This window comes from Anolis sagrei, chromosome 5, assembly GCF_037176765.1.
Source record: "Anolis sagrei isolate rAnoSag1 chromosome 5, rAnoSag1.mat, whole genome shotgun sequence".
NCBI lineage: Eukaryota > Metazoa > Chordata > Lepidosauria > Squamata > Dactyloidae > Anolis > Anolis sagrei.
The window spans coordinates 189,646,730-189,788,121 of record NC_090025.1 but is presented as its reverse complement, the minus strand read 5'-3'; the positions used below and the strand labels follow the sequence as shown (position 1 = coordinate 189,788,121).

At 43.1% G+C, this 141,392-nt stretch overlaps 1 protein-coding gene across 3 annotated transcripts; it reads right to left on the bottom strand.

Moving 5' to 3' along the window:
* Positions 1 to 43,724: 43,724 nt before the first annotated feature.
* On the bottom strand, positions 43,725 to 138,600 carry SFMBT2 (Scm like with four mbt domains 2). Of its 3 annotated transcripts, none has more exons than XM_060776457.2 (21): positions 138,389 to 138,600; positions 130,692 to 130,842; positions 128,871 to 128,968; positions 126,932 to 127,172; positions 108,463 to 108,551; positions 101,092 to 101,338; positions 95,735 to 95,832; positions 86,807 to 86,908; positions 85,686 to 85,833; positions 81,358 to 81,440; positions 78,723 to 78,846; positions 75,262 to 75,375; positions 72,439 to 72,481; positions 70,030 to 70,100; positions 69,578 to 69,717; positions 67,733 to 67,842; positions 61,645 to 61,820; positions 57,920 to 58,101; positions 51,859 to 52,107; positions 47,258 to 47,386; positions 43,725 to 44,631 (listed from the first exon to the last, which is right to left on the bottom strand). In XM_060776457.2, the coding sequence occupies exons 2-21, from the start codon at positions 130,795 to 130,797 to the stop codon at positions 44,491 to 44,493; spliced, it is 2,691 nt and encodes an 896-aa protein (XP_060632440.2). In that variant the 5' UTR covers positions 130,798 to 130,842; positions 138,389 to 138,600; the 3' UTR covers positions 43,725 to 44,490. The 3 variants fall into 3 exon arrangements, with proteins under 3 accessions (XP_060632440.2, XP_060632441.2, XP_060632442.2); XM_060776458.2 differs by having other exon boundaries at positions 128,871 to 128,965; XM_060776459.2 differs by lacking the exons at positions 126,932 to 127,172; positions 128,871 to 128,968; positions 130,692 to 130,842; positions 138,389 to 138,600 and having other exon boundaries at positions 101,092 to 101,147; positions 108,463 to 108,549.
* Between the last annotated feature and the right edge of the window lie 2,792 nt (positions 138,601 to 141,392).

Here is a 141,392-nt window from a genome sequence, read left to right as displayed (position 1 = left end):
AACATATAGTGATCCAGTCCCTGGAAGCTTTGCTATTCATTTAGATCAATTTAAACACACCATCCGTCGCTGCTGACTTTTGTATAAACTGCTTCAGAGGATCTTAGCAAATTAGCAGTTTAATTTGACTGATTGTTCATTAGTCTCAAGCCGTGAAGCGATGGCAAAGATGCTAAGCGATGCTGTCTATGTGGAGAAAGGGTGAGTTTAAAGGGACTTTGTTGTTTAATGAGGAGATAATTGATACCAGAGCCCTGAGTGATAAGCCCTGTCCATGGTAATTGTTTTTCCATTCAGGCGAGTGCCGCTTCCGTTAGCAGGCTGCTCAGACATCCAGTTGTCACTGTGGATTTAAACAAGGAAGCATCCCTTGCCACGTTTCAGGGACTGCTAATTTTATCCTACCAATTATTTAATTGCCGCTGTTTCAAGTGTATTCAGATATCACATGCAGAAACGTTAAAAAAAAAACACATCTAAAAGCTTGGATGAAGACAATGTTCTGTTGTTTAATTGTCCTACTGTTTTGGAGACAGGAAAAAACTCATTCGTTCATATCATTCTCATCTGATAGGAACACACTCCAATTAATCCTCAGCTGTCCCAATATTCCAGTTGCTTTTAAAATGTCCCAGTTTCTCTCTCCTCCCACCTAATAATAATAATAATAATAATAATAATAATAATAATAATGTGCTGTCGCATGCTGGGCCTGTGCATATGACTGTAGACAGGACATAAATTCTGTGTGCCCAATGGGACGCCGGGGCTGCCTCAGATTAAAAGGCCCTTGGACCTCTCCAAAACAAAGTTCTGTAAAGGCTTAAAGTAAGTCCAATAAAGTTCTTTATTGATGAAAACAAACAGGCACTTTAAAGGTTTTCTTAACAGTCTATAGGCTTTTTCAATCTTGTCCACAGGGAACAGGCACTATCTTCATAACTGTATACTAACTAATGGGGAAATCCTAAACTTCTAATCTGGGCAGTCTGTACTTGCCTCTGTTGGCGTGGAGCCCCTGCACCCGGTACCAACTGCGTCTAGCTTCCGCGAGTGACCCTTACCAAGCAGAGCTTTGTAGACTTCCAGGGAAAAAGAAGTTCAGGTTTCTGTGATGGCTGGCCGAAGTCCCTCAGCTAAGGAGCTGTAAGGCTGTATATCTTCCGGCCAAGCTGTGGGCTGTATAACCCCGGCCAAGCTGTAGAAGATTAAGCTTTCTACAGGAGCTCCTGGTTTTATGTCCTGTGCGAAAGGCTTCTCTGTGTGGACTAACCCAAAAAGGCTCCTATTCCCTCTAAAACTCAAAAAGGGGGTGGGACCAGGGAACCTATCTATAATTGACAGGTGGCTTGCCCTATGATTGCAGCCAAAAGAAGCCACCTATCTGCAGAGTCCCTGAAACTTAGAACTATAACAAACATTAAATGCAAAGCAAACAAAATTGGAGCTCCTGGTGCAGTTGTACCTGCACTAATAATAATAATAATAATAATAATAATAATAATAATAATGCAGTTTTCTTGCATTGTATATTTCTGCTGCTTCTGTGATGGTTCATTTGTATTTTGATTCTGTAGCCCACTTGTCGGTGGATGTCCAGAATCAGCAGCACCCACTGCGGTCCTTTTTATCCTGGGCGTCGACCGAGCCAGTATAGATTTCGTTTGGTTTGCTTCTCCATAGTGCTAATGGGTTAGGTGCTCTTGGTTCCACTCCTCAGCTGAGACCTCTCTGGCTTGGTTGGACCTGCTGTAGTTACACTACCGCCAGCACAGCTCTCAGCATCCTTGGAGCAGTTAAGCCCCCCACCACAGCAAGGTGGCACCCATCGGGGGGACAGTCACATTGAGGAAAAACAACAGGGAAAACTCAGCCGTTATCAGGACCTCAAAATTGAACTGCAAAGGCTTTGGCATAACCAAGTACAGGTGGTCCCAGTGGTCATTGGAGCACTGGGTGCCATGTCAAAAGATTTCAACTGCAAAAGGCCACCTGACTTGTATCTTTCACGCATCATTCAAAAATACAACACACAGTCCTAGACGCTTGAGAAGTGTTCCACTTGTGATTTTGTGATACTGATCTAGAGCTAAAATTTAGGGGTCTTTGCCAGGAGGCAGAGACCAATTAGACTCATCAAAGAGTTCTTTTTCCCTGGCGAGACAGAGAAGCATCCCATATTTTTCCCTGATTTCCCAATGAAAAGCCTCACCAGTTGAAGAAAAGCCATCGAGGTTTAATGCAATTCAGCTGAAACGGATGCAAAGCTGCAATAATTCGCCAAGCTAAGCATGAGGGGAGTACACCAGTACAGTCATATTTATAGCAAATTCAAAGTTGTAGAGTTCAAACTCCCCGCCCCGGATTCCCTGTTGTTCCCTGCCATGATTGGGTGATGGGCTCCAGTGGTCCGTAGGAACCAATGGGGAGACCTTTGCCACCTGGTGGCGACAGCCAATCAGGAGAGATGGAGGCGGGTTGAGGGAGCACAAAGGAATCTGGGAAAGGAGTAAACAAAGGAAAAGCCATGCCATGCGGCCGGAGAGACAAAGGGGAAATCCCAAGTCAGCCTGATCTAATGTGCTTTGAGTGGAATGAATAATCAGAGAGCGAAGGCAAAAGGTTTTTTTTTTGAGGACCTTTTGTCCTTCAGGAGGAAATATGATTAAGATTTTTGCCAAAGGGGCAAGCTGAGGGCTGGGCAATTCCTCTGAGGGCCACCAGCTGTCCAGGCTATTGTTCATGCAAAAGTAAGTTGTGGATAAAAAATTCCTGGAATGTTTGGGGCTTTGTAGTCCCTTTGGTGGAGCTTTACTCCCCATCCTTGGAGAACTACAGCTCCCGAGAGAGGCAGAGACCCCAAGGTCTAGCTATTCCCAAAGTTTCATGGGGTCCTCATTGTTGTTAAGGCCTTGGCAAATTGACCAAGACTTAACCCCTATTGTGCAGTCTGGTACCTTTGTCCTTTGCAGAACTATAAGTCACCATCCCTTGTTGGGGGGGGGGCATGCTCAACGTCAATACGAAATCCAGCATATAGATCTCATCTGCTGTGACATACTGTGTTATCATGTCAGTAAAATAATAATAATACCCTTTATTTATATTCTGCTTTATCTCAGAGCAAATTACAGTTTACATATATAAGGCAAACATTAATGCCTTTTTACACAGTGACCGACATGTGACGAAATGAAAATAATGAATAGTTCATGTTTGATCAGCCCACACACTGCCTTGCCAGAGAAAGAAAATATGACACACAGATTTTTATTTTCTTTTTTTGTCATGTCAGGAGCGACTTGAGAAACTGCAAGTTGCTTCTGGTGTGAGAGAATTGGCTGTCTGCAAGGACGTTGCAAGGGGATGCCCGGATGTTTTACCACCCTTGTGAGAGGCTTCTCTCATGTCCCTGCACGAGGAGCTGGAGCTGATAGATGGTGTTCATCCGTGCTCTCTCTGGATTCGAACTTCTAACCTGTCGGTCATCAGTCCTGTCCGCACAGGGGTTTAATCCACTGCGCCACCAGGGGATCCTGAGTGCTCAGATCATGGGATGTTAATTCAAATCTATTAGGTTTGCATCTGAAAAGGACTAATGGCAGACTCGGAGCAGACATTCTTGCCTTTGCCTGATGTGTTTTTGTGTGGGTTGTGCGAAGCAGGAGAAAAGCAAAACACTTCTCCTCCTTTGCCTTACAAGAGTCCTTGTGTGGGCGTATTTGTGGTTTGAAGAGCATATCTAACGGTGCTTTCTGCAAAGGTTCTCGAGAAGAAGCCGCTCACGTGAGTGACAGCTTTCGTTCATCAGAGGGCAATCTGGATCCAGTAAACCTTGTGATGAAGGTAAACCCACAAGGTACCATTGCTGCTACACATTGCCCTGAAAAGCAGTGAACCTTCCAAGAATCATAGAATACTGGAGTTTGAGGGAACTTGGAGACAACTATGGTGCTGCTGTGTGGATCAGAATGGGGGACACCTGGCTCGAGAGCAGTATGTGTGAAAAAGGTCTTGGAGTCCTTGTGGACAGCAAGTTAAACATGAGCCAACAATGTGATGTGTTGGCAAAAAAAGCCAATGAGATTTTGGCCTGCATCAATAGGAGCATAGTGTCTAGATCTAGGGAAGTCATGCTACCCCTCTATTCCACTTTGGTTAGACCACACCTGGATATTGTGACCAATTCTGGGCACCACAATTCAAGAGAGATATTGACAAGCTGGAATGTGTCCAGAGGAGAGCGACTAAAATGATCAAGGGTCTGGAAAACAAGCCTTATGAGGAGCGGCTTAAGGAGCTGGGCATGTTTAGCCTGAAGAAGAAAAGGCTGAGGGGAGATACGATAACCATGTATAAATATGTGAGAGGAAGTCATAGGGAGGAGGGAGCAAGTTTGTTTTCTGCTTCCCTGGAGACTAGGAAGCGGAACAATGGCTTCAAACTACAAGAGAGGAGATTCCATCTGAACACGAGGAAGAACTTCCTGACTGTGAGAGCCATTCAGCAGTGGAACTCTCTGCCCTGGAGTGTGGTGGAGGCTCCTTCATTGGAAGCTTTTAAACAGAGGCTGGATGGCCATCTGTAGGGGGTGATTTGAATGCAATATTCCTACTTCTTGGCAGGGGGTTGGACTGGATGGCCCATGAGGTCTCTTCCAACTCTTTGATTCTATGATCATGGACAATAACTTGGACAATGGAATAGAAGGCATTCTTATCCAATGTGTAGATGATGCCAAATTAAGAAGGATAGCTAATTCCCAAGAGGTCAGGATCTAAAAACTTCACAGATTGGAGAGCTGATTGGCTAAAACCAACAGAATGAATTTCAACGGGGAGAAATATATGATGTGACACTTGTGCAGAAACAGCAAATAAAGCAGCATCAAAACATTGGGCAGCATGTGAAAGAGCCAACCATGATATGTCCTCCTGTTAATTTATTTTGGAGGTTAAGAATATTCCACTATTGGGAATCAGGAAGATTTTTTAATGTAAAAGCTGGTGCTGGATTAACAATCTCTGGTGTCTGTTTATAGATCAAAAGCACCCAGGCTCTGTTAGATGGGCTTTCATATCATTTGCAAAATGAAGGCTAAGCAGTTCTGAATTTAACAATCTATATATTTTTTTTTACTATGGGAGACATAGTCAAAGCCTCAAAAGAATAACACTGGGAGTAGCTGTCTTTCTCTATTTAACGATTTCCCTGATGAATTGTTATTCAACATACTTTCGTCCCCTTTTTGATCACCTCCAAAGCCCCAGCAGGCTTTTTGGTATTCTTCTTCTTCTTAAGTTTGCTATTAGTGCCTAGAATGTCTAAATCCTTTGGAGTTTTGAGGCTTAGCTTTGGTTAATGCATATGAAGGACTGGGAATAATGTGAGCTCTGCATGCAAAGTTATGTCTGGAAGGATCAGCTGGTTTTCAAACAAATTGTACTCCGAAGTAGTGGTGTAGTGGTACATTTCGAACAAAATCTCAGGTATTGGCTTTGATGCCCGAGGAAATGGGAAACTAAACACAGGTCTTATGAAGATAAGCACAAGTTCTCCACTTCTTGTTGTCCACCTATTAGTGAGAAATAAACCTCACTCAACTCAGAAGAATGTGTTTCAAAGTAGACAAAAATCAAATTATGCTGTTAATTCTGCATTCTGAAATGAACAGTGCTTTGACTTTCTTTCTTAGGAAGTATTTCATTTGGTTCCTCTTCAGCAATCTCTAAATAGGTCCACCAAAGGAGCAATCAAAAGAATTGTGTTTTCGAATGCACCAAGGTGGGTAGAGCAATGTGTTTCTTTCTCTGTGAGCATGGTCTTTGTTGCTTAAATGAGGTGGATTGGTTGAAGAAATAGAAACCGGAGAGACAGGGGAAGATGCATATTACATGTGTGCAGGCATGTAGCCCGGGGGGGGGGGGGGGCTTGGGGGGCTTCAGCCCCACTCCCCCGAAATTCTGATGGTGGTCTGCGAAAAGGCCTTACTGGTACATTATTTAAACTGTTATGTTTATTCATATCATGATCTGATCACCATGCTCAATATATCCCATATGCATGGGAGTATTGCGGTAACGATGCAAAAGGTTTGTTAGGGTAGATCCTCTTTCACTCAGACTCAGCCCCCCCCCCCTGAATCAAACTCAGCCCCCCCCCCCCCCCCGAATCAAAATCCTGGCTACGGGCCTGCATGTGTGCATATATGCCCTCAAGTTGCCTGGTGATTTATGGAGACCTCATGAATTTCCTAGGGTTTTCTTAGCCAAGGAAAACTTGATGGTATTTTTTTCCCCAGTTCCTTCCTCTGAAATAGAGCCTCCAGGATTTGCTATTCACTGGCAATCTCCCATCTAAGTACTGAGCAGGGATGAGCCTGCTTAGCCTCCAAGGTCACACAGGATTGGGTATCTTCAGACCAAAACACTGGAAAACCGATTCTCTGAAATTATAGTGAAGTATATGAAGGCTTTGCAATGGTTTAATAATATATTCTGATTGGAATATGAGGAACCACAAACTCTATCAATAGAAAAAGATACTGGACAGGTGTATTGTCCACATCATAGCCAGTGACGCAATGGGTTAAACCCTTGTGCCAACAGAACTGCTGACCAAAAGGTTGGTGGTTCAAATCCGGGGAGCGGGGTGAGCACCCATCTGTCACTCCAGCTTCTCATGCGGGGACATGAGAGAAACCTCCCACAGAATGGTAAAATATCTGGGTGTCCCCTGGGCAACATCCTTGCAGATGGCCAATTCTCTCACATTAGAAGCGACTTGCAGTTTCTCAAGTCGCTCCTGACATGAAAAAAAATAATAGACAGTACGGTGTAATAGTTTTGAGTCTGAGACTTCGACTCTGGGAGATCAGTGTTCAAATCCCAGTTCAGCCATAGAAATCCACTGGGAGACCTTGGCCCAATCACACTCTCTCAACCTCACAAGAAGGGAAAGACAACCTCCAAGAAAACCTCATGATAGATTCATCCTCAGCTGGATCTACACTGCCATATAATCCAGTTTCTGACTCCAGATTATCATCTTTGAACTGGAATATATGAGTCTACACTCATATAGTCTGCACTGCCATATAATCCAGTCCAAAGCGGACAATCTGGATTCAGAAACTGGGTTATATGGCAGTGCAGATAGGGTCTTAGGACTGCTCTATGGCAGTGGTTCCCAACCTTTGGATTTCGGCTCCCACAATTCCTACAGCTGGTAAGCTAGCTTTTATTTCTGGGAGTTGAAGTCCGAAACAACTGGAGGACCAGAGGTTGGGAACCACTGCTCTATGGAAATGACCAAAAAGAACACAATAATAATCCACATGCTATTCTGCTGTTGGACACAAGAGAGCAGCAAAACTTTGCTTCTCTTCACATTCTATTGAAGGCAAAAGTTATCTAGCTGTGTTTCATCATGAGAAATGAGAAATTTACAAAATGGGTTTTCCATTTCTGCAAATGTCCCTTTGCACTAAACACCACACTCTAAAAAACATATGCAGGCATTAAAAAACCCCAAAAATCAGATTTAAAAAGTAATGGAACATCTAGATTCATTTTAACCATGGGAGAGAAACATCTTGGTGGATTGGGTTGTTGTAGGTTTTTTTTCAGGCTATATGGCCATGTTATAGAGGCATTCTCTCCTGACGTTTCACCTGCATCTATGGCAAGCATCCTCAGAGGTAGTGCAGGCGAACGTCAGGAGAAAATGCCTACATGGCCATATAGCCCAAAAAAATCTACAACAACCCAGTGATTCCAGCCATGAAAGCCTTCGACAATATCTTGGTGGATTACCTAGACAAGGAACTGGAAAAGGGAATGTATCCCAGGAACCATCAACACCTGGGGGTCGGGACCCCTGCAAGGGGGGAGATCGCAAGGGGGGGTATCAGAGGGGTCTCTAAAGACCATCAGAAAGCACAGTATTTTCTGCTGACCATGGGGGTTCTGTGGGGGAAGTTTGGCTCAATTCTATCATTGGTGGGGGTTAGATCGCTCTTTGATTGTAGGCGAACTATATAGCCCAGCAACTACAACTCCCAAATGTCAAGGTCTATTTTCCCCAAACTCCCCCATTGTTCACATTTGGGCATATTGAGTTTTCGTGCCAATCTAGGGATGGATTTACACTATCATACGATGCAGTTTGTAAATAAATGGAGGCTGGCACTTGGGTATTTGGAAAAGAAGACAAAGGTAAACTTGAAGATTGCCATAAAGGGGATTCAGTGAAAGAAGATATTTGGGTAGTTGTTGTTTTGGAATGTGATCCAGTTTTGAGGGGTGTCGGAGGTCAGGGGGTGGGGTTCACGGGTGGGGGATAGAGGGTTAGGTAATGTTAAGGTATAAATAATTGTACAACCAAATCTGATTGTACATATGTTTGATGAGCGCTGAATGTTGACTCTTTTGTAATTTTTTTGCATATGTTTTCTTTGTTTACTTTTTTCCTTTTGTTTGTTTGTTTTGTTTTCTGCATACACTATAAAACAATAAAATTATTTTAAAAAAATATGATGCAGTTCCAAGTACATTCTAATGGGTTGTTGTAGGTTTTTTGGGCTGTATGGCCATGTTCTAGAAGCATTCTCTCCTGATGTTTTGCCTGCATCTGTGCCAGGCATCCTCAGCAGTTGTGAGATCAATCATTGTTTGAGTCCACAGTGTTCTCTGGATGGAGGTGAACTACAACTCCAAAACTCAACATCAATGCCCACCAAACCCTTTCAATATTTTCTGTTGGTCATGGGAGTTCTATGAGCCAAGTTTAGTTCAATTCCAAGTTTAGTTCAATTCTAGATACCACTCTGACAACCATTATGCCAGACTACACAGAGAAGCCATAGAAATCCACAAGAAGCACATGGACAATTTCAACAGAAAGGAGGAGACCATGAAAATGAACAAAATCTGTTCACCGGTATTAAAAAAACAAACATCAGAATCAAGACAGTAAATAATGAATATCACTCTGAAACAGGAGAACTTCAGACAACAAGCAATCAAGTGCCAGTTAACTCTTCCAAAACAGTGGATGCCTCCAGGCAACAATAGCCAGGCTACCTCTATGCAGATACCCTCACTAATTGACTTTGCAAACTTCATGGCTACTCAAATGCTAATTCAAGCTTACTAATTGCAACATTTACATTTTCCTAAACAGACAAGGGTTCTTTCTCTCACCATGGACATTCCACAGTTTGTGTGTGTGTGTGTGTGTGTGTGTGTATATATATATATATATATACACACACACACACACACACACACACTTGCTTCACTGCCGACAGTGAGGTTAATCCCTTGTGCCTGCAGGACTGTTTACCGAAAGGTTGGCGTTTTGGATCTGTGGAGTGGGGTGAGCTCCCAACTGTCAGCTCCAGCTTCTCATGTGGGAACATGAGAGAAGCCTCCCACAGGATGGTAAAACATCCAGGTGTCCTTTGGGCAACATCTTTGCAGATGGCCAATTTTCTCACACCAGAAGTGACTTGCAGTTTCTCAAGCTGCTCCTGACACGAAAAAAAGAAACTGCCAACAGAACCTCTGAAAATGCCATTAGCCACAGATGCAGGCAAAACAATAGGAGAGAATACATCAGACATCAGAATACATCAGACATCAGACAGGCGCCCTCCCTCATGTCCTTCCGAAAAAGCCTCAAGACATGGCTGTTCGAGAAGGCATTTAATTAAGTGCTATAACAATGTGGTAAAGATGACTGGAATGGAACAAGGAATATGAGATTGGTTATGATTCCACTATGAGACGAAGCGGACTTTTAGTGTAGTTTTGTAATTGTTATGTAGTTTATATGTTGTTGTAATTGCCTTTTTGTAAACTGTCCTTTATATGTGTGTACACCGCCATGAGTCGCCCTAAAGGGCTGAGAATGGCGGTTAATAAATGCATCAAATAAATAAATAAATAAATAAATACTGCTGGAACATGGCCATACAGCCCAAAAAACTCACAACAACCCAGTGATTCTGGCCATGAAAGCCTTTGACAATACATCAGCCACTGGTATATCATTGCGTTATTATTTTGTGTTTCTGTGTGTCTTCACCTTGTCTGTTGACTTATGGCGGCCATGTGAATTTCATAGGATGTTCTTAGAAGTTGATTTTATCATGTCTCATTTTTAGTTCTAAGTATTTTGGATTTCTTTTCAAAAAAAGAAAAATTATATAAATTGTTCTAGGCAAATCCAATAAATAGGACTATTGAAGTGTGTGCTATTCTGGGCACCTTGGGAGGATTCCCACATTTTAAGCCACCTGTTGCTAGTCCTTTTCTCATAATGCGAAGCGACTATCGGGATTCTCTGTGCTTGTCTTTGGAGAAAGCCTTTAATTAAAATTTATTGTTTCATTCAAATTGAACATGACGCTTGCCGTTTGTAAGCAGAAGGGCTGCGGCTGCCAAGAACAATGTTGGATAAATATGCCCTTAGGAGATCAAAGGATGCCCAAACATTACAATTAAAGGGGAAAGGAGAGAGAGAGAGAGAGAGAGAGAGAGAGAGAGAGAGAGAATCTGCAGCAAGTTAGGAACTTCATAGGTTGCTTGGCTCCTACTTTTTGGTGATATTTCGAACAGAGAAGTACATAGTCAAATACAGTCATCATATTTGCATTTTTGACTTTTGTGATTTGATTATTCACAGATTTGATTTAAAAATATTCTCTCTAGGAATTTCAAGTTCCTCCAGTGTGTCTCTTCTGTTCATGCTGGAGAAGCTACTAATTTCTAGAGAAAACCAATTTCTTAGGTCCTCTTTTGTGATTTCGTGGCCAGATTCAAGCAGACATTGACCACCAAGTCATGCTGGGGGACCAAGAATTAACGACAACAACAACAAGTTGCCTTTGGGCTGATATAAGCGGGGAAGAAATAATGCAAATAAACAACAACACAATAATACTTTATTTATATTCTGCCTTTTCTCCCCATACATGGCAAACATTCAGTGCCATTTTGGATAGACAATATAAAGACAGATAGAACAGAAAGGAGGTATGTTGTGTCAACATCCAGCTTTTTGGTGCCTTAGATGGTTGTGTTCGAATCCAGCCCCAGGGGGATGCTGTGGCTAGATTCATTTATTTATGGTTTTTCCCCTCCATGTCCCTAACCATGGGACACGGTGGTGCAATGGTTAAACCGTTGAACTGCTGAACTTGCTGACTGGAAGGTTGGCAGTTCGAATTCACAGGATGGGGTGAGCTCTTGCTGTTTACCTCAGCTCTTGCCAACCTAGCAGTTCGAAAACATGCAAATGTGAGTAGATCAATAGATACCGCTCTGGCGGGAAGGTAACGGCACTCCATGCAGTAATGCCAGCCACATGACCTTGGAGGTGTCTATGGACAACGCTGGCTCTTCGGCTTAGAAATGGAGATGAGCACCACACCCCAGAGTCGGACATGACTGGACTTAATGTCAGGGGACAACCTTTACCTTTACATAATAATAATAACAACTACTACAACAACAACAACAACCCCAATGGTGCGCTCCCGATGCACTCCCCTGGACATGAATGTTCAATAGCCAAAGAGGGCTTGAAACAGGCTAATCTGGTTCAAGGCTCCATTGGAGACATTATCAACTCAAGCTCAAAGGTGCCTTTCCATTACAAGTTGGAGCTGCTCTTGCCTTAAACGTGAAGGTCACTTTTGATCTCTTCCTTTAATCTGGCATTCCTTTGGTATCTTGGTCTTATTGATGCCTTCCCTTTAATGTGGGGAAGGGAGGAACAGAACAAAGATGTTGTCTCCTCCAAAACCTAAGGTCAGTGCCTCCGCATCCATAAAACATCCTTGCATCACATCAGCACGTCTCCATTTACCTGGCTTATGTTTACAGCTGACTTGAAAAGTATATCTCGGCCCAGCGTTAAAAGTTCTCTCTCCAGGTTTGATTTTTGTCGACTCTTGTTTTTCTGAATGTTATGGCCCCGAAATCACTCAGAGCATTCGGTTTCCAAAAGAACCCCTGGGAGAGTGTTATATTTATGGCGTCCCTGACAAGGACATCCCAATGAACTGCAGCAGGAGAGAATTAGGCTGCCAAGTAGTTCAGTTTGGAAATGTATTATATGGTTAGTGTAAACCAGGCATGGGCAAACTTGGGCCCTCCAGGTGTTTTGGACTTTAACTCCCACCATTCCTAACAGGCTAAGGCCCCTTCCTTTTCCCCCTCAGCCGCTTAAGCGGCTGAGGGGGGAAAGGAAAGGACCTGAGCCTGCTAGGAATGGTGTTGTCGTCGAGCAATTTAGAATGACTGTGGATAGTGAGATCCAAGCAACTGTGCATTTAGCTTGGTGTGAAAAAAAAAGGCCAATATTCCAGAATAAATCTCCCCAAGTTGAAGCAGAAGCCATCAAGGTGTTTATTTCTATTCCAGCTGGAAAAGGATGACGGCTGCAGTAATCTGCTGAAGAGCCGCCATGCCTAGTTATAGTGAACAAGACATTATATACAGGTTTTCCATTCAAATCTCCTGGGCCCTCCCCCTAGCCGGCTTTGCTGTGATTTGTTCTGACGTCAGCAAGCTGGGAGGATCAGCCAGGGGCTGGTGTGGCTCGTCCAATGAGAGTCCAAGCCCCGCTTCAGCCACTCAGCCAATGATGTGCAAGGAGGTGCGGGAACAGCAGAAACAAAGGAAAATAGTTGCTTGATGGTGGAATTATTGAAAAGCGACCTAGATGATTGCTGTAAGCCCTCAAGCCTGGCCTAGTTATTGATATAGAGTTTTGAAATAACATTTCTGTCTGTCCCCTCAGAGTCAGTCCATTGGGTTGTTGTAGGTTTTTTCGGGCTATATGGCCATGTTCTAGAGGCATTCTCTCCTGACGTTTCGCCTGCATCTATGGCAAGCATCCTCAGGGGTAACGAGGTCTGCTGGAACTAGGAAAATGAGTTTATATATCTGTGGAATGACCCAGGTGAGACAAAGAACCCTTGTCTGCTGGAGCTAGGTGTGAATGTTTCAACTGACCACCATGATTAGCATTTGATGGCCTGGCAGTTTTTTGGTGTGGCTTGCTAGTGCCTGGGGGAATCTTTTGTTGAGAAGTGATTAGCTGTCCCTGATTGTTTCCTCCCTGTTGTTTTGCTGTTGTAATTTTTTAATACTGGTAGCCAGATTTTGTTTATTTTCATGGTTTCCTCCTTTCTGTTGAAATTGTCCACATGCTTGTGGATTTCAGTGGCTTCTCTGTGTAGTCTGACATGGTGGTTGTGAGAGTGGTCCAGCATTTCTGTGTTCTCAAATAATATGCTGTGTCCAGGTTAGTTCATCAGGTGCACTGCTATGGCTGACTTCCCTGGCTGCAGTGCCTTTTGTGTTCCTTGATTCGTGGCTGGGCAATGCTGCGTTTGGTGGTCCCTATGTAGACTTCTCCACAGCTGCATGGTATATGGTAGACTCCTGCAGAGGTGAGAGGATCCCTCTTGTCTTTTGCTGAATGTGGCATTTGTTGGATTTTCTTGGTGGGTCTGTAGATACTTTGTGTGTTGCATTTCCTCAGCAGCTTCCCTATGCGGTGAGTGGTTCCCTTGATGTATGGCAAGGTCACTTTTCCTCTTGGTGGATCTTCATCTTGACTCTCATGGCTTGTTCTTGGTCTTGCAGCTCTTCTGATGTTTGAGGTGGAGTATCCATTGGCCTGCAGAACCCAGTTGAGGTGGTTCAGTTCATCTTGGAGGAGGTGGGGTTCGCAGATTCTTTTTGCATTGTCTGCCAAGGCTTTAATGGTGCTTCTTTTTTGACTTGGGTGATGGTTGGAGTTTTTATGTAGATATCTATCTCTGTGTGTGGGTTTTCTGTAAACTGTGTGACCCAATTGTCTACATTAAAACATTAAAACATAATGTAAAACAGACCTCACTACCTCTGAGGGTGCTTGCCATAGATGCAGGCAAAACGTCAGGAGAGAACGCCTCTAGAACATGGCCATATAGCCTGAAAAAACCTACAACAACCCAGTGATTTCGGCCATGAAAGCCTTCGACAATACATAGTCAGTCCATTGTTCAAAAATACAGCAATACTGGTTTGTGATGGGATCTTGTGGATCCATTCTTCTGGGAAGGGGAACGTCATTATTGGAGGAATTGTGACGTCCCCTTCTCCTCGTAAAGGGGAAATATCCTTTGTGAAGAGTGATTAAAGTGTCCAAAAGGTTACCCAATTCTTAAGTGGCCTGATCCTCCAAGGCTTAAGAAAAGGGGCCATCAAGCTATGGTCTATACTGTGAAATGTGTGAGTCTATTCAACAAAATGCAGACCCAGGGCAGCTTGTGGCACCTGAGACAGGAAGAGCTGGCAAGAGTTCATAAAAAGGTCACCTTGCCTCATGTTTTATACATACATATATGAAATTATTGGGGACATGGGGCTTATACAGGGGTTCATAAAAGGATAAGGGGTCATGCAGGGTTGGGAAGAGATGGGTCCTTGTTGTGGTTGTTAGTCCTTTTGCAGAGTGGCCAAAATGTAACTCTTATTATATCATTCCAGCCTGGTGTCCTTGGCAAAACTATGAACCCCCTGATTATGAAATATCTTATTTGGGGGGGGGGTCACCTCTGACTACAGTGGGAATAGAAGAAATCTAAAACACCTGGAGGGTCCAAGTTTGGCCATGCCTGGTATAGACCCATATAATGCTGTTCAATTTGGCAAAGCTCAAATTGGTTCACCAACTTGGATAGTGGTTTTCAAGTTGGGACTAAAACCCTGACTCGATCCTTTCTTCTTCTGGCAGAAGTGCCACCAATGGACACTGTTATGACGAAAACCCCTTGGGAATGTCACTTGGGGAAAAATAACCTTTCACTCTGTTGCAGCTCTTTGATTCCTTTTATTCCCCACTGTGCAAATCAGGCAATTTATTTGAAGCACTTCTGTCACTGTATTTTGTCACTATATTTTGTCACTATATTTTGTTTTGGTCTGGGTTTTTTAAAAACCTGCAAAAGGATGCATATTATTGTTTTTATTTTTGTCCTGGCTTTCTTGGGTTTTTTTTTAGACCAGCTCTAGCCTGTCAAGGGGAAAACCTTGCAAGTTAAGAGACTCACATGCAAACAGTTACCTTGGAAACTGTGATCCAATCCTGGAAGATCCACAGCTTTTGGAAGTTATAGTAACTTCAGCATTGCACTGGGTGGGTGGTCCATAGAAAGAAAGAAAGAAAGAAAGAAAGAAAGAAAGAAAGAAAGAAAAGACAGAAGAAAAGAAAAAGCTCTAATGGGAATTTATGCATTATGCAATTACAAGATGTGTTTAGGTTTTAGTCATATCTTAGGGCACATCTGCACTGTAGAATTAATGCAGTTTGACCCCACTTTAATTCATATGGCTCGATGCTATGGAGGCACGGGATTTCATAGAATCATAGAATCCGTGAGTTGGAAGAGACCTCGTGGGCCATCCAGTCCAACTTCTTTCTGCCAAGAAGCAGGAAAATCACATTCAAAGTATCCCTGACAGATGGCCATCCAGCCTCTGTTTAAAAGCCTCCAAAGAAGGAGCCTCCACCACACTCCAGGGCAGAGAGTTCCACTGCTAAACAGGTTGCACAGTTAGGAAGTTCTTCCTAATGTTCAGGTGGAATCTCCTTTCTTGTAGTTTGAAGCCATTGTTTCATTGCGTCCTAGTATCCAGGGCAGCAGTCATCAGCACCTGTCATGGCTCTTGTGAGGAGCACGTCACAGTGGTCTCCGGCACGTGTGAAGGCGGAAGAAGGCTGCAACAGATTGAGAAGCCACGGCCATTGTGTTAAACTATACCACCAGTGGAACCTCACTCTGTGAAGACTGTGTGTTGATCAGTTGTGCACTGACCTCCACACATTAAAAAAACTCATGCACAGATGTCTTCCAAGGAAAATAAAAACAAGCCAACCAAAGTCTCATGGTGATCAGCGAGTGGCGACGGGGGCAGGACTGTGAAATCTGGAAGCCCCTAGTCACAGACTGGCACATGGGTGGTGGATATGGACTCAGTCGTTCTACCTCAAGGTCCAAGGCAGTTGAGTAGTTCGGCAGCTGTATCCACGACTGAGCAGCCCTTTTGAGGATCCACTCTGCTCACCCCACACGAGGAGGGGGGCTAGAAAAGGTGCCATAAACATAGCCTGCCTCTTTTATCCCTGACTGGACTGCCGCGTCCAGTGGGGTCACCACCCTGCAGCCAAAAAAGAAAAAATGAACTTTGGTACATGGACCGTACGGACACTGATGGACAACAGTGGCAGTGAATGCCCCGAACGCAGAACTGCTATCATTGCAAGGGAGCTGGGATGCTTTAATATCAACATTGCAGCCCTTCAGGAGACCCGGAGAGCAGGAGAGGGACAGCTGAAGGAAGAAAAAGGAGGCTACACCTTCTTCTGGAAGGGACTGCCCAAAGAAGACCAAAGAATGCACGGAGTTGGCTTTGATATCAGAAATGATCTGGTGAAACATCTGACCAAAGCACCCACTGGCATCAATGAACGACTCTCAACCCTCTGAATTGATCTTGCCAAAAACCAACAGGCAACCATCATAAGTGCCTATGCACCAACACTAGATGCCGACGAAGACATCAAGGAGAAATTCTACTGTCAGCTGGACACCGTCCTATCGGAGATACCTAAGGAGGACAAAATCATCCTCCTGGGGGACTTCAATGCAAGAGTCGGGCGAGACTCTGACCTGTGGCCAGGGACCATAGGAAAAGACAGGGTTGGAAACAGCAACTCGAGTGGCATCCTGCTTCTCACCAAATGTGCGGAACACAACCTTGTCATCACCAACATGCTCTTCCGCCAGAAAAACAAGTTCAAGACATCATGGAAGCACCCCCGGTCAAAGCACTGGCACCTCTTGAATTACCTCTATAGTGTAGATGCACCCTCCAATGTTACTCAATGATCACCTTTCCCCAGTAATGCTGGAAGACACATTGATTTCTAGAGAAAGCACTTTTCTAGGCATTTGTAGGTCCTCCAGTGTGAGGATGCTTACTTTAGGAGAGCTCTTTTGTTTGCAATTCTTCTAAGGGACGCTGTTGAAATGCTCTAATTAGCGCTGAGCAATCATTCTGCACCAAGGTATGCAAAATGAACAAATTCTTGCACAAAATCCCTACATAAACACTCTGATCTTTCAATACTCTACCAGTTCCTCTACTTTTCATTGTGATCGTTTCCAAGGCAACTATAACATTGCACCACTTGATTGCTGCTAAATTACACCGTCTGCAGGATGTTTCCAAAAATGTTCCAGGCGAAATTTGGTGGATTGAATTGTCTGATTAAAACAGGTGATTGCATGCACAACTCAGACAATGAAACTTCAATAGGGCTCATGCCCACAACCCTTTTCATGATTATTCTCTATTATTTCCATAATTAGGTCTTTCAAAGCTCACGACGGCTAGGCTCAATGAAGACAGGAGACTTGCATCATGTCAATCAAAGAACTTTACTATCAGATACTGCAACACAGAAAAGCCGGAATTGCTGGATGGCTGCAGGCCACCTCTTATATACCCTCCTACACATTTGAAACATACATTCCCGCCAACCACCAAACTCCCGCCAAAGCTTCCCGCCACCAAGCAAACCGCTGTACTCCAAGGCCACCACCTGCAGGGTCGTTATCAGCTAGGAGTGTCAGGAGTCTAGTTTTCGGCGCCGAAATCAGGGCTACGGAAACTGGATCCTGACATGACGTCCTCCTCCTCTTCTTCCTCCTGAAAGGGAAACGGAACATATATCTAATCGTTTTCCGGGTCGAGGGGCCCCAGGTATTTTTTTAATAGTCCGCAGTGGAATACCGGGTGTATTTTTCCCAAATCCTTCGGTAGCTTCAGTCTATATGTGACCTCGTTTATTTGATTAATGATTCGAAATGGGCCTATATATCGTGGTGTGAGTTTCTTCGATGGTGTGTTGAGTTTGATGTTTTTTGTGGACAGCCATACCAATCCTCCTTCTTCTAGTTTGTCTCCCTCCCTCCTTTTGCGATCTGCGAACAGCTTATGTTGTTTTTGTGCTTCTCGCAATGCTTTCACCACCTTTTCCCAGTTATCTCTCATTTGCTGGGCCCAATCCTCCCCTCTTTCTTGTTCTCCCTCCGGCCATTCTGGGAGTCTAGGAAGGGGGGCTACTTCTTGGCCATAAATTATTTTGAAAGGTGACTCCTGGGTTGTGGAATGTGGGGCTGAATTGTATGCTAGCTCTGCGAAGGGGAGGATATCTACCCAGTTGGTTTGCTGTTGGTTTACGTATGTTCTGAGGAATGTCCCGAGAGTTTGTTGAGTGCGTTCTACCCCCCCGTTCGTCATGGGATGGAAAGCCGAGCTCAATGTCCTCTCAGCTCCTAGCAACCTCATGAACTCTTTCCAAAATCTCGCAGTAAATTGGACTCCCCTGTCACTAATGACTTGGTCCGGACATCCATGTAACTTGTAAATGTGTTTAACAAACAATTCCGCTAGTTTTTCCGCGGAAGGAAGTTTTGGGAGTGCAATAAAATGTACATTTTTTGAGAATAGGTCTAGGACGGTCCAAATGTAACGTTGCCCCTTACTTGGTGGAAGTTCCCCAACAAAATCAAACGCAATCGAACTCCACGGTCTCGTAGGCTCGGTTACTTTTTGCAAAAGGCCTATGGGTTTCTGTGTGGGGGCTTTGCTCTTAGCGCACGTTTCGCAGTGTGAGACATATGATTTAGTGTTACTTCTCATTCCTGGCCACCAACATTGCCTTGCCAGCAATTTTGTTGTTTTGGTGACCCCAAAATGGCCTGCACTTTTATTATCATGACATCTCTTCAACATTTCCCCCCTCAAAGATTCCGGAATGTACAGTTTTCTATTCACAAACACCAGTCCACCCTTCCATTCCACCTTTTTCTCATTATCTTTTAACCATTCGTCCTTTCTATAGGCCTGTTTCAATTCTTCTTCCCAACTCTCTCCCCCTCCACCTTCTACTCCCACTATCTCTCGATTGCGCTCAGCTTGGGCTCTAGTTACTACGGCCATGTTCCCCCTTTGGACCGATATGAGGCTCTCAGCGGCTCGCTCTCTTCCTCCCTCTTGTCGGGGCATACGTGACAGTGTGTCTGCGAGGACATTCTTTTTTCCTTGATGAAATTTTAATTCAAATTGGAAACGTGAGAAGTATTGAGCCCATCTGATTTGTTTGGCTGACAATTTACGGGGAGATGTAAGATACTGGAGGTTTCTGTGATCAGTCCAAACTTCAAATGGGGTGCCGCTCCCTTCTAGCAAGTGTCTCCAACACTCTAATGCTTTCATGATGGCCAGTGCTTCTTTCTCCCAGATAGGCCAATTTCGTTCTGTTTCGGTAAACTTTTTGGATAGGAACCCACAAGGTCTTAAGGTTCCTTCAGAGTCTCTTTGCATGAGCGCTGCCCCGTATGCCCAATCTGAGGCGTCGCAATGGAGTATGAATTGTTTGGCCATATCTGGGTGGGTTAAAAGTGGTTCCTCAGTGAATCGCTGCTTAAGTTGGTCGAATGCTTTTTGACATTCGTCTGACCACACTAATTTTGCCCCCGGGGATCGTGTCTTGGCTGTTTCCCCCTTCCCTTTTGTTTTGAGTAGTTCTGTAAGGGGTAATGTCAGCTGGGCAAAATCTTTTATGAATGACCTATAGAAATTTGCGAATCCCAGGAATGACTGCAACTGTTTTCGTGTGGTAGGTGGCTCCCAGACCCTCACATCCTCTACTTTCGTAGGGTCCATTGCAATACCTTTGTGGGATATTCTGTATCCCAAGAAATCAATCTGCCTCTTATTAAATTCGCATTTGGCTAGTTTGGCGAACAATTTTGCCTCCCTTAGCCTTTGTAATACATCTCTCACCAACTGACAATGTTCCGATTCATTCTTACTAAAAATTATTACGTCATCGATAAAACAAAACACACCCCGGTACAACAAGGGGTGTAGCACCTCATTTATCATCTGCATAAATGCCCCTCCCCCGCCTTTTAGCCCGTAGGGACACACGGAAAATTGAAATAATCCCATTGCGGAAGAAAAAGCCGTCTTCCATTTGTCCTCTGGCTTGATTCTGATTTTGTGGTAAGCCTCCACCAAGTCCAGTTTTGTAAATATCCTCCCTTCCGACAGTCTGGATAGTAGGTCTTTGGTTAATGGTAAAGGGTAACAAGTTGTAGTGCTCACCGCATTCAACCCTCTATAATCTACACACAAGCGCAATGACCCATCCTTCTTCCGTCTAAATAGTACGGGGGCTCCGAGAGGGGAGTCCGAAGGTTCAATGAACCCCCGTGCTAGATTCTTGTCTATGTATTGTTTCAGTTCCTCCATTTCCCTGGCCGACATTGGGTATATTTTTGCTTTTGGAAGCGTTGCACCTTTATTAATCTCAATTTTAACCTCAACCCTTCTTTTAGGGGGTAGTTTGTCGGCCTCTTTTTCATCAAAGACATCAGCAAAGTCTCTATATTGTGGTGGAATGTTCTGTACCCACTCTTCTGGTGTGTTTTCCTCACATCTGCCACCCATCTTTGGTTGTGAGAAGCTTAGGCTCCTCTCCTCCCAATTTACTTGGGGGTTTGCTCCTTGTAGCCATGGCATTCCCAAGATTACATGGTAGGTTGCTAATGGGGCCACCACAAATGCCATTTCGCCTTCCCAGTCGCCTACTTTGCACTTCACTCCTCCGACCTCATATTTAGCTGGGGCTCCGGAAGCCACCGACCCATCTAATTGGGTAAATGCTATGGGGGTTTGCAAAGCTATGGTCTTACATTTTAGCTCTTCAGCTAGTTCAGGGGTCATGATATTTCTAGAACATCCGCAGTCTATGAAAGCTTTGCAACCGGCCCATTTATCTAACCCCTCTAGTCTTATGGGGAAAATGAGCATTCCATTGCTTTGACTCACCAAAGTTCCCTTAAGACTCTCAGGCAGGGAGCATTCCTCTGCTTTCCTCCCGGCCACTGGTTTTGGTATCGGCCGTGAGAGATCCCCTCCCTTCCGCTGCCAGCATGCAGAGGCTCGGTGGCCAAAACGGCCGCAGACATAACATCCGGTTTGTCGGCTTTTCTCTCTGCTCGCTGGCTCCTTCTTTGGCGGCTCTCCACATGGCTTCCTGTCCTCTCTCCTCTGCGGTCTGGATGTTATGGTAGTTCCTCGGTGTCGCTCAATTTGGCTCAACGTTGTCTCCACTCGTCCGGCTAGTTGGATCCAGCCCTGGATCGTCCCTGGATCGTCGCGATGCAGAGCCCATGTCAGCAGCTCCTTCCTCAGACCTTCCTTGAAGATCTCCACTTTAGTCTGGGCAGACCAATCCGGGACCCGTTCGGCCAGCATCTGGAATTCCTCAGCGAATTCCGATACGCTCCTCTGCCCTTGTGTAATCGTTCTCAGCTTGTCTCTTGCTTTGATGCGTTCAAGGGGGTCTCGGAAGCGTGCCTCTAGTGCAGCCAGGAATGCTCTCACCGACCCTAGGCATGGATCGTGTCGAGCGTGCAGTTGCACGTACCAGCTTGCTGCGCCTCCCCTCAATGCTGCTCCTACAATTCTCACTCGGCTGGCCTCCGACCTGAAGGTATGTGCATTATCTTCCAAATACCCTCTTACCAGTGTCAGGAAGAAGTCAAGGTCTTCAGGCTTCCCTCCGAATTCGGCACGTAGATCCTCCCTTCTCTGTTGTAAAGGCTGGAACTGCATTCCTTGTGTGCCTGCTTGCATCATTCCTACTGGGGGTGCGGGCTGCCCGAATGGTGCCTCTATTCGCCCTGCTCCGCGTCCTGCTCCGGTTCTCATGGGAAGGGGTTGCGGGGTTATCGTCACTCCCCGGGACGGACCGTCTCCCCCTTCATTCGGTGCCGCTTGGGTCTTGCGTCTCGCTCCCAGGATCTGGTTGCTCCCTGTACTGGCATCCCACGGGGATTCCGTGCGGGGTGGTTGTTCCTCCAGCAGAGGGGCCAGGCGCTCCATTAGTCGGGACATCACGGATAGCGTGGTTTCCATGGCAGCTACTCTCTCTTCTAGGTATCCCTGCCTCTGGGGAGAGTTAAAGTCCATGTCGCTGCTGCCTCCCCCTGCGGTCTCCCTCACTCGCCTTTGGGTGACTCCGTTAGGGTTAGCGAACGCTGTTGATGAAGCGAGTGCAGTCACTCTTTCGAGTTCTGCTTCAGCCTCACCCAGAAGCGATGTTGGTTTTCCTCCCATCGCCCCGAGGACAGTGTCTTCTTCCTCCTCTGCAGGGGATTCGTTCCCTTCGTCCATCATATCACCTCACTGCGGTTGCAGGATGGTGCCAGGAATTCCGGCTTAATGTCAGCTCACGACGGCTAGGCTCAATGAAGACAGGAGACTTGCATCATGTCAATCAAAGAACTTTACTATCAGATACTGCAACACAGAAAAGCCGGAATTGCTGGATGGCTGCAGGCCACCTCTTATATACCCTCCTACACATTTGAAACATACATTCCCGCCAACCACCAAACTCCCGCCAAAGCTTCCCGCCACCAAGCAAACCGCTGTACTCCAAGGCCACCACCTGCAGGGTCGTTATCAGCTAGGAGTGTCAGGAGTCTAGTTTTCGGCACCGAAATCAGGGCTACGGAAACTGGATCCTGACACTTGAGCCCTATGCAGCTATTCAGAATATGGTCAAATTGAAGTTGAAGTGGAGGAGAATCCACAGTTGGTCTTTTTAGTCCTCTGTTTGTGGATGTCTCATATGGAGAACAATAGTTCAAACATGTTCTGGCCACAGTGGTCCACACTCTTGTCACAGATTACTGGAATGCACTCTATCTGGGGTTGCCTTTGAAGACTGTTTGGAAACTCCAACTAGTCCGACGAGTGGCAGCTAGATTACTCACTGGAGAGTCATACAGGGGGGATACCACCCCCCTGTTATGTCAGCTTCACTGGTTGCCGGTCCAGTTCCAAACACAATTCAAAGTGCTGGTCTTGACCTATAAAGCCCTATATGGTTCTGGCCTAGCTTACCTGTCTGAACGTATCTCCCTCTATTCCGTACCTTGGAGTTTAAGATTTTCTGGAGAGGTCCTGCTCTTGGCCCTGCCTCTGTCGCAAACGGGGATGAGGGACAGGGCTTTCTTGGTGGTGGTCCCCCACCTATGGAATTTGCTCCACAGCGAAATAAGGTTATCCACATCCCTCCTTTCCTTCAGAAAGAAGTTAAAAACATGATTGTGGGACCATGGTTACTCGCTGACAATGACAATGATAATGATGACAATCCGCTAAATTGACTATGGACTATGGACAAGCTTCTGATAGAGTCTCTGGTCACAGAATTCGGCTTAGATTAGGCCACCAAGCTGTAATGTTTTAAACAGTTTTTAAATTGAATTGATTTAATGTTTTTTTTATCTATAGGTAATTATTGTGTTTTATTATGTGTATACTTAGGCAATTCCTTGTTGTCCGAATAGGATAGGCTTCCAAGATCAGTGTACTGGTGGGTCCGTAGGTGACTGTGGAGCCCTATTCTTGATCTGCATCGTCTCCTGCAGTGAGGGCATTGGTTTCCAGGTGGAAGGCAGTCTCGGACGGGGTTGGCTTGATGCGCCTTCCTCTTGACATGTTTCCCTCCATTTGTGCCTCTTCAAATTTTACAGCACTGCTGGTCACAGCTGACCTCCAGTTGGAGCGCTCAAGGGCCAGCTGGAATGAAATAAACAACACGATGGTTTCTTCTTCAACTTGGTGAGATTTATTGGGAAATTTAGGGAAAATCTTTCTGGGTGCTTTCCGTATCACCAGATGTTCAGATCCTCTTTTATAGGTCTGGACAGCCTCTGCCTTGGCAGGGCCCCCTAAATTTGTGTTCAACATCAAATTTGGCGACTTTCATGAAGAAACTGGCTTGGAATCCATCCTAAATTCTAACTAAAAAGCCAAGCTGCTACCTGGTCATGGGACTCTGGGACAGACCTCTGAAGGCTAGCTGGAGAGAAGTGCTTGAAAAATATCTCACGGGCACCATTGCTCCCCACGCAGGCACATCCTTCACAGCTGGGCTGACTCAGGACCCCGGCACAAAGGAGCACAAGGAAGCACCTTGACTGCCAGGAAGAGAAGCCACTGACTTGAGGGAAAATCTTTCTGGGTGCTTTCCATCTCACCAGGTGATTGGATCCTTTTTTACAGGTCTGGCCGGCCTCTGCCTTTGTGTTTTACATCAGATTGACAATCAGTCACCAATTTGCTTTAGAGCAGGCATGGGCAAACTTGGTCCCTCCAGGTGTTTTGGACTACAACTCCACATCTGGCCAGGGTGGTCCATGCCTTAGTCACCTCTAGGTTAGATTACTGTAATGCGCTCTACATGGGGCTGCCCTTGAAAACGGCTCAGAAATTCCAACTGGTTCAACGGGCGGCGGCCAGGATGTTAACTGGCGCCCCTTACAGAGAGAGGTCAACCCTCCTGTTTAAGGAGCTCCATTGGCTGCCGTTTACCTACCGAGCCCAATTCAAGGTGCAGGTCCTTACCTACAAAGCCCTAAACGGTTTTAACCTGTACCCTTCATTGGCCCGGCCCTGGTTTTATTGCATAATAGTGTTATGTTTTGTTGTTGTTATTGCTTATGTTTTTAATTTGCTTGCATTGTATTGTTATTGTTTGTTGTTGTTGTTGAGGCCTTGGCCTTTGTAAGCTGCATCGAGTCCTTCGGGAGATGCTAGCGGGGTACAAATAAAGTTTAATAATAATAATAATAATAATAATAACTCCCACAATTCCTAACAGCTGGTAGCTTGTTCCATTCTGGCACCTCTGATACAAAGCTTTGTCCTAAACTTCAGTCTGCGGAAGCTATTGGGACCATTCTGTTTTGTAAAGCTGATCTCCTTTACCCAGCTCTTTGATCAGAGCCTACTATTAATTAATTCAATTCTGCTATTTTAATTCCAATTTCACAAGCTCTGTTCTTGAGATCTTGGAGCAGTAGAGCTCAGATTTTACTACCTTTGCTGCTTTCTTTGTATGGAGGATTGTACAGCGCCGTTTCTATCTTCCTTTGACCCGGTGGAGTTACTATAGCTACTCTTGTTCTTATCCTTCACTTTCCAAAAGCCTTGTCAGCTTGGAGAATTATTCAACTCATCAAAAGTCTAGAAACCAGCTAAACCCAATATGCTCTATTACAAGGAGGGCTTGGTGTTGCTCTCAGAATCCAATGAACAAGTCATCAACAGCCAGTGCACGGCGCTTGTGTTCAGTGAGACGCAGACGCGGCGGTGGGTGGCAGAACTGAATGCAAAGTGGCTGCAAAAGACAAAAAAAGGACCTCCAGAGCTGTATTACACTATTAATCATTGATGGAACAAGAAGCATTTGATACTAGGTGGTGTCTTATGGGTGAGGCTTTGTGATCAATCTGTTCTGGGTTTTTGTCAGAACTGTAAATGATCAATGCAAGGCACAGCCTCCTTATGTCCCATACAGTCTCAATTCCTTGGAGAGCTGCTTTGCAGGTTGGACTAAAGCCAGGAGTGGATTCACTTTGCTCATGTACATGGGCGCTCCCAGCCACTGCTGCTCTATATCTAGCAGGTTTTGTGGCTAGGAATTACAGATCAAATAATGAACAAGGGTCCCATCCAGACTGACCATTTGATGCAGTTCAAAGCTAGCTAGTTAGACAATGAAACTGTGCGAAACAAAGCCCTAATGCACACAAGTTCTCTGTGGTTTCTGTAATTACTATCTGCCTTAAAATGGTTCCATTTTTTTGTGTCAGGAGCGACGAGAAAATGCAAAATAAAGTTTTGTTATTATTATTATTTGAAACACAACAAGATGAGTCCACAGCAGACACTCTGTTGGCTGTTGTATTGGATCACATGTCGGACACTTCCCAAGTGTCTAGGACTATGTGATATATTGGCGAATAATGCGTGCAGATCCCAGTAAAGTGGCCTTTCGTAGCTGGCAGTTGGTAATTTTGTCAGCACCAATTGTGTTTAAGTGCAGGCCAAGGTCTTTAGGCACTGCTCCCAGTGTGCCGATCACCACTGGGACCAACTTGACTGGCTTGTACCGGAGTCTTTGCAGTTCGATCTTTAAATCCTCATATCGTGTCAGCTTTTCCAGTTGTTTCTCTGCAATCCTGCTGTCGCCTAGGATTGCAACATCAATGATCCATACTTTGTTTTTTAACACGATCGTGACATCAGGAGTCTTGTGCTCCAAAACTCTGTCTGTCTGAATTTGGAAGTCCCAGACTAGTTTGACATGTTCATTTTCTGTAATTTTTTCCATTTTGTGCTCCCACCAGTTCTTTGTCACAGGCAGATGGTATTTGTGGCACAATTTCCATTGAATTATCTGAGCAACGCTGTTATGCCTCTGCTTATAGTCTGTCTGTGCGATCTTGCAGCAGCTGAGGATGTGATGTATTGTTTCATCTGTTTCCTTGCAGAGTCTACACTTGGGATCTGTTATCGTCTTTTCAATTCTGGCTTTGATGGCATTTCTTCTAATGGCTTGTTTTTGGGCTGCCAGAATCAAGCCCAATCATTATTATTATTGTATTTCCCACCCTTGACTTATTCTTGAGTCAATAGGTTTCCCCAGTTTTTTGTGGTAAAATTAGGTGCCTCGGTTTATATTCGGGTCAGCTATTTATTTGTTGTGTCAGGGCAACCAGTCAATTGTATTACATTTCTAACAGAACAAAACAAACAGACAGACAAAACACAAAGTTTGTGAGTTTGGTAGTTGATTAAATGTCCTTTGACCAGTATCTGGCCACTTGGAGTGCCTCTGGTGTTGCCGCAAGAAGGTCCTCCATTGTGCATGTGGCAGGGCTCAGGTTGCATTGCAGCAGGTGGTCAGTGGTTGGCTCTTCTCCACACTCGCATGTTGTGGATTCCACTTTGTGGCCCCAATTCTTGAGGTTGGCTCTGCATCTCGTGGTGCCAGAGCGCAGTCTGTTCAGCACCTTCCAAGTCGCCCAGTCTTCTGTGTGCCCAGGGGGGAGTCTCTCATTTGGTATCAGCCATTGGTTGAGGTTCTAGGTTTGAGCCTGCAACTTTTGTACTCTCGCTTGCTGGGGTGTTCCAGCGAGTGTCTCTGTAGATTTGAGAAAACTATTTCTAGATTTAAGTCATTGACGTGCTGACTGATACCCAAACAGGGGATGAGCTGGAGATGTCTCTGCCTTGGTCCTTTCACTATTGGCTGCTACTTCCCGGCGGATGTCAGGTGGTGCAATACCGGCTAAGCAGTGTAATTTCTCCAGTGGTGTAGGGCGCAGACACCCTGTGATAATGCGGCATGTCTCATTCAGAGCCACATCCACTGTTTTAGCGTGGTGAGATATGTTCATGCATACTCAGCAGCAGAGTAGCACAGCGCAAGGGCAGATGTCTTCACTGTGTCTGGTTGTGATCCCCAGGTTGTGCCAGTCAGCTTTCATATGCTATTGTTTCTAGCACCCACTTTTTGCTTGATGTTCAGGCAGTGCTTCTTGTAGGTCAGAGCACGGTCCAGAATGACTCCCAGGTATTTGGGTGAGTTGCAATGCTCCAATGGATCAGCTTATACTTGAGTATATATGGTGTGTTTATTTATACTTCACTTTTCTCTCCACAAGGAGGCTCAAGCACTACAGGGAAGATTAAACACCTTGTAAAGCTACAATTTTCATTATTCTATAGCATTGAGGCATGGCTGTTAGACTGGTCTCAAACTGCATTAATTTTACCATGTAGATGCATCCATCATGGGCATGCTCTTTGTGCTTTTTCTTCAATCTCTTGTCATACGATGTCAACTTTATCCTCCTTTCAGACATTCTAGACTTACACTTTCATTCTCCCATCTTTATCTAATCCCTTCAGAATAACAAAGGATATTGCTTGTTCATTAGACTGCGCTAACTCCACATAGAGTCTTGCCAGAAGTGAGGCTGCCTATTGTGCTGTTATTTATATCTTGCCTTCTGTTTTATTCTGCTCTCAGTGTTGTTTCTCCTTTTTTATCACAATGTACACTGCATATGCCTTGGGGCAGGGACCTACAGCTTGCTTCTCTGCAATTTCATGAAAGCCTTGCTCTTCCAAACTATTCCCTTTATTGGCTCTTGCATCTTTCTCGAAGCCACTGCAAAATATGCCCCAGCATAGTTTCCATGTCCTTAATTGAGTCCCTGGCTACTGTTCTAATCCGAGTACAAAATTATAGCCAAGTATCTACACAGCAAACAATTTTCTGTTTTCATTGTTTGTCTATTAGCATACAGCTATCCTAGCAATTTTAATGAAACGAGGGGGGGGGGGGGGGAAACACAGACACACCAGACTATTATCTGCTGGAGGGAGCATATTAAAATTCTGGGAGCTCAGGAGTTGTTTAATATTGTCTGCTTCCAAGAATCCAGCATGCGGTCTCTTTGAGCTCCACTGAAGAGACTGGGAAAAAAATGTTAGTTTTAGCCTCAGATCTTTTGTGCACTAAAAAAGGCAGTGCATTTGAACGGATGGAGGCAGGATGAGCTGGAATGTCACTTGTCTGTGGTCCAATACTTTGTATAACTTCAAGGGGCACACACACACATGGAAATGGGAACAAAGCGTTTTTATAGCACATTTAGGTCAGTCCAAATTCAGAAAATGTCTTCAAGTGCTACGGGTCTTTATCTTCCTGAGAGCACATCAATTCATTGAAACGAAAGGCAGGCATAACCTCCAACTGTTCCTCTTTCATCCCACCTTTTTCAGCTGCTTTCAAAATGTCCTGGTTTCCCGCTCCTCCTCCCACATTTGCCTCCCACATCAGCTTACTTCAACTGCTTTAAAACTCTGTTCAAAGCGCAACAACAGTTTGCACTTAACTGTCTTTGCAAGGAGAGAAAAAGGAAGGCAGAATCCTGTCCTTCCCAGTCAAGTCAGACAAAAGCAAACAGCTGCAGACTCTCCTAGGGTGTTGCAATCCAGAGCAGGGAACGAGGCCCTAAGATAACTATCCACCACACTTGGCTGTGAAAAACAATCCTTTTTTATTGAAGAAAAATGGTTACAAAATAAAGGAAAAATGCAAGTCAAAAGCCACAGCAAAATCAGCAAACATGAATTTAAATGGACAAAGCAAAACCAAAAGCCTCACTGGGAAATACTGGAATCTGTTAGCAATCCACCTACCGTACTTGATATCCTAGAAATCTTCCCAAACTATGGCCAGGGAACCGGGAGAACTGCCAAGGTCTTCATCAATTCTGAAACGATGCCTGAACTGAGACAATCAGCTCGGCGTATTGCAATTAAAACTCAAGAATTGGTTCCGTGAACCGCCCTTCTGTTTTGAAGCCAATGTTTTTAATTCTTGAATTCGGGAGGATCGACGCAAACTGAGTGATTTACTTCTGTCTTCCCAAATTTGGCCCCTTCTGTTGTCATTACAGTTAACAGGTGCAGAAGGGAGGGAAAGTTCAAGGTCTCCCTCTGAAACATTCTCATGAACACTGGTACTTTCATTAGCATCAGGAGGAACAAACAGAGAATCAGGTTCAAGTTCAAACTCAGGCTGAACCCCAACATAGGGCCCTTCCTCACAGCCATATGACCCAGAATATCAAGGCAGATAATCAACAATATCAGTTTTGAACTGGGTGATCTGAGTCCACTCTGCCATATAACTAAGTTCAAAGCAGATAATAAGGAATTTCATACAGCTGTGCTCTCTCCAATGCCAGAAATACAATTTATTTATTTATTTATTTATTTATTTATTTCGAGGTTTTATATACCGACCCTCTCACCTTCAAAGAGGGATTTGGACCGGTTCACAACATGTGTTAACATACAAAAAAAAAATCCCTCTCCAAGGCCAGCGATACAGCTTAATGGTGTTACATTACAAAATGTTGATAATTTCCACTACCTTGGCAGCCACCTCTCCACCAAAATCAACATTGACAATGAAATACAAAACTGCCTGAGCTCTGCGATTGTAGCTTTTTTCCAAATGAAGCAGAGAGTGTTTGAGGACCGGGATATCCTTAGGGAAACCAAAGTGCTTGTTTAGAAAGCTATTGTTCTCCCAACCCTGCTATATGCCTGTGAGACACGAACTGTCTACAGACGTCACATACAACTTCACCTGCATCTATGGCAGGCATCCTCAGAGGTTGTGAGGTTTGTTGGAAACTAGGAAATAGGGTTTATATATCTGTGGAATGGCCAGGGTGGGACAAAGGACTCTTGTCTGTTGGAGGTAGGTATGAATGTTGCAATTGGCCACCTTGATTAACATTTCATGGCCTAGCAGTTTCAAAGTCTGGCTTCTTACTGCTTGGGGGAATCCTTTGTTGGGAGGTGATTAGTTGGCTCTGATTGTTTCTTCTCTGGAATTCCCCTGTTTTTGAGTGTTGTTCTTTATTTACTTTCCTGATTTTAGAAGTTTTTTCTTTTAAAAAAAGGTAGCCAGATTTTGTTCATTTCCATTGTTTCTTCCTTCCTGTTGAAATTGTTCACGTGCTTGTGGATTTCAGTGGCTTCTCTGTGTAGTCTGACATGGTAATAGTTAGAGTGGTCCAGCATTTCTGTGTTCCCAAATAATATGCTGTGTACAGGTTGATTCATCAAGTGCGCTGATATTTTTTAAAAAAAATTTCTGTATGTATCAGGAAGCATAAGATTTTAAAATCATGCTACAATTAATTACTATTTAATTAAAAACTATGTAATGCATTAAAGCCACTTTCATTTAAAGGCAACTGCACTTTAATTACCCCTTTCCTATTTTTCAAGGAAAAGGCTCCCACATTTCAATAAAGCTACAGTCAGAAGTCTCTCCTCTTTCCCTTCCTTCCTTCCTTCCTTCCTTCCTTCCTTCCTCCCTCCCTCCCTCCCTCCCTCCCTCTTTCTTTCTTTCTTAATTAAATGGGGAAAATAATATTTCAAAATCCATGTGAAATGTAGAAAAACCTCACGACAGAGAGACTGTAGGCCTTTGGGAAAATCAAGCGGTTGTTGTGCCGGACACTTTTAATATTGAGATTTTATCTTGTGTCACAAACTGAATTAAACCACAGGAAATCAATTACGGGATGAGAGCTAATCCTCTAATCCTCTGTTTGTCTGGATCTGGAATCAGCACAGCCACATAGTTAAAATGGCAATGAAGGGAAACAGAAATCGTCCTAGTTTTACCCAACCACACTTCCCAGCCCAAATTGAGGGGTGAACTGGGCTTAATGTTTGCCCTCTAATTTGCCCCTGTTTTCTCTTCTACACAGTTTTAACTATAGGAGTCCTCGGTGGGTTAAACCCTTGTGCCGGCAGGACTGATGACCGACAGGGGAGAGCATGGGTGAGCTCCCTCTGTCAGCTCCAGCTCTCTGTGCAGGTACATGAGAGAAGCCTCCCACAAGGATGATAAAACATCAAAAAACATCTGGACGTCCCCTGGGCAACGTCCTTGCAAACGGCCAATTCTCTCACACCAGAAGCAATTTGCAGTTTCTCAAGTCGGTCCTGATACCCCCCAAAAGAGAGACATACACCTGAATTAGAATCATAGAGTTGGATTCCAGCTTGTCAACATCTCCCTTAAATTGTGGTGCCCAGAAATGCATTGAGTGAGTTGCTGGCTATTTTCAATGCTATGGAACCATGGGAGTTGTAGTTTGGTGAGGCACCAGCACTCATTGGGAGAGAAGGCTAAAGACCGTGTAAAACTGCAACTCCTAGGATTCCATAGTATTGAGTCATGGGGTCAAACTGCATTAAGTGTACAGTGTAGATGCGCCCTCACCTAGATTGGATGTGGAATCAGCACACTATTAAATCCTATTCTTTCTATGGTCTCTTCTAGTTGATCCTAACAATAGAATTGAGGTCCCTCTATTTTGGAGTAAATTGAAAAATAATTCAGCCATCGGATTTCAGGAGAGATGAATAAGTTGTCATGACAACCCTTCTGAACGATAGCAGCATCGAGACAACCTTTCTAGATCCCTTGGAGTGGAGGTTGCATAATCATATGTACCCAAGAAGCACTTTAAAGTTTGATTTTGTGAAAAAAAAGCACTCTCTGAGGGGGTGAAAACTATTATACAAACCATGAAGCATGAAACATTAATGAGAGTGGAGTTGGGACTGTTTACCAAAGGAAGTAGGCAGAAGAAAGACATTCAGGTATTGATGGGTCTTCCTTAACATGTCTTCTCTTTTGTCTAATGGCTCAGGATTGGGTGGTGGTGGTGGTAGGGGGGCCGTCCAGAGGTTAGTCCCAGATGTTGCATTATGGCACTTTGTTAACACTTAAATAGCAATGGCTCCACCCTATGGAAACCTGGAGGGTTTGGAGATGCACTTGATGATGTCCCTGTTCTCAGGTGCGAAATGATTGGATCAACAGCTGAAAAATCAGGAAGATCCCAGTTGCCTTTCTCTCTGTGGTTCTCAACCTGTACGTCCTCAGGTGTTTTGGCCTACAACTCCCAGAAATCCCAGCCAGTTTACCAGCTGTTAAGATTTCAGGGAATCGAAGACCAAAACATCTGGGAACCCACCTGTTGAGAACCAGTAAGTTTCTCACAGAAATGACCTTGGCAGACAGTCCTCAGTTTTCTCACCTGCTCATTACTCTAAGTTGAGAATGAAAAAGAAAACCCCATTTCCCACCATTACAAGCTGTGTAGTTCATCCCATCATCCAGAGCAGCATTTCCCAACCGGGGGGAGGGGGGGGGTCAGAGGGGTCACCAAAAATTTTCAGAAAACATAGTATTTTCTGTTGGTCATGGGGATTCTGTGTGGGATGTTTTGCCCAATTCTCTTATTGGTGGGGTTCAGAATGCTCTTTGATTGCAGGTGAACTATAAATCCCAGCAACTAATACTTCCAAATGTCAAGGTTTATTTTCACCAAACTCCACCAGTGTTCACTTTTGGGCATATTGAGTATTTGTGCCAAGAATGGTCCAGATCTATCATTGTTTGAATCCACAATGCTCTTGGGAAGTAGGTGAACTACAACTCCAAAACTCAAGGTCAATGCCCACCAAACCCTTCCAGTATTTTCTGTTGGTCATGGGAGTTCTGTGTGCCAAGTTTGGTTCAATTCCATTGTTGATGGAGTTCAGAATGCTCTTTGATTGTAGGTGAACTATAATCCCAGAAACTAGAACTCCCAGATGACAAAATCAACCCCCAACCCCATCTGTATTCAAATTTGAGTATACCAGGTATTTGTGTCAAATTTGGTCCAGTGAATGAAAATACAACCTGCATATCAGATGTTTATATTACGATTCATAACAGTAGCAACATTACAGTTACGAAGTAGCAACAAAAATAATGTTATGGTTGGGGGTCACCACCACATGAGGAGATGTATTAAAGGATCACAGCATTAGGAAGGTTGAGAACCACTGATCCAGAGTAGGACATGTCAGCATGGCAGGACATGTGATCCAGCAACACGTGCAATCACGAACATTTCTACTCAAAGAAGCAATCCCAGAGGGTTCAATGGGACTCTCTATAAAACTGCAGCCTAAAGGCAATTTATTTCTGTCCTCTGCTCCGTCATTCATTGTTTCCCATTCTTCCTTTGTGCAGGTTTTTTTAAAAAAATGAGTTTAGATATCCATATGTAAGTGAAAATGATTCAAAAGAAACCTCTGAATGAGCTGCAGTGTTAAAAAAGCCTATAAATCATCTGAGTGGCTTATAATCAAGCAGTACAATGAATGGAAATGAACACTGCTGCTTAATAATAAAAGGACTTTGTAATTATGGGACTATCAAGTCATCCATCTTTGCTGATCTGGTATGATTTTTTACCAGAATGATAGATTGTTCATTTTCTCCATCCTTTTGCTTCCTGTAGAGATTTAGCATATTAGATTGGGATGTAAGATGTTTTATTAAAATACCCTGACCTGAGGGTCGTTGACTTCCTTCCAATTGCTGATGGTGAGTTTCTGTGAAGTTCTGGGTGACCAAGTCCTATCATCCCTCCATATCTACAGTTTTGACTTTTGCAGACTGGATTATTCATGGATTTTATTAAAATGTTTTTCTGTAGATACTCCTGTGAGATTTATAGTTAGCTTTCTTTTGTTGTGATGGAGGACCTAACCATTTCTAGAGAAGACACCTCTGTAGGAATCTCTAGGTCCTAAAATGTGAATTTTGGTCTAGTTTTCAGTGGAAGTTGACCATAGAGTCATGCTCGAGGCCCTAGAAACTCCTAGCAATTTTATTATTCATTTTTCCCACTTTGTGTGCTATTTTGTAAGCCACCCCGAGTCCTTATGGGAGATGGTGGCGGAGTATAAATAAAGTATTATTATTATTAATTATATGGAGACCTTATTTTCCTTATTATTTATGATAACCTTTCCTCACTGCAATTGCTTTTTAGTGAATGACATTAAAACATTTTTTTCTGCTCCATGAAAAATCATATTGCTATATCCCTGACCAGAAAGGACAACTCTGTAGGGGATAGAAGCACTATACTTTGCAAATACGATTTAGGATCGTCAGTAGCGAGACTTTTATTCCTACAAATATTCCTTTTGATTTCCCTGGTCATCCGGCATTGGAACTGTCAGGGAATGATAAAGCTAATAACGGCACACGTTACAACCTGATGGTGTGACAACAGCATCAATATCATTCACATACTTGGCTTTGATTGCTTATGGGAACAGTTTATCACTGAAGTGTAATTTCATTTATTACAAGGAGGCAGCGTATAAAAATATATGAAACACAACAGGTATGAATGGAGAAACAAAGCTTGGGAGACTAATGAGCCATGGGGCGGCAGTAACAAACACAAAGGTTTACACTGAGGCCATTTGTCTTTCGCTGTGTGTAAATCAATCGAAACATCCAAAGCACGTGCCAAGCCATTTCATAAGAAGATATTGATGGGCTGGTTTTCCCTGTACCTAGACAACAAAAGAAAAAAAGGGGGGGATGAAGAAAGCAGAAATTCAAAGAGGCCAGCAACTGACTACCACAAGGCCAAATCCATTGCTTGGTGTATGATAAAGAATACCTGTTCCGTCCCCCAGGATCTGGGTTTGCCTTACCTCTTAGCTGCTTAAGGTTGCTTTCTTTTGCATTTGTCCCGGGGCTGCTGCAGTTTGCAAGGCCTGGAGGTTAACAGTCAGAGTTTGCAAAGCCAGCCTGCAAAGCTAGTCTGCAGGTCTTCTTTGCAATGATTGGTCTAAGGAGCGGGAGCAGCCCTTTGAGCCTGCCCCTGCTCCCAGGGAAGAACCTCCATTTTGGGGAGACGCAAAGACCACCAGCATTGAAGCGATGGTCCTCCAACATCAACTCCGCTGGGTCGGCCACGTTGTCCAGATGCCTGACCACCGTCTCCCAAAGCAGTTGTTCTACTCTGAACTTAAGAACGGAAAATGGAATGTTGGTGGACAGGAAAAGAGATTTAAAGATGGGCTCAAAGCCAACCTTAAAAACTCTGGCATAGACACTGAGAACTGGGAAGCCCTGGCCCTTGAGCGCTCCAGCTGGAGGTCAGCTGTGACCAGCAGTGCTGCAGAATTCGAGGAGGCACGAGTGGAGGGTGAAAGAGAGAAACGTGCCAGGAGGAAGGTGCGTCAAGCCAACCCCGACTGGGACTGCTTTCCACCTGGAAACCAATGTCCTCACTGTGGAAGAAGATGTAGAGCAAGAATAGGGCTCCACAGCCACATGCGGACCCACAAGGAAACCCATAATGGAAGACCATCTTACTCGTCCAACGAGGGATCGCCTAAGTAAATAAGTCCCTTCCCCATCCCCGTCCCCGTCCCCTTCCCCTTTCTTTCTTTCTTTCTTTCTTTCTTTCTTTCTTTCTTTCTTTCTTTCTTTCTTTCTTCTCCCACAGGGATAATTCATTCTCATAATGCTGACCTTTAACTAAATCAGGCAATCAAATCCCTCCAAAACCCTTTGAGTAGAGGAACATCTTAACTTGCATAAAAAGATGGTTCTCCTGGAGAGCTGATGGTAGGTATGAAAGCAACGATGACGTGCTCATCCACTTTAAAAATGTGTCACCATAAATAAAAATAGAAGCGGTGTGCATTTTCCAAATGCCATCCCACTCCTTGCATTAAGAGAGCCGGTCAGTAGACATCTTTTCAAAGCGAAAAGCATCCACCCACGAATACCAAGAAATTTGCAGGAAATTGTCTTTGAGTTCCACATTTCTCTGAAAATTGCGCTCTGACTCATCTCCGCATCCTCAACAGCGTGTGGAGCTTGACAAATAACCCAAATTGTTCATTTGCTTTAGATAGAGAGGGCAGCTTTCAGTCATTATTTCGGTCTTAGAACAAAAATTAGGTATTGAACAAGCAGAATGGGATACGAAGGTCTGCTAGCATTCTTGCTTAAATGGGACACTGAAGGAAGGAGCAAAATAAAACGTAGCGTTAATTGATTTTTTAAAAAGGTAGACGCAATGGCACTTTTACAAGCCACTTATCTTCCCATGCATTGTTAAGGTAGCATTATTCCTTCGCTATCCTGCCATTTTGTAATTCATTGTCCCTGATTGCTTGTAAACCAGGCTGTTTATTGAGTATTAGCGAAGGCAGTGTTGTTTTATTACAGGAGTGGTTTGCTTAATGCATGCAAAAAGCTGTATAATTTAAACACACTTTGGTTTTCCAGCGCCTCTTTCCCATTAGTTTGCTCTCTAACAGACTCTGCCATGAGGCAAATTACTTAGAAAGGAAGGGGATGGATCACACTTAATTGGAGTGCTCTTAAACTAAAACACTGTTTTCTCTTTTGGTTAAAAGGACACCCGTTCTGTCAATAACAGACCTGCCAGTCTTTAAAAATCCTATGATTTCAATAAGCAAGAATTTGCTCAATATCATGTGCTAATGTCACTGGTTTTGCTAGTGTAACTACTTTTTCAGACACTGTATAAGGAGGTACTATTTCCTTTTCCCCAAATTGATGTTATCAGTTTTACTCCACTGACCCAAAGAGTTGAAAAGGATCCCCTGGTGGTGCAGTGGGTTAAAGCGCTGATGTGCAGGTACAGCTGTACCAGGAGCTCCAATTTTGTTTGCTTTGCATTGAATGTTTGTTATAGTCCTAAGTTTCAGGGACTCTGCAGATAGGTGGCTTCTTTTGGCTGAAATCATAGGGCAAGCCACCTGTCAATTATAGTTAGGCCCCCTTTTTGAGTTTTTGGAGGGAATAGGAGCCTTTTTGAGTTCAGTCCACACAGAGGAGCTTTCCATGCAGGACATAATACCAAGAGCTCCTGTAGAAAGCTTCGTCTTCTATGGCTTGGCCGGGGAGTTATACAGTCTGCAGCTTGGCTGGGGTTATACAGCCCACAGCTTGGCCGGAAGATATACAGCCTTACAGCTCCTTCGCTGAGGGACTTCAGCCAGCCATCACTGAAACCTGAACTCCTTTTCCCCTGGAAGTCTACAAAGCTCTGCTTGGTAAGGGTCGCTCGCGGAAGACAGACGCAGTTGGTACCGGGTGCAGGGGCTCCATGCCAACAGAGGCAAAGACAGACTGGCCAGATTAGAAATTAAGGATTTCCCCATTAGTTAGTATACTAACTGTTAGCCCAGCTTCTGCCAATCTAGCAGTTCAAAAACATGCAAATTTGAGTAGATTAATAAGTACTGCTCTGGTGGGAAGGTAATAGCATTCCATGCAGTCACGCTGGCCACATGACCTTGAAGGTGTCTACAGACAACACTGGCTCTACAGCTTAGAAATAGAGATTAGCACCAACCCCTATAGTCAGACACAACTGGACTTAACGTCAGGGGAAAACCTTTACCTTTACTTAAAGAGTTGAAAGGAAAGCAGGACTTTTTTAAGATAGTGCCTGTTCCCTGTGGACAAGATTGAGAGAGCCAATAGACTGTTAAGAAAGCCTTAAAGTACCTGTTGTTTTCATCAATAAAGAACTTTGTTGACCCCTTAAGCATTCTAGAGACTGTGTTTTAAGGAAATCCAAAGGCCTTTAATCTGAGGCAGCCCCAGCGTCCCGTTGGGCACATGGAATTTATGTCCTGTCTACAGTCTGATGCACAGGCCCAGTGCGCAACAGCACAATTACCTTTCTCCAAATTGATGTTATCATTGCGGAATGAAACAGTTTTATTCCACTGACTTTTCAAAGAGTTGAAAAGGATCACCTAGTGGTGCAGTGGGTTAAAGTGCCGAGCTGCTGAACTTGCTGACCAAAAGGTTGCAGGTTCAAGTCTGGGTAGCGGGTTGAGCTCCCGCTGTTAGCCCCAGCTTCTGCCAATCTAGCAGTTCAAAAACATGCTAATTTGAGTAGATTAATAAGTACTGCTCCGGCGGGAAGGTAATAGCGCTCCATGCAGTCATGCTGGCCACAGGACCTAGGAGGTGTCTACAGACAACACTGGCTCTTCAGCTTAGAAATAGAGATTAGCACCAACCCCCAGAGTCAGACACGACTGGACTTAATGTCAGGGGAAAACCTTTACCTTCACTTAAAGAGTTGAAAAGAAAGCAGGACTTTTTTATCCACATTTTTCCCACTTTTACACACCTATCCCTAACAAAAGCAAACAGTCTGCTGAGTCTCCAAGCTCAGATCAGAACTATATCAGAATTGTACTTAGTATTCCATGACTGAGATCCTGTATTGTACTTGTGTAGAGCAAATCTATTTCCATTTCTCATTAGTTATACTACTTCACTCTTCTGCACAGTACTGGCACTGTGCAAACCTGTGAATGCTGAGCTACATTGAAGACAATGATGAATACTGTAGAATCTCACTTATCCAACCTTTGCTTATCCAACGTTCTGTATTATCCAACCCAGTCTGCCTCCCGCCCGGATCCACAGCTGTTTCAACACATTGCAATGTTTTGGTGCTAAATTAGTAAATACAGTAATTACTACAGAATGTTACTGTGTATTGAACTGCTTCTGTGCAGGTACAGCTGTACCAGAAGCTCCCACTTTATTTGCTTTGTATCATGTGATTGTTTGCAGCCCAAGGCTTGGGATTTTGCAGAAGGGTGGCTTCCTGTTAAAGTTTGCAGTTACAGGGCAGGTCACCTGTCAATTATCATTAGGTTCCCTAGTTCTGCCCCATTTTTGGGCTTTGGAAGGGAAGTGAGCCATTTTGTTAGTCAGTCTCAGCCAGGTTAGCTTTTGTATAGGATGTGTGTAACTTCCCCTGTACAAAGGCTTCAAACTTTAAGAATTTCCAGGATTACAGAAATTGCAACAGAAACAGAAAGAAAAGAAATCCAGAGGAGAACAGCTTTAAGAATCCGCTAAGAACTCCAGGGAAGCATTCCTACAGCTTTGTGAATTTCCAGGAAAACAGCCTTAAAGACTAAAGAACTCCAGCTGGAGAATATCCACTGCCTTGCTAGTAGGTCCACTCGGCGTCCGAGAAGCAGTTCAGCCCGGTAGCGGAGCACACATCAGAGGGGGTTGGATTTCAGTCAGCCTGGGAGAAGTTAAAAAGGGAATTTTCCTTTAAAGAAAAAGTTATTGAAGACAGTGCCTGTCCCCTGTGGACAAGATTGAGAGAACTAATATTTTATCAAGAAAGCCTAGAAGTTCCTGTTTGATTTCATTAATAAAACACTTTGTTGTACTTCTATAGCCATCTGAAGATTCTTTTGTAGTGGAAACCTCTGAGAACTTCTCCTTAGGCCCCTGGCTTCCCGCTGGGCAAAGGTTACACATCCTATCTTTAAAAGTCAACTAACTACAGGCCCAGTGGTGACAGAACAGCTTCTTCTGTCGATTTGTTGTAAAACATGATGTTTTGGTGAATAATTTGCAAAATCATAACATAATTTGACGTTTAATAGGCTTTTCCTTAATCCCTACTTATTATCCAACATTTTTGCTTATCCAACATTCTGCTGGCCCATTTATGTTGGATAAGCGAGACTCTACTATAGTTACAACTATATGGACAGAGACCTCAGAAATGTTTTTACTATTCCAGGGGTTCAAAGTTGGCAGGTGGGTTGTTTCTAATTCTGTTTAGATGGCAAATTATTTTCCCCATCTGTTATATCTGAAACATCCTTAAATAAGAAGGCTCTTACAAATACAGTGTGTATTTTGGAGCATCCCCAGATAAGTGCACCCAGCATAGATTGCAAGCAGGGCTTGGTGACAATTGCTTTCTTTATATGCCTTAGTGATTGATTATCTATCACACTTCTGGTTGATCCCTCCTGAAGATGCTCAACTGACGTAGGAGTTTTGTTGTTCCAATTTTGCTAGATCATTTGATGGCTCTGTTATCCTATCTTAGGGCCCTTCCACACAGCCATATAACCCAGAATATCAAGGCAGGTAATCCATACGATCTGCTTTGAACTGCGTTATCTGGGTCCACATTACCATATAATCCAGTTCAATGTGGATTTTATACAGTTGTGTGGAAGGGACCCTAGAGCCTAGATACATCTGGAATGCCATTTATTGTGAACAGAACACATCTGCTACATGATGTTCAAAAATGTAACCATATCCATAAGATAATTGTGTGTAAAATCACCAACATGTTTTAGCCAAAGAATTAAGGGGTGGAAGCATTCACCACCTTCCCGCAACTTGTCTTCTCCACAAATCAGGCTAATGGAAGAGGGTGCATCTACCACCCGGATGAATTGTTGGGTCAGGTTGCTGAGAGCAGCGGATTCCTCCTTGGGTTGGTCCTGCCAGAGCATAGTGTACATCAATCACGCCAAGTGAAGGTAGGAAAGTACTCTTAACTGCATTTGCATTAATAGCCTGACTTAATCTTGATGCTTCATTGGGTCACTAACCTTTCAATTACAGCCAATGTACAAGAGAACATTTATCTACTTAAGGAGAAAAAATTAGAGTAGTTTCTCTGCTATTGGACAGAATCATAGAATCAAAGAGTTGGAAGAGACCTCATGGGCCATCCAGTCCAACCCCCTGCCAAGAAGCAGGAATATTGCATTCAAATAATCCCTGACAGATGGCCATCCAGCCTCTGTTTAAAAGCTTCCAAAGAAGGAGCCTCCACCACACTCCGGGGCAGAGAGTTCCACTGCTGAACGGCTCTCACAGTCAGGAAGTTCTTCCTCATGTTCAGATGGAATCTCCTTTCTTGTAGTTTGAAGCCATTGTTCCGTGTCCTAGTCTCCATGACAGCAGAAAACAAGCTTGCTCCCTCCTCCCTATGACTTCCTCTCACATACAGTATTTATACATGGCTATATAGGTTAAGGGGGCCCCCTGTGGCGCAGTGGGTTAAAGCACTGAGCTGCTGAGCTTGTTGACCAAAAGGTCGCAGGTTCGATTCCAGGGAGTGGCGTGAGCTTCTGCTGTCAGCCCTAGCTTCTGCCAACCTAGCAGTTCGAAAACATGCAAATGTGAGTAGATGAATAGGTACCGCTCTGGCGGGAAGATAACGGCGCTCCATGCGGTCATGCTGGCCACATGACCTTGGAGGTGTCTATGGACAACGCTGGCTCTTCGGCTTAGAAATGGAGATGAGCACCACACCTCAGAGTCAGAAATGACTGGACTTAATGTCAGGGGACAACCTTTACCTATATAGGTTAAACAGGAAGCAAACGCTCAATCCAAGATAGCTTTAAAGGACAGGGAACAATCAGTCACTAATTGCTGACCTGAAACTGTCAAACACTGCTGGCTGAAAAAATTAGCCTTGCCTCCGAAACCAAAACAAACACTTTAGGCGTGGCCTGTTAGTGCCTGGGAGAATCCTTTGTTGAGAGATGATTAGGTGTTCCTGATTATTTCTTGTCTGGAGTTCCCTTGTGTTTGAGTTTTGATTTTTATTTACTGTTATAATTCTAGGTTGGTTCATCAGGTGCTCTGCTATGGCTGACTTCTCTAGTTGAAGTTGTCTGCAGTGTTCCTAGATTCGTGTTTAAGTGCTGCTTTTGGTCCCTATGTAGACTTGTCCACAGCTGCATGGTATATGGTAGACTCCTGCAGAGGTGAGAGGATCCCTCTTGAACCAGCCTGGACACAGCATATTATTGGAGAACACAGAAATGTTGGACCACTCTAACAACTACCATGTCAGGCTACACAGAGAAGCCATTGAAATCCACAAGCATGTGGACAATTTCAACAGAAAGGAAGAAACCATGAAAATGAATAAAATCTGGCTACCAGTATTAAAAAACTTGAAAATTATAACAGTAAACAAAGAACAAACTCAAACACAGGGGAACTCCAGACAAGAGCTTATGGTGAGGATCCAAAGGAGGAACAGCATGGAGAGAAGGTGCCAAATCTTCCTCATTCTTCAGTCACTCAACCACATATTTTATTAACTCCAACCGGAGAGGAAAGAGCTGCTATCTGAAACTGAAATTACCATACTGTTGTTTCTCCTGACTGTTTCTCTATCCACTGCTGCACAATTTAATAAGATGTTCTGAATAGCCAGCTGCTAGAACTGTCCCTTGGGAAATTCTTCCATGCACAGCCAAGGAGTGGAAAGCAATTTCTTCCCAAAGCCATAATTAACAGCTCCCTCCTCCTTTCTGCCTTAACGAGGGGTTCTTCTGAAATGCACGCTAGCAGTTTCCCCAAGATTGCAATGTGTGCATGTGTTAAATTATTTACCCTTGTTGCCAAAATGAAACTGACATATAAGGCAGGGATACAAATTCATGAGACCTTCCGGATCAATGCTCCGCAATCTCTCCAGTTTAAGAAACCAGCAATTTTGCTCATTGGCTTCAATGTTTCTCTCTTTCCTTAATACTTAGAATAATAGAGTCATAGAGACCTCATGGGCCATCCAGTCCAACCTCCTGCCAAGAAGAAGGAAAATTTCTAATGTTCAGGTGGAATCTCCTTTCAAGCTGGCTCCCTCCTCCCTATGACTTCCTCTCACATATTTATACATGGCTATCATATCTCCTCTCAGTTTTCTCTTCCCCAGGCTAAACATGCCCATCTCCTTAAGCCACTCCTCATAGGGCTTGTTCTCCAGACCCTTGATCATTTTAGTCGCCCTCCTCTGGACACATTCCAGCTTGTCAACATCTCTCTTCAACTGTGGTGCCCAGAATTGAACACAATATTCCAGGTGTAGTCTAACCGTTTGAGAACGGTTGCTCTTTTTCACTTTGGTTTATGTGACTGTATTGCAACTATTATGTTTGAGAGCGGTTGCTCCTTCTCACTTTAATTTGTGTAACTGTACTGAACTGTGTACTGAATATGGCGCAGTGGGTTAAAGCACTGAGCTGATGAGCTTGTTGATCGAAAGGTCGCAGGTTCGATTCCGGGGAGCGGTGTGAGCTTCCGCTGTCAGCCCTAGCTTCTGCCAACCTAGCAGTTCGAAAACATGCAAATGTGAGTAGATCAATAGGTACCGCTCCGGCGGGAAGGTAACGGCGCTCCATGCAGTCATGCCGGCCACATGACCTTGGAGGTGTCTACGGACAACGCTGGCTCTTCGGCTTAGAAATGGAGATGAGCACCACACCCCAGAGTCAGACATGACTGGACTTAATGTCAGGGGACTACCTTTACCTTACCTATGCTCTTTGAGTATTATTTTTTCCTTACATAGACTATTTGTGTGTATTTTGACATCCTACAAGTATTCCGGGACAGTGTATGAGTAATACACAGGATGAGCCAGACAAGCGGAGAGCAAGAACTGCAAATCCTTTTGGATGCCTTTATTAGCAACTTGGCTTACAATTCTTCAAGTAGAAAGATTTAGTTTCCTTTTTGAATAAAAATTAAAATATAACTCTGAATATAGATTCTTCCCCCCTGCTGTTATTTACATGAAATCATATATACAGATCCATATACACATCCACGGGATACAATCTGGTATATAAGAATTAACAAACATGCCTCACTGACTTCCGTCCAGCAAATATTAAATGCCTGCATTCCTCCTGGTTTCTTGAAGATTTTGAACCTTCTCATGGACCTCAAATTGTAACTTGCTATGCTGTGTAACAGAATGCCAAACTATTTGTAAATACAGGTATCCTTGGAAAGAGGGGTCCATATCATAGATTCAATGCCAGGAGATTGATATAGACCAGGCATGGGCAAAGTTTGGTCCTTCAGGTGTTTTGGACTTCAACTTCCACAATTCGTAACAGCCTCAGGCCCCTTCCTTTTCCCCCTCAGCCGCTTAAGCGGCTGAGGGGGAAAAGGAAAGGGCCTGAGACTGTTACGAATTGTGGGAGTTGAAGTCCAAAACACAGTGAATTGTGTGAGCTGGAAGTCCCAAACACAGTGAAGAGCATAGACTCTTGATCCGTAGTTTATGAGCTGGCTACCCATGTTGCTTCCTTGTATCTTGAGTCTTTATCTTCTACAACGGTCATCTTTATAATTTTGGTCGATTCACCATCACTCTAGTTACTTATTAAGCTTGTTCTCTCTTAGGGGAATGTGGAGCAAGGGTGGTCAGTTGGCATACTGGGCATAGAAGGCTAGTTTGACCCGTTCAATCTGGTGGCAGAGTTTGATGGCAGGGCCAAGCTTCAGGTCCATGCATTCCTGAACTGTTGGAAGGGTCAGCAGAAGCAGAGCTTGGCCATCAATATCCTGCAGGTGGGAAAAGAAATTGAAAAAAGAGCTTTATTTTCAAGATTCCATCATTGAAACCACTTAATTTTAAGGTAAGGTTTTCTTTCCCACATATATGTGCTTGATTTACAATGAAAGTATAGGATTTGGGGGAAAATATTTTTGTGAGTTGGTTAAAAATCTACCAATTTGTTTTCCTATTCTGAGCCAGAGAACAGTTTTTCAGTGAAATCATACTCAATATATAATACATCTGAATACTGTGAATCGAATAGGTGTTTTAGTACTAATTTTGAGCTCTGGGAACATTACTGCTTCATGTTTTCAACTATACAATGAGGGGATGATGTTGATGGTGATGATGATGATGATGATGATTATTATTATTATTACTACTATTAGGACGATTCTATTAGCATTGCCTCCAAAAAAATCCTACAAATCTCTTGGGAAGACAGGCGGACAAATGTCCATGTGCTGGAAGAAGCAAAGACCACCAGCATTGAAGCAATGCTCCTACACTGTGCTGTCACACGCTGGGCCTGTAGCTATTGTCTATTAACAGGACATGATTTTTATGTGCCCAGCGGGATGCCAGGGTGCCTTGGCTGAGAGGCCATATGAATTTCCCTATACAAAGTCTTTAGAAGCTTGGAAGGTTTAACAAAGTTCTTTATTGGTGCAACAAATCAGTCAAATACTTCTTATATCTTCAACAAATAAACCAAATATTTCTTAACTTGTCCACAATGGACAAGCAACGAGCTTCATGAACTGTTTCTTTCTTCTATGAGGGAAATCCTTTCGACCCCTCCCTGAGCAATCTGTCTTTTAGGTTTCTTTGGCATGGGGCCCTCTCCCGGTTCCAATTTGCTTTATGGGTACCCGAGTAGACCTTAACAGCTAAAACTCTGAAGATTTTCCAGCTGGAGTCCTTTGGATTTTTTCCACAAATGCTGTGGATCTGTTTCTTTAACTCCAACAAAGTCTGTACTGAAATTCTTAGTAAAGTTGTGAGAATTGTCTTCCCCAGCCAAGCTTGTAAGAAACGAAGCTTTTCTACAGGAGGGAAAAACTCACACATCCTGTAGTTGGGCTTCAAACTGTAAGAGTGAACAAACTGTCCCCTTTTCCCTCCTGAACCTGGGGAAAAGGGCGGTTCCAAAAGCCCCAATGATGATAGGCAGGCTGCTAGCCTATGACTGCAGCCTGGGGAAGGCTGCTTAACTGCAAAATACCTGGCTAACAGAAACATGTGCAAACTAACCATGCATAGAAAAAGAAAATTTAGCTTCTGGCACAGCTGTGCCAGCACATACGCCATCAACTCCGCTGGACTGGCCACGTTGGCCAAATGATCACCATCTCCCAAAGAAGTTACTCTGCTCCCAACTCAAGAACTGGAAACGTAATGTTGGTGGACAGCAAAAGAGATATAAAGATGGGCTTAAAAACTACCTTAAAACTGTGGCATTGACACCGAGAACTGGGACGCCCTGGCCCTTGATTGCTCTAACTGGAGGTCAGCTGTGACCAGCAGTGCTGCAGAATTTGAAGAGGCATGAATGGAGTGTGAGAGGGAGAAACATGCCAAGAGGAAGGTGCATCAAGCCAACCCTGACTGGGGCAGCCTTCCACCTGGAAACCAATGTCCTCACTGCAGGAGAACATGCAGATCAAGAATAGGGCTCCTACGGACCCACCACCAAGACACTACACTTGGAGGACCATCATCCTCGGGCTACAAGGGATTGCTTAAGTAAAGTATTTGATACACAACAAGATGAGTACACAGCAAATAAAATCACTATGCTGGCTTTTGTATTTGACCACACATTGGACACTTCCCAAGTGTCTAGGACTGTGTGATGTATCAGCAAATAATGCGTGCAGATCTTATTATTATTATTATTATTATTATTATTATTATTAACATAACAAGATCAGTCCACAGCAGCTGTTGTATTGGATCACACAGCAGCTGTTGTATTGTTGCTGGCTGTTGTATTGGATTACACGTCGAACACTTCCCAAGTGTCTAGGACTCTGTAATGTATCAGCAAATAATGTGTGCAGATCAAGGTAGGATGGCCTTTTGCAGCTGACAGGTGGTAATGTTGTCAGCGCTGATTGTTTTTAAGTGCAGGCCAAGGTCTTTAGGCACTACACCCAGTGTGCCAATCACCACTGGGACCACCTTTACTGGTTTTTGCCAGAGTCTTTGCAGTTCTATCTTTAAATCCTCATATCATGTAAACTTTTCCAGATTATTATTATTATTATTATTATTAGTATTATGCTTTTCTCCCTAGATTAAGATCCAAAGTGATTCACTAATTAAAATAATAATACAATTAAAATATTCAAAAAGGCAGTATTAACGTATAATTAAACCAATTACTATATTAAAACAAGTCAGCTCTTTACAATGCAATTAAAAAGACAAAAGACATGTGAGTGGGTAATGTGGATATAATCCACAAAGGAAAAGGAGCTTTGGAATAATGATACAAGACACTGAAAACTCACAAGCAAGATTCACACCAATCAGCAAACCTCAACTTAGTCTAAACTGCAATAATTACAATCATGAAGACTTGGAATTCTTGACACAGAGAAGAGGAAGTGAGATAAAACAGTGTACCTGTTCCTGAAATATTTTGGCAAGAGGAGCACAATCCGTGAGCTTGATGAACCTCACCACGTCTGACACAGTCCATCCCAATGGGTTCGTCTCTAGAATGAGCTTTTCATCTGGCTCTTGCTTTATTTCCTACAACGGCAAAAATGGCACCACTGAACCTGAAGGGACATTCTGTATTATCTTGCCTATTCTCATCATATTATCAAATATACCATCCTAACCAGCTCCCTCTGTCAGCAATAGCTCCCCATGTGGGGACATGAGAGAAGCCTCCCACAAGGATGGTAAAACATAAAAACATCGGGGAGTCCCCTGGGCAATGTTCCTGCAGACAGCCAATTCTCTCACACCAGAAGTGACTTGCAGTTTCTCAAATTGCTCCTGACACATACATACACACACACAAAACCTTACAAAAAAACCCCAGTAATATTTCCAGCAGTTGTTCATCCAAACCAACCTGCTTTTTTGAACAATATATTCTCTGCAAAATGGAAGGGGGGATGTCCATACCCAATTATTGTTAAACTCCCATCAGCCCTATCCCACCCAGCCAGTCATGAGGACCTCTGGGAATGGATGTCTACCAACATCTGGAGGACCTTGGGATTCTCATCTTTCCTCCAGACCATATTCTCACTGCAGTGCTAAATTATTATTAAATCATGCTGCAGATGGAAAAAAAATGTTTTTTCAGGTGTTTGAAGACTGGATTCTTGAGCTAACAGTGGGATGGATCCAAAGCTTATTGTACTCTGAAGTAAGACCATTCCCTACCAGATGAAGGATCAAATTGAACATCAAATTGAACATCAACATTGTTCAAATGTTCATTTGCTCCCACCCCCACCATGTTTTTGTTTTCTTCTTTTATTTATTTATTTACTTGCGGCATTTCTACCCCACCTTTCTCTACCCCGGAGGGGACTCAAAGGCGGCTTACAAGTAGGCAACCATACGAAGCCACAGGATATGTACAATTACAAATATGTAAAATAAAATACATTAAAACAGCACAAAATCATATAAAACAATACATTTGCAGTTAATCACATGATCCTTAAATGTAGTCTGGCCGTTCCAGTTGGTCAATGCACATCAACTCCATATCTTTCTGTTTCTCAAGTTCTCCAAACATTTGGTCACAAAGCCAGGTTTTTACTTTCTTACAGAAAGTCAGGATGGAGGGGGCTGATCTAATGTCCCTGGGGAGGGAATTCCACAGCCCGGGGGCCACCACTGAGAAGGCCCTGTCTCTCGTCCTCACCAATCACGCCTGCGAGGAAGACTGAACCGAGAGCAGGGTCTCCCCAGACAATCTTAGACTCTGAGATGGTTCACAGGAGGAGATACATGTGGACAGGTAAACCGTTTTCAGTTGCTTTGAGTGTTTCTGAAGGACAAGTTAGATCACAGGTTCTGCCTTTGAGTAAAGGGGGCTAGCTACACACCCAGTGTCTGCTAAAGTTTGCTCAAGAAGCTCCTGTTCCATCACTGCCAGAAATATATCAAGGAAAAGGGACATTAGGTCCAGGGGCTTGGCCGACACTCCTTCTGCTTGCCCAATTGGATACAAATGGCTTATCTATATTGGTGGGCTAATTAGCTGTTCTCGGTGGCAAGAAGGTGTAGTTGGCAACTTACTTAGGCGATCCCTCGTTGTCCGAGTAAGATAATCCTCCATGCTCAGTGTGCTGTCGGTGGGTCTGTAGGTGACTATGGAACCCTATTCTTGATCTGCATTGTTTCCCACAGTGAGGGCATTGGTTTCCAGGCGGAAGGCAGTCCCGGTCAGGGTTGGCTTCATGTGCCTTCCTCTTGGCACATTTCTCTCTTTCGCCCTCCATTCATGCCTTTTCACATTCTGCAGCACTGCTGGTCACAGCTGACCTCCAGCTGGAGTGCTCAAGGGCCAGGGCCTCCCAGTTCTCAGTGTCTATGGCTGGTGACTGCTGGAAGAGCATTTTGGTTTTCTCGATGTTCAATGACAGTTGGCAAGTAGGAGGAGCAGGAAAGAAATCTGGATTCTGTGTCTGAGTGGGGATGATGGCAAAGGCAAACCAGGGAGAACACTGTGGAAAGGGGATGTGAAGGTCAAGTGCAGTATGGGTTGGCCAATCCAATGGAGCTTTCTAATGTTACCCAAATCCGTATCAGCCAGATGCAGTTGGACTTTTCTTTTCACTGATGTCTGCTTATTACATGGGCTTTACATAAGTCAAAGAGCAGGACCCACAGCATTCCCCTCTTTGCTTTCTCCCATCATATTTCTGACAATGATTGAGTGACAGCTCTTTGAGAGAATCTCAGCAGACACTGGATGTGTAGCTAGCCCCCTTTCCCTCCTATCCTCAATTCATTATGTATATGTAAATACAGGTATTCCCAGAATCTGAAAAACCTCTGGTCCCAAGCTTTAATGACAACCCAACCTAATGAAAATTAAATTAGCTCCCAACTCCATTTTCAAAGCTACTTGTAAAACTAACACGCACCTCCTGAGCACTGTCTCTCCATTCATAAATATTTTTGAGTTCTTTTCAGGCATGAAATCTGAGTCTAGTTAATTTCACTACCTCTTTGACTTGCAAGGGACTAGGAAGCAGGTATAATCAATGATTAGTGCAGGAATTAATGGCCTGGTCCATCTCCCATACAGTTAACACGATGCTAAGCTGGGCTGTTAAGGGGTAAAATGTTGTAATTGCTTTTCAGTGAAATTTCAGGAATTACTGTCTATATAATTATGTTGCGGTTTTAATGGAACAATGAGATTTATTGGACAATGACTCCAATAGAACATAAATGTAGGAATAGTATCTAGCATGTGCAGTATGCCCAAGGGCTCTCTCGCAGGCTGCGGAGAGACTTAATTCAAGCCCTTTTCCCTTCAGTTCAGAATGGCCTGGAGCCATGAATGTAAATCAATGGAGAATGGTCAGCCTTCTCCCCATTAATAGCTGCCTTGATGTAAAATAACTATTATATTGTTAAATGGAGAGCTTTAACCACATCATTTAGTGCCCAGTAGCTTGGATGCGTGGCTTCGCTTCCTGACACTCACATAATTGCAATATTAGTTTAAACAGAAATCAAAACACATAACGATGTGTGTGCATGTATTAAACACACACATACTCATACAAAATATTATGCTGTACAACAAGCAATACATTATGAAACAGGATAGGTTAATGGAAATATTTACATATTTATAGTGCCAGCACGGTGTAGTTATTGGGTATTGGATTGGATCTGTACCATTGGGGTATAGATTATGAACTGTTAGGATCACTACCTAATCGGGGTAGCAGAGCTTATTTGGTAATGGACTATCGCTGGGCACATAGATATCTTGTTTCCATTTGATGCCTTCAGCGGACAATGATGCAAGCAGACTTCTTATAAAGATAACATGTCTGTTTACTAATAACTTCTATAGCTGCTGAAATACAACACTGCCTGAGCTCTGCGAGCGCAGCATTTTTCTGAATGAAGCAGAGAGTGTGTGAGGACCAGGACATCCATAGGGATACCAAGGTGCTTGCTTATAAAATTATTGTCCTCCCAACCTTGCTATATGCCTGCGAAACGTGGACTGTCTACAGATGTCACCTGCAACTCCTAGAATGATTCCATCAGTGTTGCCACCAGAAAATCCTGCAAATCCCTTGGGTATACAAGAGGACAAATGTCAGTGTGCTGGAAGAAGCAAAGACCACCAGAACTGAAGCAATGGTCCTCCGCCATCAACTCCGCTGGGCCGGCCACATTGTCCAGATGCCTGACCACTGTCTCCCAAAGCAGTTGCTCTACTCCAAACTCAAGAACATAAAACAAAATGTTGGTGGGCAGGAAAAGAGATTTAAATATGGGTTCAAAGCCATCCTCAAAAATTCTGGCATAGACACTGAGAACTGGGAAGCCCTGGACCTTGAGTGCTCCAGCTGGAGGTCAGCTGTGACCAGCAGTGCTGTAGAATTTGAAGAGGCACAAATGGAGGGTGAAAGAGAGAAACATGCCAAGAGGAAGGCGCATCAAGCCAACCCCAACTGGGACCACCTTCCACCTGGAAACCAATGCCCTCACTGCGGGAGAAGACGCAGGTCAAGAATAGGGCTCCACAGTCACCTATGGACCCACCGCCAGTACACTGATCCTGGAAGACTATCCTACTCAGGGATCGTATAAGAAGAAGAAGAAACCCTAAGTTGGAAATGACTTGAAGGCACACAATAAGGGGAAAAAAGCATGGTTAAAGATTGTGAGTCATTTCTATCTTTAGTAAAGAAGAAAGAAAAGTGGGTTGTGGATTTTGACAATTTGGTATTATTGATTGATTATAAGACCAAAGTTTAAATATTAATCAAGTAATAAGGAGAAGTATGTTATACTTTAATACTTTTGGGGAAGAGCCTATATGAAGTTTTCTCAAATTCACAAACCGCATCCTCTAATGACCACAACTTGGAAATGTATTTCTTTAGAGAATTTCCCTCCAGGCAACATGCTAGAAAGTATAGTCAAAAAAGGCACCACTACCAGATAATAAGCTTTAGACTGTAGGGATATGAAAAGCTTCTGATAGGTGAGACACTCACTTGTTTAAACCGAGCCCTCTTCTCTTCTTTGGCGCGCAAGAGAGACAATGCCTTGTGTGCTCTTCTTCCTCTCTCGGAGTGAGGAACTCGGTCCATATCGGCACTGCTGCGCAACTTCATTGTGCTTGTAGACTTGGTTGGAGGTAGATCTGAGGAAGAGGTGTCCACCTGGTCAGTGTGTGCATCTGGGCTGGTCTCCTCACTCCAAGTCTCATCATCCAGAGCCTCTGAGTCTTCCTCATCACTCCCCTGTAATAAAGACATGCTCATGATGAACCATGGCAAAACAGCTTCAGTAAGAAACAAAGTAATTGAACAAATTAGGAAGATTTATGTAAGAAAATGCTTGAGTTGATCATTTCTGTGTGTGTAACAATGGCTTCAAACTACAAGAAAGGAGATTCCACCTGAACATGAGGAAGAACTTCCTGACTGTGAGAGCTGTTCAGCAGTGGAACTCTCTGCTCCGGAGTGTGGTGGAGGCTCCTTCTTTGGAAGCTTTTAAGCAGAAGCTGGATGGCCATTTGTCAGGGGTGATTTGAATGCAATATTCCTGCTTCTTGGCAGGGGGTTAGACTGGATGGCTCATGAAGTCTCTTCCAACTGTTTGATTCTATGATTCTATTCTGCAGTACATAGAATCATAGAATCATAGAATTGGAAGAGACCTCATGGGCCATCCAGTCCAACCCTCTGACAAGAAGCAGGAAAATTGCATTCAAAGCACCCCTTAAAGATGGCCATCCAGCCTCTGCTTAAAAGCCTTCAAAGAAGGAGCCTCCACCACACTCTGGGGCAGAGAGTTCCACTGCTGAACAGCTTTCACAGTCAAATGCCCAAACATCAAGGTTCTACATATCATTAAGGTAGAGGAATCATATTGGGGGCGGATCAACACCTCTTCATTTTTGTGTTTTGGCTTAGGCATCAAAATGCCTTATGACCTGTCTTAGCAAAAAAAAAAAAAGAAAAATAAAAGCAGGAAAGAAATATCAACTAGGAAACTAAGAGTCAGAAAAGATACTCCACCTCAGACATCAGAAGAGCTGCAAGACCAAGAACAAGTCACGAGAGTCAAGACAAAGATCCACCCAGAGGAAAAGTGTTCTTGCCAAACATCAAGGGAACCACTGACTGCATTGGGAAGCCGATGAGGAAACACAACATATAAACTATCTACAGACCCACCAAGAAAATCCAACAAATGCTTCGTTCAGCAAAGGACAAGAGGGATCCTCTCACCTCTGCAGGAGTCTACCGTGTACCATGAAGCTGTGGACAAGTCTATATAGGGACCACCAAATGCAGCAGCAATGCCCAAACATGAATCAAGGAACATGAAAGGCACAGCAGACTACTTCAGCCAGAGAAGTCAGCCATAGCAGAGCACCTGATGAACCAACCTGGACACAGCATATTATTTGAGAACATAGAAATGCTGGATCACTCCAACAACCACCTTGTCAGACTACACAGAGAAGCCATTGAAATCCACAAGAAGCATGTGGACAATTTCAACAGAAAGGAGGAAACCATGAAAATAAACAAAATCTGACTGCCAGTAATAAAAAAAACTCTAAAATTAGAACAGCACAACAACAGAGAAGAAACAAACAAGGACATCTAATCACCTCTCAACAAAAGATTGCTCCAGGCACTGCCAGGCAATCAAATGCTAATCAAGGTGGTCAGTTGAAACATTCACATCTAGCTCCAGCAGACAAAAGTCCTTTGTCCCACCCTGGTCCTTCCACAGATATATAAACCAATTTTCCTAGTTCCAACAGACCTCACTACCTCTGAGGATGCTTGCCATAGATGCAGGAGAAACGTCAGGAGAAAACGCCTCTAGAACATGGCCATATAGCCCGAAAAAACCTACAACAACCCATTCAGAAAGTTATTGAGGAAGTTATAGTTTTAATGTGCCTTCATGTCTCTTATGATCAATAGCGACCCTAAGCTGAACCTATCATGATGTTTTCTTGACAAGATTTGTTCAAAGCGGGTTTGTTTTTATCTTCCCTTGAAGCTGAGAGAATGTGACCTGCCCATGGTCACCTAGTGGGTCTCCATGATGAGCAGGGTCTCCAGAGTTGTAGCCCAACACTCACATTAAAACATTACTTTGGTTTGGCAAACATATAATTGGGTTGTTGTAGGTTTTTTCGGGCTATATAGCCATGTTCCAGAGGCATTTTCTCCTGACGTTTCGCCTGCCTCTATGGCAAGCATCCTCAGAGGTAGTGAGGTCTGTTGGAAGTAGGAAAATGGATTTATATATCTGTGGAAGGACCAGGGTGGGACAAAGGACTCATTGTCTGTTGGAGCTAGCTGTGAATGTTTCAACTGACCCCCTTGATTAGCATTTGATGGCTTGGCAGTGCCTGAGGGAAGCTTTTGTTGAGAGGTAATTAGATGTGCTTGATTGTTTACTCTCTGTTGAGAGTAAACAGAGAGTAAACTGTTGAGAGAGTAAACAATCAGGCACATCTAATCACCTCTCAACAAAAGATTCCCCCAGGCACTGCCAAGCCATCAAATGCTAATCAAGGGGGTCAGTTGAAACATTCACACCTAGCTCCAACAGACATGAGTCCTTTGTCCCACCCTGGTCCTTCCACAGATATATAAACCCATTTTCCTACTTCCAACAGACCTCACTACCTCTGAGGATGCTTGCCATAGATGCAGGCGAAACGTCAGGAGAAAATGCCTTTAGAACATGGCCATATAGCCCAAAAAAACCTAAAACAACCCAGTGATTCCGGCCATGAAAGCCTTCGACAATAAAAATGTAATTATTTTTACTAACCTGTCCTATACCATATGCTGTTGTGCAATGTGACATATCATTACATGCATTTATGATTTTGGTTTACAATAAAATTGCAATTAAGTGAGCAAGAGGAAATGAAGTCATAAATCTGTTGAGCTAAATGATAAGGTTAAAGCTTTCCAGTTACTTTAGACTGCTACATTGATGGTATTCAAACCACTACACTACAGCATTCTGCCTGGGAGGTGATATATATAAATACTTGAAACAAACAATAAAATAATCATTTAAATACATTTAGCACAAATCTATCCAACTTCAACCAATCAAAACCACATACACATTAAAAAGAAACAAACACCAATTTACAAAAAGTCTGGCACCATAGGATTTGTTGAGACTACACAAATAAATGTGTAACTTGAGAGGCAAAGTCAGATGCAGGTGAAGGCCAGCTGGTCATAAATCAGAACACTGAGTGAAGACAGATAAAAACAACAATAAGTAAGCCAGATGTGCTCGCAGGTGTGCCATCTGCTTCAGTGGTCAAAAAAAATCCCCTGACGGGTAGGTTGATAAATGTATAAATTGTTATTTGTTTCCTTCTAACACAGAAATGGGAAAACTTTGGCCCTCCAGATGTTTTGGACTTCAACTCCCACAATTCCTAACAGCCGGTAGGCTGTTAGGAATTGTGGGAGTTGAAGTCCAAAACATCTGGAGGGCCAAGTTTGCTCATGCCTGTTTTAGCATATGCAGTGCAACCCCTGTATCTGCTGGATGGATATCTGTGCTTTCATTTACTTATCTTGATTTAAGTCTTTAGCGTGTTGGCTGATATCCAAACAAGGGATGGGCCAGAGATGTCACTGCCTTGGTCCTTTCACTATTGGTTGTTACTTCCCAGTGAATGTCAGGTGGTTCAGTGTAAACAGTGTAATTTCTCCAGTGGTGTAGGGCGCAGACACCCCGTGATAATGTGACATGTCTCATTAAGAGCCACATCTACTGTTTTAGCGTGGTGAGATGTGTTCCATATTGGGCATGCATACTCAGCAATAGAGTAGCAAAACACAAGAGCAGATGTCTTCACAGTATCTGGTTGTGATCCCCAGGTTGTGCCAGTCAGCTTTTGCATGATATTATTTCTATCGCCCACTTTTTGCTTGGTACTCAGGCAGTGCTTTTTATAGGCTGGAGAATGCCAATGACTTAAATCAAGAAATAGTTTTCTAAGATCTACAGGGAAACTCACTGGACCAGCTCAGCAAGCGAGAGGCCAAAAGTGGCAGGCTGGAACTCAGAACTCCAATCCATGCCTGATATCAAATGAGAGGCTTCCTCCAGGGCACAAAGAAAACTGGGCAACTTGGAAGGTGCCGAACAGACTGCACTCTGGCCAGAGGTGGCCCTAGGTAATTTTCAACGGTAAGCAAATGGTATTTTGCCCCCCACCAACCAATCACTGATATATATTTTCTGTTCGTTGTGGGAGTTCTGTGTGCCATATTTGGTTCAGTTCCACCATTGGTGGAGTTCAGAATGCTCTTTGATTGTAGGTGAACTATACATCCCAGTAACTACAACTCGCATATGTCAAGGTCTATTTTCCCCCAAGAGCGCCTCAAGAGCGCCCCTGGGCAAAATCAACTATACTGCAAATGCTTACTTTGCGTAATGGGTTGAGCCGCCCCTGACTCTGGCACCACGAGATGCAGAGCCAACCTTAAGAAATGGGGCTACAAAGTGGAATCCACAAAATGTGAGTGTGGAGAAGAGCAAACGACAGACCACCTACTGCAATGCAACCTGAGCCCTGCCACATGCACAATGGAGGACCTTCTTATAGCAACACCAGAGGCACTCCAAGTGGCCAGCTACTGGTCAAAGGACATTTAATAGAATGCCAAGTTTGCAACTCTGTGTTTTTTAAAAAATACAACACAACTGTTTGGTTCGCTCCTGACACGATAAATCAATAAATTTACTTATCTCACAAAGTATGTCCTCTCCAGACCTTTTCTAGGTCCTTCAGCTCAATCCTATGGTATTTTAAACATATAGGTCCTTCAGCAAAATAGGGCTGGCTAATATTAGCTGTGGTTTGGCATATCCACACGAAGTCCAGGAATGTGACTCTCATGGATATGGGGGTCGTGCTGTATATATTTTTGACTGATGTGGATTTGTATGGACTAAACCAGGGGTCCTCAAACTTTTTAAACCGGGGGCCAGTTTACTGTCCCTCAGACTGATGGAGGGCCGGACTATAGTTTGTTTTTTTTTTTTTTAAAAAAAATCAATTAAAAATTCCTCTGCACATTGCACATATCTTATTTTGCTGTGTGGAAGGGCCCTTAGAGGGGGTTCATTCTAGCCCTCTTTAGGCAGTAATTCCAGGAGCAGAGAATGGGAAATCTTCCTATTTCTAGTCTGACCAAAAATCTGGCTACCAGTATGTAAAAAACTCTAAAATTATAACTGTAAATAAAGAACAACACTCAAACACAGGGGAACTGCAGACAAGAAACAATCAGGGCCAGCTAATCACCTCTCAACAAAGGAGTCTCCCTAAAAACTGTCAGGTAATCAAGGTGGCCAATTGAAACATTCATACCTACCTCCAACAGACAAGAGTTCTTTCTCCCACACTGGATCTTCCACAATTTTCCTGGTTAAAGGTTTTCCTCTGACATGAAGTCCAGTCGTGTCTGACTCTGGGGTGTGGTGCTCATCTGCATTTCTAAGTCGAAGAGCCGGCGTTGTCCATAGACACCTCCAAAGTCATGTGGCCAGCATGACTGCATATAGCGCCGAGGCAGCCTCCCTTGGCTGTCTCACACTGTCCATCGGGCCTGATGGATAGCGTGAGCCTGCCAAGGGAGGAGCAGGCCCGCGCGGCCTACTTGTGAGTAAAGCACCTCGCGAGGTCCTTTACTCGCGAGTAGACCACGCGGAGCAGCCTCCCTTCGCTGGCTCACGCTGTCCATCGGGCCTGATGGATACCGTGTGCCAGCCAACGGAGGGGCACTGTGTGTGTGGGGGGGGGGGGGGGGCGCTCCTCCTCTGTGGGCCGGATCAGGGCCCTTGGCGGGCCGGAAGTGGCCCGTGGGCCATAGTTTGGGGACCCCTGGACTAAACCATCAAAAACAAGCAATCACTACCATGTGATTCCCTTCGTATTTTACCATCTGTTTTATCACTTGAGGACTCTACCATCTGATTTATGGCTCATTCTATTCTATGGGTTGATCTCCTGGAGAAGAAAGATCCAAACTTCACCTCTGCAGATTCTGTTGGGTTGAAATCCGTTGCAGACGACCGCCTCTTCCTGTGCACCAAGATGAGTTTCCGCCTCTTCCTCCGCCTGCCTGGCTTGCCTTCTCGGTTCACCAGGCTGCGCAGGCTGTCCTTCTCATTAGTTGGAGGCTTAATGACTTTCCTCCTCCTTCCATCGTAACAAGCTGGAACAAAATGTGAACATCAAAACCTGGTTAGCTACCAAACCACACAAAGCCTGGGGAGCTAATTTAGGCAGAAGCCGCAGGATGCAATTACTTCAAAACAACATAGAGAGAGTGGTTGCAGTCATCGTTCCTAAAAAAAGCTGATCTGTGCTTAACAGCTGTTTACTATTGATCTGCACATCTCTAGAGAAAACCTCATTTTGGTCAAACTAAACAACACTTAACAAAACATAACATTTTGTGTTAGCATGTTCCTCAGCCCAGCTACTCCCACTCAACCTTTCTTGGAGCCTTGTCCTGTTGGGAACATAAGAAGAGCCATGCAGTGAAAGGTTGTGTTGTAACTCAGCTTGTGCCTTCAGTATCTACTAGTGCTAGTAGGAGGAAACGAGGCTTGGAAGAGGAAGACGCTCAGCAACAGCTGAAGCGCATTAGGGACATATTCCTTGAGACTACTGATGATGAGGATTTTCAGGGGTTTACTCGTGAGGAGATGGAAACGGAGGATTACTGTGGTGTAAAGCGAGTAGCACGCAATTCTGATAGCGATGAGGAATCCATTTCCAAGCGTCTTAAAGACATATCAGATAGCTATGAATCTGACAGTGATGATGAAGAGCTGGACTGGACTAGGGTTCAGGAAGTCCAGGATGTGCTTAATGCTCCAACCTCCAGTGGTGAGTTCCAAGGGTTCACAGACTCATGGGTTTCAGATACTGCTTCGCAGGATGCAGTCCGAAGTGCAGACTGGCAGCAATGGAGGGAACGTGATTCACCTGTGGAAATGGATGCACCTGAAGGCGAATCTAGTGATTCTGATGAGATTTAAGGAGTAGCCTTGGAGCAGTCTTGTTGCAGAGTTCAAAGTGCCGTGTACCTGTGTATCCTGCTGTTAACTCTTGCCTTGAGTCTTTGCATCCAGAACCGTGTCTCTGTGATCGTGCTGACTACCTTGCCTGGCTTGGAACTGTGAGTCTTGTCTCCTGCCCTGACCCTGGAATGTCTTGACCACTCTACACTTCTGCCTGTCTCCTATCTGGACTTCGGACCGCTCCTCATGCTGCTTTTTGTATTAGGATTTTTGAACTGACTGTATTTCGTTTCTAACCTCAAGCTATTTTGCCTGCCTTACTCCTGTTTTCCTTTTTGCAGCACGGACTGCCTGGGCTGCTGTTTGTTTACATTCCTGCGAGCCCCCCCCCCCCCCGCAGGCGAGCCCCCCCCCCCCCCCCCGCAGGCGAGCCCCCCCCCCCCCGCAGGCTCCTTTTGTGTTCTTGCTCTGCTGATAAGAGCCTTTTTGACTTGTTAATTGCCATTAAACACCCTTTCTTAACCCTTAAGCGGCTGTTTTGCCTCGTTGCTCCGCCTGGGTCTTGACAGGTTGGGTTGTGTAGTGATTAGATTGTTGGACTTGCACATGGACATCATGATACTGTTTTACCTGCAGTGAAAGATGGAGCGATATCTATGGCTAAAGTGTTGCAGTGATGGAATTACAATGTCCAGAGATGCTGAAGTTTCTGAAGCTCAAGGAGATGGTAATGAAAGTCATCTCCATCAGGAGAGAAAGCTGATCTGTTGGTTCCTGAACCCTTCAAGAGCAAGCAGAACAGCTTTCTCTTCCGTAAGAGATATCTAATGTCCTTCCATCATTGTTGCATATTACTCTAAAAACTATCTTGAAGTCATTGCTAACTGCCATCAAGCCAACTTCTGCTTATGGTGACCTTAGGAATGAGAGATCTCCAAGTCCACCTATTGCAAATTCAAGGTAACGTGGCTTTCTTGAGTCTAGCTATCTGGAATGTGGACTTGCTCTTTTTCTACTGTCCTCCATTTTAGCATCTTTTCTAGTTAGTCCTGTCTTCACATGGTATGTCCAAAGTGCAACAGCCGTAATGTAGTATCTTTGCATCTAGAAAGCATCCAGGGTTGAATTGTTCTAGGACCCATTTATTTGCCTTTTTAGCAGTCCACGGTATCCATAGAACTCTGATCCAACACCACATAGTAAATGAGATGACTTTCTTCCTATCAGCATTCCTCACTGTTCAGCCTTCGCAATCCTATTTGTGTGTGTGTGTGTGTGTGTGTGTGTCAGGAGCGACTTGAGAAACTGCAAGTCGCTTCTGGTGTGAGCGAATTGGCCATCTGCAAAGATGTTGCTCAGGGGATGCCTGGATGTTTTGTTGTTTTACCATCTTTGTGAGAGGCTTCAATCATGTCCCCACATAGGGAGCTGGAGCTGACAGAAGGAACTCATCCGTGCTCTCCCCGGATCGAAACCTTCAGCCTGTCGGTTTTCAGTCTTGATGGCACAAGGGTTTAACCCAGGGGTTCTCAAACTAAGGCCCAGGGGCCAGATAAGGCCCTCCAAGGTCGTTTACCCAGCCCTCACTTAGGCTCAACCTAAATCTGAAATGACTTGAAAGCACACAACAACATCAATCCTATCTCATCAGCCAAAAGCAGGCCCACACTTCCCATTGAAATACTAGTAAGTTTATATTTGTTTTAAGGGGTTTTTTTGCACTACAGATAAGATATGTTCAATGTGCATAGGAATTCATTCATGTTTTTTTCAAATTATAATCCGGCCCTCCAACAGTTTGAGGGACTGTCACTGGCCCTCTGTTTAAAAAGTTTGAGAACCCCTGGTTTAACCCATTGCACCACCAAGGGCTCCCTATATAGAAATAGAAACTACAACAGCATGGAGAACCCCAACTTTCATATTCAATGATATTATTACTATTATTATTATCATCATCATTATTATTATTTTCAACGCTACAAGATTAGTACACAGCAAACAAGATCACTATGCTGGCTGTTGTATTGGATCACAAGTTATCATTATTAAGTTGTTATTATTATTATTATTATATTATTATTATTATTATTATTATTTACACAACAGAGTCTTGTCAAATTCGTTCATAGCTGTCCTTCCAAGTCCTCATCTTTTTCTGATTTCTTGACTTAACAGAGCATCACTAAGCATATTTCCTCCTGATCCAGATTCAAGTCCTTACTCAGTTATGAAGTCTACTGGATGGCCTTCAGACTATTTTATTTCACACAGTTGTTGTGAAAACAAAGTGATAACACTTTGTGAAGATAAGGTCTGAAACTCACTGGAGGAAAGAAGGTATATATAAATGTACCAGACCCATAATACCAGAAGAGACCCAAGGCCTATACAGTCCAACATTTGGTCAACATAAGCAGGCAAACTGCTGCTGATGGGAAATCCATAAGTAAGACAACAGAGCAATCTTGGGCAGATTCTCCCATTCTCCTGTCAAGATGGTCTTGCCCATCCCAACCATTTCCCAGAGAGGAAAGCACCCAATAAGTAGCATTTCTTGCTGAATGCTCTACAGGTGAATTAGAAAGAACATTCAGTTGATTTTTACTCATTCCTTGGGTTACGTCCTAGTAAACTTCAGAAGAAGGAACCTGGGCAAATGATGGTCACCTTCCACATGGCAAATGCCAAGTTTGTGATCCATCGCATTGTTTTCAACACATACTTACCGTACTTAGTTTTGGTTTGAATGGTACAGTTCTCTGGGCAGGCTTCAGTAACAGGAACAGGGCTGAATAAATTCGGACAGCATTCCAACTTAGCACAAACCCTCCGGCAGAAATCCAGGACTTGATCGGATGTACGGACAATCTTGACTGTCGCTCTGTAGGTTTTCCCTCGGTATCTATTAGGGCAAGGAGCAATATGACAACATTTATTATCCCAGGAACTCAGAACACAACAGATCAGTGTTTTTCAACCTGGGAGTCGGAACCCTGGGGGGCAGCGAGGAGGTGTCAGAGGGGTCATCAAAGACCATCAGAAAATACAGTATTTTCTGTTGGTCATGGAGGTTCTGTGTGGGAAAGATTGGCCCAATTCTATCATTGGTTGGGTTCAGAATGCTCTTTGATTGCAGGTGAACTATAAATCCCAGCAACTACAATGCAAAAAATGTCAAGTCTATTCTCCCCAAACTCCACCAGTGTTCACATTTGGGCATATTGAGAATTCGTGCCAAGTTTGGTCCAGATACATCATTGTTTGAGTCCACAGTGCTTTCTGGATGTAGAAACAACAACTCCGAAACTCAAGGTCAATGCCCACCAAACCCTTCCAGTATTTTCTGTTGGTCATGGGAGTTCTGTGTGCCAAGTTTGGTTCAATTCCATCACTGGTGGGGTTCAGAATGCTCTTTGATTATAGGTGAACTATAAATCTCAGCAACTACAACTCCCAAATGACGAAATCAATCCCCCCAACCCCGCCAGTATTCAAATTTGGGTGTTTTGGATATTGTGAATTAAAATACATCCTGCATATCAGATATTTATATAACAATAGCAAAAATACAGTTATGTAGTAGCAACGAAACAATGTTGTGGTTGGGGGTCACCGCAACATGTGGAAGTGTATTAAGGGGTTGTAGCATCAGGAAGTTTGAGCAACACTGCAATAGATGATTAATAGAAATCATAGACGCATAGAGTTGGAAGAGATCACAAGGACCATCCAGTCCAACCCCCTGCCATGCAGGAAATGAACAGTCAAAGCACCCCCAACAGATGGCCATCCAGCCTCTGCTCAAAAATCTGCAGAGAAAGAGACCCTACCATGTTCTGATGTTTCTGGGAGTTACACACTAGAGATGTACATTCTCAATGATTACATCCTTGTATGTGAGGACAAATAATAATTATGGTAGTTTTCTCCCCATTGAAGGAGAAAATGAATATTGTTGGTTCTCCCATCTAAGTAATTCCCTTAGTTGGTCTTGCTTAGCTTCTATTATCAGAAGGAATCCAGTGTCTTTAGGGTATTAACCAGATACTTTTAACTAGAGATCACGATTTCTCATGTCTCCCTTGGACCAAAGCTTGGAAACGTTACTTATTCTGACTACAACCAGAATCCCTCTGTAGCAACACCGAGTAGGATATTTACCCGGTTTACCTGTCCGAACGTATTCTCCCCTATGAACCATCAAGATTGCTAAGATCGTCTGGAAGGGCCCTGCTCTTGGTCCCACCGGCCTCATAAGCACGTCTGGTGGGGACAAGAGACAGGGCCTTCTTGGTGGTGGCCCCTCGACTCTGGAACTCCCTTCCACTGGAGATCAGAAATGCCTCCTCTATCTTGACGTTCAGAAAACAGGTGAAAACTTGGCTCTGGAAATTGGCATTCGAAGAATGAGTCAAGTTCTGTGATATGGGTGGATGTTGACGAACAATGATTTTATGATGACGACTGACCGGTGTAATTATATGACTGTATTTTGCTTTTTAATGTTTTAGTAATTTGGAATACGATGTTTTTAATGATTGTTTGTAATATTGATGTTGGAAACCGACCTGAGTCCCTCGATGGAGGTGAGAAGACCAGTATACAAAACTGCTAAATAAATAAATAAATACTATTCCCTTCTTGTAATTAAAGAACTCTTGACAAGCCTCCAAGGAATCCAGGAACACACTGTGGATGTTGATTATTTAAAGAATCTCTTTCTTTCTCAGTATTCTCCACGGAGGTTTTCAAGGCACTCTGAGGAAAGTAGTGGTGAATTAAAAAGACTGCTGGGGTGAATTACGACACCCTAGATATCCATATTATTAACAGCATAATTGTTATTCCAATGAGGCTTACATTTTGCCAGCTATCTTTAAGTAATAATAAAAGAACACATCAGGTCCCATTAACTGGGAGCACAGTAAGGCTTTAAAGTTCACTGGGTTTTGTGTCAGTTGCAGCATTAAAGATTCCACAAGTAAAACCCATTTTGCTTTTCTAATTAAATGTATTACATCTTAAAGCTAAAGGAGCAGGGATCAAAGATCTGTAAAATAATGGCCTACATAAGAGAACCTTTGAAGGGAAAACAAGACTAGATAGCCACGAAGACACAAAACGTATTGTTTGGGAGGGAAAGGGGGGGGGTATATAATTGGAACTGGTTGCTCCATCTTATGTATTATGTGTAATACATCTTATGTGTGATACACTCAACATCGAATTTCTAGAGAAGCCAAATTAAAAAGAGAAGAGGAAGAAAAAAGTAAGGACATTCATATTATTTATATATATGATGTGGCCCTCCACATTTATGGTGAATGTGATTATTCATGGATTAGATTAGCTTTAGATGTTCTCTCTCTCTCTCTCTCTCTCTTGAACATAGAAAAACCAAAGTGCTCTTCCAGCAGTCACTGGCCAATCCATCTCCAATGCCAGAAATACAGCTTAATGGTGTAACATTAGAAAATATTGACTATTTCCGCTACCTTGGCAGGCACCTCTCCACCAAAGTCAACATTGACACTGAAATACAACACTGCCTGAGCTCTGCTAGTGCAGCTTTTTTCCGAATGAAGCAGAGAGTGTTAGAGGACCAGGACATCCATAGGGATACCAAGGTGCTTGTTTATAAAGCCATTGTCCTCCCAACCCTGCTATATGCCTGCAAAACATGGACTATGTACAGATGTCACATGCAACTCCTAGAACAATTCCATCAGTGCTGCCTCCAAAAAATCCTGCAAATCTCTTGGGAAGACAGGCAGACAAATGTCAGCAGGCTGGAAGAAGTAAAGACCACCAGCATTGAAGCGATGGTCCTCCACCATCAACTCTGCTGGACCAGCGACGTTGCCTGAATGACTGACCACCGTCTCCCAAAGCAGTTGCTCTACTCCGAACTCAAGAATGGAAAATGGAATGTTGGAGGACCGGAAAAGAGGTTTAAAGATGGGCTCAAAGCATAGACACTGAGAACTGGGAAGCCCTGGCCGTTGAGTGCTCCAGCTGGAGGTCAGCTGTGACCAGCAGTGCTGTAGAATTTGAAGAGGCACAAATGGAGGGCGAAAGAGAGAAACATGCCAAGAGGAAGGAGCGGGGGGGGGGGGGGACCGCCTTCCACCTGGAAACTGATGCCCTCACTGCAGGAGGACATGTAGGCCAAGAATAGGTCCCCCCAGCCACCTACCTGGGGGGCAATCTTATTTGGACAGTGAGGGATCTCCTAAGTAAATAGATGTTCTCTTTAGGAACCTCTAGGTTTAGGAGTACAGGAAACCAAAAACAATCCCTCTTTAAGAATTTCTAGGTCCTCCAGTGGAATTTTTGAGTTACTGGATGTTGACCGTAGCATTGCACCGGAGGACTACAAATCCCTACAATAGTGACTGGTTTAATAGAAAAACAATTTCAATTTTAAAGAATGTTGCATTTTAGTAGAGGTTTCCCCTTGACATTAAGTCTAGCTGAGTCTGACTCTGGAGGGTGGTGCTCATCTTAATTGCTAAGCTGAAGAGCCAGTATTGTCCACAGACACCTCCAAGTTCATGTGGCCAGCATGACTGCATGGAGCGCCATTACCTTCTTGCTGGAGCCTCATTGGTGCAATGGGTTAAACCCTTGTGTTAGCAGGTCGGCGGTTTGAATCTGGGGAGTGGGGTGAGCTCCTGTCTGTCAGCTCCAGCTTCCCATACGGGGACATGAGAGAAGCCTCCCACAGGATGGTAAAACATCCGGGCATCCCCTGGGCAATATTCTTGCAGACGGCCAATTCTTCTCTCACACTAGAAGCAACTTGCAGTTTTTCAAGTCGCTCCTGACACCAAAAAACCCCAAAACCCCAAACAAAACAAAACCCTTCCCACTGGTCACATTCGCATGTTTTCGAACTGCTCCATCATGGAAATCCAAACGATGTCCTGTTTAACTATTGTTAATATTTCTGTTTTATTTTTCTACTTTTCATATTAATCTTTGAGTTTTTAAAAATTATAATGTCAACTACATTTCTGTGATTCGTGTTGTTTACAACTATCTAAAACTCCATTTCTGTAGCAAATTAGATGGCACCTAGTTGTGTGACTTATCCTGTGTCCAGAAGATATTGAGTTGGGTTGTACAGTTACTGTTGGAAGTCAATATAAAAGAGAGAATAAGCACAACCATTAAAATGAAAGGTTCTGCAGAGAATACAGAACCTCGGTGGTTACTTCTCGGTATTGATTGAATTGATATCCTTCCTGACTTTTAATATAGTACTCAAGGTGAAACGAAAACAAAGTACAACTAAAACATACTGGATGCAAACATTTAAAAACAGTTAAGGAAGCTGCTCTAAAAAACTAAAATGTTAAAATGGGTCTAAAAGGCAAGAAAATGGGAAAAAAGCATAGCACACTTCATTACAGAGACCCTTCTGCTTGAGCAAGTTAAGAGCCAAAAGCCTGACAAAGCTGAAAAACCTTGTCCCACAGGTAAAGAACCAACTGAACTTCCCACTGGAGTTAGTTCCAAAATTTGGGAGCAGCCACCAAGAAGGCTCTTTCATGTGTTCCTAGCCAATACCGCTTTGATGAGGGTGGGATGGACAGAAAAGCCCCACTCCAAAGATCATAAAAGTTGGACAACTGGTTGACCAAGCAGGGCTAAATCTGATTGCATTCAGATTGTCCAGGTTGCTGGACAATCACTTCCATGATCCCTAAATGACCTTCCCCATGATCTTCCAAAGATGGCTGGGTGCCTCACCAAATGACAGCACCCAGAATTCCATAGCATTGAGCCATAAAAGTTAAAGTGGTGTCGAACTGCATGAATTTTACAGTGTAAATGCATCCCAGATCTAATAACCAAGGTAGAATAGAAAGTGTGTTACTGCAGAAACAGCTTTAGATTACTGCAACGCTCTCTACGTGGGGTTGCCTCTGAAGACTGCCCGGAAGCTGCAGCAAGTACAACACGCGGCAGTCAGATTACTAACAGGGAGCACACCACTCCACTGTTACTCGAACTCCACTGGCTGCCAATTAGCTTCCGAGCACAATTCAAAGTGCTGGTGTTAACCTATAAAGCCCTAAACGACTCCAGCCCTGTTTACCTCTCCAAACGTATTCTCCCCTACGAACCATCAAGACCACTAAGATCGTCTGGAGGGGCCCTGCTCTCGGTCCCTCCACCTTCACAGGCACAGCTGGTGGGGACGAGGGACAGGGCCTTCTCGATGGTGGCCCCTCGACTTTGGAATTCCCTGCCATTAGAGATCAGAACTGCCCCCTCCCTCATGACGTTTAGGAAACTAACAAAGACCTGGTTGTGGAACGCGGCATTTGACAACTGATTTAATTCTTTGCACACATGAAAGGAGGATGATGAATGGGATTGTGATGGTGTTGGATGATTTGGCTCTTTTAACTGTGATGATAATGTTTTAACGTGTATAGTGCTGATATTTTAACCGTGTAATGAAGTGGCATTGTGTTGTTATTGTATATTCTTTGTATGTTAACACATGTTGTGAACACATGTTGTCCGAATCCCTCTTTGAAGGTGAGAGGGTCGGTATATAAAACCTCGAAATTAATAATAAATAATAATATATTTAGTGACCTGTAAGACAAAGGATACACCTGTACATTTAGACAGAAACCTTTGAAATGAATTGGAATCAGGTACTGGGCATATACTATTTCATATCACTCTCAAAGACAGCTTTGCTCTCAAACATTTCAATACACACACAATCACACACACACCAAACTTTATTACAGTCCATGGACCCTCATCTGAGCAAATGAATGTCATCCTTACTTTGCTTTGAGGGTCTCCTCTTGAAAATTCCACCCGGGGTTCTCCACAAGTTGCAGCTCCCGCAAAACACTCCCGGGCCTGTACGCGGAGTTGATGACCATGCTAAGGACCTGCCAGAAAAACAGCAGAGGGGCTTGGTTTTCGGAGGATCCTGTGCCACAAATTGAGAAAGGGACCAAAGCTCTATGCAAATAGATAGATAATCCTAGGATCCCTTTTAATCACAGTGGTCCCCAACCTTTTTTTTTAACCAGGGACCACTTTGACCAGAGATCACTCTCCAACATTAGTACCAAAATAGTTACAAATCAGTTTTTGGTTACCTTTAGATTTGGTTTGGTTATTTGGGGTGCGGATTCAGAAAATTGCATTGGATAGATAGACCACATCAACAATAGTTTCTGATATAGAACATATGCCATCCAATAATCGCCATCTGCTCACCCACAGAAAACCATATTTAATAAGCCTCGGCACTATAAGAAGGTTTTTGCGACACTAGTCACTCTAGTTGCAAACATATTGCAAACCACTTTTAATAATCTAGAGCTGATGTGGTAGTTGTAATCTTTTGTGGGTAGTCAGCTTCTAGAGTCATCTTAGGTCACCATAAGCTGGAAATGACTTGAAGGCAACATCAACAAATTGATGGAAATGTCAGTCTAGTGTTCAGTTGCTGTGTCAAAGTCTAATCCCACATTGGGGATATTTTATGCCAACATATTGGGAATATCATCTTTTGCCAGTCCTCCAAACATCCCTACTCTTAACATAAACTGTGCCAAATACATCTATTTGAACCCTTCCCAAAATGGTCACAGGAACGATAGTATGAAAGAGAGTCCTTGGATGTCCCTTGTCACTTAGAAAGGTATCTCCTGGCTGTAAAATAGACCACAGGCACCCAAAACACAGTGAAAATACCTCTTGAGTCTCCCTTAGAATGTGTTTGGGGTCTTGGGGGCTAATTTCTTTTTCTGGAAGGAGGTGAGATGGGGTTGCATCACCCAGCGCCGCATAGGAGCTTAGCTGGCCCTCTCTTCTCAAGTTTCAATTATCCTGTCTCTCAGATTGTCTCCTATTTCAACTATCCTGCCCTTAGGATTGCTAGAAAGCTGTATTTTAATTCAGAAGAATATAAGCAAGGAGGAAGGACAAGTTAAACATGAGCAAACAATGTGATGGGATGGCAAAAAAAGCCAATGGGATTTTAGCCTGCATCAATAGGAGTATAGAGTCTAGATCCACGGAAGTCATGCTCCCCATGCTCTATTCTGCCTTGGTTAGACCACACCTGGAATATTGTGTCCAATTCAGGGCACCACAATTGAAGAGAGATATTGACAAACTGGAATGTCTCCAGAGGAGGGCAACTAAAATGATCAAGGGTCTGGAGAACAAGCCCTATGAGGAGCAGCTTAAAGAGCTGGGCATGTTTAACCTGAAGAAGAGAAGGCTGAGAGGAGATGTGATGAGGGCCATGTATAAATATGTGAGAGGAGGAGTTCATAGGGAGAAGGGAGCAAGCTTGTTTTCTGCTGCCCTGGAGACTAGGACACAAACTACAGGAAAGGAGATTCCATCTGAACATTAGGAAGAACTTCCTGACTGTGAGAGCTGTTCAGCAGTGGAACTCTCTGCCCCGGAGTGTGGTAGAGGCTCCTTCTTTGGAGGCTTTGAAACAGAGGCCGGATGGCCATCTGTCGGGGGTGCTTTGAATGTAATTTTCCTGCTTCTTGGCAGGGGGTTGGACTGGATGGCCCATGAGGTCTCTTCCAACTCTATGATTCTATGAAGGAGAGCATTGGCTATAGGGAATGTTGTATGACGAAGTGCAATGCTCACCTCTTTAAGGACTAGCACGCACTTCCCTGGGCCCACAGACTGGGGCAGCTCTGCCAACCTTCCTTTGTTCAGATGTGGTCCTGAGAAGCAGCGATGGTTGATGAACAGGGCTGGGCAGCTGTACCTCCCGTTGATGGTACCTGTAGAGAGGAGACACACAGTCCCACGTTTCTCCTACATCCTCACTTTGAATGGCTTGCTCTCCCCCAGATTCATCCACCTTCTTAGAAGGGAGAGATAAGAGCAATCTGGAGAGAGTTGTTCACAGGTACATCATGCAGGAGAAAGATTTCTAAATGCGGTTGAACTATTTCAGCAACTAAAAATATGCTCTCTTTTTAAACTCCTGAGTAGAGCAGGGATTCAAATATTCAGTAGGGCTGCTGTCCATGAAAGAGAAAGCTAGTTATTCAAGACTGGCATTTTACTCTGAGATTAGAGAAAAAACTCACCCATTGCTTCTGCCTGTGGAATAACACAAGGGTCGTGTATCATCTTTTCAACAGGAACTCCAGGTGGTACCCTATTGGATGACAAAACTATGTGAAATGTGGAGATACAGGCAAGCCATCACTTGAGACAAAATGCCACATTTCAGTGGGCTGCTGTATGGCCATGTTCCAGAAGCATTCTCTCCTGAAGTTTCACCCACATCTATGGCAGGCATTCTCAGAGGTTGTGAGGTCTGTTGGAAACTAGGCAAATAGGGTTTATATATCTGTGGAATGATGTCCAGGTTGGGAGAAAGAACTCTTGTCTATTAGAGGCAAGTGTGAATGTTGCAATTGACGACCTTGATTAGCACTGAAAAGCCTTGCAGCTTCAAAGCCTGGCTGCTTCCTGCTTGGGGAATCCTTTGTTGGGAGACGTTAGTTGGCCCAAATAGTTTCTTGTCTGGAATTCCCCTGTTTTCTCTGTGTTATTCTATATTTGCTGACCTTATTTGAACAAAACCTGGCTACCAGTATTTAAAAAATCTCTCAAATCAGGATAGCAAATAAAGAACAATACTCAGAAAATGGGGAATTCCAGACAAGAAACAATCAGGGCCAGCTAACACCTCCCAACAAAGGATTCCCCCAGCCAGGAAGCAGCCAGGCTTTGAAACTGCAAGGCTATTCAATGCTAGTCAAGGTGGCTAATTGCAACATTCATGCTTCCCTCAAACAGGCAGGAGTTCTTTCTTCCACCTTGGACATTGTGCAGATATATCAACCTTACTTGGCCACATTTATTAGCACTGAATAGGTGTCTATGGACAATGCCGGCTCTTCGGCTTAGAAATGGAGATGAGCCCCACACCCCAGAGTCGGACACGACTGGGCTTCATGTCAGGGAAAAATCTTTACCTTTACTTTAGCCTTGCAGCTTCAAAGGCTGGCTGCTTCCTGCCTGGGGGAATGTGAACAATTTCAACAGAAAGGAGGAGACCATGAAAATGAACAAAATCTTTTATCAGTATTAAAAAATCTCTAAAATCAGGACAACAAATAAAGAAGAACACTCAGAAAACAGGGGAATTAAAGACAAGAAACAATCAGGGCCAGTTAACACATCCCAACAAAGGATTCCCCCAGGCAGTAAGCAGCCAGGCTTTGAAGCTGCCAGACTATTCAGTGCTAATCAAGGTAGCCAATTGCAACATTAACACTTGCCTTTAACAGACAAGGATTCTTTCTCACAACCTCTAAGAATGCCTGCCATAGATGTGGGTGAAACATCAGGAGAGAATGCTTCTGGAACATGGCCCAACAGCCCAGAAAACTCGCAGCAACACAATGATTCTATGAAAATCTTTGATAACACATTGTCACAATCCAATTGCTATGTGCCCCCTTCCATGCGTGCGAACATCACAACCTCCATTTTGGCCAACAAGTCCCAAATGGTAAAGGAGCTGGGCATGTTTAGCCTGGAGAAGAGAAGGCTGAGAGGAGATATGATAGCCATGTATAAATATGTGAGAGGAAGCCACAGGGAGAAGGGAGCAAGCTTGTTTTCTGCTTCCCTGGAGACTATGGAACAATGGCTTCAAACTACAAGAGAGGAGATTCCATCTGAACATAAGGAAGAACTTCCTGACTGTGAGATCCGTTCAGCAGTGGAACTCTCTGCCCCAGAGTGTGGTGGAGGCTCCTTCTTTGGAAGCTTTTAAACAGAGGCTGGATGGCCATCTGTCAGGGGTGATTTGAATGCAATATTTCTGCTTCTTGGCAGAATGGGGTTGGACTGGATGGCCCATGAGATCTCTTCCAACTCTTTGATTCTATGATTCTATTATTCTTGTTGGGCAGGATTCTGCTCATAAGGGATTTTTATCATCCAGGAATCACATTTTAGCCTTTTTTTGAGCATTTTCAAACATGGTTTGCCTAGCCTTGTCATCCAGAAAACTGATGGATACATGTACAACCAAGACATCCTTTACCTCCGCTAATTTGGGTGAATGGAGTTGAAGACTGGAAGGGCTAAACTGGGAAATCTGGGGAAACTGGTTTAGTACAACTCTTGTGAGCAATCTCACACTATTCCTGAGGCAGGAATTCATTCCCCCTCATTTTCTGACAACAAAGTCAATTTAATTTCATTAATTCAAAGAAAACAAGACATCCCTTTAGGATCCACAGACCTATTTGCACACATGCATGGCCATACACAGAATGGAGCCCATCACATTTGCAGAGGCAGTTTCTGTCCACGCTGGCAACATCATTTCCAGATGGTACCTTGGCACACATAACTTCCTAAGCTGCAGAATCCCAGCCATTATGTTTAGCTGTTCGGTGCCATCCTAGAATGTAAATCTTAGTTATTTACATATTAAAGCTGCTTTGTTATTTACATGTTAAGTGCCTACTTACTTCTTTTCGGGTTGTACGACAGCAATCTTTCTCTTCCTCTGTACTGCAAAAACAAGAGGGACAACAGAAGCGATTTGGGTCATAGATGTTTGCAAATATCTTACAGATTCTATTCCTTGGACAGGAGGAAACCCTTACGAATCATCAGTAATGATCATCTCAGTCTACAAACCCATAAGAATTATTTTGTTGGATTGGATCAGTGGTTCCCAACCTTTTTTTGACCAGGGATCACTCTCCAAGATCAGTACTGAAAGGATGACGAATCAGTTTTTGGTCAACTTAAGATTCGGTTTGGTTATTTGGGGTGCTGATTCAGAAAATTGCATTGGATAGACCACATCAGCTCTAGTTTCTGATACAAAACATGCTCCATCCAGTAGTCACCATCTGCTTGCTCACAGAAAGCAGAAAGCTCACAGAAGGCAGACTCCCAGAGTTGTGTCCAACTCTGCGAGTCGCTGCTCATCTTCATTTCTAAGCTGAAGAGCCAGTGTTGTCTGTAGACATCTCCAAGGTCATGTGGCCAGCATGACTTCATGGAGCGCTGTTACCTTCCCACTGGAGGGATACTACTCACATTTACATGTTTTCGAACTGCTAGGTTGGCAGAAGCTGGGCCTAACAGCAGGAGCTCACGCCGCTCCCCGGATTCATACAAACCAAACATACAGAATAAATAAACTTTATATCCCGCTCCCTCTCCCCTAGGAGACTCGGAGTGGCTTGGGGACTCCCTGTATTGCACTTCACTGAAGTTCAAAATGCATTATAATGTATTGTCGAAGGCATTCATGGCCGGAATCACTTGGATTGTTGTAGGGTTTTTTGGGCTATATGGCCATGTTCTAGAGGCATTCTCTCCTGACGTTTCGCCTGCATCTATGGCAATCATCCTCAGAGGTAGTGAGGTTACCTGCTTCCTTGGAGACTAGGACGGGGAACAATGGCTTTAAACTACAAGAGAGGAGATTCCATCTGAACATGAGGAAGAACTTCCTGACTGTGAGAGCCGTTCAGTAGTGGAACTCTCTGCCCTGGAGTGTGGTGGAGGCTCCTTCTTTGGAAGCTTTTAAACAGAAGCTGGATGGCCATCTGTCAGGGGTGATTTGAGTGCAATATTCCTGCTTCTTGGCAGGGGGTTGGACTGGATAGCCCATGAGGTCTCTTCCAACTCTTTGATTCTATGATTCTATAAGATGCAGGTGAAACGTCAGGAGAGAATGCCTCTAGAACATGGCCATATAGCCCGAAAAAACCTACAACAACCCATTATAATGTACTTGGAACTGCATCATATGATAGTGTAAATCCAACCCTAGATGTGGCCAAAAATAATTCCTCCTGAAGAAGCCTATGTAGGAGTGAATGGTAATTAACACGGTTACTCTTTAGATTGGGAAATTAGATGTGCTTAATTGCTCTTACATTACAATCTTGTCTGCTGATATGTGTGCTCTAAACAGTTATGCCACTATTTTGTTGAAACATTACACTAATAGACCCTACGGAGCACTTCACATGTTTGTTCATCTTATTTTTATGGGATATGTACTTAACCAAAATACTAAAACAATGCCGGTATTCTTGCATTTAGAAGAACATGTTACGCAATTAAATTTTGCAAGCCTGATTACCCTCGGGGTTCTCTTTTTTTTTCTTCACTCGCTGCATTCACAATGAGCAAGGGCTGAACGATTCTGCCTCGGCTGCATTCTCCCAAATTAGGTACGGTTCTCAGCTTTGAAAGCCAAACATGTTTTGCTCTTAGAACAAAACAAAAAACAGCACTATGTTTTCAAATCCATCTAGGAAGCAACAATGCAAAGAGAAAGAATGCACTTTTCAGGACTGGGGACAATCCCATCCATCATGTCTCCTGGATCTTAACTCTGAAGATGAAAATAGGAAGTCGTGTCTTACAATGCATTATCCGTTGTTGTTGTTGTTCATTCGTTCAGTCGTCTCCGACTCTTCGTGACCTCATGGAGCAGCCCACACCAGAGCTCCCTGTTGGCCGTCATCACCCCCAGCTCCTTCAAGGTCAGTCCAGTCACTTCAAGGATGCCATCCATCCATCTTGCCCTCTTCCTTTTACCTTCCACTTTCCCCAACATAATTGTCTTCTCTAGGCTTTGCTGTCTCCTCATGATGTGGCCAAAGTACTTCAACTTTGTCTGTAGTATCCTTCCCTCCAGTGAGCAGTCGGGCTTTGTTTCCTGGAGGATGGACTGGTTGGATCTTCTCGCAGTCCAAGGCACTCTCAGAACTTTCCTCCAACACCACAGCTCAAAAGCATCGATCTTCCTTCACTCAGCCTTCCCTAGGGTCCAGCTCTCATGTCCGTAGGTGACTACAGGGAATACCATGGCTTTGACTAGGCAATGGATCATTGTTGCCAGTGTGATGTCTCTACTCTTTACTATTTTATCGAGACTGGACATTGCTCTCCTCCCAAGAAGTAACCATTATCCGTATTCTGGCTTATTTGGAAGCCATGAATTATAGTTAACAGCAAAGAGAAAAAATGAGAATTATTGTACAAACCTGACCAAATCAGTGGCCCCAGAAGCCACAAAAATAATCCTGGGCAACATAGTATGTATTTGTCCTTTCCTTCTTTATAGATCTATCGACCGATACTAATGACAAAGGATTGCTCCAATGTGCCAAGCTAAAGCCTTGCCACAACCCACCCCCATTCAAATCAAGGCCACATTGCAGTGCTTTGCAAAATCTAATTCCCTCCTACCGATCAAGCTGTAAATGCTGAAACACTACAGCGAAGGTTAACTGTATAAATCTGCTGTTTCATGTACTTACAAATTGGTTTATGCGGTGCCAGGAGCCTGTAAGCATTCGCTTCGCACCACCCAACTGGGAATATGTCCATCGATTCTACATCAACTATGTATTCTGGAGCAGGGACCTGTAAACCTATAAACACAAATTTATAATGTAATTTTTAAAGCCGAGGAAGGAAGCGACAGGAGACAAAGAAGCACGCTTTTCTCAAACACAGAGAAAAAGATAAGACGTGTAGCAGAAGGGAAGACAAATCAGCCCTCTCCTCCAACAGCATCCATCCTTCATCATCTATGCTGCACACAAACAAAGAAAAATAAGACTGTCTTGTTTTTTTTAAGCAGCAACATTATGTTTTTAAAAAGTGTGCATTAACTAATGCATTCAGATGCTATATGCAGATGGGTTGCTGTGAGTTTTCCAGGCTGCATAGCCATGTTCCAGAAGCATTCTCTCCTGACGTTTTGCCCACATCTATGGCAGGCATCCTCAGAGGTTGTGAGGTCTAATGTATTGTCGAAGGCTTTCATGGCTGGAATCACTAGGTTCTTGTGGGTTTTTTCGGGCTATAGAGCCATGTTCTAGAGGCATTTCTCCTGACGTTTCGCCTGCATCTATGGCAAGCATCCTCAGAGGTAGAGGCACCTCTACCTCTGAGGATGCTTGCCATAGATGCAGGCGAAACGTCAGGAGAAATGCCTCTAGAACATGGCTCTATAGCCCGAAAAAACCCACAAGAACCTAGTTGTGAGGTCTGTTGGAAACTAGGCAAGTGGGGTTTATATATCTGTGGAATAATGTCCAGGGTGGGGAAAAGAACTCTTGTCTATTTGAGGCAAGTGTGAATGTTGTTAATGTAAGATTAGTGTAATGTGAATGTTTAAATGTAAATTTGTGCAATGCCTGTGAATGTAACCTGATTGCATTAGCAGAAAGTGTATTGACTCTGAAAGGGTTAATCAGCCAAGTCTCTAATGAACTGTGAAGTTAAGTTGTGACCCTGAGTGTGCCTGGAACACGTAGGGAGGATCCAGAGATAAGATTTCGTTCGTCCTTCTTACTTCGGTGCTTTTGTCTTGTTTCTGTTCTTTTTGGTTGGGTTTCAATGAGAGTGTGTGCTGTATATTTGCTCTACTCAGTAAAGCTATACGTTTGCTTTTACTGAAGTCTCAATGTGTTTATTCTTCTAAGCTTCAAGGCTTCTGTCACACTCTGACAAAGGGTTATGGGCCCCAGAGCTGAAGAAGGATCCCGTTCTTGCAAGTGTGCATGTATCAGCAGCGAGGGGATGCTATTCTTGCAACAAGCCTGGACATCTGGCCAGAGATTGCAGAGTCAAGAAAAGTCAACTCAGAGGTGAGACTGCCAGATGCCACTGAAGGTGTGTTCGTGAGTCAGCAGCTGGGCTTAAATTCAGAGTACAAGGGTCTCCTGGAGATGAGAATTGGGCCACCTTGATTAGCACTGAATAGCCCTGCAGCTTCAAAGCCTGGTTGCTTCCTGCATATGCTTACAGAACAATACCATTGTTTATGCTGTTCTTTTACCCTTATGTGTGTGAATTGCTCATATATGCAGGTAGCATCCTTTATCCAGAATTCCTATATCTGAAATAGGTCAAAATCCAAAATTAAGATAGGGACAGCTTTGCTTACAGTTGCTTAAATGTACAGAAACATTGTTTCATACAAAAAAGTATTAAAAATTACCTTCAGCCTATGTCTTTAAGGTGTATATGACACAAAAAAGGAATTTCAGGTGTAGAGATGGATCTCATTTCATGATGTAAACATCTTCGGGATTCCGAAATTTGAAAAATGCTGGGAGTTGTAGTTTGATGAAGCACCAGCCCTCTTTGAAAGAGAAAACTAAAGACTGTGTAAAACTAAAACTCCCAGGATTCCATAGCATTGAGCTAGGGCAGATAAAGTGGTGTCAAATTACATTTATTTATTTATTTATTTATTTATTTATTTCAGTTACTTCTACCCCGCCCTTCTCACCCCGAAGGGGACTCAGGGCGGCTTACAAAGGCACAATTCGATGCCGGCATCATATAACAGTAGTAAACAAATAGCAGAAATTAACAATTAAACAACAGTTCCTGCATTACAACAATAAAACCAATAAAACCAATACAAACCCAATTACTCCTCATTGACGGTCAGCGTTCGCTATCTCATAGTCCAAATTCCAATTCCACATTGTCAATCCTATCAGTCCTAATCATCTGATTGTCCTTATCTAGTTGTCAGATTGCCCAAAGGCCTGGTCGCACAACCACATCTTTACTTTCCTCCTGAAGGAGAGGAGGGATGTTGATGCCCTAATTTCCCCCGGGAGTGAGTTCCACAGGTGAGGGGCCACCACTGAGAAGGCCCTGCTCCTCGTCCCCACCAACCTCACTTGTGATAGCGGTGGGGTCGAGAGCAGGGCCTCCCCAAATGATCTCAAACTCCGGGGTGGGACAGTGTAGATCAGGCATGGGCAAACTTGGGCCCTCCAGGTGTTTTGGACTTCAACTCCCACAACTCCTAACAGCCTCAGGCCCTTTCCTTTCCACCCTCAGCCACTTAAGGAATTAGGAATTGTGGGAGTTGAAGTCCAAAACACTCGGAGAGCCCGTGTTTGCTCATGCTTGGTGTAGATGCACCCTAAGTTATCTAACTTGGATACAAAATGTCCTCATTCCACATAAAAATATACAACAAATTTCACAATTATTTCACATTTGGAAAGACAACAATGTTGATTGGAAGCATACAAGACAATGATTATTACAGGAAGCGTGTTATGGTAGGAAGCAGTATTTCTTGAGTTTGCTTTACGGATTCCAAATAATCCAAAATGGAGACGGGTTCAAAACCCAATACAGAAAACCAGAAGGATGAAGATTAGCTGAGAAACAGAAGAGAAAATCCATAAAGATCAAATCTTCTGAGAATATGTCAGTTTTAGGAATGGTGTGTGGAGATATGAGTGTGAATTGTATTCTAAAAATTTACTACAGTGGAACTCGATTTGCCTTCTGTTATTTAATAGACACATTTTCCTCTGAATACATAAGAAATATATGTTATTGCTTATGGAAATGCAAGCCCTAAAATTCAGAATTGAATCCAAGCACAGTGAAAATTCAATCCGAGCTTAGACTGTTTTATTTACTTTGTTTCATATCCTGCCCTCTCTCCCTCGTAAAGGGACTCAGTGAAAATTAACAATGTGGATCACAAGAGAGAAAGTAACATAAAAGAGTAACTGAGAAATAATGCTAAAAATGACAAATGCTTCATTTTCTTGTTGGATGAAACATGGAAAGAGAGGGAGGACTCTATCTGGTGCTGGCATTGTTAATAGCTTGGAAGAGATACTTTTCAATTACGAATTCCAGAATATCCACCAACCATTAGATCTACTAGCCATGTTGGATACAAAATTCTGGGGTTTGTTGTTGTTGTTGTTGTGTGTCTTCAACTTACCCTCAAAATGGAGCCACATTAATCTTCCTTTTACTGCTGAAACAGATGCCACACAGATTTCAGCTCGATTCTTGGGGTTGACGGCCTCAAGCTTCATATTTTTCGTAAAGCCTCGGCTGGAAACCTGAAAGACAGCCAAACAAATGACATTATCTAGAAGTATCCTCCACCCTGTGTGACTGTGGAGCAGAACAAACAATTCTGCATCTGCATGCTTGCCCACAATGCCCTACCTCATGCACAGAGGAAGAACTGTTTAAAGCTACAAACAATGCAGTCGCTGTTGCCCGTTTTGGTCTAAAACTATTTAGCTGCTTGTGATCCCTTTTAATAGGGTTTAAACTTATTTATTTATGCAATGCTTTTTTTTTTTTGTCGTGTCAGGAGTGACTCCTGGTGTGAGAGAATTAGCCGTCTGTAAGGACGTTGCCCAGGGGACACCTGGATGATTTGATGTTTTTATCATCCTTGTGGGAGGCCTCTCTCATGTCCCTGCATGAGGAGCTGGAGCTGACAGAGGGAGCTCATCCGCCTCTCCCCAGATCGAACCTGTGACCTGTCGGTCTTCAGTCCTGCCTGCACAGGGGTTTAACCCACTGCGCCACCGGGGGCTTTTGACATGAAATAATTAATTAAACAAATAGAGTATTTATTTATGCCCTGCTTTATCTCTCCCCAAGGAGACTCAAAGTGGCTTTTTCATATATTACAGTAAACTCTCAGTTAACCCATTGAACCCATGGGGATTGGTAAATGCTGATAAATGTAGGCTCTGCTTGCTTGAGAATTGCTATTAAAATAGTTCTAATTCTTCATAATATACACACAATACCATAAACTCTGTACTGACTTGATACTAATTCTGAAATACAGTAATTAAAAACAAAGACAAACCTAACTTAATGTAACACAGTTTTACTGTATTATATAGACTGATTTTATAGTATTGTGTATTAAAATATTTTATTTTTATTTTTATTTTAAGTATTTTTTTTAGATATTTTTTGCCAGTTGCTTGAATTCTTGCAAACTGATAGTCTCTTGTATAATTGGATGTTTGCTGTCACACCCAGACCCTATAAAAATAAACTAAGATGTGCTTCTCTCTTTGTCTGGGCGGACCGCGGGGGTCTTTCTTTAGAAGCTTGAGATTTCCAGCAACGGAGGATACTACAGGCTTTGAACATCAAAACAGAATGTTTATTTCTCAAAGTCCTTGCAGACTTGCCATAGCTTGTTAAAGTCACAAACAAAACAGTCAATTGGTGAAACAATAGAGACAATCTTTCCTTTCCTTTCCTTTAGTTAATGATATAACCTTTCCCCAAAAGGCAGAAGAAAATCCTGAGATCTTTTCACCCTAACCATGAGCTGCTATGGTTTAGAAAAAAAGCAGTTTTTTTCCCAATCTATAGCTGAAGGTTAGCTTGGGAGATGAAGTAATGCTCAATATATAACTCAATATCTATTCTATCTATCTATCTATCTATTAGGGCTGGGTGGTTTCGTTCGTTAATTTCGTAATTCGTTATTAATTCGTATTTAAATTAGCTTACAATCTGATATTGAGCCATGCAGGAATAGTGTGAGGAGTAAATTAGATTCGAAACAATTTTTTCAATTTATTTCATTATTGTTTCGTTATTATTTCGAAATTATTTCGTAATTTTTTCATAATTATTTCGTAATTATTTTCGCATGTCTGGTGCAAGTTTTATAGTTGTTGTTTGTTTTATCAATGATAAAAAATAAATTATCACACCAACAGTCAACAACAGAGGGAGAGGGAAGCTTCAGAAGTTCCCCCTGTCCCATTTGGAGGTTTTTTTAGCATATTGCGCAATCGCGTCCGCCATTAACGAATCGATTCGAAATTAACGAAATTTCGTAAATAACGAAATTTTGAAATCTCAAAATTTCGGAAGTATTTAGAATTTGGAAACGCTAGCGCCCCCTGGAAACGAATCGAGTTTAGAAACAAATTTTTCCGTGGTTACCCAGCCCTACTATCTATCTATCTATCTATCTATCTATCTATCTATCTATCTATCTACCTATCTATCTATCTGTATCTATCTCTATAGTACTCAATAGCTTCACTATCTAAATCTCAATATGCTTCTATATAGCTCAATACCTCAATAGTATCTCAATCTCAATCTATCTTTCTATCTATTTCTCAACTATCTATAGTAGCTCAATAGTTCTTATAATGGTTTTCTCAGAGTACCTGCCTGACCAACAGCACATCTGAAGCTTTCTTCTCTACTGAAGGAGGCAGGGATGATTCCAAAATGGAGATCTCAACCCTAGGAAAAAAGGCGGTCCCTAGACCCAAAGAGATACTTTTCTAAACCAATAGCTGCAAAGGGGCCTGCAGTCTGGCTTTGCAGACTCTGATACTGTTTAACTTCCAGGGTGCTGCTGGGTCTGTAGCAGCCCTGGGGAAATGCAAAAGAACACTATCCCATGCAACTAAAAGGTAATGCAAACTATGCTCCTGGAAAACGGAACAGGATGTAAAGAAAAAGAAAAGGCGAGACAATACATAAATTTAGGGACACATGTATGGGATAGTGACACTGTCAGCAATGAATATAAAAGAGCAGGATTACCATCACAGTAATCATCTTACATTTTTGAAGCATAATGGGGGAGCCGCTTCTGCTCCACACTGCTTTTGGTAATCTGCCCAGTCAAAGTCCTGGCTTGAATACCCTAAAGGAAGACAAAAACCACAAAAAACCATTTACTGATTGAGAACATAGACTTCTTAAATCTGTTGAATTACAACCCCCATCATCCATGGCCAACATTGGTGATACTAGTGTGGAATGATGGGGATTGACATCCAAGACATGACAGGGTTGGGAACGGTGTTTCACAAAATGAGCACTTTTTAAACAGAACCCCCTCCCTCCTTCTTTGTGGGATATGTGCAGTTATGGATGGAAACACCATTTGTTACTGTTCACATTTTTGCAGAATAATGCATTTCCTGATATATCAGAAACTCATGAGAGAAGAATATAGTAGCAGTGGTGATTCATCACACTTTGCAACATCTTGGGAGGAATTACATTCTCCAGAAAAATAAATACATTTTCTACTGCAAAAGAAGGTGAGGAAAAATGTGCTAAGTCTATGTTCCCTTTACAGGAGACAATGTTTTCTCCTGTTCCGTGTGAAAAATGTTGTCTTTGCATTGGAAAATGATGTCAGTTTCTGTTTTAAATAATTCCACAAAAAGACTTCACAAGCACTTGAGAATTGCGCAAACACATTTATCATCTCCCAAAGAGGCATGAATACTATGGAAAATATTAATGCTTGCCTGCAAGCATGAAGAATGTCAAGATTGACATTTATAGTGTTGCTACGTCACATGGGCAGCATCGCCAAAGCAAACAACCGTTTTCCTAACACTATTAACATGTTCCCATTGACTTTTAAGACATAATAGATTTGTAAAACCCAGATTGGGCTCAGGTTTTTAACCAATGATTGCAAAGATACAGAATGGGAGCTGCCTGGCTTGACAGCAGGACATGTGAAAAAGATCTTGGAGTCCTCATGGACAACAAGTTAAACATGAGCCAACAATGAGATGCGGCAGCTAAAAAGCCAATGGGATTTTGGCCTGCATCAATCTTTTTCTTCTTAGACGATCCCTCATAGTCCGAGGATGATGGTCCTCCAATTCGGTGTCTTGGTGGTGGGTTCATAGGTGACTGCGGAGCCCTATTCTTGATCTTCATCTTCTTCCGCAGTGAGGGCATTGGTTTCCAGGTGGAAGGCGGTCTCGAACGGGGTTGGCTTGATGCTTCTTCCTCTTGGCATGTTTCTCTCTTTCACCCTCTATTCATGCCTCTTCAAATTCTGCAGCACTACTATGCACAGCTGATCTCCAGCTGGAGCACTCAAGGGCCAGGGCTTCCCAGTTTTCAGTGTCTAGGCCTGAGTTTTTAAGGTTGGCTTTGAGCCCGTCTTTAAATAACTTTTTCTGTCCACCAACATTTTGTTTTCTGTTCTTGAGCTCGGAGTAGAGCAACAGCTTTGGGAGACAGTGGTCGGGCATCTGGACAACCTGGCTGGCCCAGCGGAGTTGATGGTGGAGGACCATCGCTTCAATGCTGGTGGTCTTTGCTTCTTCCAGCATGCTGACGTTTGTCCGCTTGTCTTCCCAAGAGATTTGCAGGATTTTCTGGAGGCAGCGCTGATGGAATCATTCCAGGAGTTGCATGTGACGTCAATAAACAGTCCACGTTTCGCAGGCATAGAGCAGGGTTGGGAGGACAATAGCTTTATAGACAAGCACCTTGGTATCCCTACAGATGTCCCAGTCCTCAAACACTCTCTGCTTCATTCGGAAAAATGCTGCACTCACAGAGCTCAGGCAGTGTTGTATTTTGGTGTCGATGTTGACTTTGGCGGAGAGGTGGCTACCAAGCGGAAATGATCAACATTTTCTAATGTAACACCATTAAGCTGTATCACTGGCATTGGGGAGGGGTTGGCTGGTGTCTGCTGGAACAGCACTTTGGTTTTCTTGATGTTCAATGACAGGCCGAGCTTCTCGTATGCTTCTGCGAAGGTGTTTAGAGTGGCTTGTAGATCTTCTTCTGAATGCGCACAGATGACGTTGTCATCAGCATACTGGAGTTCTATAACAGATGTTGTTGTAATAGGAGTCTAGTGTCTAGATCCAGGGAAGTCATGCTACCCGCGCTCTATTCTGTCTTGGTCTGACCACTTTACTTGGAATCACACTGTGTCCAAATCAAGGCACCATTCTTTTATCTTTTTGTTAGCCCATACTTATTGAGCCACCCAAATTTTGGGTTTAACTGTAGAGCAGTGGTTCTCAACCTGGGGTCTCCAGATGTTTTTGGCCTTCAACTCCCAGAAATCCTAACAGCTGGTAACTGGCTGGGATTTCTGGGAGTTGTAGTCCAAAAACATCTGGGGACCCCAGGTTGAGAACCACTGAGAGTCTGTGATTAAAATGTACCAAAATCATGCTGCTTTCTTAAATGTTGGGGCTGGTTTTTTGGGTGTGAGGTGCGCTCCTCTAAACTAGGAGCAAGACAGGTTCATTTACATATTAATAATATAAACAAGCTCAAACCATAAACTGAGGAAGATTTCAGTCACGGGCATTAAGCTCTAGCCAAGTCTGGCAGGGCTGCAGCGAAGCACATAGCGAACATTATGCAAAGTGCAGGCTCCTTGAGCTGCTAATGGAAATGTGCTTTCCTCTTAATAGCTCATAAAATAGACAATCACTGTTAACACTAAAAGAAAGAAAGAGGTCTATAAATCCAGCTTAATAAATATAAGCCGTGCCAAGTCAGTGCTTACATATGGTGGCAGCTAATGAATGTTAATTTGCTGGCTGGCAACCAAAAGCAAGCACAAAAGTACTATTTCTGGCCCCGAGAAATCTACTCGGCTTTTCTTTTGTTCCCATTTAGTGTAAATTTCATGACTACTATTAATCTGACTTAGAAATGGGTTGAAAGGAGAAAGAGACACTCAGTTACAAACACAGGCTGACTCCCTTTTTCCAAACCTGGCAAAGGTAAAACAAGGTTTCTATATGCATGCACATTTGCACATCTGTGTTCACTGCATGCCACTAGAGGAGTGGTTCTCAACCTGTGGGTTCCTAGGTCTGTTGGCCTACAACTCCCAGAAATCCCAGCCAGTTTAGCTGTTAAGATTTCTGGGAGTTGAAGGCCAAAACATCTGGGGACCCATAAGTTGAGAACCATTGTCCTAGACCAGTGGTTCTCAACCTTCCTAATACCACAACCCCATAATACAATTCCTCATGTTGTGGTGACCTTAACCATAAAATATTTTCGTTGCTACTTCATAACTGTAATTTTTCTACTGATTTGCAGGATTTATTTTCATTCACTGGACCAAATTTGGCACAAATACTCAATATACCCAAATTTGAATTGGGGTTGGGAGGGGGGTTGATTTTGACATTTGGGAGTTGTAGTTGCTGGGATTTATAGTTCACCTACAATCAAAGAGCATTCTGAACACCACGATAGAATTGAACCAAACTGGGCACACAGACCCAACGTGGCCAACTGTGAATACAGGCGGTGTTTGGAGGTGATTGGCCTTGGCATAGGGAGTTGTAGTTCACCCACATCCAAAGAACCCAGCTGACAATGGATCTGGACCTGGATCTGGACCTAACTTGGCACACAGAACCAATGTGGCCAACTGTGAATACTGGTGGAATTTGGGGAAGATTGACCCACGATTTTGGGAGTTGTAGTTTTATGGGAGAATAAAAAACATAAGGAAAGACTGACCTTTTTTCTATTAAAAAGTGTTACAAATTACTTAAGCTGCTTCTGCTGCTGTTGGTTCTCCTGATGCTGCTGGGCCACTCTAGGTCCCATATTGCATGGATTCTTTTTCCCTTGCCTTGAAAGGATGTGAGCCTCCCTCCAGCCTTGCGCGCTCTCCCTCGCCCATACATGCGCACCACGGTGTCATGCGCCAAGCCTGCCTACTCTCCCCTTCCTGCTTGGAGTCTCAGAAACAGCCCTCTCCTTGGCTATGAGACTGGCTTGTGGGAGGATTTGCTGACAGTTCACAAAAAAAAGAAGAGAAGGGTGGGCAGAGAGAGCTTCAGCCTTCACTGCCAAAGGAGTTCATAAGACAATCAGAAATACGTGTTTTCTGATGGTCTTTGGTGACCTCTTTGAATCCCCCTCACAGCCACCCCAGGGATACCGACCCCTGTGTTGAGAAATGCTGCCCTAGATAATATGATAGAAGAAATAAGAGTTCAACACTATGAGAAGCAATGCCTCTGTGAGGACAGCTTCAGATATCTCAGAAGCTACAGGTTCTGTTTCCCAACCAGAAGGTTGATAGTAAAATACATCAAAATTAAGCAGAGATCAAGTGAGGCTGTTACATGGAAATACGAACCTTTGGGAGGTGTGAGATGGACTCCATTTTTAAGGCACCACTGGACTGGCATGATCCCTAAGGAATCGGCATGGCAAAGGATCATGGTGGCTGTCGCCTCTGGACAGAGGTCATCAATGGTTACTTGGACAAAATGGTGACTAAAAACCTGAAGGGAAGCAAATCACACAGTATTAGTTCCTCATGGAAATGTTTGCAAATGTAGATGTCCAGTTCTGTGTTTTGCATCCTCATCATCCTCATCCTATCTGGGATCCAGGAGGCTTATCAAAGTTACAACAGGTATAGATAAAAAGGTACATCACAGACATTAAAATATAATTAAGCTATCAATTAGATGATATACTCATGTATAAGTCTAGAAATTACAGCCAAAAAACATCAACCCTGCAAAACTGGGTTGTCTTATCCATGGGTCAATGCAATGACTGTATCTTAACTATTATCCAAAAAAGAACCACCCCCTTCTCTGAATAGAGAAATGGCAAAAGCCAAGAGTTTGGTCCAGGCATGAGCAAACTTTGGGCATCCAGGTGTTTTGGACTTCAACTCCCACAATTCCTATCGGCTGTTAGGAATTAGGAAGTTGAACTCCAAAACACCTGGATGCTCGAAGTTTGCCCATTCCTGTGTTAAAGCTAAAAGAAAAAGGGAAAAGTCAAGACATCCCATTGAAATCCACAGGCATGTGGACAATTTTAACAAAAAGGAGGAAACCATGAAAATGAACAAAATCTGGCTACCAGTATTAAAAAAAACTCTAAAATTGCAACAGCACAACAACAGAGAGGAAGCAGGCAGGGACATCTAATTACCTCTCAACAAAAGTTTGCCCCACGCACAGTCAGGCCATTGTATGCTAATCAAGGTGGTCAGTTGAAACATTCACACCTAGCTCCAGCAGACAATAGTCCTTTGTCCTACTCTGGTCATTCCACAGATATATAAACCCTTTTGCCTAGTTCCAACAGACCTCACTACCTCTGAGGATGCTTGCCATAGATGCAGGCGAAACGTCAGGCCTCTAGACCATGGCCATATAGCCCAAAAAAGCTATATCCCATTCCTTCAAACTCAGGACTAATAGGTGCATCTGTCATTCCCCATTTGAGATACCTCACCTTTGTTACTGTGGCAGGGCAAATGCTGCATGGCTCTTTTACATCCACTGCTTCCAACTTCATTCCCACCATGAACTGGTGGTTTTTCAAGTCAGCATGATCCTATTGAACATAAAGCAGGAGGTCCAGGTCATTGCTAATGCCCTCTGAGAGACTGCTAGAGTCTGGAGGAAAATGTGTACCACATTCCCAAAGCTTGGGCTTGTTCCACGATATGCTCACGTTCCTGCATTTCAATATGGGCAAACTGTTTTGAAAAATTAGAAATGCTGGTGATGGAATCTTAAAGCTGACTTGGATATGAACATCTGGGGCTTGTAAACCTGAGCCAAGATAATCCTCTGTATTCTACCCTCGTCACAACCAGAAATTCCAGTCTAGAATAACAGTTGTTATCACCTGTTTTCTCCACTCTCTCTTCTTCTGTGAAAATATATCTACTTCCCCTTCAAATACATCTCTTTCCTAACATTCAATAGATGGTGGAAAAAAGTATAAGAAGAGTAAAGGTCAGTAAGGAGTGTTTTTTTCCCTTTTCTTGATCAGTCTGGTTTGTTGGTTAACATCAAAAGTTGCATTAGAAAGTCTGGTGATCTTGAGAGAAAGGTAATAGTCACTCCACTTTCACAAGGGTTTATATATATATATTTCTATCCCACCTTTCTCAGCCCGAAGGTTACTCAAGGTGGCTTAAAAATTGGCAGCAATTCGATGCCATAATAGTCATAAAATACAATTAAAAACATTTAGAACAATATTATAAAAATCCATACAAAAACCATTAAAAACATATAATCACCAATGCCTTCCTGTTAATCTCATTTTTCAGTAGCATCGTCTAAGCCGTTCCATGTTTCACTCCTTCATAGTTCCATGTTTATCTGTTATGCAACATTTCCAAAGGCTTGTTCAAAGAGTCAAGTTTTTACTTTTTTTTGGAAGATCAGGAGGGAGGGGGCTGATCTAATTTCCCTAGGGAGGGAGTTCCACAGCCAAGGGGCCACCACTGAGAAGGTCCTGTCTCTCGTCCCTGCCAGACATGCCTGCAAAGAAGGCCGGATCGAGAGCAGGGCCTCCCCAGACAATCTTAAATTCCTAGATGGTTCATAAGGAGAGATACGTTTGGACAGGTAAGCTGGGCTGGAACTGTTTAGGGCTCTATAGTGAAGCCAGTGGAGTTGGCGCAAAAGAGGAGTTGTATGCTCCCTGAGCACTGCTCCAGTTAGCAACCTGGCTGCTGCTCGCTAGACAAGTTAGAGTTTCTGAACAGTCTTCAAAGGCAATCCCATGTAGAGTGTGTTGCAGTAGTCTATACGGGATGTAACCAGAGTGTGGACTACCATGGCCAAGTCAGTCTTCCCAAGGTATGGGCACAGCTGGTGCACAAGCTTTAACTGTGCAAATGCTTCAGGGTTAGGAGGACAAGATTGGCCTGAAAGTGGAAAACCTGCACATGTTCAAAAACCTTTTTTAATCTGAAAGAACATGTCTCTCGAAGGCTGTGGCTACTCCAGCATGACTTGATGGTTAACATCTTCTAGATGTTGGCCTCAGAATAGAACTGGAGGAGTTAGGGATTCATAGGAGGCTAGTAACTGCCAGAAAACTCCATGTCCACCACTGCATCTCCGATACTAACTTCCTGTGGAAGCTGACCATTGAGTCATGCTGGAGGACCTAAAGATTCTGAAAGAAAACATATTACATAAATCCACAATCAATCAAATCCACAAAAGTTAAATCAGCAAATGTGGAAAGATGACTGTACTTCTCTCAACTCTAGATCTAGGGAAGTAATGCTACCCCTCTATTCTGCTTTGGTTAGACCACACCTGGAATATTGTGTCCAATTCTAGGTACCACAATTGAAGAGAGATATTGACAAGCTGGAATGTGTCCAGAGGAGGGTGACTAAAATGATCAAGGATCTGGAGAACAAGCCCTATGAGGAGCGGCTTAAGGAGCTGGGCATGTTTAGCCTGAAGAAGAGAAGGCTGAGAGCAGATATGATAGCCATGTATAAATATGTGAGAGGAAGCCACAGGGAGGAGGGAGTCTCTGCTTCCTTGGAGACTAGGACGTGGAACAATGGCTTCAAATTACAAGAGAGGAGATTCCATCAGAACATGAGGAGGAACTTCCTGACTGTGAGAGCCGTTCAGCAGTGGAACTCTCTGCCCCGGAGTGTGGTGGAGGCTCCTTCTTTGGAAGCTTTTAAACAGAGGCTGTCAGGGGTGATTTGAATGCAATATTCCTGCTTCTTGGCAGAATGGGGTTGGACTGGATGGCCCATGAGGTCTCTTCCAACTCTTTGATTCTATGATTCTATGATTCTAAGGCTGCACCATTGAGAGGATGGGATCTTCAACAGCCTACTGGGCTTTCCAACTTTGAGTATGTACTACTGCCCAGTATGTTGGGGTGGAGAAAAGAGTGAACTTTCAGTAAGGGGTCAGAATACTGACAGAGACAACTCCAAGGATGGAGAAAGCTGATGGAGATGTATAGTAATACATATCCAAGCCCCCGGTTTGGCCAAGAAATCACCTGAGTTCTCCAGATATCCCTTTTCTCCCTTGAAACACTTGGCTAATTTTTGTGTTAATCCAAGGCAAGCTTGCAATACCTTGCTCTCCCAATCAACATCAAGCGCATTAAGCGAAAGCATGGGCTCTACCTCTGAGTAATAAAAAGCAAAGACAAATGAAGGGCAGAAGGATAGCTTGGAAACACATTAGCATTTAATCTAATTAATTAACATTAGCATGAATTCAGAAATTAATTTCCTAGCCCCAAATGTAATTGCTAATCCTAATGTAAGTAGGATAATTAAATAATAACAATTTCATAAGTCAACACTGATGCAAATCCCCCTGATTCGATTGGTCCCCTCTAGTTGGAACTAACAATTAGTTTTAAGCCTTCGTGTTAGTTATTTTAGTGCAAATTATAAAATTAATCATTTATGTTTGAAATTTTAAAAATCACTAAAATTGAAATCCCCAAAATATTGAATTAAAATAAGAGGAGAGATTGATAATTACTCATTCCATTAACATCGTCCTCCAGAATTCTTAAACATTACTGGTTGGGAATACTGGAAGTTGGGTTGTTGTAGGTTTTTTCGGGCTATATGGCCATGTTCTAGAGGCATTTCTCCTGACGTTTCGCCTGCATCTATGGCAAGCATCATCAGAGGTAGTGAGGTCACTACCTCTGAGGATGCTTGCCATAGATGCAGGCGAAACGTCAGGAGAAATGCCTCTAGAACAGTGTTTCTCAACCTGGGGGTCGGGACCCCTGGAGGGGTCGCGAGGGGCTGTCAGAGGAGTCACCTAAGACCATCAGAAACACAGTATTTTCTGTTGGTCATGGGGGTTCTGTGTGGAAAGTTTGGCCCAATTCTATCGTTGGTGGGGTTCATAATACTCTTTGATTGTAAGTGAACTATAAATCCCAGCAGCTACAACTCCCAAATGTCAAGTATCATTTTCCCAAACTCCACCAGTGTTCACATTTGGGCATATTGAGGATCTGTGCCAAGTTTGGTCCAGATCCATCATTGTTTGAGTCCATAGTGCTCTCTAGATGTAGGTGAACTACAATTCCCAGACTCAAGGTCAATGCCCACCAAACTCTTCCAATATTTTCTATTGGTCATGGGAGTTTGTGATTGTAGGTGAAGCCCAGTAACTATAACTCCCAAATGACAAAATCAACTCCATGAGTATTCAGATTTAGGCATATTAGGTATTTGTGCCAAATTTGCTCCAGTGAATGAAAACACATCCTGCATACTGGATATTTACATTCTGATTCATAACAGGAGCAAAATTACAGTTATGAAGTAGCAACGAAATTAATGTTATGGTTGAGGGTCACCACAACATGAGGAACTGTATTTATGGGTCACGGCATTAGGGAGGTTGAGAAACACTGCTCTAGAACATGGCCATATAGCCTGAAAAAACCTCCAACAGCCCAGTGATTCCGGCCATGAAAGCCTTCGACAATACTGGAAGTTGCTTGAAAACATCTAGAAGACCAAAGCTGGAGAATTATTGATTGAAACAGTGCCTTATACATTTGTTGATGTTTTAATATTTCTGAGCAAGAAGACACTCCAATATATACATTCAAAGCATGTACACAAGCATGCATATTCCTTCTTCTAATTTCATCTAGAAACCATAGATCAAATGTTAAAGTTTAGTGGTTATAATCTACAAGCGTAAATTGGACAACTATGTCTGACTTATGCCGACTTAATCTAGTGTCAATGGATGGCTCCTGCATCAGTTGATTTGCCTGGGGTTTGCTTAAACCTCAAATGAGCTATCCAGTGCTGAATCTATTTGTGGGAAATGGCTTCAGCACCTTGGATAGTTCCTTAAAAGTCAAGAGTACTAGCTGGTGTGAACTCACAGATTCACTGCCATTTGCTCTCTCCATTTTGCTTATGGGGAGCAACACTAAACTTTTGAGAAATGAAAATCTCTCAAAAGAGATTTTGGAAAATGAATATTCATAACCTTTTGGAATGGAATGAGATTGTAACCTTTTGAAAAGTATGCTCTTCCTGAGAAGAGTTAAAAACTCGCTTGAGTCAACCTTCGCCTTAGTAGTAAATATCCTCCAGTATTCACCCAATTAGGTTTCTCAGCTGTTAGACTGATATACCTAGATATCTCTTTGAACTGTTAGGGAGGAACAAAGATATCCCACAGCACAAAAAACAGCAATAGTCAAGGCAATGGTATTCCCTGTAGTAACCTACGGATGTGAGAGCAGGACCATAAGGAAAGCTGAGCGAAGGAAGATAGATGCTTTTGAACTGTGGTGCTAGAGGAATGTTCTGAGAGTGCCTTGGACTGCGAGAAGATCCAACCAGTCCATACTTTAGGAAATAAAGCCTGACTGCTCATTGGAGGGAAGGATAGTAGAGGCCAAGATGAAGCACTTTGGCCACATCATGAGAAGAAAGGAAAGCTTAGAGAAGACAATGCTGCTGGGGAAAATGGAAGAGAGGCCGACCAAGGGCAAGATGAATGGATGGTATCCTTGAAGTGACTGGATTGACCTTGTAGGAGCTGGGGGTGGTGATGGCCGACAGGGAGTTCTGGCGTGGACTGGTCCATGAAGCCACGAAGAGTCAGAAATGACTGAACAAATGAACAACAACAACAAAAACCCAGCAGAGTTGCAGAACTGTTCTTTGGTCAAGAGACCAAAAATAAAGTAGTCTTCGTTGAAATAACATAGCTGGTTTACTCATAAACTTCATGTATTCAGCATATGTACAGGTACATTGCATATCAATCCAGTTACAGAGGATTTGAAATACTGGGTTGTTGTGGGTTTTTCGAGCTATATGGTCGTGTTCTAGAAGCATTCTCTCCTGAAGTTTCACCTGCATCTATGGCAAGAATCCTCAGAGGTAGTAAGGATGCTTGCCATAGATGCAGGCAAAATGCCAGGAGAGAATGCTTCTGGAACCTGACCATATAGCCCGAAAAACCTACAACAACCCAGTAATTCCAGCCATGAAAGCCTTTGACAATATATAGGATTTAAAGCAGTTTCTCAGTGCAGATACCATGGGGCATCTTTCTAAGAATCTTAACAGTCTGAGCTGAACGGTCCCAGATGTGGTCACATGGTGGGGAGTCCCACCCACAACACAGAGTTAAGAAAAACTGCATACCTACACACACATATACAATACAGTAAACAATCTGAATTATATACAAAACAAATTACTATTGGAGGCTTGAAGAAAGTTGCTATCTCCAACAAAACTATGCTGGATGGACCAAGTATTTGGGAAGATAGGAACGTGATCATGGTTCTAACTCAAGCATATGATACTAGTAAATATACCCAAAAATTCAACTTAAAAATGAACAGCCTAGACTCCAGAGGAAAGTATATTATCTCCATATCTGTTTTCCATTCAAGATTAACTTCCATTCCAGGATATATTTCATAAAATTAAGTAAAACCTACTAATGAGTGCATAATGTGAACCAACACGCAAGAATTGGTGTCTATATTACTCTGTGGGCTTCCATGGGGCATTCCCTTTCTCTCTTTTTTTGGCAGAAGAGAAAAAGTAAGAAAATGCTTAGTCTTCCTTTTTTTTAGCTTATCAGGTTTTTTTCTCTTCTTTCACTTCATTTTCTTTCAAAATGATCTGGCATTTTTAGGAGTTATAGGATTTTGAGTCCCCTTGGTGATGCAGTGGGTTAAACCACTGAGCTGCTGAACTTGCTGACCAAAAGGTTGGAATTTCGAATCCAGGTAGCAGGGTGAGCTCCCACTGTTAGCACCAGCTTCTGCCAACCTAGCAGTTTGGAAACATGCAAATATGAGTACATCAATAGCTACTGCTTCTGTGGGAAGGAAATGACGCTCCATGTAGTCATGCCGGCCACATGACCTTGGAGGTGTCTGGCTCTTCGGCTTAGAAACCCCAGAGTCAGACTTGAGTAGACTTAATGTCAAGGGAAAATCGTTCCTTTACCTATAGGATTTTTAGCCTTTCATACTGATTTGTCTTTCTGGAATGCTTGGTGATTTGAAATATTTATATTCATGCCCATGTGGACTATTTTGCTTTGTTGGAGTCTTTTGGATAAGATAAAATAAGTACTAATATGTGCTTTATTTTCCTCCCTTGGTGACAGCTGGGAAGTTATTGTTTCCAATAGGTGGATTTTAACACATAAATGGGGTGATTCCAGCACTGATGGATGATATAGGAATGATAGCACTTTAATAGTACTTTAATAACAGTAATTCCACTATCTGTGCTTCAGTAGAACGGAGCATTTTCAAAAGCATTGGCAATGAACTAAGAGCTATATGTAGTGCAAGATAGTTGCACTTCTTTGCAAGTCACCGCCTTCTCCTTTTATTAAACCTGCAGAGTTTTCTCTTCAGATATATCCTCACTGCAGGGAGTCCAAATTCACAAATAAGGAGCACCAGCTCAAGAATACATTGCTTTGACAATCATAGCGGGTGAGAAACTGAAATTGAGGCAAGGACGAGAATGGAAAAAGGAATGAATCTCAGATATGGAATTAATCTGGAGAACACTGTCTTTGAACAAGAGAAACCACTCTGAACAAGAGAAACCATAAAATAAACTTTTATTTAAAGTAATACTAACTTGGTTGTTGTAGGTTTTTTCGGGCTATATTGCCATGGTCTAGAGGCATTCTCTCCTGACGTTTCGCCTGCAAACGTCAGGAGAGAATGCCTCTAGACCATGGCCATATAGCCTGAAAAAACCTACAACAACCCAGTAATTCCGACCATGAAAGCCTTCGACAATACAATACTAACTTGGCTACCCGGCGTTGTCTGGGTTATTTGAAAAAGTCATTTTTGCTTTTACAAAATGCATAAGGTCATGCCAGGTTAACCTCCTGAAACTCCCATCAGTAGGACAAGTTTGCTCTAGATGCATCATTGTTGAGGTTCAGCATGATCTCTGGCTGCAGGATAAACTACAGCTCCCACAGTGGTGGGTTGGTCCCCTCAAATCCCTCAAGTTTGGTCCAGATCCGTCAACGGTGGTGGTCACCATGTCTCCAGATGTAAGTGAACTACAACTTCCAGAAATGAAGGTCAGTTTCCCCCAAATCCCTCCAGTATTTTCAGTTGGTCATGGTGGTTCTGTGTGCCAAGTTAGGTCTAGAGTCATCGTTGGTGGGGTCCTGAGCGCTCTTTGATTGCAGATGAACTGTAAATCCTAGGGCTGGGCAACCATGGAAAAATTTGTTTCTAAACTCGATTCGTTTTTAGGGGGTTTTTGCATTTCGATTTTTAAAAGAATTCCGAAATTTTTCTTTAAAAAGTTCGAAATTTACAAAATTTCAGAAATTACGAAACAATTACGAATCGTGACCGCGCAATACGCTAAAAAAACCTCCAAATGGGACAGGGGGAACTTCTGAAGCTTCCCTCTCCCTCTGTTGTTGACTGTTGGTGTGATAAATATATATTTTTTTACTGATAAAACAAACAACAACTATAAAACTTGCACCAGACATGCGGAAATAATAACGAAATGATTTCGAAAATCTATGTGGTGGTAGATTTTTTAAAATAGTAGCATAATAAATAGCTTAAATGGGAAAACATTTCACGGTAATAAAATATACATCAAGATTAAACAGTTCAGTAATACTTGATGCTGAAGTATAACAAGATTATCTTTTTAAAAAACCCAATAGCATTAAAAATAATTGAGAAGAAATATATCTTTGCTAGAAATATCAGAACTGGGAATTGCTTTTTGTTCCATGATAGAATTATGGGGGGAAAACATATAACACTTAATGTATTCTTGGTATCTTTGGGAACCTGATATTTGTGTACGAGGGAAATGGACTAAAATGTGGTGGTCTGGAAAGGCTGCATTTGGTTATATAAAACTCTCCCACTCCATCTATATTTTAAATCCACAATAAAACAAAAGGCAGCCAATTTGGTGTTGTCATATCTCTTCAAGTTGACTTGAAGTCACAATGGGTTGAACCCTTGTGCTGGCAGGACTGGTTGACCGAAAGGTTGGTGGTTCAAATCTGGGGAGTAAGGTAAGCTCCTGCCTGTTGGCTCCAGCTTCCCATGTGGGGGCATGAGAGAAGCCTCCCACAGGATGGTAAAACATCAAGGCGTCCCCTGGACAATGTCCTTGCAGGCAGCCCATTCTCTCACACCAGAAGCAACTTGCGGTTTCTCAAGGTGTTTCTGACATGAAAAAAAAGTAGACTCCAGTTTGTGGTGACCCCATCCGAGTTTTTTTTTTTTTTGCAAGATTGCTTTAGCAGAGTCTGAGAGATCATAACTTGACAACACTTTAAATTGGTAGCTTCCTTAGACATTTTTAGCTAAAGAAGGAATAATATATATATTTACCTTAAACACTTCCACTGGCAGGGGAGACTTGGCTGCTTCAATAAGGGATTTATCCAGAGCAGCTTTCCATTCAGCCACAGTCTTCAGAGCATAGATTTCTACAACAAACAACATCAGACATGACATGACATACGTTCATACATCCTGCAATATTTCATGAAAAGGGCCATTTCAGTTAATAACAATATATCTCAATTCAGGCAGACTTCTAAAGGAGGGATGGAGAAGATGAGGACCTTCAAATGTTTTGATTACAACACTCAACATTCTTGTTTATGGGGTATGTTGGTCCAGACGAATGGAAGCTGCAGTCCAACAAGACCTCAAGAGAATACACATTCCTCACGCTGTGTTGTTGAAGGCTTTCATGGCCTGAATCACTGGGTTGTTGTAGGTTTTTTGGGCTGTATGGCCATGTTCCTACCGGCGGTTAGGAATTGTGGGAGTTGGAGTCCAAAACACCCGGAGGGCTGAAGTTTGCTCATGCCTGGGTAAGCCAATCCTCAAACCACTACTTGGTTTTCAATGTGTAAGATAGAGAATAGTATCTCTAAAATGATCAAGGGTCTGGAGAACAAGCCCTATGATGAGCGGCTTAAGGAGCTGGGCATGTTTAGCCTGAAGAAGAGAAGGCTGAGAGGAGATATGACAGCCATGTATAAATATGTGAGAGGAAGTCACAGGGAGGAGGGAGCAAGCTTGTTTTCTGCTTCCTTGGAGACTAGGACACGAAACAATGGCTTCAAAATACAAGAGAGGAGATTCCATCTGAACATGAGGAAGAACTTCCTGACTGTGAGAGCCGTTCAGCAGTGGAACTCTCTGTGTGGTGGAGGCTCCTTCTTTGGAAGCTTTTAAACAGGGGCTGGATGGCCATCTGTCAGGGGTGATTTGAATGCAATATTCCTGCTTCTTGGCAGAATGGGGTTGGACTGGGTGGCCCATGAGTCTCTTCCAACTCTTTGATTCTATGATCTGGGGCAGACAGCCTGAGTTCATGAAGCACCATGACTCAAAAGAGAGAAAAGAATGGTCAAAAACTGTCGTTCTCAACCTATGGATCCCCAAGTGTTTTGTTCTACAACTCCCAGAAATCCCAGCCAGTTTCCCAGCTATTAGGATTTCTGAGAGTTGAGGGCCAAAACATCTGGGCCCCCAGGTTGAGAGCCACTGGTCTAAAAGAAATATGCAGACCAAGAGCAGCATTACAACTAACAACAAACCAGAGCCCCAAACCTGCTATACTTAGGGACTAGCTGGATGTAGGAGCAGAAAAAACATTACAAGGCATGGAATCCTGGTGGAGAGTGCACCAATGTTTCCTGGAACTATTGGCCAGCCTGGAAAAACCCTCGGTATTTCTAATTTCAACAACACATTTCTAATTTTGATGTTGTGTGCCATCAAGTTGTTTTTTATTTATGAAAACCTTAAGGCAGTGTTTCTCAACTTTCCTAATTCTGCGACCCCTTAATACAGTTTTGGAGTTATAGTTCACCTACATCCAGAGTGCACTGTGGACTCAAACAATGATGGATATGGACCAAACTTGGCACAAATACTCAATATGCCCAAATATGAACACTGGTGGAGTTTGGTGGCAATAGACGTTAACATTAGGGAGTTGTAGTTGCTGGGATTTATAGTTCACCTACAATAAAGGAGCATTCTGTACCCCACAAACAAGAGAATTAGGACAAACTTCTCACACAGAACCCCGATGACCAACAGAAAACACTGTGTTTTCTGATGGTCTTTGGTGACCCCTCTGACACCTCCTCGCGACCCCCTCAGGGGTCCTGACCCCCAGGTTGAGAAACACTGCCCTAAGGCAAATCCAACACAGGGTTTTCTAGGGCTGAGAGTATATGGTTTTCATGGCTGACTGGAGATTTGGACCCTGTTCTCCAGAGTCGTAGATCTACTATGCCACTCAGGCCCCTTCCACACAGCTGTATAAAAGCCACATTGAACTGGATTATATGGCAGTGTGGACTCAGATAATCCAGTTCAGAGCAAATATTGTGGATTATCTGCCTTGATATTCTGGGTTATATGGTTGTGCGGAAGGGCCTTAAGACTCAAGTTGTATGTTTTATCAGGATCTACACCTGGGAAGTAAAGGTGAAATTTCTCTTCACCCCCACTGCAATCCTAATGAAATTAAGCTAGACTAATATTTCAAATTGGAAATGATCTGATGGAACACAACAACAACAACAATGTATGGTGCATTATTTCATGCATTCTGTAACCCAGCTCGTTAGTGCGTTCACTCTGCCATGGAACAATAAATGTCAGAATGAGACCCAAGAGAAGTAAAGATGGACAGATGGCTGTGGATTAATTACGCTAAACATAGACACTGAAACCCAGTTTTTTATGTTCTGAGATGAGTGGCTGTGGCTAAAATGAAATCCTGTTGGCCATTTAAGCGCAGACCCAAATCTGCCAACAAAAACCAAGACCGTTCATGGACCCCAGGGCTCTTGGAGGAGGGAAGTCCTCGCCATAGTTCATATCTGTTGCTTGGAATCCTGTTTGCGGCTTCACAACCCAGCAATAAATCTGGGTTCTTGCTGCATAACGGTAAACCTGCCATTTATGACTTTACAAGATTGCAGGTGCAAGAACACTTGTGGCAACTTCATTACTTCTCTTCTATATTTCTAGGTGGGGAAAACAAGGGGGAGAGAAGCATGCGCACCTATAATTGCGTTGATGTTTAAGCTGGAAAAACCATTTTACGGGATGCTTTGAGCAGATTGAAGAGGTTACGAAGCAAGGATTTGGAGACTTGCTTATCTGAAGAGGTGGGTTTTTATATAGTCACTAAATCACAGTACTTCATTGCCAGGCAAACGTGATGGAGGAGTCTATATGCGAGTGTTGATACACATTTAAAGGGGAACATTCATCTTTCAAGGCTACAATTACAATTGCTCACATTTATACTTCCCGGATAAGTATAAAGAATACAGGGTTCTCTCATACTACACAGTTATAGTGTTATAATTCTACTTTAACTGCCATAAGGTGCATCTACATGTAGAATTAATGCAATTAATTTTAACCGCCACGGCTCAATGCTATGGGATCATAGAATCATAGAATCAAAGAGTTGGAAGAGACCTCATGGGCCATCCAGTCCAACCCCCTGCCAAGAAGCAGGAATATTGCATTCAAATCACCCCTGACAGATGGCCATCCAGCCTCTGTTTAAAAGCTTCCAAAGAAGGAGCCTCCACCACACTCTGGGGCAGAGAGTTCCACTGCTGAACTGCTTGCAGTCATGCAAGGCTTTCTATACCAAAGAGTGCTGGCAACTCATCAAATTACAAATCCTAGGATCCTGTAGCACTGAAATATAGTGGTATCAAACTGCATTAATTCAACTGTACAGATGTACCCATAGTTTTATCTTATGGAATTCTGGAATTTACAGTTTAGGGTAGGCATGGGCAAACTTTCTAACTTGGGGGCCGCATTCTAGCACTCCCTGAACTCTTTCTCCCACTCTGGACATTATTCCACAGACATATATCCACTCTACTTGCTTCACTGCCAATGGAACCTCTGAAGATGCCAGCCACAGGTGCAGGTGAAAGTTCAGGAGAGAATTTTTGCTACTAGAGCTTTACAACAGACTTTTTCTAAGTAACAGGGAGGATCAGTACCTTTTCTGCTACAGCTGCCAGAAGTTAATTGGGTGTGTTATCTGTTTCAGCATATAACAAGGCACTAGGTTTGCAAGCTTTGAGCTTTGCATTTTGCCTTCCCTTGATGGTTCGTTTTGAGCTGAAGAAACCTTTGGATGTTGCTGGGAGTGGTTATGCAGCATCCTGAAGCTGAAGAGTGAAGCAGTTTGGAGTGCCAAGGAAACTGCTTGTTTATTGCAAGATAAGGACATTCTATTAATAACTAAGTATGGAGATTGTATTATTTTGCTATATGTTTGCATATTGTCGTGTAAAGAAAAAGTCTCACTGGAGATATTGTTTGTTGTATATTGGTGAGAACAATTCTTCTGTTTTGCTGTTGTAGTTCAGCTTGATGGTAACGTTCCTACTACCAGTAGGAGGAAGAAGAGGTCTGCGCAAGAGTCAGAGGTGGAACAACAGCGGAAATGCATTAAGGAAATAATATTGGCCCCAAGTGATTCCGAGACGTTTGAGGGCTTCTCTGATTGCGAAATGGGAGATGGGGAGGAGAGCAGGGGAGTAAAGAGGGCTACTCGCGATCCAGAGTCCGATGAGGAGCTTCAGAGGAAGCGCATCCAGGAAATACTTACTGCCCCAACAGAGGACGAGGATTTCATGGGGTTTGAAAGGAGTGATGGGTCTGGGAGTGATATGGGAGAGGAGGAGGAGGAGCTGGATTGGACCCGTGTTCAATAGATAAGGGACATTTGTAACCAACCCACCTCCAGTGATAAATTTGAGGGGTTCACAGGGGATTGGCAACCGGGGAGCACTTGGCAAGATCTAAGTCTTAGCAGATGCTGGCAGAGATGGAGGGATGCGCGCTCGGGCTCAGCTGCGGGGGTGGATGCAGCTGAGAGCGATGAGGAAAGGGTGGGGAGCTCATCGTCCTCTAATGAAGAGATCTAATATAAAAGTGGGTTCTGTTTGAATGATACTTTGCAGAAGGCAAAGTGTCTTTATGGGACATAAATCTTTGTTGCTGCCAACTCTCTAGCTTGGGTCCTTGGGCTACAGCTTCCTGCGTTCCTGCTTTCCTGAGACTCCTGCATTCCTGTGTTTACCGGCTTGATCACGGACCGGTTTGACTTTCACTTTTGACTTCTGGAACTTTAAATTGTGCTAACTTTGTGCTTGAACATCTCATCGTTTTTGGGACTTTGTTTTTCATCTTCTGTGACTGTGTTTTTGTGCGGTGCTAATTTTCAAGCGGATTGCTGAACTTTTGAGTTTAATCTGGATTAAACAGCATTATAATCGAGGTTATATTTTTGTTACTGATATTACTGCGTTTTTGATGCCAAATTGCTACACTGACTCTATGCATTGACAATAAAGCTGTGTTTGGCTCTACTTGAGGCTTCTGGGTCTTGACATTTGCTTTGTGTTTTTGATCTACAGTGAACAAAACTATATTTTTGTTTCTATTTAAAGCAACAGACTCATGTGTATTTTTTGAGTTTTTATCACATTGAGAGTAAAAAGGGCTGAGACATTCTGTGGGATACGAATGCTACTCTGACAAGAATGCTACTGGGACATGGCAGTACAGCCCAAAAAACTTACAGCAACCCAGAAACATGCATCAACTGTATAGCTTTTAAAACCAGGTTCAGAAAAATGCAATGTTCTCCCCGTAGCCCCGTCTGCATTTACCTGCAGGTGGATCCATTCTGTATTGATTCTCTTGGCACCAACCAACTGGCCGAAGTCTGTAATCCAAGTAAAACAACCACTGGTCATAGGATTCAGTGTCCTGCAGTCCCACATAGCGAAGGCGTAATCTTCCTCCAACATTTCCAAGCACACTAACTATCCAGTACTGAAAGGGATTCTGCGAATCCTGCAGCTCTATTAAGGAATCAACTGTAATGAGGTCTACAGGATTTTTCCCTCGCAGAGGCTGTTTGAATAGAAGCAAAACTCCTTATATTTTAAACTTTATTTGAAGTCTTCTCACGGTAACAGACACAGCAGAAGATTATTAATGACGATGGTGCTTTGTCTTCACTTTTAATCCCAGCCATATTGACAGTATTTCCTTCCTCCTAATTTTAGCCCAGTCATGCATTCCAAGCAAAAAGGAAAAACAAGGAGATCAAAACAACAGGGCTTCATTTCTCAATCAAGCATAGATTTCAGAAAGTGTTCCTTCCCTTCTTCCCATTCCCAACTATCTGCTTCTTTACATTTTTTTCTAGCTGGAGGCAATGGCGACAAGGGATTGCTTTGTGCTTGAAAGAGCATTTTTCAAAGACTGGAATCCATCAACCCAGGCACTATGTACAGAAGAAGGACCCCAAGAATCAATGAATGCTGGACCCAAGCATTTGTTTTTCCTGCCATTGCCAAAGGCCGTTGACAGTCCTTTCATTGAATTTTTTAAAGAAACCAATCCACTGCTGGGCACTGCAAGGTTCCTTCGTTTCGGCAATATAATTGAAATTGCTTTTTGGTTGGTGCTGCTCTTCTGGGGTTGAGACTAAAAAGTCCTTAAGAAAACACTGCAAGTCATCCAGACATGTTTGTGTAGATTCAAATCTATATTCACTGCCCTGGTTGGATGCTAATGGGCGACTTTTGAGATTTCAATGTATTGTCGAAGGTTTTCATGGCCGGAATCACTGGGTTGTTGTAGGTTTTTTCGGGCTATATGGCCATGTTCTAAAGGCATTTTCTCCTGACATTTCGCCTGCATCTATGGCAAGCATCATCAGAGGTAGCGAGGTCTGTTGGAGCATACAAACTATCTACAGACCCACCAAGAAAATCCAACAAATGCTACGTTCAGCAAAGGACAAGAGGGATCCTCTCGCTTCTGCAGGAGTCTACCGTATACCATGCAGCTGTGGACAAGTCTACATAGGGACCACCAAATCCAGCGTTGCCCAAACACAAATCAAGAAACATGAAAGGCACTGCAGACTTCTTCAACCAGAGAAGTCAGCCATAGCAGAGCACCTGATGAACCAACTTGAACACAGCATATTATTTGAGAACACAGAAATGCTGGACCACTCCAACAACCACCATGTCAGACTACACAGAGAAGCCATTGAAATCCACAAGCATGTGGACAATTTCAACAGAAAGGAGGAAACCATGAAAATGAACAAAATCTGGCTACCAGTATTAAAAAAAACTCTAAAATTAGAACAGCACAACAACAGAGAGGAAACAATCTAATCACCTCTCAACAAAAGATTGCTCCAGGCACTGTCAGGTCATCAAATGCTAATCAAGGTGATCAGTTGAAACATTCACACCTAGCTCCAGCAGACAAGACTCCTTTGTCCCACCCTGGTCATTCCACAGATATATAAACCCTTTTTCCTCGTTCCAACAGACCTCACTACCTCTGAGGATCCTTGCCATAGATACAGGCGAAACGTCATGAGAAAATGCTTTTAGAACATGGTCATATAGCCCAAAAAAACGTACAACAACCTTTTTGAGATTTAAATTTACAAATTGATATTTAAGTACAGTTGGCTCTCCACATTTGCAGGTTTGGCTTTTGTGGATTTGATTATTGGTGGATTTGCACACTCTCATCTATCTCCCAAAGCAGTTACTCAATTATGGACTCAAGATCGGAAAACAGAATGTTGGAGGACAGGAAAAGAGATTTAAATATGGGCTCAAAGCCAGCCTTAAAAACTGTAGCATAGACACTGAGAACAGGGAATCCCTGGCCCTTGAGCACTCTAGCTGGAGGTCGGCTGTGACCAGCAGTGTTATAGAATTTGTAGATGCACAAATGGAGGGCGAAAGAGAAAAACATGCCAAGAGGAAGGCGTATCAAGCCATCCAGTAGTTGCCATCTGCTCATCCACAGAAAACCATACTTAATAAGCCTTGGCACTATAAGAGGGTTTCGCTAGACCAGTCGCTCTCATTGCAACAATGTAGTAATGTTGAGGCCGCGGACCATATTTTAGTTTTTGAGGACCACAGGTTGAGAACCGCTGCTGTAGGTAAAAGAGATTCCATCCTAACATTATGAAGAACTTTCTGATGGTCAGATCTATTCAGCAGTGGAGTATGCTGCCTCACAGTCTGGAGTTTCCTGGAAGTTTTTGAACAGAGATTGGATGGCCATCTGTCAGGAGTATTTTGATCAGACTGGATGGTCCTTGGATCTTTCACAGCTCAATGATCCTATTTTATTCATCAATGACATCTCAATACGCCTGAAGACATAACTCTGTTTTAAGAGGCACGCCTACAAGAACACAGACAGCACTTGGAGCAACAAGGAGAACAAGGCGGCTGCTATTAATAACCCGCCGCCTTCGTCTTGAGTTAATTTTCAAAGCAAAAGGAACCTTTCGAGAAATGCTAGAGAAATTTGGACAGCTTTCCTGCTAAATCAATATGCCATAAAATAATCATAACCCTTAACAAATGCCTGGCAACAATTGCAGCCTGTTGCAAGAGATATTTGAGGTCTTCAATCCTGCCTTATTGATTAAACAATGCAAAGATTATCCTTGCGGCAAGGAAGCGACAGACTGAAAGCCCACTTGAAAAACGTCCTGGAACTGCAGGTTTTGGAGCCGATGAAGAGGCACCGGGCACTAATATTGCTTGGAGATGTGATGGTTTGAGGAATTACAGTTCCAAGAACCAGCCAGTTGGCATGTGGACCAGGGGATTCTGGGACTGGTCGTTCCAAAAAATATTTCTTTATGAAATACAAGTGGCATGCATATTTGTATTCAAAGCCTCCAGGTTAGGCATAGGCAAACTTCGGCCCTCCAAGTGTTTTGGACTTTAACTCCCACAATTCCCTACAGCCTTGGGTTCAAGGCTGTAGGGAATTGTGGGAGTTGAAGTCCAAAACACCTGGAGGGCTGAAGTTTGCCCATGCCTGCTCTAGCTTCTCAGGGTCATTATGGTTTTGTGCTGGTACGGCTGTACTAGAAGCTCCAACTTTATTTTCTTTCTGTTATCTGTTTTGCAGTCATGGGACAGGCCTCCTGTCCATCATAACTAAGCTTTGGTTCCGCCCCCTGTTCTGGGCTCTGGGAGGGAAAGGAGCCATTTTTTAGTCAGTCTCACACAAGGTAGCTAAGCTATAGGACGTAGACCAGCTCGTCCTGTAGAAACGCGTCCTTTCTCAAGAGCATCCAGGGGAAATAGCATCCAGGGAAAAATAACCATCCAGGGAAAAATAGCATCCAGGAGAAAGGTCCCAAAGCTCTGACTGAGAGCTCACAGCCTCTCAGCCTCATAGCAAACAGAGGGAAAACAGCCCTAAAGTCTCAAAGAACTCTCTGAGGGAGGACAGCACTACAGATCCACCAAACTCCAGCTGAAATATCTTCAAGCCTCAGTTGATAGGTCTACTCAATACCCAGACGCATTTGGAATCGGTAGTAGGTCCCACACCGATGAGGCATAGATAGAAAGCAGCCTGGGAGAGGTTAAAAAGGGGTTTTCCTACAGAGAAAGTTTAGTTAATCAAAGTCAGGTACCAGTCCATTGAGGACTAGACTAAGAAAGCCTTGAAGTGTTGTTTGAACCATTGAAGATTTGTTGTTTGTTCCATAATAAAGACTTTGTTGTATCATTAAAGACTCCAAAGACCATCACTTCTGAAAAATCCCTGAAAACCTCTCTTAGAGGGCCCCTGGCTCCCCGCTGGGCTTAAAGTATACGTCCTATAGAAAAGTACAGTTGTTACAGGCCCAGCACGCGACAGAACAGTTTTCTTTTGCAAGTTGGCCATGGCATCATACTGGAAGACCTAGAGGTTCCTAGAGAGAACATATTCATCAAATCTGCACATAATCCTATCCACAAAAGCTGAGGCCACAAATGTGGAGAGAGGACTGTACATTCACCACTTGTGGCCTATTTAGTAGCTCATTTTGATCCCACAGCAGCCAACCAGATGCTGAAGGGAATCCCACAAGCCAAGACAATGCATGGAAAAGGAATTATATGAAAGCTAAAGATCAAAATGTTTATTTATGCATTCCTTTATTTACTTAGTGTATATCCTGTCTTTCTCCCAGCCTAGTATTCAAGGCAGCACACAACTTCTATAACTCTAAAAATACGTTTCATCCATACAGGCATATGCAATTAATCTGAATATATACACAGTGTGTGTGTGTGTTAGTGTGTACACCAGTGTTTCTCAACCTTCCTAATGTTGATTTTATCATTTGGGAGTTGTAGTTTCTGGGATTTATAGTTAACCTATAATCAAAGAGCATTCTGAACTTCACCATTGATGGAATTGAACCAAACTTGGCACAACAGAAAATATTGGAACCATTCGGTGGGCATCGACCTTAAGTTTTGGAGGCGTAGTTCACCTACATCCAGAGTGCACTGTGGACTCAAACAATGATAGATCTGGACCAAACTTGGCATGAATACTCAATATGCCCAATTGTGAACATTGGTGGAGATTGGGGAAAATCAACCTTGACATTTGGAAGTTGTAGTTGCTGGGATTTATAGTTCACCTACAATCAAAGAGCATTCTGAACCCCACCAACAATAGAATTGGGCCAAACTTCCCATACAGAACCCCCATGACCAACAGAAAATACTGTGGGTTGTTGTAGGTTTTTTCAGGCTATATGGCCATGTTCTAGAGGCATTTCTCCTGACGTTTCACCTGCATCTATGGCAAGCATCCTTTTATATATCTGTGAAATGACCAGGGTGAGACAAAGGATTCTTGTCTGTTTGAGCTAGGTGTGAATGTTTCAACTGACCACCTTGATTAGCATTTGATTGCCTGGCAGTGCCTGGAGAAATCTTTTGTTGAGAGGTGATTAGATTGTTTCCTCTCTGTTGTTGTGCTGTTCTAATTTTAGAGTTTTTTTTAATACTGGTAGCCAGATTTTGTTCATTTTCATGGTTTCCTCCTTTCTGTTGAAATTGTCCACATGCTTGTGGATTTCAATGGCTTCTCTGTGTAGTCTGACAAGATGGCCAGTTGAAACATTCACACCTAGCTCCAGCAGACAAGAGTCCTTTGTCTCACCCTGGTCATTCCACAGATATATAAACCCTTTTCCCTAGTTCCAACAGAACTCACTACTTCTGAGGATGCTTACCATAGATGCATGCGAAACGTCAGGAGAAATGCTTCTAGAACATGGCCATATAGCCTGAAAAAACCTACAACAACCCAGTGATTCCGGCCATGAAAGCCTTCGACAATACAGAAAACACTGTGTTTTCTGATGGTCTTTGGCAACCCCTCTGACACCCCTTGGTGAGAGGGGATTCTTGACCCCCAGGTTGAGAAATGCTGGTATCCACACAAACATATATCTATGCACCCATTAATTACATATGTCTTTTTGTGCATATATATATTTTATATACTGTAGTTCTTCTATTCTAATGCACAATTTGTTGCCATATAAATATCTCTACAACTGCGGTGCATCATAGAAATGCGGTTGTTTTTTATGTATCTAAATAAAGCTTTTTTCTTTTGGTAGGACTGACATTAGTCTTATAATCAATGGCACCTTCAAATAGCAGAAATACGGTATATAAATGTGTATACATATCCTTAAATAGGTATGAGAACAAAAAGATTAATAAACACATTAATAATACAGAGTGAATAGAGAACTTCTCAATCAAATTTGCAGGCACTTTCCAGCTATCAAATGAACCAGCACCGAAATACTATAATTATTGGCAGTAGTTGTTGAAAGACAGTGAGGAAAAACAAACAAACATGATATTATTGTGGCTGACTGCATTTTTGATGCCTGAAAACAATCTATTATAGGTGAATGCTATCATTTGCTGCTCAGCTTTATTAATGTGTTTGGATGTCGTAAATAACCAAACATGTTATTGTCATAAATAAAAAAGCAGACCATGGGTTTATTAGCATTCTCCAGGCTATATTTAATATACTAAATTTGGAAGTCATTGGATAGAATAATACTGGGAGACAGAAGTAGGTTTGGGTGTCATTGACCAACTGATTAGGAAATCATATCCATAGTTCTCATTAAAGATAAAGGTTTCCCCTTGACATTAAGTCGAGGTGAGTCTGACTCTGGAGGGTGGTGCTCATCTCCATTTCTAAGCCAAAGAACTGGTATTGTCCGTAGATGCCTCCTAGGTCATGTGGCCAGCATGACTGCATGGAGTCATGCTGGAGTCAAACTACAAGAGAGGAGATTCCATCTGAACATAAGGAATAACTTCCTGACTGTGAGAGCTGTTCAGCAGTGGAACTCTCTGCCCCGGAGTGTGGTGGAGGCTCCTTCTTTGGAAGCTTTTAAACAGAGGCTGGATGGCCATCTGTCAGAGGTGATTTGAATGCAATATTCCTGCTTCTTGGCAGGGGGTTGGACTGGATGTCCCATGAGGTCTCTTCCAACTCTTTGATTCTATGATTCTATGAGTGCCATTACCTTCCCACTGAAACGGTACCTATTAATCTACTCACATTTGCATGTTTTCTAACAGATAGGTTGGCTTAAGCTGGGGCTAACAGCGGGAGCTCACCCCATTTCATGGATTCAAACCATCAGTCTTTTGGTCAGCAAGGTCTGCAGCTTAGCGGTTTAACCCGCTGTGCCACCATGACCCCTTACATCTCCTTACATCTCCAAATATTCTCCTTACATCTCCAAACATGAAAGGGCTAAAAAGATTTTTTGGGAAAAGGCAGGAAAAGGACTAAAAGTGCCAAATCTTTAGATTGCTACTTCTATTATGTTGTCCCATTGGTTAATCTGGGTGAAGATGATTGGAAATGGAGTACAATCACCATCTAGAAAGGAAAAGCTTCCTTAGTCCTGCATTTAGGGACCCTTCGACCATGAGAGCATCTACATTGGAGTATGAATGTAGATTGATACCACTTTAGGTACCATCGTTCCATGCTATGGAATCCTTTCAGGCATTCAGCAGATTCAATTTTTTTTACATTCAATTCTTTAAAAATAAAGGCAACCTTAATCCCTTGATTTTAAAAAAACGTTCTATCATAAACACATCAAGAAGAAGGATGAATTCAATACATACGCCTTCTAATAAATTTGCAGGTGCTGTTCGTGAACCAGTCAAATCACGTATGAGAAACTCTGTCCAGTCTGTGTATTTCTCTTTGATTGCTGGGGAAAAAAAGTAAAGGCATGATTAGCTCAAGAACAAAGATTGCGATTCATCAAAAAGATATAAAGTGCTGCATCTACGGTTTGTGTATCTATGGATTCAACCATCCATGACTTGAAAATATTCTCCCGCAAAATCTCAAAAGCAAACTTTGATTTGCATTTTATATAAAGAACATAATTTATAGCAGGGCTCAAGGAAACAATAATAAAATCAATGCAAAAACAATTATAAACACAATAAAAATACCGCAAAGAAAGAACCACCTCTACCTGGAAACAATATCATATGAAAGCTGACTGGCACAACCTGGGGATCACAACCAGACACAGTGAAGACATCTGCCCTTGCGCCATGCTACTCTGCTGCTGAATATGCATGCCCAGTGTGGAACACATCTCACCACACTAAAACAGTGGATGTGGCTCTTAATGAGACATGCCGCATTATCACAGGGTGTCTGCGCTCTACACCACTGGTGAAATTACACTGTCTAGCCGGTATTGCACCACCTGACATCCGCCGGGAATAGCAACCAATAGTGAAAGAACCAAGGCAGTGACATCTCCAGCCCATCCCTTGTTTGGGTATCAGCCAGCACGTCAACGACTTAAATCAAGAAATAGTTTTCTAAGATCTACAGAGACACTCGCTGGAACACCCCAGCAAGCGAGAGTCCAAAAGTGGCAGGCTCAAACACAGAACCTTAATCAATGGCTGATACCAAATGAAAGACTCCCCACTGAGCACACAGAGGACTGGGCGACATGGAAGGCGCTGAACAGACTGTGCCGTGGCACCATGAGATGCAGAGCCAACCTCAAAAAATGGGGCTACAAAGTGGAACCCACGACATGCGAGTGTGGAGAAGAGCAATGATATGCACACACTTTACACGGCAGTGCTCTTGCCCTGAGATTCTTCCCCTTTCTTCCAAAGATGGTGGCCTGAGTCCTGAAATCTGGGAATATTGTAGGAAGGGTACAACAGAACAGAGGACTCCAAAACATCAGAGATAAGAGGATTTGAAAAGAAAATCAATAACAATCCACAAGAAATAGACAATATTCCCCATCAAAGACAAAATATTAATACCTAGCGGCACTTCTCTCAATCAAACATCAAATGGCAAAGGATGGCAATACTACCAACAATGAGATTCATTTGTAGGCTGAAGAGGAAACAAGGCCTAATGAAGCAGGAAAATAGAGCTATTACAAATTAGCTATAGCATTTAATCAAGCTGTTTCACAACTGGTTCTTAAGGTAGAACTGTAATATGCTCTACCCTGGAATGGCATTGCATTCTGGAAACTTGAAAGGTAGTCATAGGCTGAATCTACACTGCCATATAAAGCAGTTTCAAAATCCAGGTCAACTGCATTGAATGAGATTATTAGAGTTTATTGTCATATGTATAATCCAGTTCAATGAAGTTAATCTGCATTCTGAAACTGCATTATATGACCACGTAAAACCAGCCACAGTTAGGCATGAAACAACCTGTCAGCATTGCTTTGATTGAAATGTCCATGATGTCCTGTCACTTGTGACCTATTTTGATAGACCACTGACTGTTGTGTTGAACATACTTTGGAAAGAACAAAATGTAAGCTTCTTTAGCTCAAATGAGGAATCTTGGATTGTGACTTGAGTACGTTATCCAAGAGTCCATCTACATTTTAGAATTAATGCAGTTTGACATTACTTTATTTGCCACAACTCAATTGTTGCACTCTAGCCTTGAGACACCTTTTCACTCAGCACCAAACCAGAGTTCAGTAGTACTATTTACAAAAGTTTATTAAGAAAAGCATGTACAAAGGGGGGAAAGTGCAGTAGAATAGGAAATACAAAGTGGCAGGAATCCAAAAATGTCGAAGTACATGAAGTCAAGAGGGCCAAAATCTCAAACTGAAATCCATAAGCACGAAAGCAGGAATTTTTTCCAAGGCAAACCCATCAGGGAACATAAGCAAATCAGGAAACTGGAACTTGAGAGTCGAGATATCTTTATGGCAACGTTGTCTCCTCTGAGAGGCAGAGTTAACACCACTTAATTTAGGCCTGGCCAAGAAGCCATGAGATCATGCCGTATGCACCTGGGCTTCCTCACAGATTCCCTTAGAACGTCTAATGAGTCTATTTTTCACTCCCTCCATTCTCTAACCTAATCTGGCGCAGTGGGTTAAATCCCTGGGCCGGCAGGACTGAAGACCGACAGGTCGCAGGTTCGAATCTGGGGAGAGGTGGATGAGCTCCCTCTATCAGCTCCAGCTCCTCATGCAGGGACATGAGAGAAGCCTCCCACAAGGATGATAAAACATCAAATCATCTGGGTGTCCCCTGGGCAACGTTCTTGTAGACGGCCAATTCTCTCACACCAGAAGTGACTTGATTTTTCAAAGTCACTCCTGACATGACAAAAAAAAAATCTGGCTTCTCAAGAAAACTCCCCATTGGCCAAAAGCCATTTCACAAAGGAACCAAAATCTTCACTTTCTGTTGCCTGGGAATGAGCACAGGAATCCCAAACAATGGCTTCATCAGCCTATAATACTCTCTGCTCACTAGCAGACTCTTTACTTTGAAACCCATTGATTCCGTCATCCTCTGAAACATCAGAAAAATCCCCTGTGGCTTGCTGAGTCGTAACATCAATGCTGGTGCCTTCCCAAACATCAACTCCAGGACTCCACAGCATTAAGCCATAGCAGATAAAGTGGTATCATACTGCATTAATTCTACAGTATATAGCAGTCATGGGCAAACTTTAGCCCTCCATGTGTTTTGGACTTCAACTCCCACAATTCCTAACATCTGGTAGAAGACATTCCTTTTTTTAGGTTCTTGTGGTTTTTTTTAGGTTCTTGTGGGTTCCTTTTTTTGGATTATAACTTCCAGAAAACAAGAACCTCACCAGTATAGACAATGGTCTGAAGTTCTTTGAACAGATGTCCTGAACATCTGGAGACCCAAAATGTGAGAATCACTGCACTAGAGCTCTAAAGGAGAAAATTCTATTGACCTCACAAAACTACAAATGTCAGTAAAGAATGAGATTGGTATCAAACTTCTATGGTTAAAACATGAGGTCACCTCTGAGGAAGCTTGCCATAGATGCAGGCGAAACGTCAGGAGAAATGCTTCTAGAACATGGCCATATAGCCCGAAAAAACCCACAAGAACTGAGCCTACAAGTTGTTAGGAATTGTGGGAGTTGATGTCCAAAACACCGGGATGGCCAAAGTTTCCCTATGCCTGATCTATACTGTAGAGCAGTGGTTCCCCACCTTTTTGACCAGGGACCACTTGACAAAGAACCACCTTGACCAGGGACCACTCTCCAACATTAGTACCAAAAGGGTTACGAATCAGTTTTGGTCAACTTTGGATTCGGTTTGGTTATTTGGGGTGCTGATTCAGAAAACTGCATTGGATAGACCACATCAGCTCTAGTTTATGATACAGAACATATGCCATCCAGTAGCAGCCATCTGCTTGCCCACAGAAAACCATATATAATAAGCCTTGGCACTATAAGAGGGTTTCGCAAGACAAGTCTCTCTCGTTGCAATGGTGTAGTAACGGTGAGGCTGTGGACCATATTTTAGTTCTTGTGGACTACTGGTGGTCTACAGACCACAGACTGGGAACCACTGCTATAGAATTAATGCAGTTTGAAACCATTTTGACTGCCATTTGACACTAGTTCTTTCCCTTTCCTGCAACAGCTAGATCTATTTGACATATGCCACACAATAAAATTTTCAGATATAAGTCTCTTACTATTGTTATTACATTTCTGGCTTTATGATGCTGTGTAAATCTGATTTAAACCGCCAAAATTACAAGGCAACTTATCTCAATGCTTGCCCCCCCCCCCCCCCCAATTTGAAACAGTTAACCACTAAGTATTACCTAATGCTATCTTTGAATAACATCTCTGGAGGAATTAGCAGATTTATGGCCCTTAAAATAAAGTGCAGCTGGAGGGTTCATAGGGATAAATGGCTCCTTTCCTTCCCTCTGCGGATTCAGTCTTGCTCCCTACGGCTTCTCCCAGACTATTTATCTCGCCGATTATTTTTTAAAGGGAAGAGATGTTTCATGTATATCAAAACCAAGAGTGCACGCAAAGTTTATTAGAACAATGTTTACAATTGAGAAGGAATTTCTTCAAATGTGTCTATAGTTAGTTAAACCTGGTCTTTGAATAAGGAATGTTGCCAACGCATATAATCTGATGAGAAATTAAAACACTCCATACAGAATCGGAAGAGACCTTGTGGGCCATCCAGTCCAACCCCATTCTGCCAAGAAGCAGAAAAATTGCATTCAAAGCACCCCTGACAGATGGCCACCCACCCTCTGCTTAAAAGCCTCCAAAGAAGGCGCCTCCACCACACTCCGGGGCAGAGAGTTCCACTGCTGAACAGCTCTCACAGTCAGAAAGTTCTTCCTAATGTTCAGGTGGAATCTCCTTTCTTGTAGTTTGAAGCCATTGTTCCATGTCCTAGTCTCCAGGGCAGCAGAAAACAAGCTTGCTCCCTCCCCCTATGACTTCCCCTCACATCTTTATACATGGCCCTCGTCATGTCTCCTCTCAGCCTTCTCTTCTGCAGGCTAAACATGTCCAGCTCCTTAAGCCGCTCCTCATAGGACTTGTTCTCCAGACCCTTGATCCTTTGAGCTGCCCTCCTCTGGAAACATTCCAGCTCATCAGGATGTCCCTTAAATTGCAGTGCCCAGAATTGGACACAGTGTGATTCCAAGTGGTCTGATTGAGGCAGAATAGAAGGGTAGCATGACTTCCTTGGATCTAGATACTATACTCCTATTGATTCAGGCCAAAATCCCCTTGGCTTTTTTTTTTTTTTGCCACCGCATCGCATTGTTGGCTCACATTTAACAAGGACTCCAAGTTATTTTTCACATATCCTGCTGTCAAGCCAAGTATCGTCCCCCATTCTGTCTCTTTGCATTGCATTTTTTATGTCTATGTGCTATTGAACAGGACCGGGCGCAAGATGGAAACTTGCTGTTGGCACTCCACTCGTCACTTCATTCCAGGATGAAGAGGAAGCATTAGTGAGCATGTGTAAGTCTAGAAATGTTTGTCAAAATGGTGAAATCAGTTTGGCAAACATTTGGAAGGCAAGGGGATATTTTCAAGCCAAGGATGGTTGAATCCATGGATGCAAAATCCGTGGATACAGATGATCAACACGATCCGTGGATATGGATGGCCAAAGTGAGGTGGAGGAAAAGTGACTTCACAATGTACTTATATCCAGCTTTTCACTCAATGAGTTCAAAATGTAAGCAGGGGTCAGAAAGAAAAAGAGAATAAGGTGAGAACAAAAAGGATGTGTCGAAAGAACAAAAGAAAGAAAGAAAGAAAGAAGGAAGGAAGGAAGGAAGGAAGGAAGGAAGGAAGGAATCTCGCTATAGTTGCTCTTGCAGGAACCCCTGGAGTGAAGGAAACCCACAACAGAAAGAAGGCTGTCCATATTGATTTACTCTATAAAGTAAAATATTCATCCCAATATAGTCACATGCTGCCTTTCCCCCTACCATTGATATATGCCATGCCCCATACATTATGAGATGACACAGTAAATCTCCTTCCTGGCTACAGATCCCACCACCCCCTTTGCTTGCCTCCTTCATTTTCTCCAGAAGTAACTTCTCGGTCGTAATAAAGGTAGTATTGGATATTTACATAAATAAAGCATGGGGCCATTTCATTAGAAAGGCTTTCACTCCCATCCGGATGTGGCACTTATTCATTCTTAGAGGCTCATAAATCCCAACCTCTTTGCTACCGATGCCATCTAGCTGTATCCTGCTTTGAGGCTAACAATTCAGCACAAAGATGGATCCTCAGAGGGGGTTCATCTACACTACAGAATTAATAAAGTTTGACACCACCATAACTACCATGGCCCAAAACTATGGAATTCTAAGAATTGTAGTTTTATGAGGTCTTTAGTTTTCTCAGCCAAAGATTGCTGGTGCCTCATCAAACTACATATTCCAAAATTTCATAGCATTGAGCCATGACAATTTATTTACCGTATTTATTATTTATTTATTTAAAACTTTTCTATCCTGATCTTCTCAACCTCCATAGAGGGACTCAGATCGGCTTACAGCAAGGATTCAATGCTAATAGTACAATCTAAAAACATCATATAATAATGAGTTAAAATACACATCGATTAAAATTACAAATAAGCCAAATCGCCAAGATAAAATCATGTCCAACTCAGTCCGTATGTGTGGTCGATAACTTTGTTCTGCAGCTGGTTTCAACCATTACTCTGGGAATGCTTCCTTCCATACCCAGGATTTTACCAGCCTCCTGAAGGACAGGAGGGAGGGGGCAGATCTGATCTCAATCGGGAGAGAGTTCCATAGCCGAGGGGCCACCACAGAAAAGGCCCTGTCTCTCGTTCCCGCCAGACGTGATTGCAAAAGTGGCGGGACCGAGAGCAGCGCCCCACCAGAAGATCTTAATTGTCTTGATGGTTCATAGGGGAGAATACATTCGGACAGGCAAACTGGGCCAGAACCGTATAGGGTTTTGTAGGTTAAAACCAGCACTTTGAATTGTGCTCGGAAGCTACTTGGCAGCTAGTGGAGCTGGTGCAACTAAGGAGTTGTATGCTTCCTGTACCCCGCTCCCGTTAGTAATCTGGCTGCCGAACGTTGGACTAATTGCAGCTTCCGAGCAGTCTTCAGAGGCAACCCCACGTAGAGAGCGTTGCAGTAGTCAATTAAAATCATGTTACAGTTCTACAGTTTAGATGTACCCAAGGAGAGGATATGAGATTGCCAGATTGCAAACAGGAAAGGGCTCCTGACCATATAATGGTTACATTGCTAGTTTTGGGTCAAAAGGTTGCCATACATAATCTTTGGAGATACTGCTTTAGAAGATCTGCATGTTTTAAAGTTACCATCCTCTGAAGAAAGTCATAAAAATATTTCCAAGCTGAAATACATTGGACTATTTTCAAGAATAATCATCTCTCTTTCCCAATATCATGCTTCGCCTCTAATCAGCTGAGCGTTAATCTTTGCTTCTTGCTGCTTGTGATGGAACTGCATAACAAGCAAAACTGGTTGAAGTTTCATCCAGCCTGGTGTAGTGTTTGGAGCATTGACCAGCATCTTGAGAGTTGTAGTTTGGCAGCACTCCTAGGCAGAGAAGGCTGAAGACCTTATGAAAATACAACTCTCATGATTTGATAGCCTTAGCCATGGCAATTCAAGTCGTGCCACATTGCATTAATTCTACAATGTAGACAGCCTATTACCAAAACCCTGGGACCACAGACGGATGCCAAAATACACAACCCCAAGATTGCTAGGAAGGGTCCCAGTCATGAAGTCCATGGATGACCTTTTCCCCAGAAACCTAGTTCAGATAACCTCTGCATACAATCATAGAATCAAAGAGTTGGAAGAGACCTCATGGGCCATCCAGTCCAAGCCCCTGCCAAGAAGCAGGAATATTGCATTCAAATCACCCCTGACAGATGGCCATCCAGCCTCTGTTTAAAGGCTTCCAAAGAAGGAGCCTCCACCACACTCTGGGGCAGAGAGTTCCACTGCTGAATGGCTCTCACAGTCAGGAAATTCTTCCTCATGTTCAGATGGAATCTCCTTTCTTGTAGTTTGCAGCCATTGTTCCTTGTCCTAATCTCCATGGAAGCAGTAAACAAGCTTGCAGATGACCTCTAGTCTTAATCTACACAACCACATATACACACACCAGGAAAAATCTTATCATCGTTTGAGGTAATGGCAGGTCCATAGCCAGGATTTTGATTCGGGGGGTGGGGGGTGAGTCTGAGCGAAAGAGGGTCTACCCTAGCAAAACTTTTGTATCGTTACCCCAATAGCCCCATGCTTATGGCATATATTGAGTATGGTGATCAGATCATGATATGAATAAACATAACAGTTTAAATAATGCACCAATAGGCCATCTTACGGACCACCATGAGAATTTGGGGGAGGGGGGGCTGAAGCCCTCCAAGCCCCCCCCCCCCCCCCCGGCTGCATGCCTGGGTAGTGGGCATAATTCCCACTCTGTGCATCTAATAATGAATTTAGACCAAGAGATCATGGAAGTTGCCCAATGTCACCTTATCATTTCCTGGGAACCCATTCAAGCATGGCAACACCCATCACCACCCATTGTTTAGCTAGCCAGACCCATTGTCAGACCTCAGGTTGGTAGGAATACAGTCATCTATCAATTCAGGCCATGCTCACATACCTTTCCCCCATGAACCCCCCCAAAGCAATGACAGCTTATTAAAGTTTCCACCCGACCCGGAGACCAATCAACAGCAGCACAGCACACTTTAGTCTATCAATAGCCCCAGCCTATGCCAACCAGTGCTTGAGTTGGCAAAAGTTCATTGTTTTGAACAGCTCTCAAACTCCCATTGCTTTATGTCAGTTTTGAGAGTGCAAGTCTGCTGACATTCAATTTGCTTGAAGTGAATATAACCTCTATTCGTTGCCTTCAACCTGTTTGTGTCCTCATTCGATCTTTGGAGCTTAGGCATGCCAGGACCTCGAACCTGCGAAACTGCAGAATCTGAAAAATCCTAACACACCCTAAGTGATCCCCAGGCTTTGCAGCCTTCAATCTGCCATAAACAAAAATTGAACACACTTTGGGAAAAGCAATTAGGGTGGATTGTCCCCAAACACTCCAAGCATTTACAAAACCAAAATACCAACTTTGCATTGTTATATAAAACGTGAAAGAGGAGGGGAGAAGCCCATCCCCTCCAGTATAGGCTTTGAATAAAGTGCAGCACAGAGAAATAAACCAATATCAAGCTTGACTGCAGGAGTTGATTGAATTAATTTAATTTAAAGCCTAAACAAACCCTGAAGGTGGTTCCTTTGTTTATTACTTTCTGCCTGAATCTCAAAACTGCTGGAGAAGCATCATGTCGGCACAAAATATTTATTCATTACCTCCGCCATAAATTTCCACTCTGTAGTTTGCTGCAGACACAATACTATTTAGAAGTCATTACATGCCATCCATTTGGGTCACCATTTATACACTTCCAGATTTCCTTTTATCGAAAGCAGTTTAGGAGTTGCTATACTAATAGGCAAAGGGATTGAGTGTTTATCAAGCTGAGCACAGCACATGGCAGGCAAATACGACACATAACAGCAATGGTGTGCCAGTATGATCGCACATCCTCATGCAGCTATTTGGTTATTATTATTAGTTTTACTAACTTTGTTCATCTCCTGATCTCTTATCAAAACTGAGACTCAATGCAACTTAAAAATCATGCTAATACAATATAACTCAAACCATAGAAAACATTCAACATTAAGACTAAATTATAGTAAGACCCAAGTATCCAATGAGGATACGTTAATGGACCATTCAGAGTCACCAAAAACCAAAGAGCATGGCAAAATGTCATTAAATCTGTCCTAAGAGGACTCACCTACACTACCATATAAACTACATTATATGATCAGAGTAGACCAATGTTTCTCAACCCCGGGGGGGGGGGGGGTTGTGAGGGAGTATCGGGTCACCAAAGACCATCAGAAAACAGAATCATGGGGATTCTGTTTGAGAAGTTTGGCCTAATTTTGTCATTGGTAGGGTTCAGAAATGCTCTTGATTGTAGGTGAACTATAAATCCCAGCAATTACAACTCCCAAATATCAAGGTTTATTTTTCCCAAACTCCACCAGTGTTCACATTTGGGCATATTGAGTATTTGTGCCAAGTTTAGTCCAGATCCATCATTGTTTGAGTCCACAGTGCTCTCTGGATGTACAACTCCAAATCTCAAGGTCAATGCCTAACAAACCATCCAGTATTTTCTGGTCAAGGGAGTTCTGTGTGCCAGGTTTGATTCAATTCCATTGTTGGTGGAGTTCGGAATGCTCTTTGATTGTAGGTTAACTATAAATCTATAAGTCCCAGGAATGACAACTCCCAAATGACAAAATCAATCCCCCCCCCCCCAACCCTAAACCCTACCAGTATTTAAATTAGGACGTATTGGGTATTTGTGCCAAATTTGGTCCAGTAAATGAAAATACATTCTGCATAACAAATATTGACATGATGATTCATAACAGTAGAAAAATTACATTTATGAAGTAGCAACAAAAATAATTTTATGGTTGAGGGTCACTACAATATTGAGGAACTGTACTAAGGGGTCACAGCATTAAGAAGGTTGAGAAATACTGGTGTAGACTGATATAAGGTAGTTCAACACATAATTCAAACTGCATTATATGGCAGTGTAAAAGGCGAAAGATTTATACGATCTGAAGAGAAACCAGAGTATAGTTGATGCATATATCTATGGCTAAGCTACATTGGTTTTAAGTTGATAAATTCCTATATATTTGTATTCTATTTTAAGAGGACCAGACGTATGTTGTATGTTGTGTTTGAACTTTCTGTTTTTGATACGGCCAACTGGCTAATCAATAAAAAAAATGTTGTTGTTGTTGGCAGTGTAGATGGGGCCAGGTATTCCACTGTACATGCTAATATCTTTCCTGGATCTCACAGAGCATTGGAAGAAACACATTTTAAAAATGAAATTTGTAATCCCAGCTTTATTTCTGCAGCTATTTACCTTTAGAAGAGCTGCACAGTGAAAGTATACTCTATATCAGGGTTTCTCAACCTGGAAGTTGGGACCCCTGGGGGGGGGGTCGCAAGGGGGTTCCAGAGGAGTCACCAAAGACCTTCAGAAAACACACATTTCTGATGGTCTTAGGAATGTCTTTGGCAGAGAAGGCTGAAGAGCTCTCTACCTGTCCTTCTCTTCTTTTTTGGAAACAGCTAATGAATCCTCCCACCCAAAGCCCTCCTCCTGCTCTCTGGATGTAGGTGAACTACAACTCCAAAACTCAAGGTCAATGCCCACCAAATCCTTCCAAGATTTTCTTTCAGTCACGAGAGTTCTGTGTGCCAAATTTGGCTCAATTCCACTGTTGGTGGAGTTCAGAATGCTCTTTGATTGTAGGGGAACTATAAATCCCAGCAACTACAGCTCCCAAATGACAAAACCACCTCTGCCCCAACCCCACCAGTATTCAAATTTGGACATATTGGATATTTGTGCCAAATTTGGTCCAGTGAATGAAAATACATCCTGCATATCAGATATTTACCTTACAATCCATAACAGTAGCAAAATTACAGTTGTGAAGTAGCAACAAAAATATTTTTATGGTTGGGGTCACCACAACATGAGGAACTGTATTAAGGGGTCGCGGCATTAGGAAGGCTGAGAACCACTGCTCTATATGAAACATAGCTGGGAACCCAGCTGTCATCAGCAAAAGAAAATCTGCTGAAGGTAGGAAGCAAAGGGACAGGAGCATTTTTCTTTCCATGTTAAGCAAATTGCTAGGAATTGAAAATTCAGCCAGGCATGAACTGTATTCTGGCAGTCAGCATGTTCAAGCAGCTGCTAAGAGCAAAAAGTGGAATTGCCTACCAGAAGCACAGACAAAGCTCAAGAAAACTGTGATGCACAAAAGTAACCTGCACACTTTCCCCACCTGTTTGCATCCCATTCAAATTGGGGGTGCAGTCCCCATAAGATTCTTCAAGAGCTGGACTGGGAGCAACAGGCCGAAGTGAGCAAGAAACCAGACAAAACCATGAAACAAACCAGAAGCCAGGATTGAAAAACCATCACAGAGAAAGGAATCATGTCTTAAGATTCTGCTTTGGTCAGACCTCACCTGGGATCCTGTGTCCATTTCTGGGCACCATTTAAGAAGGGGATGGATAAGCTGAAACCAAAATGCTCAGAGGTCTAGAAACCATTCTCTATGAGAAGCAGTTGTCTCAAATGATTTTAAATTGTCTTCTTTTCCTTTGTTTAATATGCTTTTAATCTTATGGAAGTTATAGTTACTATTTCAAATTGTTTTAAAGGGTTTAAAGTGAATTTCCATTTTATTTGTCTGCATATATTAGATATCAGCTAAAGACTAGGCTTATACATTTTGGCTGAACCTCAATCTGTTTTTGCTGGCCAGATTCTAGTAGACCCCTGTATCCATTTTTGCACACCTTCTGAAAATGGGCGGGTAACTGGATAGCCTTTTTTTGGTTCGTAGCCGATAAATGCAGCTAGATCTGGCCCACTAGCACAATGGGAAACTTACGAGGCTCCCCTTTTTGTTCCTGGGATCTATTCCTTTTTTTCCCTTCAAGGGGAAAAAAGGAGGCTGGGTCTCAGCAACAGGGATAAGGAAGGACCCTTCCTGGCACCATTTCCCTTTTTCCCCTTCAAGGGAGCCTGGGTTTCAGTGACAGGGTTAACAAGGCACCCTATCTGGCCCATTATTGGGGGACTTCCCAGGTTCCCCTTCCTGTTATTTTGGGCATTGTTTGTCCTTATATCCTTCATTAAGACCAGGATTGAAAGCATCAGAGTTAAGATACCACTCTTTCTGCAATCCTTTCCTGTCTGTCTGTAGAGGAAACTGGGTTTAATGTTTCATTAAAGTTGTTTCTACTCTAAAACTTGTGCACCAGCTGCGCCCGTACCTCGGGAAGCCTGATCTGGCCACAGTGGTCCACGCTCTTGTTACATCCCGTATAGACTACTGCAACGCACTCTACGTGGGGTTGCCCTTGAAGACTGTTCGGAAACTTCAACTGGTCCAACAAGCGGCAGCCAGGCTGCTCACCGGAGCGACATACAGGGAACACACAACTCCCTTGTTGTGCCAGCTCCACTGGCTGCCAATCCAGTTCCGAGCACAATTCAAGGTGCTGGTTTTGACCTACAAAACCCTTTACGGTTCCGGTCCAGCGTATCTGTCCAAACGTATCTCCCTCTACGTCCCACCCCGGAATTTGAGATCATCTGGGGAGGCCCTGCTCTCGACCCCACCACTATCACAAGTGAGGCTGGTGGGGACGAGGAGCAGAGCCTTCTCAGTGGTGGCCCCCCACCTGTGGAACTCACTCCCGGGGGAAATCAGGACATCAACATCCCTCCTTGCCTTTAGGAGAAAGTTAAAGACGTGGCTATGGGACCAGGCCTTTGGGCATCCTGACAATTAGATATGGAATCCAGATGTATAGGACTGACAATGTGCGGAAAGTAGAACCTAACTATGAGTCTGTTAAACGCTGTCCAGCAATGAGGTTTGTATTGCTTTTACTGTATTAATTGTTTTAATTGCTTTTACTTTATGGGTTTTTTGGATGTGTCGCCGATAATAATGACTGCTTAGGTTAATTGTTATCATTGTTATAATTGCTATTGTTATTGATGTTATGTTTTGTTGTCTTGTAATGCGAGCATCGAATTGTGCCTTGTTGTGTAAGCCGCCCTGAGTCCCCCTCGGGGTGAGAAGGGCGGGGTATAAGCGACTGTAATAAATAAATAAAGTAATAGTGGAGACAGTTGTTGCAGTAAGGTGCACTTGCTGTCTCTCCCTGCAGCGCTCACACAACTTTCTGAGGTATTTTAAGGAGGTCCAGGTAAGGAAGAGCGATTACCTAGAACTATTTATCCTGGGTTTCCTTAAAAAATCCCTCTTTTTTCTCTACTGCAGGCCTTGCCTGGAGGGGCATGCTTCAATCTCCTTTCTGCTTTGGGTTTAATGCTTCCTTAAAGCTGTTTCTACTCTAGAGGAGACAGGTGTTGCAGCCAGGCACACCTGTTGTCTCTCCCTGCAGCACTCACGCAGCTTTCTGAGGCATTTTAAGGAGGCCCAGGTAAGGAAGAGCGATTACCTGGAACTATCTATCCTGGGCTTCCTTTAAAAAGCCCTCTTTTTTTCTCTACTGCAGGCCTTGCCTGGAGGGGCATGCTTCAATCTCCTTTCTGCTATGGGTTTAATGCTTCCTTAAAGCTGTTTCTACTCTAGAGGAGACAGGTGTTGCAGCCAGGCACACCTGTTGTCTCTCCCTGCAGCACTCACGCAGCTTTCTGAGGCATTTTAAGGAGGCCCAGGTAAGGAAGAGCGATTACCTGGAACTATCTATCCTGGGCTTCCTTTAAAAAGCCCTCTTTTTTTCTCTACTGCAGGCCTTGCCTGGAGGGGCATGCTTCAATCTCCTTTCTGCTATGGGTTTAATGCTTCCTTAAAGCTGTTTCTACTTTCTACTCTAAAGGAGAGGTAACTAGGTGGTAGTAGTTCTATTATTATTATTATTATTATTATTATTATTACTATTATTATTATTTAATTATTATCTTTTAGAAATATTTTCTGAAGGTGAAGGAGGGTAGGAGAAAAAGAAGCCAAAACTCTCCAAGCCCCCTAACGTGTGCATACATCCAATTCAACAGTTCCGCACATCCCCAACTCCCAGTCAGTCGCACTAAATAAAAAGAAAATAAAGGAAAATAAAGGAAAGTCAAAAAGATTGAACCGTGATGCCGAATAGGGGAGAAGGAGACACAATCGCCTGCTGCGTGGTCCTGTTACGGACAGGAAACTGTGATGGCTGGGCCCTTGCCGTTATGGCCTTCCTAAGAAACCGAAGGAAATGGTTAAAAGTGGATCCGGACTCAAGCCTACTAAAGACCAAAACACCTGGAGCCTCAAAGTGTGGGAACCACTGCTCTGAAATACAGACCCCTGCACAAGGAGTTCATCAGAACCACACCAACAACCACCATGTCAGACTACACAGAGAAGCCATTGAAATCCACAAGCATGTGGACAATTTCAACAGAAAGGAAGAGACCACGAAAATGAACAAAATCTGGCTACCAGTATCAAAAAACTCTAAAATTACAACAGCAAAACAACAGAGAGGAAACAACCAGGCACAGATTAACACCTCCCAGCAAGAGATTTTCCCAGGCTCAGGTAGGCCTTCAGATGCTAATGAAGGTGATCAGCTGAAACATTCACACCTAACTGCAGCAGGGAAGAGCTCCTTGCCCCACCCCAGCCATTCCACAGATATATAAACCCATTGTCCTAATTCCAACAGACCTCACTATCTCTGAGGATGCTTGCCATAGATGCAGGCGAAACGTAGGAGAAATGCCTCTAGAACATGGCTCTATAGCCCGAAAAAACCCACAAGAACCTAGTGATTCCAGCCATGAAAGCCTTCGACAATACAGTTCATCAGAAGTCTCCCATCCAAGGACTAATTGGGTCTGGCCCTGCTTAACTTCCAAATATGTTTTTAATGCATTTAGGCATTGAATCCCCTTGCAATCTCCAGATTGTGCCACACGAGAATGCAGTAAACCAGCCCTGTGGATTCCATCACTGCTCACTCAACACCAGGAGTCAGCAAGTTAAACAGCTATATTTTATAGAGGCTTTATAATAGAGTTATTTGGCAGCTGCCTCTTGAAAGCTAAAAACTAAATCAAACCACATTGATCTGCCAGCAGGGAGAAAAAACCAAACCCTGTTCCCTGTAGTCATTCTACCTTTTTAAATGAAATCTGCAATGTGTGCTCACTGTTCCATAGTGCAGGTGATTTATTGCATTTTGTTAACTTTCCACATAACATTTTAAATGGGATGGATTGGCCCAGATTTAGGCCGTGGGACTAGAAATGGCTGGGAGAGAGTCTGGCTGCATCCCTGCACGGTTGAACTGGGGATATTCTGTTCTATATATGGCTTATTATTGTTGTTGTTATAATAGGGGCCACGGTGGTGCAATGGTTAAACTGTTGAGCTGCTGAACTTGATGACCGAAAGGTTGGTGGTTCAAACCCGCAGGACAGGGTGAGCTCCTGCAGTTAGCCGTAGCTCCTGTCAACCTAGCAGTTCAGAACATGCAATGTGAGTAGATCAATAGGTATTGCCTCAGTGGGAAGGTAAATGGCGTGAGCTTCCACTGTCAGCCCCAGCTTTTGTCAACCTAGCAGTTCGAAAACATGCAATGTGAGTAGATCAATAGGTATTGCCTCAGTGAGAAGGTAAATGGCGCTCCATGTAGTCATGCCGGCCAAATGACCCAGGAGGTGCCTATGGACAACGCAGGCTCTTCAGCTTAGAAATTGAGATAAGCAACACCCCAAGAGCTGGAGATGAAGGGGAAGCCTTTATCTCTGTGTCTGTGTTTCATTGTTTTGAGGCATTGAATGTTTGCCTTGTCTCTATATATACTGAAATCCGCTCTGAGTCCCCTTGGGGAGATAGGTAAAGGTAAAGGTTTTCCCCTGACATTAAGTCCAGTCGTGTCTGACTCTGAAGGTTGGTGCTCATCTCCATTTCTAAGCCGAAGAGCTGACGTTGTCCGTAGAAAACTCCAAGGTCATGTGCATGGAGCGCTGTTACCTTCCTGCCGGAACAGTACCTATTGATCTACTCAGATTTGCATGTTTTAGAACTGCTAGGTTGACAGAAGCTGGGGCTGACAGCGGAAGCTCACGCCGCTCCCCACATTGAAACCTGCGACCTTTCAGTCAATAAGTTTAGCAGCTCAGCGGTTTAGCCCACTGCGCCACTGGGGGCCCTCAGATATGATGGAATACAAAATTATTATTACATGAAATGCAACAAGATGAGTCCACAGCAGACACTCTGCTGGCTGTTGAATTGGATCACACGTCGGACACTTCCCAAGCGTCTAGAACTGTGTGATGTATCGACGAATAATGCGTGCAGATCCCAGTAAGGTGGCTTTCTGCAGCTGGCAGATGGTAATTTTGTCAGCGCCGATTGTGTTTAAGTGCAGGCCAAGGTCTTTAGGCACTGCACCCAGTGTGTCGATCACCACTGGGACCACCTTGACTGGCTTGTGCCAGAGTCTTTGCAGTTCGATCTTTAAATCCTCATATCGTGTCAGCTTTTCCAGTTGTTTCTCTTCAATCCTGCTGTCACCTGGGATTGCAACTTATAATTATTATTGTTGTTGTTGTTATTATTATTATTATTATTATTTTCTTACTCACCTCTCCTCAAGGCTTGAGGTGGGGTACTCTCTCTCTATGTGTGTGTGTGTATATATATATATATAGAGAGAGAGAGAGAGAGAGAGAGAGAGAGACAACCCCACCTCAAGCCTTGAGGAGAGGCGTGTAAGAAAATAACAACAACAACAACAACAACAACAACAAGTTGCAATCTCAGGTGATAGGAGGACTGAAGAGAAACAACTGGAAAAGCTGACACGATATGAGGATTTAAAGAACAAACTAAACTATATAGCTAAAAACACAATAACATTAATACATATATATTAAAAGATATAGGCGTTAAGATTAAAACACATTAAAATCACTCATACCCAATAAAATGCCCATTTTAAATTCATAGGTTAAAATGACTGAGCAGGCCTGCAGGAGCTGATAAGTCTTTAATTCTGCATAACAACAACAACAACAACAATTTATTATTATTTTTAGTAATGTATATCCTGGCCCTCACTGGGTAATAGGATTCAAGGTGACTAACAACATTAAAACAAGTTAAAATCCATAGAAAAATCAAAATAAAGGATTTGAACATGCATTTAATATGTTAAAACGGTAGAAATATTAAAATGCATGAAAACTATATAGAAACCCTTTAAGACAGCACTGCATTAAAATGCCAGAAAGAGTGCGAAGAGCGGGTCAGCCAGGATTCTCTAGGGAAGGATTTCCAAAGCCTGGGAGCAACCAATGTGCTGAGATATAACCCGTTGGGTGACCATGTTCAACACTTTGTACAGGTCCTTTAAAGTTTGGATTAATACCCAGAGTGGGTTAGTCACCCCATTTCTATTTCAGGCACACATTGCTCCACACACAGCATAATGCATAGAGGTATTTTAGAAGTGTATTGTCGAAGGCTTTCATGGCCGGGATCATTGGGTTGTTGTAGGTTTTTTCGGGCTATATGACCATGTTCTAGAGGCATTCTCTCCTGACGTTTCGCCTGCATCTATGGCAAGCATCCTCAGAGGTAGTGAGTATTTTAGAAGTGCCTTATTGTCTCTTTCTGCCAGCAAACTCTCTACTCATGCTAAACATTGTCCCCCATCTCCATGAAGCTTCTGGAAGCCAATCAATCATTCATCTCTGTTACGGCATTCAGTAACTTCTCTTCTCTTTTCTGATGCCAGATTGCTGCAGTTCATTGCCCTGGATTACATTCAAGTCCCTGTTGCTACTCCTTGGCAAGCACCATTTGAAAGTTTCTATAGAGGTCAGACCGTAAGCCAGAATGGATCTATCCCAACCAGTTTGGCACCCAATAACTAGATGAGAGTAACAATCCAACAACATCTGGAAGCTCACAGATTGCACAACTTCCCAATCAACCTGCTAGAAATAAAATTTGCCCATCAATTTGCTAGACAGAATACAGGCTCAGAACACATTTTTTCCCAATATTTTTAGAAACTTACCATTGGGAGGCATCAACACTTTGTTATTCTGGGTGCACCAGCCTACAGGGTGGAGATCCGCAGTCATGACGTCACACCAGAAATCGGCTCGGCGGTCATCTTCGTAGCCAGAATACCGTAGGAGCAAGAGCTGCCCACACGTCGTAATGATCGTGGCCACCCAATACGTGTCTGAGTCATGCTTGTTGGCCACTTCGAGCTTCATGCCTGGCTGGAAGCTGCTCTGGAGGCTGATTTCAACCTTGTGGAAATTGAGGTTTGTAATTATTTGCTTCAATTACATCCCACCTTCCCCAAGAGCTGGGAAGAAAAGTGGTTTCCAACTGACAATCTTCTAGTTAAGATGCTTTCAATGACAACACGGCGGTTGAGACACAGCAGCATGACATCAATGCTTCATAAGCAATCTGGTGCTAGTAATAATTTCTCCCAAATGAAACAAGGATTGGTATCATATTTGTTCCCATCACCTGGCATACTATCGGCCAATGCTGTATGTTTGGTATTTGTGGTCCCACTGATTTAGTGCATTGCTGCACAATGTTGTCACTCACAAATAGGAGGTCTGGGTTATATCCTCGGTGCCATCTCCCACTGTTGTAGGATGGTGGGAGCTTACTATCATGAATAAGCAATGGTTTATGCAATACTGCCCAGGAGAGGACCACCTCTCCATTGTTATCCTCCCTGAGCATAGCTTATTGATGTCTAACATTTGCACAAATGATCAGCCTCTGCCAGAAGAAACACAGAGTTTCATCTATGCTGACAATCGTGCCATCACCACCTAAGCAAGGAGCTTTGAAATAGTTAGAAGCTCTCTGAAGCTTTAGGTGCTCTTACTGCCTATTACAGGAAAAACCAGCTGATTTCTATCCATCTAAAATGCAGACGTGTGCTTTTCAACTTAAGAAAAGACAAGCATCTCAAGCTCTGAGGATTACCTAGGAAGGAATCCCACTGGAGCATTGTAGCACACCAAAATACTTGGGAGTTACCCTGGGCCGTGCTCTGAATTACAAGAAGCACTGCTTGACTATCAAACAAAACGTTTCTATTAGAAACACTATCATATGAAAGCTGACTGGCACAACCTGAGCATCACAACCAGACAAAGTCAAGACATCTCCCCTTGTGCTTTGCTACTCTGCTACTGAATACACATGCCCAGTGTGGAACACATCTCATCACATTAAAACAGTGGATGTGGCTCTTAATGAGACCTGCTGCATTATCACAGGATGTCTACATCCTACACCGCTGGAGAAATTACACTGTTTAGCTGGTATTGCACCACCTCAGATCTGGTGGGAAGTAGCAACCAATAGTGAAAGGACCAAGGTAGTAACATTTCTGGCCCATCCTGTTAGGATATCAGCCAGCACATCAATACCTTAAATCAAGAAATAGCTTTCTAAGATCTATAGAGATTCCCGCGGGAACATCTCAACAAGTGAGAATCCAAAAGTGGCAGGCTAAAACCCAGAACCTCAATCCATGGCTGAGACCAGATGAGAAACTCCTTCCTGGGTACAGAGAAGACTGGGAAACTTCGACAGCACTGAACAGGCTGCACTCTGAGAACACGAAATGCAGAGCCAACCTTAAGAAATGGGGCCACAAAGTGGAGTCCACGACATGCGAGTGTGGAGAAGAACAAACCACAGACCACCTATGACAGTGCAGTCTGAGCCCTGCCACATGCACAATGGGGGACCTTCTTATAGCAACGCCAGAGGCACTCCAAGTGGCCAGCTACTGTGTGTTTTTTTTTTAAAAAATAAAATACAATTGTTTGGTTTGTCCCTGATATGATAAATAAATAACCTTGGAGTAAGTCTTACTTGAATACAAGAGAAATTACTTTTGCACAGACAGACTGACCCCAAACGTTTTCAGTTTGGCCAGGAGGACTAGAAACCCTAGGCAAACCACTTACGTGCTTAAATGAAGAATGAGGGGCAGCAATAGATTCCGATTCTTCCAAGTATTCATCCCAGTTGAAATCAACATCCTCAGAATTGGAGCTTTCATCTTCTTCAAAAAATAGAAAAACCAACAGCATAGGTTTAAAGTCTAGCCTGGAGTGAGACGTATCAAAACCAGCAATGCTCATCTAAAAACCAGTTTGGATTTCTGTGCTAAGCTGCATTTAAACAGCTTCCCTGAATGCATTTAGTGGTGTGGTTTCACCAACTTCTTAACTCCAAAAATGAGACATTTGTATACACACCGTGTCTTCGGGCACACAGGTGGTTCTGCAAAGAATGAGGTGTTTAGGTTATCTCTTAAAGAAAGCCCTTTTTGATACCAGAAAGGGGGGGGGGAGCCAGCCAACCATTTTTGCTGTTTACCTTTTGATCCCCAAAGTCTCTTGAGGCTGCCTCAACTCTTGCTGTGCATTGAATGGGTAGCACCGAGCCTTTAAAGTGCATATTTGTCACAGCAACTTCAAGGAGACCATTGGCTGCAAAAGCATCTGTCATCCTGGCTACCAGCTGATTAAAAGGACTTGCCATCATCCAAACCCAATTAAGGGACTTTATCAGATAGTTTTATGAACAGCCATGAAATTATTGCTGCAGACTGGATTCTTTAAGGGCAAAATGCCGGTGGTGGGGGGATTATTTTGCAACCATGCAGATGGCACAAGATACCAGGAACCGGATTAGAACTGGGTCTACCCAGAAAACAACAGATGTGTAGCAGTGTAGGACAGTGGACAGTATAAGACCAGGACTCTCAGAAACCAGGGTCCAAATTCCTTTGGAAACCCAACTTTGGATAAGTTATCTCTCTCTGCCTTCATGGAAAAAAATGGCAAACCACATCTGAACAAACATTGAAAAGAAAACCCTGTGATAGGTTTCATGTTAAGATCACCATCACGAGGAGAAAAAAATAGGATGCCCTATCCTGCATTTCCTTGGGAAGGAGCAAGTCCCAATGATGGGCTGAGAATCCATTCTGAGGGAGTGTCTACACCCATGTTTCTCAACCTAGAGGTGGGGTCCCCTGCGGGGAGGGGGTTGCGAGAGGGGTGTCAGAGGGGTTGCCAAAGACCATCAGGAAACACAGTATTTTCTGTTGGGTCATGGGGGATATGTGTGAGAAGTTTGGCCCAATTCTATCATTTGCGGGGTTCAGAATGCTCTTTGATTGTAGGTGAACTATAAATCCCAGCAACTACAACTCCCAAATGTCAAGGACTATTTCCCCCAAACTCCACCAGTGTTCACATTTGGGCATATTGAGTATTCATGCTAAGTTTGGTCCAGATCCATCATTGTTTGACTCCATAGTGCTCTCTGGATGTAGGTGAACTACAACTCCAAAACTCAAGATCAATGCCCATCGGAGCCCCCGGTGGTGCAGTGGGTTAAATCCCTGTGCCGGCAGGACTGAAGACCGACGGGTCGCAGGTTTGAATCCGGGGAGAGGCGGATGAGCTCCCTCTATCAGCTCTAGCTCCTCATGCGGGGACATGAGAGAAGCCTCCCACAAGGATGAAAAAAACATCAAATCATCCAGGCATCCCTGAGCAACGTCCTTGCAGACGGCCAATTCTCTCACAACAGGAGCGACTTGCAGTTTCTCAGGTTGCTCCTGACACAACAAAAAAAATGCCCATCCAGCCCTTCCAGTATTTTCTGTTGCTCATGGGAGTTCTGTGTGTCAAGTTTGTTGAATTACATTGTTACATTTAACCAGGATACCATACACTTACTTGTAATATTAGTGTATACAGAACTGAACTCACCTGAATCAAACTGCTCTGTGCTCCCATTGGTTGGACTTGGATTCTTCTCTGCAGAGTGAAGTTGAGTCTCTTGCAGGCTGAAGATCACAGAGCCCCTTGTCTCCATCGCTCAGGTAAAGGGTCTCTTAATTCATCTTGGAGAGTCTGCTTCCTGGAAGAGGAAGGCACACAGATTGAAAAGCCTCTCATTAATGGAAAGGTATAATAGGCATAGTGCATGATTATAGCCCTTTGAGAACACTGCAACTCATGGAATGATAACATTATAGTGTTGGAAAAGATCCCAGTGGCCATCCTGCCCAACTTTCTGGCACTCACAATCCAAACACTCCCGACAGATGGCCATCCCCACAACATTCCCAGACAGCAGTATATTCCAGTATGGAAGGTCTCTGGAGGTTTTCAAACAGAACATGGATGGGCATCTAATGGGAGTGTTTGGATTATGTATTGCTGTGTGGCAGAAAAAATGGATGACCCTTAGTGTCTCTTCTGACCATGAGATTATATATATAATCAGCTGCAAGGCCTAAATATTCTAAAGCAGCGATTCTCAACTTTCCTAATGCCATGACCGTTTAATACACTTCCTCATGTTGGGGTGACCCCCAACCATACAATTATTTTTGTTGCTACTTCATAACTGTATTTTTGCTACTGTTTTGAATTGTCATGTAAATATCTGATATGCAGCATGCATTTTCATTCACTAGACCAAATTTGGCACAAATACCCCATACGCCCAGATTTGAATACTGGTGGGTTTTGAGGGGATTGATTTTGTCATTTGGGAGTTGTAGTTGCTGGGATTTATAGTTCACCTACAATCAAAGAACATTCTGGGCTTCACCAATGATGAAATTGAACCAAACTTGGCACACAGCACTCCCATGTGCAACAGAAAATACTTGAAGAGTTTGGTGAGCACTGAGCTTGAGTTTTGGAGTTGTAGTTTACCTACATCCACAGAACACTGTGGATTCAAACTATGATGGATCTGGACCAAACTTGGCACAAATACTAAATATGCCCAAATGTGAACGCTGGTGGAGTTTGGAGGAAAATAGCCCTTGACATTTGGGAGTTGTAGTTGCTGGGATTTATAGTTCACCTACAATCAAAGAGCATTCTGAATCCCACCAATGATAGAATTGGGCCAAACTTCCCACACAGAATCCACATGACCAACAGAAAATACTGTGTTTTCTGATGACCTTTGGCGACCCCTCTGACACCCCCTCACAACCCCCAGGTTGAGAAACACTGTTCTAAAGACATCAGATCTTATCTCAGTTTGGAAGCTAAGCAGTTTGGAAGCAATTGTGATTCATACTTGGATGGAATACCACCAAGAAAATGCCAGGTGCTCTAGATTTCATGGGAAGGAACTGGCAAACTCACCTCAGTCTGAGGCTTCCTTGCCAAAGGAATCCCTATGAAATCCATTGGGTTGCCATAAGTCAAAAGGCAACGGAAAGGCACATATGTACACATTATGAGGTGTGAAACAGTTTCGACTCTCTATGAACAAAATCATGTCAAATTCTTCATTTCTACGGTGAACAAGACCTTTAAGGGAGCTGTCCAAATGGTGGGGCTTGTCTTAAGTTGGTTCAGCACCTTGGAAAGCTCCTTTAACCGGAAGTTAAAGCCCCACTACATTAATTCTGCTGTGTAAATGCACCCCTAATCCCAGACTCAGAAATGTGCATTCTGCCTTTCTCCCATCCCAGGAGATTCATTTATGGGAGTGCATGCATTCAATTAATGGAATTAAATGTGTATATTATAATTAGTTGATTTCAGATTTCTCGAAGCAACTGACAGCTCTCCTCCAAGATGTGCAATTGCTTTTCAGAAAACAAGACCCCACCATGCCATATTTTACACACAGCTGAAGTGATGCTGTTTGGAAAAGGCTGCAAACAGAGGGAGTGAACAGTAAAAAAATGAATAACTAAAAGAGGATAGAAGAAGGGCTGCTGGGACATGTAGTCCAATGAGGTCACAGAAGCTGGAGGAGGCTAGGGCTTCTAGTTTGAAAGGAATGTGGTTGAAGGATTCTTGAAAAGGAACCTAAATGCTGGAGGAGCCTGGGACTTCTAGTTTAATAGGAGGATTCTGGGACATGTAGTCCAAAATTAACTGAGATCCTGGAGGAGCCTGGGACTTCTAGTTCAAAGGATAATAAGTTTTAGTCGCCTGAGGGCTGAGAAGAGCAGTATACAAGTGAAACATGAACCAGGGTGCTGAAGGATTCTGGGACATGTAGTCCAAAAGGAACTGAGATCCCAGACGAGCCTGGGACTTGTAGTTCCAAGAGAAAACAGTTGCCAAAGGATTACAGGAAGTCTGGTCCAAAAGGATTTGAATTTTGGAAGAATCTGAGATTTCTAGTCCAACATGAAGGATTCTGGGACATGTAGTCCAAAAGGAACCGAGATCCTGGAGGAGCCTGGGACTTGTAGTTCCAAGGGAAAACAGTTGCTGAAGGATTACAGGAAGTCTGGCCCAAAAGGAACTTGGATTTTTGAAGAATCTGGATTTCTAGTCCAACATGAAGGATTCTGGGATATGTAGTCCAAAAGGAACTGAGATCCTGGAGGAGCCTGGGACTTGAAGTTGCAAGGGAAAACAGTTGCTGAAGGGTTACATGAAATCTGGCCCATAACGAACTTGGATCTTGGAAGAATCTGGGATTTCTAGTTCTACGTGAAGGGTTCTGGGACATGTAGTCCAAAAGGAATTGAGATCCTGGAGGAGCCTGGGACTTGTAGTTCCAAGGGGAAACAGTTGCTGAAGGGTTACAGGAAGCCTGGCCCGTACGAACTTGGATTTTGGAAGAATCTGGGATTTCTAGTTCTACATGAAGGATTCTGGGACATGTAGTCCAAAAGGAACTGAGATCCTGGAGGAGCCTGGTACTTGAAGTTCCAAGGGAAAACAGTTGCTGAAGGGTTACAGGAAGCCTGGTCCAAAGGACTTGAATTTTGGAAAAATCTGGGATTTCTAGTCCAACATGAAGGATTCTGGGACATGTAGTCCAAAAGGAACCTCATTACCGGAGGAGGCTGGAGCTTCTGATTTAAAAGAAATTGGTTGAAGGATACTGGGCAGGAAGGGAGCGTCTACACTGTAGAATTAATGCACTTTGGCACCACTGCTCCTGCTCAAAGCTATAGAATCCTGGAAGTGGTTTTTTGGTGGGTCAGAGAAATAAGGATCTTGTAGAACGACAACTCCCATGATTCCACAGCATTGAGCCCACAGGTGGTTAAAGTGGCGTCACACTGCATTATTTCTTGAGTGGAGATCCACCCTCTGTCTCCAAAGCCTCAAAGGCGCGTGCCACTGTGAAAATACGCATTTTTTTCTGTCTCCCTCGGCAGGCTTCACAAAATTCGGATTAAAGCCTTCGCAAACAAACCCGACGAAAGGGAGGCAAAGTCCGCTAAGCAAAGACCTCCCCCTTCAGTGCGTACTTTGCTCTCTCTGTCGAGAGAGAGAGAAAGAAAGAGAATGTGAACCAGCTTGCTTTCACACCCAGGGGCGAATCTACACTGAAGAGTGGATGTAGTTTGCCCGACTTTAAATGCCATGGCTCAATGCTAAAGCAATGACAAGGGTCTAGGGGAGAGGGTGATTAGTGCATGCTGTCTTTCTATCTGTCTATCTATCTAACTAACTATTTGTCTATCTCTCTCTCTCTCTCTCTCTCTATCTATCTATCATCTATCTATCTTATATTTCTACCTACCTACTTACCTACCTACCTATCTATCTATCTATCTATCATCTATCTTATCTTTCTATCTATCTTTCTATCTTTCTTTCTATCTATCTATCTACCTATCTTTCTATTTTTCTTTTTCTATCTATCTATCTATCTATCTTTCTATCTCTCTCTCTTTCTATCTATCTATCTTTCTATTGATCTATCTATCTATCTATCTTTCTATATATCTTTCTTTCTATTTTTCTATCTTTCTTTCTATCTATCGATCTTTCTAAGTATCTTTCTAATTCTTCTATCTATCTTTCTATCTATCTACCTACCTACCTACCTATCTACCTATCTATCTTTCTATCTGTCATCTATCTATCTTATCTTTCTATCTATCTATCTATCTATCTATCTATCTATCTATCTATCTATTTATATGTCTTTCTATCCATCTATCCATCTATCCATCTATCTATCTATCTATCTACCTACCTATCTATCGTATCTATCTATCTATCTATCTATCTATCTACCTATCTTTCTATCTCTCTCTCTTTCTCTTTCTATCTTTCTATTGATCTATCTATCTATCTATCTTTCTATTGATCTATCTAGTATCTATATATCTATCTATCTTTCTATCTTTCTATCTTTCTATATATCTTTCTTTCTATTTTTCTTTCTATCTTTCTATCTATCTATTGATCTTTCTAAGTATCTTTCTAATTCTTCTATCTATCTATCTATCTATCTTTCTCTCTCTCTTTCTTCCTTCTACCTCTTGATTGCACTCTGTATGCTGCCTTTCTCCCAAATTGGAACCTAAGGCAGCTTCCAAAACGAGGCTTTGGGGGAAATCTTCCAAGTCATGTAATGTTGTTCCTGTGTGCCTTTTAGTCCTTGGAGGAAGGTGAACCCAAAAGTGGGTGTATCATGGGTAATATTTGTTCAGAGGAGGTTTGCCATTGCCTTCTTCTGAGGCTGAGAGAGTGTGACATGCCCAAGGGAGTTTTCCATGGCTGGGGGGGGGGGAGATTTGTAGCTGGCACCAAGCTGGCACCACACTGTCTCTCAAATGATGTAACAAAGTTAATATAATAGAATATGGTTAATGTAATATAATATAATATAAGTGGTATCTTCCAACTGTATGATATGATATGATATAATATAAAGTAAGTGGTCTCTTCCAACTGTATGATTCTGTGATTCTTTAATATTTATATAATATATTAGCGAGAATAGTAGAGATCTTTAAAGATTTCAGCAGGGATCCCATCAGGTCCGCTGACTTTGTTATTTTTTTAGTTATGATATAATGTAATGTAATGTAATATAAGTGGTGTCTTCCAACTGTGTGATAAGATATGATATAATGTAATGTAATATAATGTAATGTAAATAGTCTCTTCCAACGGTATGATAAGATATGACATGATGTAATGTAATGTAGTATAAGTGGTATCTTCCAACTGTATGCTAAGATATGATATCATGTATTGTAATATAAGTAGTATCTTCCATCTGTATTTATTTATTTATCATGTCAGGAGTGAACCAAACAGTTGTATTGTATTTTTAAAAAATCACACAAAGTTTGCAAACTTGGCGTTCTATTAAATGCCCTTTGACCAGTAGATATGATATGATGTGATGTGATGTAATGTAAGTGATCTCTTCCATCTGTATATTATGATAGGATATAAGATGATATAATGTTATATAAGTGGTCTCTTCCTACTGTATGATATGATATGATATGATATAATGTAATGTAATGTAATATATTGTAATGTAATATAAGTGGTCTCTTCCTACTGTATGATATGATATAATGTAATGCAATGTAATATAAGTGGTCTCTTCCAACTATATGATACCATATGAGATGATTCTGTGATTCTTTAAAATTTATATAATATAGCGGGAATAGTAGAGATCTTTAAAGATTTCAGCAGGGATCCCATCAGGTCCGCTGACTTTGTTAATTTTTTTAGTTATGATATGTAATGTAATGTAATGTAATATAAGTGGTGTCTTCCAACTGTGTGATAATATATGATATAATGTAATGTAAGTGGTCTCTTCCAACTATATGATATGAGATGAGATGATATAATATAATGCAATGCAATGCAATGTAATGTAATGTAAGTGGTCTCTTCCAACTGTATGATATGGTATAATGTAATGTAATGCATATAGTTGGAAGTGGTCTCTTCCAACTATATACAATATGAGATGATATAATGTAATGTAATGTAAGTGGTCTCTTCCAACTGTATGCTTTGATATGATATAATGCAATGTAATGTAATGGGAGTGGTCTCTTCCAACTGTATGATATAATATAATATAATGTAATGTAATAGAAATGGTCTCTTTCATCTGCATGATATGATATATAATTTAATTTAATGTAATATAATATAAGTGGTCTCTTCCATCTCTAGGATATATAATATAATATAATATAATAGTGGTCTTTTCCAGCTGCATGATATAATGTAATGTAATGTAATATAAGTGGTCTCTTCCATCTATATGCTATGCTATGCTATAATGTAATGTAATATAATATAAGTGGTCTCTTCCAACTGTATGATATAATATAATGTAATATAAGTGGTCTCCTTCATCTGCATGATATGATATGATATAATTTAACCTAATGTAATATAATATCAGTGGTCTCTTCCATCTGTATGATATATAATACGTAATATAATATAATGTAAGTGGTCTCTTCCAACTGTATGATTCTATAATATTTATATAATATAGCGGGCAGGCCCATAGCCAGGATTTTGATTGGGAGGAGGGGGGGCTGAGTTTGTTTCGGGGGGGGGGGCTGAGTCTGAGTGAAAGAGGCTCTACCCTAGCAAACCTTTTGTATCGTTACCCCAATACCCCCATGCATATGGGATATATTGAGTATGGTGATCAGATCATGATATGAACAAACATAACAGTTTAAATAATGCACCAGTAAGGCCTTCTTGCGAACCACCATCAGAATTTCGGGGGGGGGGGGGGGCTTCAGGGGCTTCAGCCCCCCCCCCCCGAAATTCTGATGGTGGTCCTACTACATGCCTGATAGCGGGAATACTAGATATCTTGAAAGATTTCAGCGGGGATCCCATCAGGTCTGCTGACTTTGTTATTTTTTAGTTGGGTGGCTTTGCTGTCTTCCTCCAAACTACTATATAATATAGAGGGAATACCTTCCTATTTATCCTCCTTATTTCAGATATCTGTACCCCGCCCTTCTCAATCCCGGGGGGAGGGAGGAAGACTCAAAATCCTTCCCCCAAAAGAGATATGATTCCAGTAAAGTCGCACCAAAGCTCAGAGCCGACGCTGAAATGGAAAGGCGTTCTGTTTTTGCAAAAGCAACAGGATGGTCGCCTATTCACCTGGCTCTTCCCCAGCTCCTTGCCACGCTGGAGAAGAGGCGCGGAAGAACTCGGATGCCGGGCAAGGCGTTCACACGTTCATTGCATTGCAAAGAGTCGATGCTATGCAGAAATAGATCTCAGCTGCAGGTAACGGTCCAGGAAACGAGGCTAGATGCATAGGACCGAAGGGAGAGAGCGCTAGAGGTGAATCTACACTAGGTATGGGCAAAGTTCGGCCCTCCAGGTGTTTTGGACTCCAACTCCCACCATCCCTAACAGCCTCAGGCCCCTTCCTTTTACCCCTCAGCCGCTTAAGCGGCTGAGGGGTAAAAGGAAGGGGCCTGAGGCTGTTAGGGATGGTGGGAGTTGGAGTCCAAAACACCTGGAGGGCCGAACTTTGCCCATGCCCAATCTACCCCGTGGAAAGACCACAATTTGATCCCACTTGCATCCAAGCCATGTTTTTCCTCCCTACGCAAGGAGAGAGGAAAAAAACCCAAACCCCAAGCAGGTCCATCCTTGGGGGCGATCCGGAACAAACCCGCTCCGAAGCCGGATCCGCACCGAAGCCTTACCTGCCCGAAGTTGCTTCCCCGCTCGCTTGTCCCCGCTCCTCTCCCTCCCCATCCGCGGGAAACCCCAAGGAGCCCCTCCGGCGTCACTCGGGATCCGATCCAGAGTGGCTCCCGATCCGTTCTCCCTCCTCTTCCTCCGCGACTAAGGCTCCCCTCTCCTTCCAATATGGCATCCGCGCACTGCGCATGCTTCGCAGTCGGGTTGACTTGTTTTTTGGCCACTGGGCTCTCTCTCTCTCTGTGTGTGTGTGTGTGTGTAAAGGCGCGCTCAACTCCTTTTCCTAGGATTCCCCTCCCCGCAAAACTCTCTCCAGCCTTGGCAATGCAGGAAAAACAACAACTTCCGAGGACCTCACAACCTCTGAGGATACCTGCCCTAGATGGAGGCGAAACGTCAGGAGAGAATGCTTCTAGAACATGGCCATATAGCCCGAAAAACCCACAACAATCCAAAACAACTTCTTCCAACCCAGGTCGGGATATCTGAGAGGCTGGATCCACACTTGTGGCATATCATGCAGTTTGAAAGTGTATTATATAGCCAGTGTGGACTCATATACCGCTCATTAATGCTGTTGAATCATAGAATCAAAGAGTTGGAAGAGACCTCATGGGCCATCCAGTCCAACCCCATTCTGCCAAGAAGCAGCAATATTGCATTCAAATCACCCCCGACAGATGGCCATCCAGCCCCTGTTTAAAAGCTTCCAAAGAAGGAGCCTCCACCACACTCCAGAGCAGAGAGTTCCACTGCTGAACGGCTCTCACAGTCAGGAAGTTCTTCCTCATGTTCAGATGGAATCTCCTCTCTTGTAGTTTGAAGCCATTGTTCCGCTTCCTAGTCTCCAGGGAAGCAGAAAACAAGCTTGCTCCCTCCTCCCTGTGGCTTCCTCCCACATATTTATACATGGCTATCATATCTCCTCTCATCCTTCTCTTCTTCAGGCTAAACATGCCCAGCTCCTTAAGCCGCTCCTCATAGGGCTTGTTCTCCAGACCCTTTATCATTTTAGTCTCTCTCCTCTGGACGCATTTCAGCTTGTCAATATCTCTCTTGAATTAAAACAATCAAGTTAAAGTTAAAACAATCAAAACAACCAGTACATAACACATCATATAAAAACTATTCTCGTGCTCAGCGTTTCGTCTTTCAGAGTTCCATAGTTCTAATCCATTAATCATTTCCTAATCATTGTCATTGTCAAAGTTCTTTCTTTATCTGCCTGATTGTCCGAATTCCTGGTCCCAAATCCATGTTTTCAGTTTTTTCCCTAAAGGAAAGGAGCGATGTTGCAGATCTAATTTCCCCGGGGAGTGAATTCCACAGGCGGGGGGCCACCACCGAGAAGGCCCTGCTCCTCGTCCCCACCAATCTCACTTGTGATAGAGGCAGGGTCGAGAGTAGGGCCTCCCCAGAAGATCTTAGACTCCAGAGTGGGATGTAGAGGGAGATACGTTCGGACAGATACACTGGGCCGGAACCGGATAGGGTTTTGTAGGTCAAAACCAGCACTTTGAATTGTGCTCGGAACTGGATTGGCAGCCAGTGGAGCTGACACAACAGGGGAGTGGTATACTCCCTGTATGACGCCCCGGTAAGCAGTCTGGCTGCCTCCTGCTGGACTAGTTGGAGTTTCCGAACAGTCTTCAAAGGCAACCCCACGTAGAGTGCGTTGCAGTAATCTAATCGGGATGTAACAAGAGAGTATGTTGTTATCATATAGCCAGTGTGGACTCATATACCACTGATTAATGGTGTTGAGCTGATCATATGGTTAGTGAAGACTCATATAAGGCAGTTCATGAAGTTATTATTATTATTTCATATAAAAAGCATTGCATAAATTAGTATCTATATAAATAAAAATGTAATGTGCTGGGTTGTTGTAGTTTTTTTCGGACTATATGGCCATGATCTAGAGGCATTCTCTCCTGACGTTTCACCTGCATCTATGGCAGGCATCCTCAGGTGAAACGTCAGGAGAGAATGCCTCTAGACCATGGCCATATAGCCCGAAAAAACCTACAACAACCCAGTGATTCCGGGCCATGAAAGCCTTTGACAATATAATGTAATGTGCATTTGTGGTATTAACATAACTCAAAAACCACTGGATGAATTGACACCAAATTCAGACACAAGACACCTAATAATGTAATGAATGACCATCACTAAAAAAAATTGATTTTTTCATTTGGGAGTTGTAGTTGCTGGGATTTATAGTTCACCTAGAATCAAAGAGCATTCTGAACTCCGCCAATGAAGGAATTGAGTCACACAGAACTCCCATGACCAACAGAAAACACTGGAAGGGTTTGGTGGGCATTGACCTTGAGTTTGGGAGTTGCGGTTCACCTACATCCAGAGAGCACTGCGGACTCAAACAAAGATGGATTTGGACCAAACTTGGCATGAATATTCCATATGTGCAAATATGAACACAGATGGAATTTGGGGGGGAAAGGCCTTGACATTTGGGAGTTGTAATTACTGGGATTTATAGTTCACCTACAATCAAACCTCACCAACAATAGAATTGGGCCAAACTTCCCACACAGAACCCCCATGACCAACAGAAAATACTATGTTTTCTGGTGGTCTTTCGTGACCCTTCTGACACCCCTCACAACACCCTCCCTGGGGGCCTGACGCCCATGTTATAAAATGCTGCCTTAAGACCATCCACTCAAACTCCCTTCACCAGATCAAGAAAACATAATCAAAGACCTCCTGACAGAGCCATCCAGCCATAGATATAGATAGATATATATGGTTCACACACACACACACACGTATATGATAGATTTGAAAGGGGCCCCTAAAGAAGGACAACTCTATGTTCCATGTTCCAGAGTAGGTAAACCAGACAATGTCTACATCAACACTGACAAAGAAACGACAAGAAATAGTGTTTACCCACAAGCGTAAAGAGAAACCAACACTTTCTCATTACTTTATTTTCTAGATCACCAGACTGAGCCACAGCAACACGTGGCAGGGCAC

What these genes read in the sequence shown, in the direction of transcription:
- SFMBT2 (XM_060776457.2), bottom strand. Translation starts at nt 130,797, where the DNA reads ATGGAGACAAGGGGCTCTGTGATCTTCAGCCTGCAAGAGACTCAACTT. An exon ending in CCCCATTATGCTTCAAAAAT is followed by an intron (nt 78,847 to 81,357) that starts GTAAGATGATTA and finishes GCTGTCTTTCAG; the next exon opens with GTTTCCAGCCGAGGCTTTAC. An exon ending in AATGTGGCTCCATTTTGAGG is followed by an intron (nt 75,376 to 78,722) that starts GTAAGTTGAAGA and finishes TTGTGTTTATAG; the next exon opens with GTTTACAGGTCCCTGCTCCA.